A 144,179-nucleotide genomic window follows, 5' to 3' on the forward strand; every position below is an offset into this window, starting at 1 on the left:
TCCTGACCATAAGAAAAAAATCTCAAAAATTTTAAAAAGAACCAATTCATATACATTATACTCTCTGGCTACAATAGAATTGAATTAGAATCAACAATAGAAAGAACTCAAAAAAATCCGTAAGTATTTGAAAACTAAAACACTTTAAATTACTTATGAGTCAAAGAAGAAGTCAAGAAGAAAATCAGGAAGTGTTTGGAACTGAATGAAACTGAAATCGCATTTCAAAACATGTGGGATGTGGCTGAAGCAGTGCTATCGGGGAAACGTACAGTACTAAACGCCTACCTTAGGAAAAGGGAGAGGTCCCAAATTAATGACCTTAAGTTACACCTGAAGAAACTAGTGAAATCAGAGTAAATGAAACCCAAAGTAAACAGAAGAAGACAGTAAACAATCAAGATCAGAGGGGAAATCAATTAAATAAAAACAATAGAGAAAAATCAGTGAAACCAAGATCTGGTTCCTTGAGTGAACCAGTAAGATTGATAAACCTCCAGCTACACTGATCAGGAAATGAGATAGAAAACACAAATTATCAATAGCAGGAATGGGAGAGGTGACATCACTATAGATTCTACAAAATAAATGGATTAACAGGGCAATAGTATGAACAACTTTATGTCAGCATATGAAATGTACAAATTTCTTAAAAATATAGGCTACTAAAAGTTTGCTAGAGTACTACCAGTTCACAGCTATCCTTCCTTAGAGCACTGTTCTTGACAGATTGGGACCTGTCTACCTGTGGGCTTACCTGTCCTCCTAAGGTACAACCTGTCAGTAATAACTGCTACATGGGCTAAAAAATCAGCCCACCCAACCCCATACTTGCCTCAAGTTGGGACCAATTCTCAGTGCAATTCACACTCCAGAAGTCCTTGTGGGATCAGACTGAAGCTAGTTCCCAGCTTATATATCCTTAGTTTCATCCTGGTTTAGTTTTCTTCCACTTCCTTCTCCTGAAAGTATATCTTCAATAAATCACTTGCCCAAGGACCTGTCTTCTTGGGTTCTGCTTATTGGCAACTTGACCTAAGACAGGGCACAAAAGGGAGGCTGGAAGGGACTGGCTCCTTTACCGGGCCTTTCCTCTGTATCACCCAGCCATGACCCCTTACCTCATGTTATACATTAACTTGTATCCCCCCAAAAGATGTGAAAGTTCTAACCCCCCACATCTGAGAGTATGACTAGCTCAGAGGAAAGGGTGCTCCTGGCCCAGGGTGAGTTTGCTAAGAATCCACTGAAACCCAAGGACAAGGGTTAAGGGGTTTTATTTCTCACAGTTTGCTCGGGTTCCCCAGCCAGCTCTGCACCATCATCTGTCCCTTCCAGCCGTCGCCCAAGCGTTCTGCTCCCCCTGCCTGCCCCTTCGGACAGGAACCCCATGGGCAGGTGCTTGGGGACTGGCAAGTTTTTTATAATACAAATATTTCCTCCATTTTAAGGTACCAGAAACAGAGGGAAGGAGAGAATGGCCATTTTCTCTCCACCCCTTGCCTGGGAAGGACTGGGGGCTGTGCTGTGGTAAACATCCACTGGTATATAAGCAGACTAAGGCCAGGTGGGAAATTCTGGAAATTCTGGGTGAAAACTTCCATTCACCCCACAAATAAGGTTTTGGAAGATAGTCAAGTTAAGATGAGGTATATTTTAATCCAATATGACTGATGTTCTTATAAAAAGGAGCAATATGGACACAGAGACAGACATGTACAGGGAGAAGGCCAACTATAAACCAAGGAAAGGAACCCCTGAGGCAAGCAGAGCCAGGACAGAGGCCCAGAACAGGATTTCCCCCACAGCCCAGGAGGGAACCAGCCCTGCTGATTCTTTGATTTCCGACTTGTAGCCCGTAGAACTGTGAGAGAATGCATTTCCATTTCCATTGTTTAAAGCCCCCTAGTTTGTGATCCTTTGTTAGGGAAGCCTAAGAAACAACTACAACCTGTCAGTGGCAAGTGGTTACAGGCTTGTTTTCTTCTAGCATTCCCCAGATCAAGTGCATTTCACCGTCTGGGGGGGGGGCGGTGTCCACACCAGCAGGGCAGCTGCCTTGAGTCCACAGTTCCAGGCACTTAACCAGATTCTGGGCTGTTAACCCGAATTCTCCCCTTGCTTCTCAATCCCTAGAGACGAGCACTGCCCTCTGCAGTTACTGTTGGCAGTTTACTTCAGTGTTCCTTGTTTGTTCTTCCAGTTTTCCAACACCATTTAACGAATTCCTTATATTTAATTCACTCTGTGGAAGAGAAAATAACTAGGGCAGTTTCCTTATTTCTGATGAGACCCCTAAATGATAACCCTTTCATTCAGAGTAAAAGCCAAAGTCTGAAGCGTAGTTTACAAAATCCTCTGCAGTCTGGGCCCCTGGCTACTGCTCTGCCTGCACTTCTTGTCATTTACTGTCACCCACTCTGCTCCAGCCACACTGGTCTCTTTGCTAATCCTTAAAAATACCAAGCATGCTTGCTTCATGGCCTTTGACTTGCTGTTCCCTATGCTTGCAGACATCTACATGCATGTGGCTCACTGCCTCAAGTCTACCGAAACATCTATGCCCTAGTCTCTGCCCATACCTCATGAGAACCCTCGCCTAAGTTATTTCTCTCAACCCCTGCACTCTTTCATGATTCCTTTTTTCTGAAGTATGCATCATCTCACACTCTATATCTTTTTGTTATCCATCTTTCCCAGTAGAACAGAAGCTCTATGAGGAAAGCTTTGTTCATTGCTGTGTCCTCAGCACCCAGCAGGTGCCCACAATTAAAAGAAAGACTGAATAACTATATAAAAATCCCTACCAGAGTGAAGGGGGGAGCCTAGTAAACATAATATCCTTCATGTAATTGTAGATTAATGATACCAAAAAAAAAAATCCCTACCAGAGGTACTACCATGGTATCAGTGTGCTTGAATTATAACCAATCTTTAATTTTTAAAAATATGTATTTATTCTTTGGCTTTGTTTGGCTGTCCTCACTCCATAGAACCACACTTTAGAGCAATGTCCCCTGAAATTCTTTAAGGATAATGCACTCTAGGTTGTGCATTTCCTTCTGTTCACTAATTCAAGTTTTTTTATAATGCAAATACTTCCTCCATTTTACACCTTTAAAAAGTGTAAGTCAAACAAGATTGTCCAGTCAGCAACATTTATTACAAGCTTGGTCTCTGTGTGATGAGACTGACCTAGATTCTAGAAGGAAATTTAATTCCTGCCCTCATGGAGCTTACAAACTCATGCAGATTCAACTCCCACGTATGAATGAATATCAATTATCAACAATGCACAAATGAAAACCAAGAAAATATAATACAGAATTACTGCTTAAATGAGATGCAGTGGCTGAAGGGCCACTCAAACTAGATATATTCTTAGAAGTTGAGGGAAAAGCTAGGATTTAAAGAGACAATGATCAGTGAGGATCAGGTCCTTGTGGGAGGAAATGACAAATCCATGAATATACAGTAATGTCATTAGTTATCTACAGTCTATAAACTATAGTATGATTTGGCCTGCAAACTGTCCTTTTTTAGGTATCTACTTAATTCTGTGCTTTCCTGTAAATTCTTCATTTTCTTTTCTGAATTCAAATGCTTGTATACTTTAAATAGGGTGGAGTCACTTCATAAACTCCTTCCAACTCATCCTCAGGTCTCAACTGAAATGCTACTTTCACAGACAGGCTTTTCCCAGTCACAATCCGAAATAAATTTTTTTTTCTTCTTTTTCTCCCTTGTGGCATTTCTTTCATAGCCCTTATGACAATTTAAAATCATAAGTTTATTTGTGACTTTATCATTTGTCTTAATTATAAACTACCTAGAGGCACGGTATTTGTATTATTTTTCATTACGGTATACATACTGCCTTGCTCAATGTCTGGCACAACATATATTTATTGAAGTGGAATGAATAGCACATATTTCTGAGAAGGTCAGAAATCCATACATAAAACTGATTCTAATACCCAATAGTTTATTTTAAACATTTACTAAATTTAAGTTTGCTGATTTCTGATGCATAGAAAAGTATATCCACATAACTATATACACATGCATATATAAATACATACATACATAACTCATACCCATTGTAATATTTTGAGCTTTATCCCTTAAATGAGTTTCAATTTGAGGCAAATATTTCATCCTTTACAATACACGTAATAAACCAAGTAAGGAATATAATCCTGGATAGGACTTATCCTGGGAGTAGGACGGTCAGAGCTTCCCCAAGCCCACACAGGGTGCTTTGGTGCAAATTAGGAAAAGGAGCCACATCGCCTGGGTAGACCCAGCCATGCACCAATCAACTCTGCTTGGCGAGTTGAAATCCTGGGCAGGATTTCAGCTCCCATTTGCTGCCTTGGCCAGGTGCCCTTGTAAGGGCAGGACCTGCACGTAGGTGGCAATCCTGGAGGGGGTTGGTCAGTGGTGGTGCAAGCAGAACATGATCTGGCCACCCTCATACAGCTCCCTTCCTTTGTCAAAAAAGCTTTCTCAAAAAGTTTATCTGGATGAGTTTGGTTGGGTAGGGATCTTTTCTTCTTACCACTTCTGATGATTTAGCTGAAGAAAGAAATCTCCCTGGTGGAAGAAGGCTACTTTTCATGTTCAAGTGTACAGATGGCTGTCTAGCCTCCAAGTGGGCTTTCAAGGTTTAATTTTAGGAAATAACTCAATGCTAATTCTTCATTCTTAAAAAAGTATGCTATCAATCTGGCTGTACGTGAGCTTTGCAATTTTTCCCTGCAAAACAAACAAAAACAAACAAACAGAAATGATTAGAAGTTAATTCACTTGTATAATACTGTTCAGTGACTATTTGGAAATTATACCAATAGCACTGAGAATAAATTCTGCAATCTTACCAGTGACCTGGTTTATTGACTGTCATGACTAACAACAGATGGGATCCTCTGTATCAGGAAAGAACAAGTTTGTCTCATTTCTGTAATGTTTTAACAACTCTGTATCTTGAGACTTAGGGTCATAAGTTATAACAGCTGCAAAATTTTTTTTAAACCAAAATTAATTTACCTTTAAATGTTCTTAGTCTTGAAATACAAACCGTAAGGAAGGCCTATTCCAAAACTACTAAGATTAATTTATCACTTGGAGTGGGAGCTCAAACCACTGAAATATAATCTTAAAAGGATTTTTATTTTGGAAAAAGAACATAAAACTGGTATATGAGAATAAAGCCCTGGATAATGGAAAGCAAACCTAGATTGGGTCCATGGGTCATAGTTTTTAAACTACCTAATTAGATGAGATTGTGCAAGTGATTTAATCTTCATGGGATTCATCTCCCGATCTGCTTATTAAAGGAGAGTTTAAAGTCTTAAAGTCCTTATAACTCTATGATTTATTTTATATTAAAAGTCCACAGCAGGAAGAATGTCAGATTAGGCAGTCTCTGGGATCAAAAGTAGCATTTGCAATCACTTGTATACAGAAGTCTTGTGCATACAACAGCCCCAGAGAAATGTTAAGTATGGTATCAGGGCCCTACACTGAGGTCAGCACTGGACCAAATATCCCAGCAGATTCTTTTCCGTTATTCTAATTGATCACCAAGTTTGAGAAAACCCTAGCTCCACTAGTAAACCCAGGCCCAATAAGTGAGAGGCAGAAGTCTTATTTCGCCACTGCAACCACTTTAACAGTAATTAGTTCAATCAGCTGTCCATCTCCAGGATCACCAGCTTTCACGTTAGCTTGGTGACATCCATGTCTGAGAAGTGAAGCAAAACCAAATACGGCAAATATTCCTCCATTGCCAAAACGGGAAAACTGCCTTATCTCTTCCAAAATCCATCTGCCAGAAAACAGCTGCCCTGTTAAATGTTCAAGTGGGCAGAAAACACATTTTGTGTGTAACCTCGTAGAGGTTCAACCTCACGCCAACTTGCGGGGATCCCGTATAAGTCACCACTCCTGACAACGTGCGGATTTTCTTAGAAACACCTTCTTTTGCAGACTTTGTCTAGCTGGGGGAAAGGTTTATGTATTTAGGTACACTGGATACGCGGGACCACCCGCTTCTGGACGCTCGCAAACTTACTAACTCTTCTTCCAGAACTAACGCCTCTGTATTTACACCCCCGGGGGAAATCTCCCCAGGACTTTTTTTTTTTTTTCAATGAACGCTGAGTCTGCGGCCAGCTTCTGTCCCCTACCTGGGGCGGCGGAACCTGCGTTCCGGCGTTCCGGGGGAGGCGCCAGCGCACAGGTGGGGCCCTGGAAGGGGGCGTCCGGGGCCAGCCCGCCCGGACGGGGCCAGGCCCTCCGGGAGGCCGGCTGCGCCCGATACCCCACGGCGCAAGCACACGCGCTGGTGCCGCCCCAGGAGCCAAGGCTGGTACCTCTTCTGCAAGCAGTCCTCAATCCGGCGCAACCTACTCAGCGGCTCGTAGCAGCTGGACTGTGCCCAGCCTCCACAGGAGACCCGAGTTAGAGACCTTTGCCGACTCGAGCTTCACACTGAAAATCCCCGGGGAACAGGGGGAGTCCGTGCGGGCCGGGAGAGGGGAAGGAACCGAGAAGCTACCTCCCGACAACTCCAGCCCACTCGGCTCATCCTTCCCCCGGGGAAGGGGCGGGCCGGGGCGGGGAGGCCTGGAAGGGCTCCTCCCTTCTCACCTCCCGCGGCCCACTTACTCACGTTCGGAGCCTTATCTCTGCTACCTGGAGCCCGGGTAGTGCGGAGGGGCTGCAGGGAGGAGAAAGGAGCCGGTGGGGAAACTCCGGGCTGCCACCCGGCCCCGGCCAGCCGGCCGGAGGACCCAGGACCCCGACGCCCCCGCCCCGGCGCCTTGGCGAGGCGGGCGCGCTGGGTCCCGTGCTCTCCGGGGTGCTCCGAGGGCTCCGCCGGCCCCCCCCCGCTCCGACCGCCACCGCGGCCCGCGGCCCCTCCCCGCCGCTGCCCCGGGGCCACCGGGGCCGCGGCCGCGCTCGCGTGGGGCCGCCCCCTCCCCTCCCCCAGCCCGGGCGGGGGCGCGCCAGGAGCGGTGACGTCAAGAGGCGCGCGGTGGCAGCACCTCCCCGCGCGCTAGTTAAAAAGAAGAAGAAAAGAGGGAGCGAAACATGAGAGGCTGTGTGAGAAGCTGCAGCCGCCGGCAGAGGAGACCTCAGCATCATCCGGAGCCCAGCGCCGGCCCTGCCTCCGCTCGCCCCGCAGCCGCCGCCGCCGGTTCGGTTCCTGCTACTGTCTCACCTAAACAACTCCCGTTACACGGACAAGTGAACCTCTGTGACCGCCTTCCCCTCCTCTTCTTCCTCCTTCTCTTCCAGCTGCCTCTCCTCCCACTTCCCAGCGGCAGCAGAAAGCCCCTAACCCAACTGACACTGGCACAACTGCAAACGGTGTCATCTGCACAACTTTATCTCGCTCCTTGGCCTCCCCTAAGTCACTGGACCCACCGCCTCGTCTTTTATTTTTTGCAAAGTTGCAACGCTGTACATATTTTCGGCCCCGCCACCTCTCTCTGCCTCTCGAGTGTCCTGCCGCCCCGCAGCCGCTTCCTGGAGCTGCGCCCTAGTGCCCCTGCTGGGCGGCGGTGTTTCCCCCCCATCCTCCCGCGCGGAGCCCCTGGCGCTCCGGGCAGACGATGCTGAAGATGCTCTCCTTTAAGCTGCTGCTGCTGGCCGTGGCTCTGGGCTTCTTTGAAGGAGATGCTAAGTTTGGAGAAAGGAGCGAAGGGAGCGGAGCGAGGAGGAGAAGGTGCCTGAATGGGAACCCCCCGAAGCGCCTGAAAAGGAGAGATAGGCGCATGATGTCTCAGCTGGAGCTGCTGAGTGGGGGAGAGATACTGTGCGCTGGCTTCTACCCTCGGCTGTCCTGCTGCCTGCGGAGTGACAGCCCGGGACTGGGGCGCCTGGATAACAAGGTAAGCACGCACCCACCCCACAAGATGCGGGATTGGTGTACTGGCTGGGTGAGGGTCCCCTTGGCTCCGGCGATGCTGGTGGCTTTAAGAGGAGCGAACCTTGTTTGGACAGTTCTTTTTGATAACTTGGCTGAAGTGGTAGCGTGATTCCGTTGTGTGTTGCTCTGGGGTGCGCGGATAGCTCTCCCGCCCCCAAGAGTCCGCGGTCAGGATGCTGTGCAAAACTGTCTCAGCAAAGAGAAGTTCCTATCGCACCCACATTCAGAGTTGGGTATATAGTATGAAAGAATAGCAATTAACAGTGTGTTTTGGATCGAATCGGGCTTTGGCTGCAGTGAAACTGTAAATTAAGGTGGCTGTGGTTTCCGGTTTATTTTTCTAGGGTAAAAAGATTTGTGCAGTTTTCTGCACGTGCTCGGTTAGGGAGCGGTTTGAATCGTAAAGGATGTTGAAGCATGGTTGGTTTGTGATCCCCAGCCCCGTCAGAGGGGGTTGTCTTGCATTACAGAAGATAAACAGCAAAAAGGAACTTGTGGTACTTAAGAACCCGAAAAACTGGCAAAGATCTTGTTGGGGCGTATTTGTCACATAAACCTGAGACGATTCTCCGAGTAACATTGTGAATTCAGATTTTCGATGGTAATTGTACAGGAAGATCTTCTCTAGACACTTGTTTCAAGAGTAATGGCATTTACACTATCCTTGTGTTTGTAAGTTTAAACACATATGAAATAATGTTGGTCCAGTGTAAACGCATGTTTGGTATTATTGAGTTCGCAACATCTTCCTTGGCATGGGGTGCGGTAATGCGTGTAATCTGTACTGGGAGGAGAGGCTGGGGGAGAGCGTCATTAACAATCACTGCACGTGAAATAAACAATCAGGTGTCTTTGCGCCCCCTCCCTTTCTCCATTTTAGGTTTAATTAAGAATTCCTCTGTTACAACACTGCAGTTGTCAAGGTCTGAGAGAGTCTTGGAAAACTTGTGCTTCAGTCTTACTGGCCCAGGCATTAAAAAAAAAAAAAAAACCCAGGCTGAATCTAATTTTTATGCTCAGTTCACGGTAGATTTCACTCTATTCTCATGTAAACAGCTCCTACGAATCAACATATGTGTCTGGGTGGTATCTCTCACTTTGTTTTGTAACAAAAAGCCATATTGCATCATTTAATTTGCTCAAGTCATGCAAATAGGAAAAAATCAATAGGACAAAAAGGGGTCGACTTATCCTCCTCCCCACTAAACTGCTGCCCACACACAGAGTCCTGTTGCTTATGGCAAAAGAATAACAACAACACCATTGTGTTTGTTAGTTGGTTCACTAATGGGTGAAACTAGAGAACATCATTCTCTTTCAGTCCCCAGCTCTGTCCAAATGTTCATGCCTTTTGAGGGAGCATTTGTCCAACTCCCTGTATTCCCAGATGAGAGAACTGTCTTGCTGCAGGTTTTCAGCAGCAACTCTCTCTTTATTCTTACCATATGCAGCAGTAGTCTGAGATTCAGGGAACAGATATTCCAATATTTTTATTCAAAACAATGTCATTAAGCTTCTGTGTTGTAATTGAATTAAATTACAAAATAGCTACCTTCACATCATCTGCAGGGTCTTGCCAGGATCCCAGAAGAACCAGGAAATTCAGGGAAAGGTCTAGAAATATTTGCCATTAAGTCTCCCCATGTGCAATGTACACTGTAAGTGTACCGATGCTCTGCAGACCCCTCCAATACGGAACTCTTCCAGGAGCATGAGGAATGAAAACTTTGTTCCTAACTAAATAGAGTGGGGAGCTGGGAGGTGGGAGGAGGCGGGGCTGAGGGGAGTTACAACCCTTAAGAGAATTTATATAAAAAATTTTTTTAAAGAAATCATTCTTTAGGAAGCAATCTGCCACGTTAGCTATCCACATTCCTTTCCGTTTTATATGCTTTCAATCTCCAACAAACCCCTACTCGTTTAGAAAATGTGTCTGAATTAAATTTGGTACACTAGTCATTGCTGGTTCCATTACAAGTGTTTTATAAACCAACAATACTCAAACTGTTCAAAACAGAGATTTGATATCTTGACCTATGTTAGTTCTCAAGTTTTAATAGTTTCTGAAACATGTTGTTTTATAATAAACTTCAGTGTTTCCCATTTTTCCCCTAAGCCTTCCTGGCTTATAATGTATGTTAGGGTCTTATTTCATAATGTGTGTACAGGAGAGATGATGGCTATTTGAAAGGGCCCTTTTTTGTTTATTAAAAAAAAAAAACTCCCCCAATAAAGATTTCTGTATCTTTTCAAGAAACTACAGGAGTAATTCTTCCTACAGGAAGAAACTTCATAGATAAATAGATAGTAGCAAACTAATTAAGAATATTGAGCAGGCTCTGCTGTGCAATTAAATCTGGTTTCTGGAACAACACATTTTCTTTAATGTAATAAACTGGAATTGAGTTCAGTCCTTTTAACATGGCCATTATGCTTTTATATTTTAATTTTTTCATATGTTTTAATATCTTTGTGTATTGTAATGAGTTGGTTAACTACCCTTGAAAATAAGTACTGCCAAAATTTAGGAAGTGATACTGTCTTAGGCAATATTTTTGCAGGTCCTAAATACAACATGCTAAAAGGATCTAATTCCCATTAGCCAAATTGAATCTGCAACCAACTGAAATACCCCCATTTCTAAAACTTAACTTGTAGCCACAGAGGCATAGAAGTTCCCTCTACCTTGGGTGGTTTCACAGCCAAAGCTGTCAAGGAATAGGTGAAAAGTAATTGTTTTCAAGTGTGCCCTTTTACAATCATTTGTTTGCTCTGGCCCTTTCAGGGACAAAGGCTATTGTTGAACACATCCAACTAAACAAATAACTCATCCTGGGGTCCCTTTAACAGCTGCCTTAGTACAATGATCTATTTACATATTAGCCTAAAATTGAAACTGAACTCTTTAATGACATAATCCAGCACTATAGTCCAGAGACGCATGTGTTCTACCCAACAGCTGAACAACCTTGTAGGCATATGATTTTTAGAAATAACTTTTTGTATACCAAGTGATCTTAAGGCGACATCTTAATATACTGTCATGTATTTTCTCCTTTTGTCCATTCATCAAACCCATGTGGGTACCTTTTTATCCTCTTTGTTTAGTTGATAAATAAAGAGACATACAGAAGGTCTCTGTCACACATTTTACTGTTTGTTGATAAGCTATAGTATAGGCCACACTTCACTGTGTATTCCATTATTTATCTTACCTTTCTTCTATAGATTTTACTTTCATGTGGCTAAAGATTAAAGGATGACTTGCCAGATGTTATAAATTATCAGCAACAGCCACAATCATTACTAGGCATGCAGTAATAATGTTTCGAAGTTTTACATGATTTCCAAAGTATATTTAGTTTAAACCACTATAATTTGATGGTTGCATATATGGCTTTTAAAAATCAAAACAGGAAATTAGCTTAAATTTCTTCTTAAGATTGATGACATTGTCAGACATAAAGTTAAGGATCTGTATAGACACAGGAACACAGGCAAAAAAGAAAAAAACAGTACCATACACACCCCGGTACTCATCTGTCTAAAATAGTGCTACAGCTTGGGCTGAGTCAGTTTAATTGACTTCAGTAAGACTATTGGTTCATTGAAACCAAAGCCAGAATGATGGCTCTATCTATCTTCAAATAGGTATTTACACTGCAGACCTCACACAGAGCAAAATGTTACCATCCTGCTGGGCCGGAACAGCATGAAACTTTACAAAAAATAACATTATACTTGATTTCAGATAATTTATTGAATCCTAGTTCTGAGACTTTTGATGAGAGACCTTGTGGCCAGGACACATTCCAAAAATTGTCAAAGACAAAATTCTTTAGGCACTAAAATCAAGCTCTTACTGAATAGCAGCTGGAAGAGTATATGGGGATCATTTTGTTTCAGCTGTAAAAAATGGAAGCATGAATACTCTCCATAAAACCAAAGGTAATTACATTCCAGTTTTTCAGCCAGCAAAAGAGGTGGCTTCAGTGTCCTGCAGTTGTTTTGTTCTTAGAGGACTGCCATATGATAAACAAACAGAACAGAGTTGAACAGCATTAATATTGAACTGGTGAGGTCTGCCAGAGTATGGACAATAAAAGACATTTAAAACATTCTTGGAATGCAAATTCTAAGTGTCTGGTGTATGTTTCCTTTTAGAAAACTTTAACCGTTTATGCAATTGTCATTTAAATAAATGGATGAAAATCAAAATGTAAATACAATTATAATCTATTTAATTATAACTTTTCTGAATATTGTAGATGGTTACAACATATTGTTTATATATTAAAAGAAATTTTTTCCCCAGACTAGGGTAACTTCTATTGGACTCTTAATTACTGCATGCTATAATTGCATGCTAAAAAAGCATGGTTGTATTCAATGATTTTTTTTTAGTTGCTTTGCTCTGTCAGATCCAAATTTTGTGATCACTTAGAATATTTTTTCCTAAAAAACAGAAGCCATATGATTTACTCAAATTAGAACCTCAATCAGTGAATGAAATATTTGCTTTCAACAGTGATGCAGAGTTTTAAATGTTAATTTCAGTTCATAGTTCCAAAGAAATATTTAAGTACAATTTAGTTATATAAACTGGGAAAAGGTATAAAATTAAATCCCATTAGGGTGTTTTTAAATAAGAAAAATTAATGCTTCATTTAGAAGCACTTTTCATGTCTCAAATATTGCTGGTATATTTATTAGAGAAGATCCTGAAGTCAGTTTTTTAAAGTTAATGCAAGACCCCAACACCTGTTTTATCCACAAATTATTAACCTCAGTAAATTAATTACTCCCAAATTGGTCTTACTGAAATAAAAGACATAATACTGTAAAAATAAAGATAAAAGTATTTCTTTTTTTCATTATAACTCTTCTAAATACTGTACAAACACACTTCTATTAAACTCTTGTGTTTCTTCATGCAGATATCACACCTGAGGAGCTAGCTAAAAAGTTTTTCCTGGTTAAGATATAATGAATCATAAAAATTGGTCTTAAACGTGTTTTATTCAGACATTATTTTTATAGAACATGCAAGGGGGATATTTCCCCCACTTTAGGAAAATTTCCCTATGCAATCTGTAGATTGAAACTAGAAAAATGTAACTCACGTATCGTCTCTGAGAGTGTCATTTTGGAAATTTAATAGTTAATAGATTTTTACGTGAGACACAATTAAGCCATATCTTTAAAAGTTCTGCTTTACATACTGTTGGATAAAGGTTTTTGGAGTTTTAAAGTTCAATATCAGTATACACTTTGATGCAGAGTAAAATCAGAAAGGGTTAAAGGGTCTAAATATAATTGTCATTTGATTTCTTACACCTGAAAGACTTAAACAGACTGATATGCAAGAGTAAGAAGCATTTCTGTGCATCACTACCATTTGCTGTCTCATTCTAACCCAAGAGACTGTACTTGTATCCTTATAAAGACATTCTATAGTGTGACATGGTGATGTTTATCAGACAACTGTGCTGGCTAGGTTATACATTTCTACTTATGTGATTACAAAAAACATAACTAGACCTTACTTCACATGACTAAAAAGAAGTTTGTTTCTGATTTATGGCTTTCAGATATTTTTGGTTACCAACAACACAGAATGTGGGAAGTTACTGGAGGAAATCAAATGTGCACTTTGCTCTCCACATTCTCAGAGCCTGTTCCACTCACCTGAGAGAGAAGCCTTGGAAAGAGACCTAGTATTTCCTCTGCTCTGCAAGGACTATTGCAAAGAATTCTTTTATACTTGCCGAGGCCATATTCCAGGTAAAAAAATGGGTAATCTGAATAAATTATTACAGAACATCCTTACAAGATAGCTGTTCTGAAACGCTTGCTTACAGAGTGTAAAATTTATCTCACCTTTGAAACTACCTATTTTTACCTTATAATTAACGTTTTCAAATGTGTCAGTCTACAAGCAGTACATTGGTTGTGTTGAAATGTTTTCCATGTCTTGTTAAACCAAAAATACAGTTGGTAATTTTTACACAAGTTGGAATCTCAGTACAAATTCCTTGTTCGTGTCTTCTTTACCCATCAGCATCGATATCATATCAGCTTCCTCTTCAACACGGCTGATACAGAAGTGCAGATTGTCCACTTTTTCAGGTGTTTCCTTAAATAAAGAATGATTAGAAAGCAAAAAAGTAGTCTGCAAAGCACTTTTACGTATGATTAAATTGCTTCTCAAAAATCCTGTGAGGTAGGTAGGAAAAGTGGAGTCATTTCTATTTGACACATGAAGATAACCGAGCCTCAGGAGAAGTTAAATGCCTTAACCAAGGTTGTACAGTGGGAAAATGATAGAATACAGAGTTCTCATGCTGACAGTGTCTTAAATATACCTGCTCACTATTATATTTTGAACCCTAACAAGCATATAGATTCTTGGGTATTGATTAATTTTACTATCAAAAGTTCATAAGCTTTGTTTGCTGATTTAGTTGGAAGAATCAACAGAGGTGGAAAAGAATTTAAGGAGACAGATTCTGTTTAGCTAGGCAAAGTCACACACGAACAAATTTATGGAAGCTAACAGTTCATTAAACTAAATGGCATTGAAGGAAAAGACAAGCTTTAGGAACTATAAGATGCACTTGGACAATTTTTTTACTGCTCTGCCCATCTTCCTGTTTTCTTGTGACCCAGAAAAGTGTAGATTTTTGTATTTTTGATAGAGCTCTCTTAATAACCTAAGAAAACATTTTGACTAGGGTTGCTTCCTTCTTTTGGTGTACCATAACATCTGTCTAAACCCACTCAGTGTGAAAACATTATTATTGTCTTTCTAAACTACAGCCATGTTTCTAAGGCTTTTCTTAAACCAACTGTTTTATCCTCTTTATCACATTCCCCCAAGCAAAGCAAAATAGGTCACTGTTGCATAGATGGCCTGTGGAGAAGTGATAACTGATTAGGTACCATAAAGGTTTGCGCCAACATCAAATCTTAAAGGTTTGCCTTTATCACTGTGAGTTGAAATTATGTGGATGCTTAGCATTTTCGCTGCCTTTATCTGTTTGGGATCAGTACAACTGTGCTGGCTGCAGGAACTCATCTGTGGGGGTCTTCATATATCTGAAATTATTTTAGCCTCCAAACCAAACAACAAAAAGCGATATCCAGTGAGAGAGAGAGCACAGCAAACAGCTCAGGAGCCAGAACTGCAAGCACCTCGCTCCCCAAATCAACATATGTGGTGACGAATGACAAATTTATTTTTCTACAAAGTTTGTATATATGTAAAACTGCTGAAGTGCATCAAGATGTCAAGTGCTTTTGGTGGCCACCCAGGCTGCCTTGAAAGATAACCAGATGAAAGCTCCACTCCAGTGGTGGACAGAGCAGCAAGGGTGCTTTCCAGAACAGCCTACAGGCTGCAGCAGCAAGCAGAGGCGGCTTCCTCTGCATCCATCAAATGCTAAGAATTGTTCTAAATACTTGTTCCCAAAGTGAGTTGTAGTCACACACTCTTTGTGTTACTTATGTTAATTAATTCATTAGCCAAACTGATCCTTGGCAGGTAGGTGATCATTCCCTTAAAGTATGATGAATAATATGGTAATCCTCTCCTTAGCTCTTGTCCCCCCTGCACAGAAGGCTCTTTAGAATTCTCGAACATTCATTTTCCAGAAATTGCTCTCAAAGCAAATTTGTAATATTTTTACCTTCTTAAGTCCATTGAATGACTGGACTTTACTCTGAAGTTCAAAATTGTGAAAAACAGCCACTTGCGATTCTCTTTTATAAGAAACTGGTCAATATGTTTTGACTATCATTAATATCATCACATTTCTGCAGATCAAAAACTTCAAAAGGAAGATACCCTAAGGGGTGTATTTTGCTAAAAGAAGGCAAATGCTGAAAAGGGTTGAGAGAGAAAAAATAATTCCAGGGACAGCTTCTATTTTCTCCCACTGCCCAGTATATAAAGAAATAAATATATAAATGATCTATCCTTTTTCTTCACTTTCATGGCTTTAAGAAAGTGCCAGGCACTTCGGAGAACATGGATACCTGAAGGAATATGGATAGCTACTTTCTAGGAACTTTAATTCAGAAATATTCATGGTTTGCTTATTTTCCCCAAAATGAGAGAAGAAGTTAGAAATCAACAGAGTGAGGATACAGTAATGTTTTATTAATCGCAATATTCTCCAGTTGTGAATTTACTTTGGGAGGTAAATTCTTAAAACTTCTAAAAAATACCACAGTTACATTTAAAAGACACAGGAGCCCCTTGTTCAACACTATAGGACTTTTTTTCTGCCTGCATTATGATGGACAGAGTACATAACTTTGCTCTTCGATAAACGATGGCATAATATATTCTGGGGGAAGCAGATGAAGGGACCTCTATTGGCCTCCCTTCTTCCTTTATACTAGTTATCGTAATGATTTTTATCACGCCAGGCCTTCATCTCCTCAGCTGTAAGTTATTTACTGTGAAATGCCTGCTGTACAATTAGTTCAATTGGCTTAATCCTAATGAGGCCAAGGTCAAGGGTTTGATTCCACTGAGTTCCTCTAGTCCAGAGCCACTCCTGACCCCAGTCAGATATCTTACGCATGTGTCTCCTAGTTCCCAGGAGATCAAACCAGAGGAAATGGATGGATATGTCAATATCCACTACCTCTCTGGAAAATTCTCTCAAGGGCAGGCCTTACTGACACTGGGTTTTTCATTTATTCCCTTAGCATGAAGAACAGCATATATAATAAGGAAAGATGACTTTTCTCTAGCACACACCCTGAGAGAGAAACTAAAGCTTAGAATACTCCACAGAGCATATTTATTTACATCGGTATTTTATAGGGTGCTTGGTGGTATAGTAGGACTGGATTCATCATGATCCAGAGAGTAGTTATAGAAAAGGTATTCGATAAGTTGTCAGGAATTTAAAACAATACAGCTGCTGAAATAATCAGCATATTTCCATCATCAGTAGGCTTGATCATACTATGAAGATACATGGTGTGCCGAACACCCTCCTTCAGTAAAATGCTCTTCAGTGTATTCTTCCAAACAGAAGGGTAAAGTTTACCATTTGGTAAATTTCTTTTTCCCTCGCAATAAATGTTAGCCCAGGGTCTTGAAACCAGATCCCTTTTAGTTCTTCACAGCAAAATATATCTTATTCATCACTGTCCACAGAATCAGATCATTTAAGATACAGTATTAATAAAATTAGTAGATGTTCCAATTCAAATATCATAATTATAAGGAAAATGCCCATATTTTATGTAAAAGACTTTTGAGTTGGCTTCCTCTTTCACCTTAACAGTTTGTCTAGCTTCTGTAAAAAACTAGTAGTAATTCTTGGTTAGTTTGTTTTTGTTTGTTTGCTTATTTTTTTAATTTGCTAAAAGAACATAGTACCTCGGGGGCCACAGAATTTATAAATCTTCACTTATTAATCTTCAGATGTTCCATTTGAAAATAATTTCTCATTTCCTCATGTTTGTCTCCAAATAATAATTCCTTATAAAATGGAATCAGCCACCACCAGCACTGTTCATTAATTTCCCCTTATAATGATTTTGGCTTGCAGACTGCAATGCTGAAATACAGGTAGACATTTTAAGAAACGAACTTGAAATTTCTTCTCAGTTACACTTTGAAATTTTTTTCTGACTCCCACAGGGAAACATCACATTAAAACAAAATTTCTCACTTACATATTCAGCTAACAATATTTCTATAGTATGATAGTATTCCTGCATGCATAATATTGGCATAGAAATCTTGCTGTCTGATGGAGAATATAGGTATATATATATATATATGTATATATACACACACACACCAAAAAAGTAGACCAAAACTGCAAAAAGTTTGATTTAGCAATCTAATTTTCCTTCCTTCTTTTTACCTCAAACAGACTTGTTTAACATTATGCCAGTAAAGAATGGAAGAGAAAAGTTATCTCTTCGAAACAGTGAATTGCTGAAGATGAGAAAATGCTGCTGCAGCCTTCATTCCTCTCCCCAATTTCTAATCCCTGAATTTTTTCAGAGAAAGATAACCTCCTCCCAGGGCCTTGCCCCTCCCAGGGAACAGCCTTCCCAGCTGCCATGCCTCCTCCGTCTGCCCGCCACCCACACACTCACTCCCAAGAACATCTGCTCCTCCTTGCCTGGTTCCCAGAGATGTTTCCCTATCACCTACTCAGATAGTGGCCTTGAAGAGGCTGTCTCAGAAATTTAGGGGTGATAACATTTCACCCAAAAGTGAGGTCAAGATGTATATCAAGTTTTAACCGCTTGGAACCCTCAGATTCTAAGATAGTTTTAGGTTTGAAGGGACCTTGGTCAAGCTCACAGAAAATACACTTTTAGTCTTCCATGTTCCATTGATAAGTCTCACTTGGTTGTCCCCAGATTCTTGTTGCTAGAAATCCTTGCAAACCTGGATCCATTATACAACTTCCAAACTTCAACTAAGTTACTGGATGCCTTTATCACAAAGCTGATAGGGGTATAGTAATCTAATTTGTTACGTAAAAATCCAAAAGGTAAGCATACGTAAAGGTATGAGACCAGAAGCAGGAATTGGGGACATCAATAGGTCAACTTTAGTAGCAATATCATATTTTGAGAGTAGAAATCATCAGCAGCATATGGAAGTAAATCTTAACATGCCTACCCCATCCCTACACATTTGAAAATGGAGGCTCTGATATTAGCATCAATTCATTGCTTGATGATTGCAGTGAGTCAGGCATGTATAATAGCTTATAATGAATGACCTTGTGATAGTCCTTAGATTTATTATTTAATCATATGTGAGTAACGATACAGTAAGAATTGTAAAATGACCAAAACTGGCACTGATGGCCTATCTCTTTCTTGATTCTAATTTGTTCTAATTAGGGAGTCATTTAGTGCTATAGGTGAGCAGATAAATTCACAAGAGCAACATATGATAACTGGGGAAGCCTGCCAACAGTCAATGCACTTACGAGTTAATGCTGGGTTTGTTTTTCATGTCTTGTAAGGGCCTTTTAAAAGAGCCAACACAGTATTATTTCACATCACTGCAAATTTTTTATTTTGGTTTAAAAAATCAAAAAATTCCAATCAAAAAATTATTTTATTTCCTTTTATTATCTTCCTAGAATGTTCATCTAAGAATCCTTTTCTTCTATTTTTATCTTTCCAATAGGGTGCTTTTAGTATGACACTAAATATTTCTAATGAGTTTTTTTACATTTCTTTAAAGGTTTCCTTCAAACTACTGCTGATGAGTTTTGCTTTTACTATGCAAGAAAAGATGATGGATTGTGCTTCCCAGATTTTCCAAGAAAACAAATCAGAGGACCAGCATCTAACTACTTGGACCAGATGGAAGAATATGACAAAGTGGAAGAGATCAGCAGGTTCATAAAGATAAATGTTCTTTAATTTAAAAAAACCACAAAAAACAACTGACAGATTTTATGATTTTGGTAGTAAATCAACTGTCTATGCTTATATCCAGTAGCCATATCCTCCAGATACTTTTTTTTTTTTCTCTTTTGGGTAGTTTGCTTCTCCAAAATTATACAAGCCTAAATACTTCAGCACAAGTATTATTAGCAAATCAGAGTTTTATAAATAGATCTTAGAACTTTTCTCAGTACCTTTCTGTAAGGCTTCATTATTATGAGGCAGGCTAATTCTAATTATAGTCACTGAAAGATGAGATCGTGAGCTTATGAAATTTTTAAATACATAAAAGTTTGGTTCTGATTCTCTTTCACTTCCTGATAGAAGGCTGTTTTGTTTTTGTTTTTTTCCTTTGAAAAAATTTAAATGAATCACTTTAAGGAAATCATACTGTGACCTTTGAGTTAGCAGCACTACATGCTTCTAAAAACCATTGATTCCTAGAGGGAATATATTTTGAAGAGGATGCTAAGTGCACCCCTTACCTCCTTCTTCTCAAGAAATGCTTACCGATTCTCTTTAATTTGTTTAGAAAGCACAAGCACAACTGCCTCTGTATTCAGGAAGTTGTGAGTGGTCTGCGCCGGCCTGTTGCCGCCCTGCATAGTGGGGATGGCTCGCACCGTCTCTTCATTCTGGAAAAAGAAGGTTACGTGAAGATATTTACCCCTGAAGGAGAAATTTTCAAGGAGCCTTATTTGGACATTCACAAACTTGTTCAGAGTGGAATAAAGGTTGGCTTTTTAAATTTTATTTATCTTTGCTCTGGCTATGTTAATTTTATTTTGGTATTATCATCCTTACTGAAGGTTATCTCTTTGTAATAAAAAAAAAGGAATATTTAAGGAGACAACATAAGGGAACAATAATTATGGCAACTGAATTGGGATGATGACATTCAATTTTTAATGTTATTTGGTAACTATTAAGCAATGCAATCAAATTAGTATCTTGACGTGCTTTCCCTATGTAATTTACACATTTAAATTCTGGGTTTTATAAAGTATTTGTTTGAGTACTGTTTAACAGGCATAATACTTAGAATTGTATATCAGCATTTGGTGGTAGAAACAAAGAGGTCTTTTGGTTACTTTGGCATTTGCAAATCATTATTTTACTGCATCTGTTTTTGAGTCTATCATAAAAAATGCTACTTATACTATACCTTCCTTGTTGAATGTTTTTACAGGTAAGTCAAATATTTTAATATATAATTAGCCATCTTTATATCATATAAGCACATGTTGCCTTCTTTCCCACTTCTCCAGTTTGAATTCTCATGTTAAATAATCTAGTAGATTCGTAAATAAAATCATTGTCAAGTTTGTTTTACAAGAGCATAACACAGTACATTATTGGCAGTACTAAACTCTAAGGCAAACTATGGCAATTTAAAATTAAGACACATTTAATAGCACGTGACAAATTTAGGATGAAACAAAGCAATAGCATGATTTGGAAAGAACTGGTTATTGTTATCATTTCTTACTTGGAAAAAAGTTAACGGAGGATTTATACTCCTCGACTCACATAGGAATAAATTCCTCCTTCGTTTGTTGAGCTCTACTCAAAGGTAAGAACATAAAAACCAGTAGAATTAAGTTGGAGAAAATACAGATGTATTCCTGATACTGGTTCAATATCTACCATATAAAATAATTAGAATGATTGAATTAGAATACAGATGATGCCATATTATTAGGACCACCCATCCACCAGGTCATGTTTTGACAGTGTCACCAAGGAATACTGCATAAGAAGTACCTTCTAGTACTTACGGTCCTTTAAGGAAAGGGACTTTGGCACTAGGGCACAGATCATTTGAAAAATTAGTTTATCTCAGTAGTTTCACCTTTCTCCCAATAAAGGTTTCATTAGAATTTACAGCAAATAATCAAAAGTCTCTTAAAATGAAGCATTAGGGTTTTGCACATGAGTTCAATGAATACGTTCTAAACTGCGTTCTGGTAAGTCACTGCCAGTGGTACCTAACAAAAGAGCAAAGAATTAAGATAAAGCAACAAGTGCACTCCTCACTAGCAGTGTATTTTTCTTTCTGTGAAAGTTAAACATGCTCTCTAAAAAAGAAAAAAATTCAAGAAGGTATTTTTAAAAATCTTAACCTATAATCCCATCCATTAAAGGATCTGACTATCAACATTTGATGCATTATCTTCCAGTTTTAATATTAAAATTAAATGAATTTTTCCTCACTACAAAGGTAATACAGGTCCATATCAATAAATGTGTAAACACCCAAGAACATGTCTTCTAGCAGCATTTTTCCTAAGCAGCTTTAAAATATAATTGAACTCAAACCATATATACATCTTTTTAGCCTTCTTTTTTACCTAACAACATGTCATGATTATGTTACCAGATTTGGAAACTTATCAAAAACTTAGTTTTTAATCTCTTTTTCATTTCCTTAGATGAGACATTTAGGATCACTCCAGTATTTTCTTTTTATCGCTGTAAATAATGTTATCATTCTTGCATGTATTATTTTACCTGATAATGAATGATTTTCTTAATATTCATTCATAGAAAGAGCATTACTGATTTGAAGGGCATATACCGTGAAACACATTGCCAGTTTGCTTAACAATATATTTTCAAGTATTTGAAAGAATAATAAAATAGTTTTCAAGTACCGTTTGAGTAAAAACATTGGTATTCAAAAGATATGTATGACAAAATGTAGGTGTAAGAAATGGGCTCAATTTTGTTATAGGAAGTGAAAACCTGAAGATCTTGTTCCTACTTCAATTTAACTGCCTAAAGAATAACTGCCTTTTAATTGGGTTCCCTTCAGAGTTCCTCAGTTTCAATTTATGGCCATTCTCTGGGATACTAAGTGAAAGTTAAACTTCTCTGACTTTGAGACATTTCATCGTGCAACAAAATTGTATGAGCCAGTTAGGACAGTGCCACGGTTCTGCAGTATGTATGTTCTGCAGGCCTCTAGGAATTCTGCGAAGCCCCAGTGGGCCTCCTTTCCTAGGCAAGTTCCAGGGTTACTGGAGATTAAAGCTCAAGATCCATTATTCTCCATTCGTAGAATATGTAATATAACATTTTAAACTGCAGTATTTTACTTCCTTTCATACTTGGCATTAGTGATGCCAGTAAGACAGGAATCTATCGCATGGATATTTGAATGTATACTGTAGTGTAAGTAATAAGACTACATTCTTATCATCTCAAGTAGGTGACGCTACAACTGGTCTTTATCTTAGTCTCCGTGGAACTCCCATCACAAGCCATGGATTGGAAGTGTTAGAAGAGGCTACTGTGGGTAAGATGGGGCAGATGCCAACACATTCATGAGCTGGTCATACCATTGATTTTTGTGGTATGGCCCTCAGAGCCTTCTGAAGTAAAAACATCTTCACAGCTATTACACAGGCATTTTTTTCAGGCTTCTTGATGTATGAATAGTTAGTGTGTTCATGGCAATATTCTGTGTTTGTCAACAATCATTTTGTGTAAATAGTGCAAGCAGAAATTTTCATAAATTATTAGGTGGATCACTTCCTTATTCTTTCTGTTTTAAAATTCTATAAGAGGGCACAAAGCTGTTTTAACTAACCAAAGTATTGACTGCAATACTCATTTCACAAAATAATGTAAACTCAGCTAAACCCAACTTTTATCATTTGAAATGAAAACAGGACAAGCCACAGTGGAGATCCCCCCCATGATATTCATTGAGGACCAGTTTGAGTTTATTAAATCAGACATAAAGAGGAATTCCTGATTATAATGGTTTATTATAAGAGATTATGAGCAGGCTAGTGCTTGCTATTAGAGAACCTAGAATTCCTTTTCTGCTGACCATCAAGTAAGAATTAACAGTGATTTCTGGCACACGGTAAAGGACTGACCTTCTTCTGGCAAGAAGCTGGACTCGGTTGATCTCCTTGAGCCTCCACCTGCCCTGATTCTTAGAGCTACTTCAGAGAAGCACCACAAACAAAGGCAGTCATTCACACAACCTGGACAACTCTTCTCTTAATGGGTCCTGGGTGAAGTTAAAAATATGATGTCTTGTTCTTAAACACCCGAAGTGTGCTTGCTATATCATGGGAGATTTCACTACCCCGTGAATATAATCTTCCACATTTCACCAAGCAAAAGTTATATATAGAAATGCAAAGCATGGGCTAAAGAACTGACCTTTTTTGCTATAGGAAATAAATTGAGGAGTTGAACTAATGGAATAAATTCTATGCCATATGAATTTAAACTCCCGTTTCATTTGGGAAGAGATGATTCCATGCACAACAGCTCAAATCCTAGAAGACTGGGCTTTGTGGAATTGCCAAGTAAAGAGTGCATCAGAAATATGTTTTAAAAATACGTAGTGATTTGATAGTTTTGTTTATAGTGCTCTATATAAGCTAACCACTAATACTGACACTGTGAAGAATGGCCCAAGCATCCACCTGGTGAGGAAACTTAAAAATCTTTATTTTGTGTATGTCTGAATTCTGAGTCAGAAATCCTGGCAAGTACTAGAACCAGCTTCATCTGTCTGAAGTCGTTGGAAATGTAGAACAGTGGTTCTCAAGAATGGCTGCACAGTGTAATTGCCTAATGAGCTTCCAAAAATTCCACTACCCAAACTGAATCACACTATCTGGGGTTGGGACCCAGGCATTGGTGTTTTTAAAGCATTCCCAGGTGATTTCAGTGCATAGCCAATTTGAGAACTATTGATCTAGATTGAGCCAAACCCCTGGGTCAGTGACACACTGACTGAGGGACATTTTCCCTGCCCTGTCTATGCCCAAGTCCTATTACTGAAGTGACTGCTGGGAGCCAATGGTTGTATACTATTTGCCCTCCACCTTTTGTTATTTGCTTAGCCTGCACATATTACTTGTGTACTTTTAGCGAGATGAGTTAACTCTGGCAGCATATGAGATTTTTGTTGGACAATTCTGAAAAATTGTACTTAAAGCTCTCAACAGTGAATTCTAATTGGGCAATTGCTTTATTCCTGTTTTTGTTCCTTTTGGGAACCTGGTATTCAGCTTGTTGGCAAAACCATTATTGTTCCTGTTCCTAAAATATGTAGTTTGCTATTAAATCTGTAAATCCTTGTAAAAATGACCAGGACACCAGAGGTTACTCTAGTGTAATTTTACTAAACTTCCCCTGACTACCAAGGAATTGGAAGTCAGCCTTTGCTTTGCATGTGTGCAGCAGTAAGGACAAGCCTGCACCTGTCACCTACAGGGTGGCCCCTTGAGGACACCAGCAGGCAGCGTTCTCTGCCACTCAGTTCTCATGAGCAACCGGAGGACGGAGAGGCTCACGCCCCTGCAGCCCTTTCGGCTCGCAGTGTTTAGCAGACAAAGCTGACAGACTGTCTATCACGGGAACAAGTGTGACTGGACTCCTGTCCCTCTCTATCTACTTGGATCCTCATTTCAAAAGATGCTTTTCGCAGCAGTCCTTTTACTAGGGGAGGACAGGACGTATGGCTGAAAGCTGCTGATTGTCCGGGTGACTGAGCCCATTGAGGGGAGGCTCTTGAGAGACAGTGGCCCGGGTGCCCGGGAGCCACAGGAGCATGTGGAGCAGGACACGGTGTGCCGGGCCAGGCCCTGATGGGGCAGCCTCTGATTTCACATGCTTGTAAATCACACGCATAATACAAGCATCGAACGTTTAGTGAAATTCAAGCTCTCAACAACCCTTTGGGGCTGCTCTCCTACTTTTCTGAAGAGACCTAACCTTTCACATTTCCCTCTATTCTTTAACTTGAAATCTTATGGCAGCCCATGAGATGTTAGTGTATTTTCACTCAAATGAAATGAGACAGAGCAGATGTGAAAAGCAAGTTACTTATAAAAAGTAGTATTGGAAATGGAGCATACACTCATATATGGCAATGATTATTATCAAATGCTTTCTCAGGAAAATTGTTAGAAATTTGCTTTTAAGTATCCTTTACATTGGGAGAAAGCATGTGTTCAGTCGAAAGAAAGCAGCAAAATATATTTGGTAAATATTATGATAGAAGAATCTCCATTCTAGAATGTTTTTGTATACATGACACTTCAAAAGTTTTTGACCAAATTACTGCATTAAAAGTTATTAAACTTCATCTGAAAGATAATTTCCAAGAGCAGTGGAAATAACCATTAGATAAGTTCATTTAAAAAGTGGTAGAAAATTAATTGAATAGTCTTCCTTCAAATAAAAACTTTTAAATGCCTTCTTTTTTATGGTTTAAAATTATGGGTCCAAACCATTAAGTTAAAATGTAAACAAAATGTAGACCTGCAAATAAAATTTTGAACTGCAGTTTTTTTTTATATCAAGGCAGTAATGATATGGTATTAAATCCAACTATCTTCTTTTTATTAAGAGTTGCTGACACTACATCAAAATGCCCTGTACTCTGAAAATGTTGTTTTTAATTTTTAAATAAATTTAATCTCATTTAAATTCTACTATCAATGTCCACAGAGAAACTATTGTATGTAAAACATGATCTCAGCGATGTGAAATAATCTCAGTGTAATTTTCTGTTTGGTTAAATTAGTATTCATTTCAGGCGCTCTTATTTCTTTATTTTGGCATTTACAATTCTAATGATAACACATTTTAATAAATATAAATGTGCATGTAAGTGGTATATGCCAGTAAAAACCAGTTTAATCTATAAATTATTTTTCATCATACATTATGTTTTTTACTGAAGGAGAAACTCAAGTGGCATACGTAATGTCCCTCTAGTTGAGTAGAAAGACCTGCCTTCTACATTTTAGGTCCCATTAGTCACAGCTGAGGTGAGGAAAGTTTTTACATTAATGTCTTTACATTTATCTAAGACTTGAAGGGCAGAGGAAATAGGGTCTATAAATCTCTGAGGTTCTGTGGTAATCATTTAAAACAAGTGAAGGACCAAGAAATCTGGACCTTAGGGAAGGTCTCTGCTACCTTTAAAAAGCATTTGTCTGTATGTGGTGGCCTCACTATAACTGGAAAGAGAAAAAGCAAGAACTATTGATAATTCAATTGTCATAGCTTTCCAATGGCTACGTTATCTAATGAAAAGAAAATAGCAGGCATACAAAACCATCTCTAAATGATAGGTGGTAGCACAGCACTCTTTTTTAGAGAAATTCAGTAGCTTTTCTTTCCCAATATTAGTCTTAGTCTTCAGGCAAGCCATGTTGTCAGCAAAGATACTTGGTCTTCCTTCTTATGTTATAACCACTTCTTTCTTCTGTCATAACTACCACTTTTTAACCACTACATGGCAATAATCCTCTTAATCCTTACAGGAACCCTTTGATGTAGGTATTATTATCCCATTTCACAGATGGGGAGACTTAGGCCTGGAAGTTAAGTAAACTGCTCAAAATAACACAGCTGAAACGTATCAGGGCCAATTTCCAAACGGTTGTCTAACTCCATGTTCTCAGCCACAGTGCTCTCCTGCTCTGTGCCTTTGCTCAGCCTACTTACTGCATGAGAAGGAAGACTGAGGAGCATGTTCAAGAAACAGAGAGTGGTGAGAGCTGGGGTCAGGACCCTCAGTGCAGCCAGCAGGTCTTGGCTGGCAGGACAGCGAGGCAGCTGTCCCATTCCCTGCATCCATACCTTGAGCTGGATGCTCGGCCCTGGGAAAGTTATTTAACCTCTCTAGGCTCTTTCTTCATCTAAAGGATAGAGATAGTAAGGTTGCAGCTAACACTATGTGCATGACCTCATATGAATCTAACATACTTTGTAAGCATTTGCTGTTATCATCAGCTGTCATAATAACATGCAAAGGCGGGGAGGGAAAGAAAAGCCTGCTCAGCCCCCAGAATGACTCGCAGACCCCAGGGGCCACTGTTAACTATACTCCCTGGTATTTAACAGCCTCCTTAATATGGGATCAAATGCTAACTTACAGGAATTCTGTGATAGTGTTAGCATTTGCACCAAAATTATATGGCAGTCCCGTATATAAACAAGTTATATTTATGTATGTGGTTTTTTTTATTTTAATTCAAAAAGATAAGCCTAGAACATATTTATATTTAAATGTATAACTAGAGAAAGACATCTTCATTTTTACAGCATCACTTCTGACATGAGGTGTGTGGCACGACTACCCACCTCATTATGCAGAAGTCCCCAGCTCTGGAGTTTCTCAGAGCACATGCCTAACGATGATTAAGCACAAAGCAGCTGACCCACGAGCACGGCGGCAACCTTTCATCCAGATTTCCTTGCTTTCATAGTAGTTTTTCTCAACCTGGATATTATAGTAATGTAGGTCTTTTTGTGTGTTTATTTTGGAACATGGTTTGTGTCAATCTGCCATAGAGTTAATAAATTGTGGGATTTGCAAGGGAAATATACTGGGACTGAAAACTGAGAAGGCACATATTTTTGCCCACCAGCAGCTATTGCTCAGAGCACAGACTGAGAATCTCAGGACTGGGGAGGGGAGCAACTAAGTGAAGTTGCTGTAACATTAACCTGTACTGCCCAGATACAGAAAGTGTATTACTCAACACATTTTCTTTCTTTTTTTTTGTGATGCAGATCAGTGAAATGTACCATGAAGTCAGGGAAGAGAGAGCTTTAAAGTTAGATTTCAGAGTTAACCATAGGAAACAGCAATTAATTTAATGACCTCAGCTATCTCCCTGTAGACCCCTGGCTGTAATAGTCACTTTTCCTATCACTTTGCTCAGTATTTTACAAAAAGTTTCCTAAATCTGTAAGCATATTTGCTCTTTGGTTTGTGTCTACCTTTCTATGACCAATTTTGGGAGTTTGTTCATGTAGCATTTTGCTTTAATTTTCTTTAATCTTTACATTTATATAATAAATATCTAGAGAGATTCATCTATACAATAAATAATATTTATATACAATTAATATGCACAATAAATATTGTTATAAATTACTACATTTTAATGTGTTTGTTGGTAGTATTCATCAGTGGATATTTAGTTATTTTAAAATCTGAAAAGTCTGTGTTTACACTGAATTATCAATGATAGCACAATGGCCAGAACTGAGGAGGTATCCAAATTATCTTTAAAAACTGGATCACTACCTAGAAATTAAAATCATGTCCAGATGTTCCATCAAAATATGCTTTGAAAACTAAGGTGCTAGTTATCAAGACCATTCTGTGATGCATTACAATAGGAAAGTTTGAGAAAATATTTCTCTAAATCATCTAATTTTCTTTCCCAGCATGCCTTTGTGATACCAGGTAACAATACACAGTAGCTTTTAGGAATTACCAAAACAGAGGTTAAAATTTGAATCCTTTAGCCAGTGAATTTCCATTTTACTGTCTGGGCATGCCATATGCAATTTAATGTTAAGTTCATCCTTTCACTCATTTTAAAATATTGTGTAATTCCACAGACCTAAATTTCAACTCACAGAAAATCTGTACAAAATAATTGTTTAAGATAAAATATGTGCTAATACTCTATCGTACATATATGTAGTAGGATAAGAACAAAAAAGAGAACATCAGTTGATTTAATCGAAATTAATTGCATCATCGCTAACCATTGAAATTATTTGATCTAATCATAGAACACAAACTAATAAACTGAAGCTCATATAAATATAAAACATTATGACAATTATGACAAAGGATTTAAAAATTTTATATATTGCCACAGAATTCTCGAGAAAAGAACATTCCTTTCAAATATCCTAATATCAAATATTGTGGCTTTCTCTTTAAGAGTAGCTAAATTCTTTACCTTTTTTTTTTAAATTCTAATAAGCTGTTTCTAAACCAGCCTCTTATCCTAAAGCACCTTTGATCCAAATGGATCACAACTTAAATAAAATGACATCTGTCCTTAGGCTATTTCTAGATAGGGAAAACATCTGTTCTAAGAACCCTTCACCAACAGTTTGAGGCTGTTCAGAAGAATTCCTTAAAAAAAAGAAAAAACTGTACACAGTGTGAATGGAAGCTGCTTGAAGTTAGAAAAAAATTAGGAAAACACCACTCTTAAGAGGATAAAAAGATAAACCGAGTTTAATTCCCACTAAATTCTTAGCCTTTCTAGGAAAGATTCAGTAATGAGGCTCCCACAGTGCAAACATCTTTGTGGATGGATGTAAGCACACCTGTTCAGGAAAAATGAAACAAAACTTGAATTGACTCCCCTCCATACACAGGTCACCAAACATCTGTCATAAGTTATCAATTACTAGCCTAGACTGGACTCAAGCATGTGACCTGTTGTTGAAAAAGCCACGTAGCTCCTTCTGTCTCTTACCCAGTCTGTGGTTTTTCCCTGTGCCACATTAAAGCTTCTGTTTAAATCTCCAGGGGCTGGAAGATCAGATTGACCCCATGACATTAATAATGTATTTACACCCGGGGTTTCTATGCACATCACCCTGGGGCTGATCTCAGTTAGGATTTTGTGACCTGCAGTAATGTGGCTAGCTCCAAAAAGGTTTACCCAATAGTTGGCATAGTTCCTTAATTGCATAAGTTCCTTAATTACAACCTAAAGACAATGTCTCCTTGTCCAAGGAAGTGTGTTTGTGTGTGTGTGTGTGTGTGTGTATGTGTGTGTATTTTAAGATTTTGGCTTTGATTAAATGTCAATACATATAAATACAATCTCAATACATATAAAACTTCTGCACCAAAACAACAAAAAACTATTTTGGGCATGACTGATTAAGTGAGCCTTTTCTCTTATAAATAATTATTAAAGGTACTACTAGGTATAATTTTTATGATGGCATCAATTGTCAACACGTTTGATTCCTAATGTGTCACATTTCTAAAAACCCCGCCTCCACTGGGCATGTGTGGGAGCTAAGGGCTGCGCGGCCACAGCAGGCAGCCGTCCTCCACGGCCACGACAAGGGTGCCCGTTGACCAGCTGTGTGACCTGAAGCGATCTGCTTACCCTTCTGGGATCTCTGCCTCCTCATCTTTGAAGTCGAACAACTAGGCTAAGTGATACCTTAGGTCCTTTCTAGCGCTAAACTTCTGTGAAATAGAAAGCAGTGCCAGGGTCCAGCCATTCCCAGGAGAGTTATAATAAAGACAAACAGCCAGTGTGAGTCAAACCCTGGGAGCTCCATGCTGTCCAGGCTCACAGAGTATGGGCTGGCTTTGCTTTATTCTTGGTACTTGGTATTTTTTTCCCTTGGTACTGATACAGAAACCCAGTCAGTGCATCCCAATTCAGAACCGACTGGGCACCCTATCCCTTTTGTATATGGTGGCCATTGCCTCAGTCACACTTTTAGAAGCTGTATAACTCAGCGTGAAGGGAGACTTGAGATTTCAGTTAATGGCAGGGTAATGTCTTTAGTGGGTAGGGACAACAGAGTGCTAAGTTTGCAGACCTGGATTGGATGGTGAAGGCGTACCATCACCTCGAGGTGGGCAGTGGTTGGTGTGCTGGGAAGGAGTCCAGTGGGGAGCCGAGGGGAGGAAGAGAACAGTCCTAGGAGAGGAGACGGTGGAGTGGAGCACTGGCGTGCCCGTGGGGTCGGGGAGTGTGCGTCCTGTGCCGTAGGGTCTTACATGTCCTACGGAGTCTTAGGCTTTCGCTCTAAGGGAAATGGGGAATCATTAGATGATTTTGAACAGAAGAGAGACATGATCTGACTTAAACTGTTTAAACAAGATCAGTAACAGCCGTGCTGAGAGCAGACCAGGAGGGGCAAGAGTGGAAGCAGGGGCACAGGACGGCACGCTGGCATCTAGCCCCAGCTCTGGCAGAGCTTTGTGCCCAGGGGCCAGTCACTGAACTCTCAAGCTTCAATTTTTCATTGTAAAATGAGAAACTCAATAATAGCTGAAATTCCTTTCAGTTCCAACTTTAAGTGGCTCAGTATTTGGAAGAATATTTAGAAATTTACTCTGTTAAATGTAAGCATTTTTACACATCATGTTTAAAGATTTATTCCCTTTTTCCCAGTTTTAAAATGCAGATTTTGAAACTCAGTACATTAGCAACATAGGACATTTAATGGGTTCTGGTAAAAGGTTGTAAATTGCTGGAAAATATCAATCATGATAATATAAAGAAGAGGGCTCACACCATGCCAGTTGTAAATGATTATTCGTAAAAATGGTAACCACAAATAAGGACTATTTGTACACACACATGTAACTCTTTAGAGAAAGGGGTCAGACTGTTTTCAGAAAGGATAATTGTACTTGGATTTAGCATGTGAGAGGCCAAAATCCAGGTATCTTGAAGTCAGAGGGGATTAAAATGATGAAATAGGAAACCGTAGAGCTCTAATAAGGAGAATTTGCAAGTGTTGTTGCAGGGAATTCCTAACTGTTTAAATTATAAAATGACAACCTTATAAAGGACACACAACTCAATCTCAAAAGAAGAATGTTCCCAGATAAACTTGGGGAGTTTCTTCTTTGTTGTTGGCAAATGAACCCCATTTCACTCATCAGTCCTTTGGGCTGCAGATGAAGCCGGCAAAAGAAACGGTCTTCTTTTCTACCTGCCTGTGAATCTGCACAAGTTACATTTTGCTGTGGAGTTATGGGAAAACTAATAGAGGTGAAAAATGGGAAAGGGAAGGAGGGTAATGCTCGATCGTTCTGCTTGCACACGTAAGGATTTGAGTGCTCTGCGTTTCTTTGAGAGAAATCCCATGGTGCCAATTAACCTCACTTATTCCAAAACAATTCTGTTTGGAAAGAATAATTTTCCTTGTGGGTGTTCCTTGAAATTGTATGCCTCATCCTCTGTTATTACTGAGAAGCGTGCTATGTGATTCAAAGTACCAGCTTCGCATCCCTGCCCTGCATAGCTGAGCGTGGTTTCCCCCACACAGTGTCAGATAATGTTTTAATTTTTTATCCAACGCACACATAATTTAACCTTTAGTGACTTTTCTAAATGTAGAAAAGCCATCTCTACCTAATATTAAACCAAATATTTCATATCGAAATTATCAAAAACACTAAAAGCAGATTTGTTTTAGACAGGAAATAGCTTCCCTTGAAAAAAAAATTTTCAAATAAGTTAACCTTCTTGGCTTGGTTTAAATGGCATCTTCCTTTTTCTTAAAAATATTGTGAATGTGTTTTTCCTGCAGTGTGAGACAGAATGGGACTAGGAAAGACTGAAAAGGATTTAACTAACTTGGTAAATGCATAATCTGGTTTATCAGGCTGTGTCGTCTCTTTGGATTTCTGGAGTATTTTTTTTTTAAACCTAACAAATCAATTAACCAATATTAATTCTAAGATTTAATTTGGTGACTAGAATATATGTGCTTTTCATCAGGGCACACATCTATTTTAAGTCTGAAATCACCACACACAGAGAATTTAATTCTGACAGACATTTGTTCTCAGCATAAATACTTTAGGGCCATTAGTTGTCCCCACTTAATCATGCTTCTTAAAAGTGAATTCCAGAAAACTTGAGGCCCCAAATGACCCTTGGTAAGGTGAGTTGTCAGTAAATTACTTTTATGATGTGCCCTAGGGAAGCAGGTCTGCTAGAAACTTGATAGAGAGCTGGCTGCCTCTTGCCTGTAGGGGAATGACCTTTAGCTTTATCTTACCTTTTTGCATTTCTAATTCTAAATTTCTGAGAGGCATTTAGTCACATTGTTGGAAATCATATTAAAAGTGAGACCTCTCCTAAGCCCATAAAATAGTGTTAACCACACATTTGTTGTTAAAATTCCAGATGAAGAATGCCAAAAAGCTCTGCATTTCTACAGTTTAATTTAAATACCAAATATTTAATCAGTTGAAATATAAATAAGTCCAAAACAGATTCATAGTTAAGTTACAACTGCTTTAGGTGACAGATGGAAAACTCTAGAAAATTAATCCCTGTAATTTTGCTAATTTGAATTTATTGTGGCACTTGGAAATTTATAAGAGCCATTAAAGATGAATGAAGATATTGCCTCAGAATACACTTATTTTTTTTCACAAAATATTTAGATATTGAAAACAAGTCGTGTCAGCCTTTTTTTTGTTTTTTCCATTATAAGAAAGCACTTATTGGGCTTTTGGGGGATCAGGTACATTGAAATGATCAACAGAGGAATTTAGATTAAGTTTAGATTTAAAAAAATGTACATTTATGTGGCTATAGTAGATTGAAAACATTGAGAAATAATGCTTTTTTGTAGGATTTAAAATACCTGCTCAGGGCATAACTTAGGTAGACCCAGAAATCTGTTTCAGTTCCACGAATATCTAATTCTTCTTTTCCCATTAGTTTTGGATGACATTTAAGGGGCAGTATTTTTAATTCTTCCCTGAAGAAAAGTGTTTCATTGTTCAGTTTTATTATCTATAAGTGTATTATATGACTTTAAAAAATATATATGTTTATATACATATTTATACACATTTATAGGTATACACATACATAATGGAACACTGTATGTTTAGTAAAGATAAGCTTTTCAAAAAAATTACACACCTAATTTTTAATGAGACAGTGTTTCAGGTATATAAGTGTGTGGACTAAATGTAGAATAGTTTAATAATTTTTCTGACTTATATTTCAGATTCTAGCATAAGCAGAGCCAAACAGTCTAAGCTATGCATTCGGTATCAACCCTTTGAGAAGAGCAACAATAAGCAGCCATAGAAGCGATCAGTGTGACTTTAGTAATTTTTTAGTGGGGAAGGAAAGAGATCAGCAAATTATTTCCTGTAAATGAAAGGTTCTGGCTCAAGAAGATATATATAAACAAGATGTAAGTTTTAAATATAGCTTAATTGCCACCCAGGAGAGAAACAATGGTAAGAGTTGTCAACAGACAGAGAGAAATCTTTAAATGATGGGGGGAGTTATTAAATTGGTGACACATTAGGAATACTCAGGCGTGTGCTTCCAAAAAATCTAGGACACACTGTCCTGTTCCCCCATCCCACTCCCAATTTTCTTCATCTTTGGATTCTGGAGATGTAATAATATTAAAGCAGAATTTAGGTGTAACTCATTGATAACCCTAAGAAGATTTTACTTGAGAAAATAGCAATCAAAGCCACACTTTGAAACAAACTGGGAAGCAATAGTTAGAATAAGATAGATGACACATTAAGACACTAATATTCATACTGTCTTAGGCTGTTTGCATATTTTAATCCTACCAAAAGCATTTGTTTATCACCATATCCACACCTGCTGAGATATGGCTAGGTGTCTGGAGACTTGATATTCAGTTACCACTAAACGTGGACCAGGACACCTCATAGTATGTGTCTCTGGAGCCATCTCTGGAACCCAGTCCAAAATATAGGACCTGGTGTGTGGAACGTAGCTCCCCACCGAAAGTCAGAGTGCTTGAACCAGAGGGAATGGATGGTGGGCAGGAAAAGCAACAGGATATGAGAAATTCAAGTCTAATGAGGGAGAGGAAATAAAATAAATGGCTCAGCACATGCTACAATCGAAGTATAAGCAAAGTCTGGGAGGTCCCAGGGGACAGAATAAGTAACCCAGCCATCCAAAGATGGTCTCTCACACAGGGAATGACTCTTAAAAGGTATTGGTAGAAAAGAAGGAAGAGACCTTCCTCTTTATTACCCCCCAAATCTCAATCATAATAAAAGTTGGTTGTGGGGATGGAAGTGCAGCATGGAGAACATAGTCAGTGGTTCTGTAACATCTTACTATGTTGACAGATACTAACTGCCCTAGTTGGGGTGAGGATTTAATAATGTGGGTAACTGTTGAACCACTGTGCTGCATACTTGAAACCAATATGGTATTGTGTATCAACTATACTTCAATAAAAAAAAAAAAAAGGGGCCTTTCATGCAGGAAACATTATGAGGGGATTGAGATAAGGCTAGTCAGGGAAACTGAAGCAAGTTATTATACCCATAACGGGTCTTACATGTTCAGTTTAGGGATTCTGAGTTTGTTTCTGGGGTAGATAGGAAGGGCAGCTTGGCAGCCCCAGGGATGTGGCAGGCTTCTGTGTAACCAGTTAGCTTCTTCCGGCTGCTGGGAGTGTGCCCTCCTTTCCCTTCTAGGTTATTTGGGAGCTCCTCCCTGTCTGGAGGGCCAGGCAGCTTAAGAACTGAATCTAGAAAGAATTGAAAAATGAATGCAAGAGGGGAAGATCCTAGAAAAACAGAAACTCAATTCAAATGGGCTTAATCAGAAACCAAAACAAAACAAGTCCCAGCTTTGCTGTCCTCTGTGTTGGCTTCATTTCCCCCCGTGGTCACCTCATTCTTGGGCACGCTGTTGCCCCGTGGCACAGACTGAAGCAGCTCCAGGCTTCATCTTGCCCATTCAGCAAATCCAGAAGAGCAAGAGCTGCTTTTCCCTGAGAGTTCCAACACAAGTCTCATAACGAATGCCACTCATGGGTGCCAGAAAGTGTGCTACCAGCACTGGACAGGCCTGGGTCATGTGCCCATCTCTGGAGCCAAGGGCAGAAATCAGCATAGTCCAAAACACTGCAGCCCAATTGTGGAAGGGGTAACGCCCCAGAGGAAAATCAGAGGGTTGTTACTAGAGGAAGAGGGTGTGGAAGCTGGGCAATCTAAACAACATCCACTACTCATCAAGCAGATAAGACCACTTCATACTAAGTGCCCAGGATCTTACTATTCAATCCCACTTTCCTTCCTCCCCATGCTTCTTGCTACTGGGTATTCATTCATCTGTTACATATTTTAGGGACATTAAAGGGTTGTAAACCAACCCAACTAAGGCTTTCTGTTGGTCCAATATACCTAATTAGGTGTTGTTTTTCTTAATGTTCACATAATACTAATTTCTTGTTTATGTCTACTTATGTCTACTTTTCATTTTTAAGACATGTAGATCAAGACAGCTAGATATGGTGGGCCAATACAATACGCATCAGGGAGCATTGCTGAGTCACCAGAAACAGTGGAATCAAAAAGGCTGACTTAGTAACTTCTAAGTTGCAGAAAATGATCCTGCTCCAAAAAAAAGAGCAGATGAGGCCCTGTAAGAGACACCCCTACACAACACACAGTCCTCTCCCTATTTTGAAAGCTCTTGTAAAATTGCTGTTTCAATGCCATCAACTAATCATGTTTATTAGTGAATCATTATAGAGTTTACATTCAAACTTGCAAGAATACCAGGAGTATGTAGGGAACTGCCTCTAAAATGCTTAAATAGAGAATGTGAAACATTTAATGATATGGTTTTCTATTTCTGTAACGTAAAATTATGGATTATTTTGTTCCCTCTGGCTCTAAAATTCACGTTTTCTTTCCAATAATGTTAAATTCCATTATGTACAATTTAATTAACTTTGGTAAATGAGTATGACATGTTTTAATTTGTCTCTAGTCATGATAGTGTGATTGATGTACTGTAGACTAAAGAGTAATATTGTCATTTTTTTTATACTTTGAATATTTGCATGAGTCTGTTAGTATGCCTGTGCTAGGTACTTAATATGTATATTAAAATCTGTTCTTGTTTATTCACTTAAGTGAAAGCAAGACAAAGTTGTAAAGTACAAATCCTGACTTTACCCAAGAATGTGTATACTTTTATTTCTAGCAATTGGGAAAATCTTTAAATTAATCATTTGTTTTCTCATTGAAAGCCTTTGTCACATTTAAACATGCTCTTTGAATTAACGCTAACTACATGCAATAAGCATTCAAAAATAAAAAGTAAATTTATTTTTAATGAAAAAATTAGTTTATATCTTATATGTCTGAGTTTTAAATAAGAACAGTATTATATAAGTATATGGCAGACTTTTCCTTTAGGTCTCTCTGCCTAAAAACATACCTGTGTACTCTCTCTCACTAAAAAAGAGTCCTTTTCTTTAGCATATGTTACACCATTGTCTGTCATCCCCGTTCCTTCTAAAAGACCTATTTAATTTGCTCATGTAGAAAGTGGAAATGACTTGACCCTTCTGCTTTATTTCACTACCTGGACCCCTTGTCACACTGTTCATTCTGCCACTTAATTATATCAAATGATGGAAAGGCATTTTTCTTTGAAACTGGCTTTTCCACTGTTGGAAGGTCCAGGTGGAATCCAGCCACGTGACTGTTAACCAGAAGATGGTAATCATGCTACTTTGGGTTCTGTCAAAAAGCTGACAGAGCTGTGGGATTCAGCTCAGAGGAATAATCTGTTTTCTCAAGGTCTCTGTGAAGGGACTTACTGCATGTCTTCCCTATGCTTGTAGATCTGCAAAAATAATACGACTTAGCCCCACATGGGGGAAGTGGCTACAGGTGTGTCATTCATTGATGGACTCATTTGAGCTAGTGTGTATTGGACTTCCTCTAGCTGAGCTGGAGGAACTGGGAAAAGTCCAGAAACTCTGCCTTTTTATGTTGGTGGATTATGACAAATTAATTTTAAACATTCAGATGGAGATTTATAGCATTACAAAGAGAAAAAGACAGAAGAAATGAGAGCTTTTGGACTTGTGTCCCAGGGTTACTTTCTAAGCAGGTTCAAATATCTCCCTATTTATTTGTTCACTTATTTAGTATGAGGTTGTCTCACTGTTCCTAAATATTGACTTACAAATTACTAAAACACATAAAATTTCCATTTATCTATAACAGGGAATGGGGACTTCTTTATTAACTATTTTTACAAATAATTTGAAAGATACATGGTAAAAATTATCAGTTTTCAAATGTACAGGGAAGTATCATGAAAAACATGAAAATACCAAATGTCATTTATTCTTATGTGCAAAATTTGAAATACTGTAGTATTCAGGTCATCATTAGAAATATATCAGGTTTGCCATCCCTCACCACCCTTTACATGAAACCCTTGAGACTAGGTAAGTAACAGAATTCAGGGATTTTCAGGGATTTTCTTTTATATTAAGTCCATATGGTTCACATATAACCTATTAGCGACAGCCCTGGTGGGGTCTGGGATAGCATCTCCTAATAAATGTATTAATAAATATGTATTGGACTTCTAGGTGAGCTAGAGGAACTTGGAAAAGTCCAGAAATTCTGCCTTTTTATGTTGGTGGATTATGATGAATTAATTATAAACATTCAGATAGAGATTTATAGTATTACAAAGAGAGAAAGATAGAAGAAATGAGAGTTTTTGGACTGTGTCCCAGGGTTACTTTCTAAACAGGTTCAAATATCTTTAGAAAAACAACTGAATATTTAAACTGAGTAGAATAAATTCACTATAAACTGCTTCACAACAGTTCAGGTGTAGTGTTGCTGGCAAATAAATTTGCACTAAACTTATAAAACAAAGCTTCTGCTTTTCAAAACTTTTTGGATTTCAAAATTGTCTAGAAGAGACTGGGGCCCTCTTAGATCACAGCACTGTGCTTTGACATCTTTTGTCTGACAGTCCGTCCGTTCAACATCAACTTTTAGGGACAGAGCTGGGAAAGTAGAAGCAAAAATGGCTTCTGAGCTTCAAAGAGATTTGCTGTCATTCAGTGCCATGTGCTTTAGTCATAAAATCATAAAGCTTCTGGAAGTCAAAGGGACCTTTGGAATCATTTAATAACATAGCTCTTTCATTCTAGAGGAAACCAGAGCCTGGAGAAATGAAATAATTTGTCTGAGGTTAGTTAGCCACAAAGAGCCATACTGACACTGAATTATATGTAAAATTAATCTTCATTATTTAACAAGTCTGATGTGCATTTTCCCAGAATGTTCATGTTTCTGAGTGACTGTGAAGAATGGATTAGAAATATGAAAGACAGAGAAGGAACCCTAGGGGTTGATGTGCATTGCTGGGTAGAAAGCAGCAGATTTATATGGGGCAGAAGAACCTGGGGCTGAAGGCTGGAAAGCATGACTAATAGACTCATGTCAGGGTGGCAATACCTGGTGGTTGTTCAGGGCTTTTAGTCAGAGGAAATAGGTATTTTTCTAGGAACACAAAGTAGAGGTCTAGGTGGCACTACTTGCCAGCCTACTGACCCTCAGATTTCTTTCTTTCAAACATCCCCAAATACCACAGTAAAAAAAGAGAATCGCTTTCACTTCTCAATGATATTTCAGTTCAACGGAATTTCTCAAGGAAAGAGAGACATGATACAGCAGCCTTAGTGTTGTGAGAGATCAGAGTTATTTTCAGGAAAACTATCTTCAGGTAAAAATACAAAATGCAGATGAGATCTCTTTTTAAGAGGACACTAAGACAGAAAAAGTTAAGGTTGCATTTACAAAAGTAAGGTGTATTACATACTTTAAAGATCAACAGTCAAACTTTTATTAGTCTGATCTCTGTTAAAAAGCAAATGTCCCTGAGAAAGGGGACTCTCATCCTTACCAGTTTTCTTAGTTTAGTGAGAACACATTTCAGCTCTAAGCAGCAAGGAAAGCAGAAGCTGAGAGAGTCTGGATGCTGAAAAAAAATCTCTGCTGTTGTAATCTGGCCCACATTAAAGTAGTAACTTCTAGAATAGAGTCCATTGCCAGATCGTAGGATTTTATGTTCTTGTTCAGGAATTTTGAAACCTTATTCATTTGCTTAGATTATTGATATGCAATCTGATGTTCCTCACTTTCTTTTTAAAATAAAGAACCTTAGAGCAGGTTGAATACAGATAAAATGTTTTCTCAAGCTGGATCCTCACTTAGGATAAATGACCAGAGTAAATGCTGTTTACTTTATTTTTCATTTTTATAGAAGAAATAAAGAACAAGTATGAGATATTTACAAGGAGTTTTCTGATATAAAAGTTGACCCTTGGTTAAAAACTGGAGCTAGTTGCATCATTTTCTTTTTGTTTTAGTACTGGTAAAAGAATAAACAAAAGATCACTGTGGTTAAATGGTTGGTTTTTAGAAATTAAATTTAAGATTATAGTTAAATAACTATTTCAAATGCAATAAATTATACAAATGACTTCTCCATATGTAGATATTATATAGTTTATGGGCCGGAGTAAAGTATACTTAAGACATACTATGTAGTAATAACTTAGATTAGGGGTTGGCAAACTACAGACCAAATATGGCCCACAGCCTGTTTTTGTAAATAAAGTTTTATTGGAACACAGCCATGCCATTTGCTTACATAATATCTATGGCTACTTTTGTGCTGTAACAGTGGAGTTGAGTAGTTGCAACAGAGAGACTATAGGGCCCATGACACCTTAAACATTTACTTAATCTATCCCATTAAGAAAAAGCTGGCTGACCCCAGATTTAGATCATCAGTTAGTTATTCTTAATACATTTCTTTCTGATGTTATGTTGTTGCTTTAAATCTCTGAAGACCCTAGACTATCGTTTACACAATGCTATTTTAACAAAATTAGTGATATCTTGAAAAGTTCGCATATTTCTCTAAATGTGTGTTTTAGTTTTATCTAAAAGAATCTGATGTTTTTATGATTTTATTCATTGGGGCTTTGAACTTTTTTAGAACAGTATTACAAAGAACTATTTTTGAGGGTTCCATATACGGGACTAGTGAAAAGAAAATAGTACAGGTGCTTCTGATTGCATTCTGCAACTTTCTGCTCTAAATGACTTACATAGGATTTCCATCAGTCATTAGCACACCTGGGACTTAGATACATATCTCACAACCCTATTGTCTTGTCCCCTGGATATACTGCTGCTCTGTACCATTAACGATGTAACATTGTCTATACACAACTGCCTCCTTCTTCACTATACAAAAGAGCCCATGAAGGCTTTATGAGTTACGTCCTTTACTGTGGCACTAACCGCCTTACACTGCCTCCTTCTCTCCTTGGGGCCACAAGCTCCTGAAGGACAGGAACTGTACTGACGTCATCTTCCCATGTGCCATCCTTTGGCACCATTCACAATACAAAACTGATATTTTCATCAAAAAGTGTACTTCCGGAGTTTTCCTCCTCTGCCCGTGCTCCATAGCTGAAATCTGTAATGGTGATCATGTAATCTATCATCCAAACCGGGATACTTTCGAGAACAAAAGGAGAGTCTCGCAATAATTTTACTATGACTAGACCAGAACTGTGACCAGGTTAACAAGACAAACAGTAACCCTAAATTTTCTAAATTTTAAAATTACAAAATGTTCTTAACTATATACCATGTCTGATCAGTAACTAACTCTTTATCATCAAATAAACATAAAAATGGCCTTGATGATGGCAACAAAATAACTAAAAAAAAAAAAAAAGTGTTTCAAATATTGAGGGAATGCCAGTTAACTTGAACTGAGTATTTTATGCCTGAGTCAGGCACCTCGATGACCAAGCCTCCTTCTGCAGCTCTCCCCCTTCCATGGTACCCTCTCCTCTTTTCAATCAAGAAAAGCAGGTGGCTGTCAGTACAGATAATTGCCAATAAAAGAAGAAGAAAAAAAAAACAGGAGTAAGAAGAGGGGTGATCTAGGGTTGGTCAGGATTAGGAAGCAATCTTATTTTGCACCAGCCCACTTGTTTCACTTTTCTTCCTTTTTAATCACTGCCTTTTTAAAGAAAAAGCATAATCAAGCATGCATCGATCTTGCAATAGCTCCACTTGTACAGTAAAACTCGAGCACATGTTAAATTATGCAGGACTATATTAAGCTAGGACTTTCCAGTCCACCCAGAGTTACCAGTAAAGTTCTGTTTGACCTTTGTATAAAAGACCACCTTTACTAGGTGACTTATTTTTGCTGTCCTCGTGGGTGGTCGAATAAGGCAGATTTCCCTGTTGAACAGCATACAACCTTCTTTTTGCCAACTGAACATTACACTGGGATGTGGCTTGGAGGAACAGTTTCTCAATACTATAAACAACGGCTTTCTTGGAACAGCTTGTTGCTGAAGCATAAAGAGAGGTTACTCTTGGTTTAGCCTCAAGTCGCATATGCATTGGTTAAGGAAGTAAGTGTGGCTGACCCACCAAATCACAGTGGCCAGAATATAATTAAGTTCAGTATCCTCCCTGGAGGCTCAAAGAAGTACTATTATGACACCAAGCTTAAAGAAAAGGAATTTTTTAAGAGCCAGGAAATTAGTGAGAAGCAGTCTTTGGGGAAATGTTGCAAAAAAAAAAATCAGTGGAAACAGCATAAAAATTGTTCAAGGGAAAGGCTGGGTAAACTATAATATTTTATCTGTGATCTTGAGTACATTATATCTATCTTTCAAAAGAGTGGGGTGTCTTGAGATTAAAGATACTCTTGGAGTTAAGATGGGGAGGAAGTGAGGGGTTAAAAAATGTGTTTGAAATATTGAACACAGAGGGAAAATAAGAAAGATTCCTAAAAGAAATTATTGGGAAGACATTTGCTCTCTGCATATCCGAATTAAATTGTCCTTACAAATAAAATTTCTAATAATAACTTAGACTATTAAGTTATAGACTTTATATAGACTGTTGAAATGTTATTGAACATGTAAAGGACTCTGAGTGGAAAGAAAGGAACAGAGTAATAAATAAGCTGTTGGCAAAGCAGCCTGAGTGGCTCTCAGAGCTTCTCAATAGAACGTTAGTCTGGTCCCAACAGTCACAGGGACCAAAGGGTTCTCAGAATACATATGAACGCGTAAACATGAAGTCACTGCTCAATTGCTTTCCATATCATTGCTGTTCAAGGCATTGCTTTTTTATCTCCTAGGCTTCATGAAAGAATGGCTTAAAATAAATAATCAGGTCTTCAGCCCAAGAGTGATTTTTTTCTCAGGTCATATACTATAGCTTTGTCACTCTATATAATTGCTATATTCAGCTAGTGTTCTTGTTCACTGGTCACAGGTGGATAAAATTGTAGGTTAATATTCCTACTTACGTCTGTCGGTATCCTAATAATATTCTCTTCATGTGTCCTGTGCAGGAAAGCTGCATTGCAATAAACACTGCTTATATGAATAAGTACAGTGCTTTGGGTAGAAGGTAGGGACTGCCTGCCATTCCCTGTAAAGTGTGACCCCATGGATGGTGATGGGCAAAGGGGCTGAATGTAGTACAGATTTCAAACACAATTTTTAACACCTGCCCCCTACCCATTTCCTCCCCATCCTAACTCCAATAGCATCTTTAATCTCAAGACATCCTCCTCTTTTGAAAGATAGATTTAATGTGCTGGCAAATCCATTTCTATACAACTGGACTTTTATTTACCTTTGGTTCAGAGTAGACATTAATGTATTAGCTGTAAATTAGTATAAAATTTAGTGCTATTTCTACTAATCTCATAGAGGATATTTTAGTCTCCTGCAAGTAGGAACCAGGAATGTTTAATATGCTCAAGGTCAGCGACCCTTACCTGGGAAAGGGGAGCCAGCACCTTTTAATTATTTGGCTCTGTGTAGAATTGTACTAGATTAAACTGGTGCTTCGATGTCTTCCTTCCTCACACAGTTAATCGCATCTTCCCCCCACCACAAAAACCATGAAAGCTATTTAATCTAGTGAGTGCTTTAGGGGTTCCAGGTGCCTAATAACTTTTTGGAATCCTTTTGCTATTGGCTTATATGCCATTTCAGCATCATCAAAACTAAATTTGATACCTTACACTCCATTTACATACATAAACTTTTAACCTGACAGCAACTTTACAAGGCAAAACCTGTTTAATCTTTGCAATAATCCTATAATCTGGACAGTGTTATTCCTATTCTATAGATAACTAAATTGTGTTCAGAAAAGTTAAGTAGTCTCCCCAGTATTATATGTCTAGTAACTGGTGGAAGTAGGATTCAAATTCATATCTACCAGACTCTAGGAATCATGCAAAGCCCATCCAATAACCGTCCAAAACCCAACCTATGAACATTTGAAGAAATTTTGCTCCAGAATCAACACTGATTTCCAACTCTGCTTTTTCCTGTGAGCAGTACATAATAAAGTAATACAAAGCTAGGCTCAGACTATGTTTCTGGTCCAGTCAGCCTGTGTTCCCAAGTATGAGTCAAACTTAGAACAACTTATTGAGGCAGAAAAAGGAGCTATGCTTGATTTGGCCTTGAGGCATGTGAATTGTAAAGGAAGTTAAGTGTGGGTTGCTAGAGGAGCCCCAGGTTGATGCTAGTTGACAGAATGGCCTTCTGTAGAATTAATTGGAGATTCTTTTTTTGAACTTTCAAGCAGCCAACGGGGGAAAATGCATTATTCATGCAAGTCTTGGGGGAAAAGGCTCACCTGTGGTTGAGATAAGACTTTCCCTATCCTGGATGATTGGGAAATTAAATTTTTCTGCCAAGATAAATTAGAAGTCTAAATATTAGAACTTATGGAGAAGGATTATGGCCTTCTAATGTATTTTAAAAAACCTGAGGCTCTTTTGTTCTTCTGTTTTCCAAAAGACACGTGTCACGGGCAGTATGTTAAATGTCAAAGAAACTATGTAAACCGGTAGGCAATTAACTCTGCCAGATGAAACAGTTGCAGAAATGGGATGAATGAGGAAACTCATCATCTAAGAAGTTCTATGTAAGAACGGGAGGGTTAAGAATTCATATTCATGCACACGAACCTTCTCAATTCTCCTGTGTCTCCTATTGTAAATTGTAATTACTTGTAAATTGAATGTGGATAAAGGCTATGGATGTATTATGGGTTTAAAGTGCTTCTCAATAGAACGTTAGTCTGGTCCCAACAGTCACAGGGACCAAACGGTTCTCAGAATACATATGAAAGTGTAAACACGAAGTCATTGCTCAATTGCTTTCCAAATCATCGCTATTCAAGGCATTGCTCTTTTATCTCTTAGGCTTCATGACAGAATGGCTTAAAATAAACAATCAAGTCTTCAGCCCAAGAGTGATTTTTTTCTCAGGTCATATACTATAGCTTTGTCACTCTATATAATTGTTATATTCAGCCAGTCTTCCTGTTCACTGGTCACAGGTGGATAAAGTGGTAGGTTAATATTCCTATAACTATAAATATCATTGGAGCACTCCTTTCTCCAACCAGTTTGGTGTGTCAAAAATGTCATCTAAGGCCCATGCCATACCAGTAGGCAGATATCACTTGGGAGCTGGTTTTAGATACTGAATCCATTTCAGTGACAGATAAATACCTTCCAAAGAATTCGGGAAGCAAAAATGAAAAAAATATTTTCACAAATTACCTGATTAGGTCATAACAATTGTTTTAGTCCACAGTGTTTAAGCTACACCTGCACACATGTAATTTATAAAGATAGTTCAACTTTGGAGGGCTTTTAATAATACATTTTATTTCACCCAGAAGGTGTTCTTTATAACAAACAGGAAACCTCACTAAAAATCACCCACAGTTTAAGCAATGGAAAGGCACATAGATGATGTCGTACATTATAAATATTTTTTGTACTTGCTAGTTTATTTCTAAGGAAATTATGAGAATGACATCATAATGATGCCTGACTTTTATTAGTGCTTTTGCTCTGAAGCTCTAGACAAGTAGTTATGAGGAAAAACAAATTGTCTAGTGTTTTCTCTTAGTACTTTATTGATGTTTTCTAGTGACATTAATCCTAGGAAGTAATTCTAGGACTTGCATGTTTTCATTAGTTCTCTTTTACATATTTACCATAAAAAAACAACATGGCAATAGAGCACAAAATTTCTTCAAACTTATCATAGGAAATAATTACCTTTTATTTTTGTGTGAACTATTGCTTGGATTAGTCTACAACTCAAAAAACAAGTTTAAACGAATATTTTATAGCCCATTATTTGTTGCTATCAGAGATAGGCTTTTCATAACTGTGTTTTGTATATTTTGGCAATGAGTTCCTTTGTCCTACTAAAGCAAGTGGAAGTTGTTAACATTTTATTTTTACTGAAGCACTACTCCAGTACCTTCTAGATAAATCCTTTTAAATGTTTGAAAAAAGTAAGTCTTAGAAGAGTGTACTGTAAAGATATACATAATACATGAGATGGAGCTATAGGTCTTACAGTTTTTTATTCATTCACTCAATAAATATTTAGCTGCCTATTAGGTATCAGCCTCTGGGCTCAATGCTGGGATATAGTCAGAGTATAATTAGACTTGATTTCCATTCAAGACGTCCTCTGTATAGGGTATGGAGACCAGTAGGTACAATTAACACAAAATAATGTGATAGTGGTGGTGTGTCCTAGCAATACATAGAAAGTACTAGGAAGGAAAGGAGAGAGGCATGCTGCTCTGGAGACAGAGGAGACTTTGTGGAAGAGCTGGAACTGAGGCTTAAAAGATCAGTAAGTCCTTCCAGAACAACTAAATGGGGATGGCCTTACAAGCAGAGGGAATCACCCAACGCAAACGCCTTAGGATGTGAGAGCTTCAGGAGCTTCCAAGTCGACTGGTTGAAACAAATGAACATGAGATAAAATGGCGGAAGCTGAGGCTGGAGAAAGAGATTAGGGCTTGTGTTCTTTGTCAAATCCTTTGGACTTAATATTTTAGGTACTGAGAGTCACAAAGTTTTTGTTTTGTTAAGTGTTGCAAAGTAAAATGATCAGACTCGATTTTACAAACCTATGGGAGGAAAGTGGGGTGTTTTCTTATCACCTGAGACAGGCAATAGAAAGAAAAAACTCTCATAGCCACAGAAGAAAAATGAGCTGTCCTTTGTTTTTCTTACCTCCATTTAGATTTATATCTGGAAATTACTTGATTCAAAGAAAACTTAGCTTTATCTGTGTTTTAACCAGCTCAACAGCAATGGATGGATGCCAAAGTCACTCCAGCATTGATGAGGGCAGTTCTGTCTCAGGCCTTTCCTGCTTCTAGACTGTTCTGGAATGATGTGTGGTTGAAAATAGAAAATAATATGCATTCTATATTTGAGAGTTCTCTAGACAGTCTCACATGTATCTGTTTATTACAGTATGAAAAGATGGCCTATTTCCAAAAAAGGAAAGAACTTCCTTTATCATTTTTACAATGATAAAATGTGGGTTTTCATGTGCCAGGATTTCTGTGACTCACATCAACTTTGTCTGTACATGTTGCTTATAAGTGTAAGGAAATAATCCTTTAAAGTTTAATATCATGCATATTAATTTTGATAGGTAATTTCACATTTCCTGATTCCCTTATTCCCACTATCCAGGCTTATAGGTGTAACATGAAAAGCTATATATTTTGTGTCTGGAAGTATTTAAGAAAGGGCAGAACAAAGCAGTTTGCTGATATTGCTGATATTTATGTCTAAGTCAGATGACATACTGCTGCTTCTGGAATTTTACTTTTTAAATCATATGATGATTCTTGAAATATCTATGTAGCTTTTGCTAATGTGTTTGTATTTATATTTCATTTTTATATTCACACATTATGTATAAATACAAACCTAAGTATATCATTTAACAAACTATAATTAGGTTATGTAAATTCAGATTTCATGTATAAGAAGTCTGTTTTTCTTACCTCCATTTAGATTTATATCTGGAAATTACTTGATTCAAAAAAAATTGAAGATTTATATCTGGAAATTACTTGATTTATATAATTAGTCTATGTAAATTCAGATTTCATATATTTGATCTATTCCTTTGATTTCAAATAATTACAAATATACAGTGAAACAAGCAGCTTTATTGTAAATGCACGAGAAAAACAAGTGCCATCAGCAGTGCCGCTTCCAAGGCCCTTGCTCCCAAAGACCCCTTGTCACATATGCCATCAAATGAAGAAAAAAATCTAACATTTTATCCATCTATTGTTTTCTACTTGAAACCATCAAGATGGAAAAATAATTTTCCCTATCAAAATGAAAAAAATTATAAGTGCTTAGGAAGAATAAATGAATTATCATTACTGTTAGAGCTGAGCTACCTCTCAAGAGGGGCGTCTTGGTTTGCGGTTATAGCTCCGACAGAATAATAGGTGAATGAATGGCTGTTGATTACTCATCCCCAATGTGATCGTAAACTCTCGATCCTTCCAGACCTCTAAGGATAGCACTCCTGTTGCCCACAGTCATCTACCTGAACTACAAGCCCATACCCCGCCCCCCACCGTGAGGAAGAAAAGAGCTGATTAGTGAGCAGCTTATCTGTGCCAGCTGAGAGCTAGTGACTTTAAAATTTTACTTTGTGTGTTTTTCAGTAAAAAAGAAACCTTATGAAGTAGACACGATAATTCATTTACAATAGAAAAAAACTGAAGCTCATGGGTGTTACTTTCCCCAACTCCTACAGCCTGTAAGTAGAAAAGCAGGGATTCAAACCCAGCTCTCATATTAAAGAGCCCGCAGATGTTCCACTCTATTAGCACGCGCCCTCAGATACCTAAATCTCTCCACAATCAGAGCAAGAGTGGCAGTATGCAAACTCTTGTTCTCTTTCCTTACATTTCTCTTTTCCCAAAGAATCATACTTAATATTAAAAAAAGCATCTCTTTGGGAGATGTTATTTTTTCATCCCTTGGAACTTTCTTCCTTCTCATTCTCTGGCCCCCTGAAGTCCCAAAGAGAATGTACATCTTCAGAGAGGCCTTCCCTGACCCGCTAGCCCCTGATATGCCTTCCTATAATTCCCTATTTTTTTCTTTTATAGTCTTCTCCAAAATTTAATTATGTATTTATTGTAGGCTTACTTATTTAAAGTATGTTTTTCCCAGTGAGAACATAATAGCTTCTGGCATCTCATATATTACTAATGGCTAATTTTTGAGCACCAAGGTCCATTCTGCACTCTTGGTATTTACTGTCTCCCGACAACCTCTGGAATAGGAAATGTCCCTATATTAAGGTGATTAGACTGAGACACAGAGAGGTGAAGTAACTTTTCTATGTCAAAAGCTAACACGTGGAGGACCGAACTGCAAACTTCGGCAGACTTAACCCTGAGCCCGTACTCTTAAACATGAATGAATAGGAATTTGATTCACAATGACACAGAAGCAACTGGCTTACCATATTTGCCCCCGATGACCGAATGGTGTGCTAGAATCAAATAGGGAGAGCTGGGAAGTGAGTGAGAATAAGTGGTAATGATATTATAGGTGTTGGAGGAAGTGGGTGCTGGCAGCCAGGAAAGTGGAACCTTAAAAACACTCCAGTTGACCTATGATTTAGGACCAGAAACGTGTCTCTGCATGGTGATTCTGTGAATTAAAATGGAAAGCAGTAGTGTGCCATCAGTTTTGTCCAAATTGCTACGTATGTCGAATTATAAATATAGCAGAAAACTCTGGTCTGTCTTTCACTGTTTGGCTCTTCCCTCGGTTAACTGAGAACACAATCTCATGCAAATTTGAGTATCACGTGTTTCCCCCAATCCCACCTTTTTGGTTCAAAATTATGCTATCCCTATATATTTAAAGTACATTTTCTATGATATTAAGAACTACAGGGAACAGAGCTTCCTTTGCATTGAAAACCGCCCTACTGGTGAAACGTCTGTGAAAAGGTGAGCAGGAGACACTGTCATCCTTAAAATAAATCCTCATGTATTTGAGACGTTATGCGTACTCAGATGTTATTCTTTTTCAAGCTTAAGAAATCCAATTCCTCCCTTTAGTCTTTCTTCATGAATCCTTTTCTAATTTTAGAACTAGTTTCCTTTGCAGATAGCAATAATATACAGTTCCCATACTTATTCCACCTTAATGGAATAGAATCATACTTTCCTGATCCTTCCCATGAAAACTCAGAACTATAAAAATCTATATTTTAAATTGTTACATAATTTAATATTAAAGATGCATTTTCTCCAAAATATACATTAATTGTTTTTAGTTGGAATTAGTATAAATGTGCAATATATCAAGTATCAAAAAGAGTTGTGTAATTTAGATATCTAAGGCATAGAAAACGTCTGTTTTCTAAATGTGGATTTGTAACTAATGATATTTTGGAATAAGAATGATCTTTAATGTAAAAATGAGTGTTTTACATTATTTTTTAGTAAGTTAGTGTTGCTCTGCTAGAATTCTGCATTTGATCATATTGTAAAATAGTGATTAATGAAAATAACAAAGATTCAAAGAATTTGATTTTGCTATTTTGGTAAATTGCAAGTTTACTTGACATATAAATCATGTAAATACAAACCCTACTCAGAAAATAATTTTAAAAGTACCATAATTTTTAATGTGACCTTGAAGTTGCAGCCATCTATTACATAACTTTTCAAGAAAAGTCACATAGAGGAAACCTCATATTTTCTTAAATTTATTAGTGTTCCTTGGTGGTCTAAACTGTTGGGTTTTTTTTTTTTCAGGGTTTCTTTGCAAAACAATAATCTTACTTAATTGTTTAATGTTGTCCTCATATAAGTCAATTTGAGTTCTTATTTAGAGTAGCAATAGGAAATACATAATGGCAAAGGGCAGTGAAACATGGCTAAGAAACTCCAGAATCCTAGTGTTATATTTCTGTATAATGATGTGAAGATAATGCTTTTAGCTGCATGACCACCATATTAGCCACACATGATAAAAAACAAACTTTAAAGAAAGCAAGAGGTCAAGTTCATTAAAAACAATTTTGTACTCTTTGCTATAGTTAAGCATTTATCTTTAATTTTGTGATTCTTCTTTTATTGAAAGGACCCTGAATCTTCCGTTTTCTGACAGGAGAAAAAAGATTTTTCAGACTACAAAAGTATAAATCAGATGAAACTATCAAGGAAATATGCTTTATATTCCTGGATTTAATGTTTAAAGCAAAACAGTCAGACTTTATGCCTCCAAGATTTTAGCTTTAAATATGGTAAATGAAATCATATGAGTCCATTTTATTTCATTAGTTTTCAATATAAAAAAGTAATATTCCTAATAATTCCATTAAAAATTTCATTTGCTTATAAAAGTTCATAGTCCTTATGTTTATAAGACCTATTTAAATAACTATAAAAATTGTTTTTCTTTATCATAGACCAAGTTATTCTAAGGCAGATCTTTCCAATCTGCAAGATAATAGAAAGACACCTTCTTCTTACTCATTAAGTAAAATAAATTTGGGTCGTTTGAAGAAGTTAATGTATATTCTAAATTATCTCCCTTGTTCCAAAGGAATTATTTGCTTTTCTGATAAGATCTGCCCAATATTTGTCAATTTAATAATTTTTTAAAATAATACACTTTAAGAATGATCCTAAGAAGGAAATCCCTGAGTGAGAGAAAGAAAAATTAATACTCCCCGAACATAAACAAGTATTTCCTTTATTCTATAGCATCATCTAATCTTTGGAGGTGTGTATATTTTTTAATGTATGTACACACTCTCACATACTCCTTGAATAATATATTCCTTAGTTTATATTATAATTAGATATCCAAATTTGAAGCTAAATTCAGTGTCTTTTAAAAATTTATATAAATATGTGTAATATTAGTCAATATTGCTCTGAAGTAATTTTCACAGCTCTTTGCCAATATCAAGAATGTCTATTTTTCTATGATAAATCTTGTAAGTGCATTTTTACATATAGTTTGTTTTCAGCGGGAAGGAAATAACATTGTGACTTGCCATCAGTTTCACTAGAGAACCCACAGGTTGGGATTGATTTGTTCCTCCTACCCCTTTTGTTTACTAAAGAAACTGCTTTATGTTTAACTTTAGAGTATGCAAACACTACCTATATTTTTTAACTGTAAAAAAAAGGTAATGTTCCTTCAGTGGCCAAGTCTGTATGCTTCGACTCTAGAATAAAAATTCAGATTACCTCTTGTAAATCATTCATTAATCAATCACTGGTAACACATACTGTCTAAATCTTCAGAAGAGATACAGACAGATCTTTATCAGAACTATGTGGGGAGCCTGGTGCTAAATATAAGTATAAATGTGCTTTTCCATGCCTGCAATTTTTTGAAGTCCAAAAGTTCTTTGGATGGTCGGCAGCAAGATTATATTTCCTCTACATAACTTAAATGTGTTTCTTATCTGGTTGAAATGTATGGCTGCACATTCTATACTTCAAAATCACATTCCCTTCCAAAATCGTATAATTTTATGGATTGACTGAATGGCAGGATGGATCTTACCTCACTGTCCATTGTACTAGCTCTATCTTCTCTTCAAATAGCACACTGGAATATACAAAGTGATTTTACATTCACTGTCATCTTTGATACCCTGAGCGGCCTTATGAAAGTGAGGACAGATACTTACCTAGAAGGTTTCATTTGCTTCTCTCCCCCACTAAATAGCCAAGTAAACACCTTGAAAGGATTGTTGAGGGTTCTCTGTTTTTTTTGGTGGTCTACTAGTTATGCATATTTCATTTAAAAAATCTAGTAAGAAATACTTCCTCCCTCATGTGTAATTAATGATTTATTTAATTATTTAAAACCCCTGTTTAATTTACAAAAAGATTTGGGTGCTTCACATTAAAAGGAACAGGTATGATAAAATTTTAAAGCGGGGGGGAAAAAGAAAAGAGCACAGTAGGAACAGAGGGAAAGAATAAAAGAGGTTTGAAGGAAAACTGTTTTGATTGGTGGTCATGGGCTTGCAAGAGCTAACTGTGCACAGCTCTTCACACACCACAGTCAGGGACACGAAGTTGCCAGTCTGATATTGGCCATGGTGAGAGTATTTGCTTTATGGAAACATATGCAAATCAGGAATTTTTTTTCTGGTTAGTCAGTATATCAGCACATTGCCCAAAAACCTAAATTAACTTTTGTGCTAAAATAACTGAGATATAAGTTTCATCAAATCTTATGTAAGTTAAAACAGCTGAGTCATATGTTAAAATAAGATACGGAAGTTAAAATAACTGAGATATAAGCTTCATTTTATTTCCCTCTAGAGCTTTATAAACAAGACTGTTTTAGTAATTCCTAAGTCAATGAATAGTGGGTGCTGATGAGGGAATACAATTTACTCTTTGTTCATTTCCTCATTTAGGAAAGATTTGCTGGGGTGGCAGAACATAGTATTTTACATTATTTGTCCTCCAATCACAAACAATCTGCTTTACCATTTCTGGTTGTGCCTTTTGAGCAAGTTATTCAAATCCTCTACCACTCTTATCCGGGAAATAAAGATAAAAAAAAAATTAAACTCTAGAGTTGTTATAAAATTTAAACAAAACAATGCTTGCAAATTGCATAATGTGGTCTTTGGCACATTATAAGAACTCAGTGCATGTTTCCGTTTGTGAGGAGGCTTTCACTGTAGATGAGATCCTTTGTAAGACCAGAAATACCAAAGTGAGGTCCCTGCCTTCAAGAAGGTTACAGTCTAGTAGAGAATTGGTCTAATTCCTAGTTTACGTACCTGAAAGTTTGCTGTGTCGAACAATGTAGCTGTCTAATATTTTATCCATTTACAATTCAGCATAGAAATGTATACTTTTTAAAACCTAAAGTCCAACAAGTATTAAACCTGTAGGTTGTAATAGCAGAATTTAGCATCGTTCCAAAGCTTTTTAAAATTGTCATTTTATTTTTAATTCCCACGAGTATTGTTGTAGTTTTGTTAAACTTCTGTTAATTTACTTTCATGTATCCTAAACACACAGCATGAGAGTTTGCTTTCTCTAAGTGTTGGCAACACCTATTAATGTTCCTTCTTCAAGAAAGTGTTTAGTGCTAGGATTTTGTTTTTGAGAAGGGTTTATATATTTTCTGTACTTTCATTATTTTGTTATCATTTCAAGTAGATGTTTCACACAGTTTAATCTGACTAAAGTATATTTTTCTTTTAGAGAAGTTTGTTTTAGAGAACTGAATTTTGGAATACCACAGATACTAACATTTGACACATATTGGGCCAAATAGCCCCTAATGTTCAAACCATTCCCTGATGTCATATTGGATTCCTTGGGCGTATATTGAAGGTTCTTCAACAGCTAACCACTGCCTGGATGAGGTAAAAGGTACAAGTCAATCCATGGTCTAATATGCCATAATGTATCTAATATCACAGTTCAAATAGGTAAAAAGCCTAGGGAAAAAAATATAAATAAGAAATTTAATTCCATTTGACAAATTCAATGGTTGTATAAAATAAATCATATACATCTATACATAAAATATTGTAACCATAATAGTTTTAAAGTATATAGCTATGCATATATATTTTTTCCCATAGGTATGAGATTTCAAAAGAACATTATTAGTGTATGGAAATGAAGCAACTGGGAAGCTGAATTTCTAAAAAATAACTGCTTCTAGTGTCTTTCTTCTGTTGTAAATCATAACTTAAGCCAGCATGACTGATTTATTTTGTATATGTTTGAAAAGAGTAGAGAAGAAAATTGTCAAAGAAGCTAATGTGACTTTCAGGTAGCTGGTCTCCACCTAGAATAGCTCCCATTTGTATCTCTCTAGTCTGTCTTTGTATTTGCTTCAGAAGATAAGATGTACAATATGAAACACAGATTTGACACAGACCAATTGCTATGTATCAGAAGTTACATACTTCACAAGACATGCTAACAACTCTGAATTGCTAGGTATCTTCTATCAGCTCTCCAACTTCATTGAAACAGGACAGATTTCTTTGTCAGGGGCGTATGGTGGAGGTGAGCTTGGGTCCTGCCAGCATTTGAAAACTGTGTATACAGTTGACCCTTGAATGATGTGAGCATCAGAGGCACCAAATATAATTATTTGAACATAATTTTGGGTTCCCCCAAAACTTAATTACTAAGAGCCTATTGTAGACTGGAAGCCTTACTGATAAACGTAGAATAGCACATATGTTGTATGTTACATGTACTCTATCTTGTATTCTTACAATAAAGCTAGAGAAAAGAAAATGCTATTCAAAGCCACAGATGTCTGAAAAATTTTCCAAAATATTTATTGGAAAAAATCCATGTATAAGCAGACCCATGTATAAGTGGTCCCATGCAGTTCAAACTCATGTTGTTTAAGAGTCAACTTTACTTTCTTAGAGAACTGGAACAGTGGGTAAATCTGATAAAGCAGAAATGTGACCTTGAAAAGATAAGACAAGGTCTTCAAAGCATTCAGTCAGTTATCAGGAAACCAAGAGAATAATTGGAGTAAGTTAAGGATTTATCTAAAAGAAAAGCCCAATCTTGAAAATGAAAAGCGGAGAATTAGTACTATAAGTGATAGGTCTTCTATATGTCATATTGATTTCCTACTCAGAGACCAGTGAAGGGAAGAAAAGCTGAATGAGTGAATAATGAAACACATAAGATATTTATTAAAAGGCAGCATGTCACCTTCCTCACACCTCAATGTGTTGAAGCAACCCAGAGGTTTTCCAAACCCCATTGTTTAGGGTTTTCATGGAGGCTTCATTATGTACCAAATTATTCCAACTGTTCTTTAATAGACTTGATTATGATCAACTTCTTCATTAGAGTTAAACATGATCTCCTTCTCCCTAGAAAGAAGAACGGGCTAAGGAACCTCTTGGATTTTTTTTCTGGGATGTTTCCTGACACCAAATGAGAAGTTTTATTTTTCTCACACCAACCAATTTTCTAAAACCAACTCAGTGTCCAATAACTCAATTCAATTCTGACGCAATCAGGAGTCAGCCCAGACCCCACAGATTAAGGGCTCAGTATCACAAAACTACCTACACTTCAGGCACCTGTTGCAAATAGGGTGCCCAGGCTACCCACATTTCTGCCCAACTGAACCACAAGTTCAGGGTTCCCACAAGCCTCCCCTCAGGCTCAATAACTGACCAGAACAACTACAGAACTTAGGAAATTGTTTTACTTACGATTACTGGTTTATTATAAAGGCTACAACTCAGGAACACCCAGGTGGAAAGGATGTACAGGACAAGAGATGCATGGGGTATGGTGGGGAGTGGCACAGAGCTTGCATGCCCTCTCCAGCATGCCACCTCATTCACACCTCAATGTGTTGAGGCAACCCAGAGGTTTTCCAAACCCCATTGTTTAGGGTTTTTATGGAGGCTTCATTGCTTAGGTATGATTGATCATATCATAGTCACTGGTGATTGAACTAAGGCTCCAGTCCCTCTCCCCTCCTTGGAGGTTGGGGGTTAGGCTAAACATCCACTCCTATTCCAATCCTACAATCACATTTTTGGGTTCCTCTGGCTATAAGCCCTCATCCGGAAGCTATCTAAGCGCTCACCAAGAGTCAGTAGCATAAACTTCATTATCATTAACTCAGGGTTGACTGGGTCTCATTATGAATAACAAAAGACACCGCTATCACTTAGGAAATTCCAATGGTTATAGGAGCTTTGTGCCAGGACCCCAGAACAAAGACCGAATATGTTTCCTTAAGCCACAGAACTGAACCAAGCAAGCCTCTCCCATAAGCTAACTCAGGGTCCTTAGGGAACTGACTCCTCTTGGGAGACCAAATTAGACTTTTGGAACTATTGAAAAGCAATGCTTCTCATTTTTCCAGGAGCTGTGAATAATAATACTCTACAGTGTGTTCCAAAACTTATGAACAAAGCAGAATATAGTTTTAGTGAGCTTAAAATCCTTGGGTTAGTAGAAATGGTTTGCCTACATTTACAAATCTTCATGATATCCTGGGAGTAACACAGGAGTATTGCCGTTGACTGAGTTCACATTTGCCCCCGTGCTATCAGATGGTCTGCTCGCACTCCTCAATGCTAAAGGTGCTCTCACTTCATTCTAAAAGGTGTTGGTTGTTCTATCAACAGTGGCAGCTAAGAGAAAGGGCTTACAGTGACAGATCTTTGCTTAGGTATCTCCCTGTTAATACGTGAACAACTTCACTAGTTTCCTCTTTCAGGACACCCACAGCAGGGCATGGCCAATGTGGGTCAAGTCATAAGTGCTTTGGGTCCTTTTTTAAAAAAAGTGGATTAAAATATCCTGTGGTAAGAAGAATAGCCCCCCTCCCAAAAGACGTCCTCCTCATCCTAATGTCCCAAACCTGGGAATATGTTTTTTTACCTAACAAAGGGGAATTAAGGTTACAGTGCAATTAAGATTGTGAAAAGGTGACTAGGGAGATTATCCTGGATTATCTGGGTGGGCTCAATATCATCACAAATCCTTAAAAGGGACAGAGGGAGCAGAGGAGGTCAGAGCGATGCACTGTGAGAAGCAGCCAAGCCCCTGTTAGTGGCCTTGAAGTCAGAGGAAGGAAGACGCAGCCCAGGAACGCCAGAGAGCTTCTAGAAGCTGGAAAGTGGAGGGAACGATTATCTCCCAGAGGCTCCAGAAAGGAACACAGCCCCATCGACACACTGATTTTAGCTCGGTGAGACCGTGTTGGGTTATAACCTACAGATTTTAAAATAATAGATTTGTACTGTTTCAAACCACTAAATTGGTAGTAATTTTTTACAGCAGCAATAGAAAATGAATACACCTGGTATTGTATTTGAACAGTTCTCAAAGAAACTTATTTCTCATTTCTGACAGCAAGAGTTTCTAGTCTAAGAGAAGCAAAGGTTTGTTCAAATAGGGGCCCATGTTGGTCCCCAAGTCCTCTACTCCTTTCCTGGATAGGTGCCAGCAAAATGTAGGCTGAAGAATGACAAGTAATAAAGGAAATGTGATGAGCTGCCTCAGAATAAAAGTACATATTTTATAAAGAATTAAAAATACCACCACTCTGGTCTTATGTTAATTCTTAGAAACTATCTAATTTTTTGAGTGAAAAACCATTCAACTAGGGGTCTTCATTCAAAACTGTATGCTTTTGTTATATAGAGAGAATAAACTAAAAGATAGTCTTTTTTCAGAAACTCTACCTAATTCTTCATGTAATTTAGCTTTTTTCTTTTAGCCTTTTTTTCTTTTCCTTATCAAATTTTAGAGTGGAAAAACGTCAGGTGCTAGTATACTAATTAGCCTTTGTGTCAACAGTTACCCAGAATATGTCTTTACTCTCCTTCACACTTGTGTTTCAGGCCATGCACCACCAACCTCAACAAAAAAAATATCAGCATGGTAAGGAAATACAGTGGGAATGAAACAACTAAACATTTTCGTTATTTGCTTCCATGTTTCAACTCCTGGAGGGTAGGGACTGGTTGTTATCCACTGTCTTATCCCTGTGCCATGGGCAATGCCTAACACATAGTAGGTATTCAATAAATATGTGTGAATGAATGTTCAATATGAACTTTTTTGACAAGGTGGTAACAAGGAATATCTTGAATTTAGCACTGTGTTCATTTGTTTTACATTTCCATTGCTCTGTGAATATCTCAGAGCCTTTTTATAGATTACTGAACTGAAGCTAGTCACTTGCCAAAGGGTCACTAAGAGAACTATACCACAGTGAGAAATGGTGCTTCCGGTTCAGTGATACCCAGTTCTGTTCCCTAAAATACACAAATTGGCATTTCTTGAGACTGACCATTTAAAGAAGAAGAAGAAAAAAATTAACAGTAGCCACATTGTCCTCAGATGCTCACTAGAAACAGTTCAATAATTTGACATATTCTGAGAGGCATGCATGTATCTATATATAAAATTCCATAAAGCTGCACATAATGGGGGAAAGGATGGGAAGGAATTAGAAGAGAGCATGACATTGGCTTGAGGCTTTCTGCTGAGCCTGGGAGAGATTTTGCTGGCCAGTCCTGCCTCTGGGCACCCACGCTCATGCTCTGAGACTGAGGCAATGCCCTGGGGAAGACTATGTTGGAGCAGTCACGGAGGGCCCAGGGGCCTCTGGCATTGGGGCTCTAACTGATCCTGGTCCAAATGTAAACCTTCGAAGTCCAATAACGTACTTCTCCATGTGGATCTTGAAAAAGGACCCTGACTTCAAAGATAGGTCTGCATTTGAGAGGTAAATCATGATTTGTCAGTAATATGCTTTAAATAAACAAAAAAATAACTCTGAGGAGTAATTTCAGCTAAATGTATGCCCAATATTTTAATCTACTGGTAGAAGGATTATATTCCTCCTTACCAATCTGAACATTTAAGAGTCAAGTTATACTATATGACTTAAAGAGCTCATTCTGAGACACACTTTAGGATATATATATATATCTTCATTAAAGAAATATATATATATATTACATCAAATTTTTTCATCAATTTAGTTATGAAAGTATTTCTATGAAATGACAAGAGCAATTAGCCATGTTTCCAGAACAACCAGAACATTACTTTGCACTTGGAAGTTGACTTAAAAATATGAAATCATATGTAATGATTAAACAAATGAAAATCTATTAACCTGAAAAATACAGTTACTGGCATGTTTTAAATTGCTCTTTTATTTTCTTATCATTCAGTGTCTTATTCTGTTTCCGTATTTGGCACTTTAATAAATGTCAGTGGTGTTCCCACATTGATTGATTGGATAGGTGAATCTCTGAAGTGAGTGATGGCCTTATGTCACTTGTGGATTTGTTTAAATCCCTTTTCCCATCTTTCTGCAGTGCATGGATTACACATTCCTAATTCCTGTTGCCCTCCAACTCAAATTGTATTTCAGATGATTTGATTAAAAATACAAAAAAACTGCTTTCAACAAAAGCTTCTTATAGTGGAACACAAACATTCGTGAAGTGGGCATGCAGGACTTACTGTGCACTCACAGCTTTAGAGGGAAATATATTCAGAAGAGGAATTAATCACAAGTTAAATCCCACCCCTAGTCCTCCTTATATACCCATCAAGGAGGTTTAAATGTGCAGTGATTTTTCTATAATCGATCCTAGTTAGACACCCCATCTTTCAATGTCTTATAAGAAAGGAAAGAGATATTTCTTTAATGAAGATATAAGAAGAAAAACAGCAACATCAGGTCAGTATGAACATCATCATCACAAGGTCATCTGAACAACAGAGGCTTATTCATAAATCATAGTCTGAGAGCCTTACCCTTCAGTGAGATTGTTCTTCTGATTGAAATTAATATGAAGCATTCATGATATACAAATGAAGAGGTTGACTCTCTTGACAGTTGAATAATGATTTGGCAGTTCTGGGATATTTGCATCCACTTTTATTCTGTACACACTGTTAAAGTCTAAACGTTTCCACTTTGGATGGCATATGTCTGAAAGCAGTTTTTCTCTAATTCAGGAAAAAAATTAAACAGTGTTTATTTAAAGTGAATTTTCATGCCTAAAACTTTAAATTCCAAAATCCATGTAGAATGTAAGCTGCAAACAGCCTGATGCTTTGAAAGTAACACATGCCAGTCTGGGGGACAAAAGCACGTGCATGCTTCCATCCTCGAGCCTGTGTGAACCCTGTGAAGAAGCTGCAGGATTAGATATCTTTTTCCCTCCAACCCTTCTAAGGAGTAACTTGCAGCATTTTGCGGAAGGTGATGTGATGTTTAATGAAATAGCACGTGTAAGGGATGCATGCCTTAGCAGCAGCTGCGGCATTCAGTTCCTATGTCACATTTTTCACCATTTTGGACGACGCATCAGAAGACAGAGAAAGTGCTCACTGCTTACTAGAATATGAACTTCAAGCCTCTGATCTAGATAGTTTTAAGTGTTTTAATTTCATTATAGAAATTCCTAGACCTCTGTGGGATAAAACAAATACTAGGACCATATTGAGTTCCATCAAACTGAATTAGCAGAAAATAAAGATAAAATGCCTTTCTACTTAAAAACATGATGGTGTTTTAATTGTTACAGCATTTGGCATGCCTAATGTATACAATCCTTGACATTCACATAATAACAAAAGCAAGTTGTTTCAGATTTTTCTTTTATTTCCTAGTGTCCCTTTTCCTCTGCAGTATTTTCTCCCACCCCCATCCTGCCCTGGCTTTTAGCTCCCCTCCCAGTTCTCCATCCTTCTGTTAAGAAAATCTCTGACACAGTGAAAGGATGCATGTGAAAATACCTCATTTCTGTGTAGATAGGCCAAGGCTGCTGATTACCTAGCTGTGATGAACAGACCACCATCGTTGTGACAACTGATGTAGATGCCTTGAGGGTAAAACAAAGGTTTACATATTACATAAGCAATTTAACTGTTTTCTAAACATATTGCCAAGACAGTGGGAGTTGGCAGCCCACACTGTGTTTTAGGTTTTGGAGACTTGGATTAGAAGTGACTGCTGAATATGAACCTTTTTATTTGTCTTCTGTGAACTATAAGCAACCTAGTAACCCAGCAAAAAATTCTTCATAGCACTTCAACTTGCCTTCCTAGCTTCCCAAGATTACATACACAAATCACTTGACAAAAGTACCATAAGGGTCTTATGCGTAGATAACCACACAAGACAATTGTCTTGTTCTAGCCCTTAAAGAGTCCTGCAAAGTGAAATGTTTTATAATCCTTTTTTGTGCAGGAGGCAACGAAGAAAAGAAAAGAGTTTGGGCAAAGATTATCCAGAAGAAAGAAAGAGACTCTTTTGGGGTTCCAGTTGAAACACAATAGAGAACATAATTAACTTCACAATTCTTTGTGTTTTTCATTTGACTGCAGGGGGGAGATGAAAGAGGACTGCTAAGCCTTGCATTCCATCCCAATTACAAGAAAAATGGAAAGCTGTATGTGTCTTATACCACCAACCAAGAACGGTGGGCTATCGGGCCTCATGACCACATTCTCAGAGTGGTGGAATACACAGTATCCAGGTATCACTATATGCACTGAGGCACAAGCACTTTTCAATCTTACTTTCTCTTTATCTCTTAAAACGTTCTTGTTCAGAAGTTACAAATAAATATTCCTAAGGTGGCAGTAATTAAACTGTAATCTCCATTTTGCTTAAAACCCCTTATGTGTCTTTAAGGAGAATTGAGAAAAACGATAACTTTGGCACTTTTCCTTATCTTTAAACTTAAAAGCTACTTACTTCCAAAATGTGGAAAATAAAGTCATTTTTCAGTGATTTAAAATTTTGCACTCCAAGTATACGTTTCCATATTTACTTCCCTGTTTGTGCACTACTTACTTTCTAGTGGATTCACCTTGCATTTTTAACAATCGTGGTATTGTTTCCTCTGCACAATGTAGAAAAAATCCGCACCAAGTCGATCTGAGAACAGCCAGAGTATTCCTTGAAGTTGCAGAACTCCACAGAAAGCATCTGGGCGGACAACTGCTCTTTGGAGCTGACGGCTTTTTGTACATCATTCTCGGTGATGGGATGATCACACTGGATGATATGGAAGAAATGGATGGATTAAGGTAAAACAAACAAACAACAGCAGCAAAGAAAAAGGTTCCTCTTGATGTTAACATGTTTCAAGTGCCAGGAAAAAGGGCCAGAGCCAGTGAATTAAGAAATGTCTTCTGAGTTGTACCACCCTGGTTAAATATCTAACCTTTGTTAGCAGTGTCTGCAATTATAGAATGAAGAGGAATTCAATAATATGCTGATGTGATATTTTTAAAAGTCCCTAAAACAAGTTCCTGCTGTGTAGAGCATGGTATACACGTCCTGAGAGACCCTGCGCATCCACGCTGCCTTCAGCACTGGCGTAACAGACTAACACTGCCCAGGGGAACTTCTTGGGGGTCATAAAATACCTGGATTGTGGATTGGCAAAAAAATAAAGAGGCTGGAGGCAAAAAGTAGCACAGTGCTGACGCTGTAGTCTTTGGCCCCCGTGGTTTCACCTCCCACAACGTGGAATTTGCAACTTTAATAATTTTGTCTCAAATGGGGGATGATTCCCTTATCGGCAGAGCAACTTCCCTACATTTAGTTTAGGTGAAATACACAACAGGAACAAAACACTTACATCATCCTGCAATTTCTCAGTGATTTCACAGGTTCGGTGCTCCGGCTGGACGTGGATACGGATATGTGCAACGTGCCTTACTCCATACCAAGGAGCAACCCGCACTTCAACAGCACCAATCAGCCCCCGGAAGTGTTCGCCCACGGCCTCCACGATCCAGGCAGGTAAGAACACAAGCCTGTACTCTTCTCTGCTCCCAAGCCAGGCGGGGATTCAGGAACTGGGCTAACAGAGAGGGGTCCAGGCACAGAGCTGCCAAGAGTGGTGTCCAGGTTGTGCCTCTAAAATCACACCAGCTCATTTTCCAAGCACTCTTCCTTCTGTTAATGTGTGAAGCAGATTGAGAAGGCAGATTAGAAATAGAAAAAGACAAATTCATGGAGAAAAGTTCCCTTAAAGTTTTGGAGGGCTATTATTAGATAAACACTCTTCACTAGTGTAATGATTAAGTCTTTAATTGTTCAAATTCAGAGAGATAAGAAACCTTTTATCTCCTTAAACCCCTCTAAATGATCATTTCCTTACATATTAAATGGCGGTTGTAATAGTTACCTTGCAGGGATGCTGTAATGATTAAATACAAATCTATAGGTAAAGCACAAAATGGAGTGTCTGAACCACCTGGTAGGTTTTCCGTAAGTTACGTTTTTTAACTTCACTTAACATGATGATGCAGTATCAATTTGTAAGAAGCTAAACTACATGTTAACACTTTTTCACTTGAAAAATATTACAAATACTAAAGGAATTTGTGTTGACTGTTCACTATAATGAGCTGTACAGAAAGGAGCACTAAGAAATATGTAGTGAGAAATTTGGGGTACACCTAAATATGCTATGAAGTGTAATATAGCAATTCTCTGATGAAAGCTTTATCTAACTTGTGGTCTGTTATTCATACTAAGGGATATTTGGCCACATTCATTCATTTACTAGCTAAGTTATTATTGCAATTTAATGCTTATTGAGTGTTCACTATGTGCAAGGTGAATATTTCTCAGACTTTTTATTTTTATAATCCCTCATGCCCTTCATCTCCCCTCCATCTAAGTCCAAGACTACAGCTCATTTCCTTTTTGGCATCTCAGCAGATCTTAAAATCTGTGCGACAGGGAATACTTAAGGTGGGCTCAGGATGTGGACGAAACTGTCACATTCCATTCCTATAGCCCAGAACTCACAGATACTGCCACAAAATAGCACTTTGAAGTTGAGCAGCTTGAGTCACCGCAATCCCACTGGAGCTTTCGCGCGACCTCTCCCGGGGTCCTGGACCCGAAGTGCAGAAACGCAGGGTGAGGCGCTTCACAGACCTTACACAGGGCAGGATGCCTGCGCACTGTGGAGTCTTACCTCCTCCTGCGGTGGAGGGCTGAAGCAAACCCCCGCCTCCCTCCGTGAGTATTTCAGGCAGAGGAAGATGTAATAAAGCAGAAAGGAAACTAAAATAATTACTGGCTAAAAGTAAAACTGATTTTTATTAAGTCCCTTGGTGCAACGTGCTGCACTGTGTATCTTGTGCACATTATCTCATTTATGCCTCTCACCATGCTCTGTGACAGCTGCCATCAGCCATCTCCCCGCCTAATTTTTTAAGACTTTTAAAGCACTTTTAAGTTCACAGGAAAACTGAGCAGAAGTACAGAGATTTCCCATATATTTCCAGCCCCCACACATGCACAGCCTTCTTATCAACACCCCCCACCAGAGTGGTACGTTGTTACAACTGGTGAACCTACATGGGCACGCCATGACCACCCAAACTCCGTAATTTACATTAGGGTTCATTTAGTATTGTACATTCTGTGGGTGGGACACATGTATCCACCATACAGTTTCACCCAGAGAAGTTGTACTTTTTTATATATAAAAACTAAAAGTTAGAAGGGTCAAGTGGTTCTCAGTGGACCTAGTGTTCAGCCAGAACGAGACTTGGTGGTCCCCAGCACCCCCACCTTCGGGAAACCTGGCCTTTCCTTCCAGACTTGCTATTTCTTCTTAGACAAAGGTCCAACCTTTTTTTTGTCATAGTTGCTCCGTCTTCAAAAGAAAGGCTATACAGGAAAACTTTCTCACTTGGTATGAATTTAGTGCCATACAGAGTGAGAACTGGAGTCCTAGCACGTCTGTGCCATGATCCCTGCCAGGCATTGTATTCTGTGACTCACTGAATGAAAGAGGACAATAAAGGGACTGTTGCCACAGAACGGCTAACCCATTCCTGGTAGGTCAGGCTTATAGTTTTCCTCATATGAATGGGATCATTGGGAAGCAACGGGTTTTGTTTCATTTTTGTTGTTGTTTAAATAATCGCTACATATGACTCTTATGTCTCTTCAGCCCCAGAACCTATTCTCAGATTGTGCAATTTTTTAATGTGTTTAACACCCTAATGGCTTTAAGTTACTAATGTATTTTGTTGGTCTGAAACAGTGATTCCAGCGTGATGATTTTGTCTTCAGAACATTGGACGATGTCTAGAAGCCTTTTTGGTTTTCACAGCTTGATAGAGGCATTCATGCTACTGGCATCTAGTGCATGGAGGCCAGATGGTGCTCAGTATCCTACGGTACTCGGGACAGCGCCTCCACACACACACACACGCCACCCCCCCCACCCCCCCACCCCCCCCCCCAAAGAATTATCTGGCCCAACTGTCAATAAGGCCAAGGCTGAGAAACCTAAAAACAATGCAACACTGTTTTCCACATCTGTGAGAACTTCAGAAATTGCATTGTTCCACTTCGTTCCTTCCCAACCCAAAGTTCCTCACGCCCAGTCCTCACTGACTTAAACAATTCAACAAATATAGAGCCCTGTGTATATTCCTGGCTGGCTTTGAACTAGGTTAACAGAAATACAGTGATAATGAAGCTGGAAGTGGTACCTCTCCTCCTGGGGTTCATGGCAGTGGCTTAACTCACAGAAATATTTTGGCCCCAGATTAGGGGTACCATGAAGACCGTGCCAATGTAAAAGACCACATTGGTTGTGGGGACCAGCTTCATTTTATTCCCTAAACTGGAGTGCACACTTTCCTCTGTTAGAGCAGTCTGAGCTTTAGGATATAGCAATTCCATGTAAGAAACACAAAAAACTAATACTATAGCCAATTCTATATTGTGTGTTGCAGATGTGAGCTGATAATGGCACTGACTCTTACACATTGCCAGTGTATTACATGTGATATTCCTTAACAGCAGACTAACAGAGGGTTTAAGGCAGTGTGCACATTCACACTGGCAGGAGATACCAAGAGAAATTATGAAATATTCTCCAGAGATCATTTAGCTTCAGCAGAGTAAACAGACACATCAAGATGTTTCTTTCAGAGGTTTCTAGAGGATCCTTGCCAGCCCACAAGGGATTCCTATGTCAGGAATATGCAGTCTGAGTTTGGAAGATCCCTGGGAGGAATTCATGGGTGTCCCCTTCTTTTGTTGTACAGATGTGCTGTGGACCGACATCCCACTGATATAAATGTCAATTTAACAATACTTTGCTCAGACTCCAATGGAAAGAACAGATCATCAGCCAGAATCCTACAGATTATAAAGGGGAAAGATTATGGTAAGTAGAGCGTAATTTGTTGATTAGGTTTAGTTTGGGCTTTGTTTTATTTTAGTACATTAATGAAGAAAAGGATTTCTGCAAAATGAGCATTTGAGAAAGCATAAAAACACTGTCCTAACAGTGGTGAAGCAGTAAATTGCTCACTTTTTAAAGGTCCAGTGACTCTTACAAGCCCTAGGGGTTCCATTTGGGTAATTACCTTTCCCACGGCTTGAATGGTGCTCTGTGGGTCCAAAAATTTTAATGGACCTTCAGAAATTAGCAGTTTATATTTTGCTCATCTGAGAAGCAAAATGAATAACTTCTATTTATTTAATATATAAGAGAGAGCTTGTGTTAGCATCTAGATACAGAGGAAAAAATGTGTCAAAGGTAAGAAATTTCTCAGTGACGAACATACTAGCCTCAGCAATGAGGAAAATTAGCAGGGTTTTAAGAAAGAATGTGATTTTTTTAAAGTGTATTTTAGAGAAAACAAAATAATAGACTTGTAAAAACACTTATTTACCTAAGTCTTAGAAATGGGATGTTAAGGCATTATTTTTAATAACATGATTACTAGAGTATTTTGAAAAATGCATATACAAAAATAAAGTTGGATGATAATGAAGTCCAAAAAGTTGGATAATAATGAAGTCCAAAAAACTTAATGTTTTTCTATGTTTTAGTATTTACTTCTTTTGGAGGAAGCAATATATCAAATCGTATTATGTCAGGGAACATGGTAGATTAAGATTATTAAATTGATTGCTTCTCCTATTTACTCATTCAATACAGATATTTATTTAGCACCAGGAATAAAGCAGCTGTGTTAGTTCATGTGGTATTCAGTTATTTTACTTCATTTTTTTCCCCCAGGTATTCATGTATGTGTGTGTACATCTTATAAAAGCCAAACCAAAATATAATGTGGTTTGAAAAAAAAAAATCTAATGAGTCACTAGCTAGATGGAATTTTGGCTAAATTTGTAGATTAAACTGAATTTATAATCACATTAATTGGGGTTTGGCTGAAACTGGCTGTTATAGTGGCAGCCCTACATTTATGTATTAAAACACATCCACAGAATCCTCTCATAAGTATACATATAGCAAATCACCATGATGTAAACTTTAAATATCTTACAATTTTGTGTCAGTTATACCTCAAAAAAGCTGGGGGGAAAAAACCCAACACATCCACAGTGCTTCCTACATGCCGGCCCCTGTAATCAGCACTTCAGAAACTGTACTCACTTCATTGCCAGAACCTTATGGGATAGGCACTATTATCGGCCACATTGTACAGATAAGGAAACTGAGACAGAGAGAGGTTAACAACAACATGGCAGGGTCTGGATTTGGACCCAGGCAGTCTAACTCCAGAGTTCATAACCTTAATCAGTCAATTATGCTACCTCTCTGTGTACCGGTCATTTAAAACTTACCTTTTCTACTTTTTGGAATATCATATTCACCATCAACACCTGGGGAGGGGGAGGGCTTTAAAATTTCTATCTTTCCACAAAAGCTTTTACCTAAAATACTGCCCTTTAACAGCTTCCTATTTGACATTAAGTATGTCATAAGTAATTTTCATATTAATTTGCAGCTGGCATTTGATATTTTCCATTGCAGTTAGCATCCATGTATTCAAGTGTATAGTGACATGCATGGAAAGATTGAGATACATGACTATACATATGTAATCCAAAAGGAATGACCGCAGTAGACTTTGTTAACCACACAACTTCAGAAACAAAAGTATTAAAATATTTAAAATGAAAATATTACTTGACTAAGTGACAATGTTTTTAAATGCATGACAGATATGGTTTTAAAGACCTTTTATGTACTATAATTTTATTTTCATTAATGTATGTACTTTAAAACATTTTATATGACTTGGCAGAGATCTGGCTCAACTTACTAAATATATGCAGAAGCATTTCTACGAAGAATTCAATATGGAAAAAATTAACTATTATTTTTTGAAGTACTTTGGTTCCACATAAATAACTATGATATCCAAAATATCCAGATTCTAATTTCATTGAAAATTTGGTATGTCTTAGCAATTATAATAAAAGTAAGCATTTGCAGAGCATTCCCATTTCAGTAAGCTGTACATGAAAGCCCTTTAAATGTTATACTATTTCAGCAAAGGGAGTAATTATTTTCACTAAATATCTATAGCAAGGATTCATCTTGTGCATCGTGGAACACGTTTCAGACTTAAAGTAAATTACTGTAATAACTGTTGCTTGGCTTACATTACTTTTACTTTATGAAAATATGTTTCATTTGATCTAATGCTATGTTTCTTTCCAGAAAGTGAGCCATCACTTTTAGAATTCAAGCCATTCAGTAATGGTCCTTTAGTTGGTGGATTTGTTTATCGAGGCTGCCAGTCTGAAAGACTGTACGGAAGCTACGTATTTGGAGACCGTAATGGGTAGGTTTCCTGATACCACAATTTGATATATCAAATAACATATCCATTAATTAGTGGGCAACATGCCATAAAATATCCCATTGATTTTCTTCCTTTGGGGGTCAGGTCTGGGACACACATAAATATTATTTCCTTTTAGTTCCACTACATGTGGTGGTTTCATTAAAAAAAAAAACTTCCCAAGAAGGCTTTTTAGACAAACTCGATCAAGTTCATAAAATAGCTTTTAAGGGCAGAGAAGTCTTCAGATGGACTTTTCATTTTATGTAAGCACTTCCCTTCATCCTTAACATAAATTTATCATGATAATGAGTAATTTGAAAACGATTGTTCTACATGAGTTGTATAGTTTTAAAATTATCTTGGAAGGCTAAGAAATTTTGTTTTAGCCAGACTCAGGACTTTTGGCAACAGAATTTGTCTCTATTGGTAGGAGTACTACAAAATTAAAATTTCACCTAAGTTTTAGAGGTCATATTGCGGATAAATGCAAGAAACTCTAATGAAACCCAAATTAAGAATCTTGTTTCCCTAAGTCGCTGGCATTCAGGCGTATCGCAGAGCTGAGCTGCTTGATCACGAAAAGGAGCAAGAAAAGCGCACTGATCCCATGATCTTCCCCCTGCCCGTCTCTCTGATTACTAGCACATCATGGAGTCTAGTCCTGGAGAGGAACTATCATTCTCTGGATGAAGGGGAGGGCTTTTCTCATTCGCAGGTACTTTTAGTGCCCCCCTCCAAACACAGTATTATCTTTCAGTACGTTCTCTCCACATGGGCATCTCACAGTATTCACATGTCTTATGGACTTATTTTCTCCCTAAGAAGCCAGGTCTGTGGCACAACAATGATTCATTGTGAATTTTATTCTATTCTGCTTTAAGCCAAAGCAAGTTTTCACTGAAAGTTTATGGTGTGTTTTGGTTGTAGGAATTTCTTGACTCTCCAGCAAAGTCCTGTGAGCAAGCAATGGCAAGAAAAACCGCTCTGTCTTGGGAACAGTGGGTCCTGCAGAGGTTACTTTTCAGGTCACGTTTTGGGATTTGGAGAAGATGAGTTAGGTATGGTATGAGCTATTTCTGTTAAGTTCTGCTCTCACTTCCTTGCTCAAGAGTCTTTGCTCTGCCTGAAGAATAAGGATAACAGGCTCATCCTCCATGTGTAACCTTACAGCAAAGATGACCTGCTGTAGAGTTTCGCAGTGGTCCAGTTATATATTCCCTTCCAGGAACCTTTCTCTGGGAGTCTTTAAGTCTTATTTCTGCTCCAGAATATAAAAGTAACAAAAGCAGGAAAGTAGGAACAGGAACAAAAGAAATTTTTGAGTCCTGAGGAGAGAAAATTTTAAATGTCTTCTGATATTTTTAATGTATTTGCATCATTTGTTGATACTCAGCATCTGAAAACCTTTCCACTTATTCATGTCTCTTGGAATAATTAAAAAATATGTTGCCATCTGGAGTTCACTAAATCCTCTATTTCCTAATTTTTTATTTTTTGCCCATCAGGGCATGAAATTGGTGTGAGATTATTTGAGTTTGTAGATCTGCTTTCCTACAGAATAGGAATGGTTTTTTTCATTGATGATCTAAAGGATACCATATATTTGCTGGTATGTTATCAAAATATATGCAACTTAACAAGCAAGAAGATGTTGAAATTGGAATGTGATCAACTGAAGACGAAAAATGCTAAAAAACAATATCCTAACATAAACCATGGCTTCTTGCTCCTTTTGCCTCAGAAATGAATTACTAGATTATTAAGAAAGAAGAGTTGTATTTCCCATCCAATCAGAATGTTGTCTCTCAAAGTCCAGATTTGGTTTCCCTACATCAAATAGAGAACTCCCAGAAATAGTTCATGGCATTCACCTAAGGTTAACAAAGGACTTAGATAAGATTCCTGAAACACGTAACACACAATGCAGAACCACAGGGATATAATGATTCAAAGAAGCCCAGCTTGTCCTCTTCTTATTCCAGTATTGAAAGCATTTTACAATTAATTTTCCCTTGATGGTCTCCTGCCCCACTCAAAGGAACCAGAAGGATGCTCTTTGCCACTTAAATCCTCTGTAATGTAAATTTCATTGGCAAACGGATTCTAGAATATACTTTAGGATTGAAGTATTTGGAGCAGATTTAGAGGTGACTGTTCAGATGCTGGGAGTACAGCATGTTGATTTCCCCAGACCTTACTACAAATGACTTACCATCATGCACCCTATTAGCATCATCAACATTTGGTTAACATACCCAAACATATATCTACGTTTAATACCATGCTGGGAGCTGAACCAGCCAATGAAGCACACACGATGCTTACTGACCGAAAGCTACAGCATCGGGTGTACTTTATAATTAAAAATAAATAGGCTGTCACTAAATTACACTTTAATGTGAGACTCTTTGGCTTTATTTAAGAACCATATAAGAAAATGAATAGGTTTTTGCATGTTTTTGAAACAATAAGTGTTGAGAGCTGTTTTTACTATGTTCTTTTTATAAAATCAGGAGGACTCGTTGTAAGGATTAAATGGGGTAAACTATGTAAAGTACTTGACGAAATAAGTATTTGCTTTTTCACTTACATTCCTTTGCTTTCTAACTTCATTTCTATTTTTTCTGTTGTGTCTGTGTTTTTAGTATAAACCCTTTAATATACTCTTCAGAAGTAAGAAAGTAGTAGGGTATGTTTAATACACAATAATACAGTGGGATAGAAAAGTATTGACTAAATCAAAGACTATTGCATGAGTGAGAATCATATATCTTACAGCCTTATAAGTATATAATCATAAATACAGCTTATAATTCCCTATTTATGGGATTCATTCTATGCAATGAATCATATGGAAATAGTGGTAATAAACAAGAGTGGTTTTCTCCTAACAGAGTTTTTTAAACATTGTATTTCATCATCAGTAACACAGCCTCACACCAAGAATTAGAAAGGTAGATTGGGACTGAGCATCAGGGTTTCTCTCTTCCCAAATATTTACTTTAATACATTTTATTTTAAAACTAAAAAATTAAAAAGAATTCCATCTGGCCTAAAATTATCAAATAACAGTAACAACTTTGTAACCAAATCTTTCAATCTTGGGCAGAATAAATCAAGATAAAACATACCATCAATACTCATTCTACAAATATTTATTAAGTACCTATTCTGTGCAAAGCTCTAAGTGTTGGGCATATGGTAGCAAATAAAGAATCATGAAATTTATATTCTAAAGGAGATAGATAGACATAAAGTATATAAATAAAAATAAATATCGCTGTTTTAAATATACTGTATGCCAATTGGTAATAAGTGCTTTGGAGAAAAATCTAGTTGTAGAGAGAGAGAAAGATTGCTAGGGTAGGGGAAAGTACGGTTTTAAATACAGTTTTAAAGTACAGTCAGGAAAGATGATATTTAAGCACAGACTTGAAAGAGGGGAAAAGGTCAATCTAATGGAGATCCACTGAAAGGCAGGAGCCTGTGACAGGAGCTGGGACAGATGGTGAGACAAGGGGAGCCCTAGCCAGTGGGGACCCGTGACAGCAGCCTGGGCCCAGAGCACACCAAGAGGCTAGTGAGGCTAAAGAGGAGTGAAAAAGAGGGCAAAACATTGCACATGAGGCTAGAGCGATAAGAAGGGACATTGTAGGCTACGCTCAGGACTCACTTTTGCTCTGAAAGAGATTAGAAGCCCTTGGAAGGTGTGTGACCCAGTTTGCATGATCTAACCTACTTTAAAGGAACTGTGTGGCTGATACGTTGAAATTAAATGTAGAAGAAGAAGGACAGGAGAACGGAGACCAGTTAGGAGACTCTTGCCATAATCCGGGGGAGAGATTAATACCTGCTTGCCCTGGAATAGTAGTGGGATGTGGAGAGAGTGATCGGAATACGGATGCCCTGTGAAGGTAGATTTCTGAAACTCCTTTGCAATATAAATATAAAATATCTATTTATATAAAATATCTGCTTAGGCAATAGGAAGTAAGGTCTTATAATACTGTGAATTAACTTCCTGTGTTTCTCTTTTCACAGGTGAAGTTTACATTCTGTCAAGTAGTAAAAGTATGACCCAGACTCACAATGGAAAACTCTATAAAATTATAGATCCTAAAAGGTGAGATCTTTTTATATTCTTTTAATTCAAGTAATATTCTTCTCCAAAGTGTTTTAGTGCATTCCAGTTAGGGACGGATGAACTGCAGTTAGCAGTTGACAGAGGTGAACATTTCTGCCCTGTCTGTATGCTAAGCGCTGTCCTGAGAGGACCCTCAGCTCCAGTCTATGAAGGCAAGATCTGCCTCCACTGAACTTTAACAGCTTTACTGCCACCACACATTCATGTCGTTCTTGCAGCTCTCAGAGAGCAGCGCCGTATTTGTGGAATCAGTGTCCCCAGCTAAATGCTGCAGGAGGAACCTGGTGTATGAGGTGGTTGCTTCAGCTCTCATGTTGGAGGCAATAAACCCTCTTTTTCTTTCCGGAAAACTAGAAGCATGCTGGCAGACATCACAGCTGCTTGGTATGATTTTTTGTTAGGTAATCAAGAAAAGTTATTTCGGCAGTTCAACATCTGAGTCTCATTTCAAAACTCCCTGGAAGCTCATAGGTCTCATGCAGGCTTCTGTGACTATACAAGTGAAACTGAAGAAGTATTTTGTTATTTACCTCAGCAAGAGGAAGATTTGAATGTTTTAATCCTTTAAAGAATATATTAATCCTTGCTTCTCTCCACCCACCCAACTTCAACATACACGACTTTCAGATTATCTTGAATCATACAAAATTAGTTGTTCATTTCATGGATAAAACAGGAACTTTCAGAAGCGGCTAAAATGATATACTGTCAAACATGTATTAGTCATAAGTGTAGAAACAACTATTATAGAATCTAAGTATCCTCACAGATAACAACTACTGTTGAACACCAGTAGTTGAGAGTCCCTAGCTATACGTGCTGTGAATTTCATATTCTTCTGTACCAACATCTCTTCAAGAGCCCCTGTGCACATTTAAATTCCTGAGTTTCAAATCTCCTTCAGAAGACTAAATTTTAATAACCTGAAAAGTTTACTAAAAGCATTAATTTAGTTCCATTTAAAAAGTGTACATGTTAGTTCTAAATTCTGTATGTTTTTCTGAAACAAGTTGCCAAGGAACAAAATGGAGATTCTTACCCCTTTTCCATACCACAACACACCATCACCCCTGAGAAAAACAGAGGTTGACACTGGTGCTGCAGTACAAAAAGAGGAATAAGCAATTCTGAATGGCCTCTCCACAGTATCGCATATATTCATCCATCATCCAGCGATAGCGTTCCTTCCCTGTTTGACAGCACACATTTTCTTTCACTTCAGGGAAGCACCCACCTGTACACGGTAGGGGTTCCTTTCCTCCTTAAGGGTAAATCTAATGTCCTCTGGGAGAAGCAACGAATGAAAAAAAAATACCAGACACTTTGATGATGGTTGCAGCTGGCAATATAAAGAACAAAAATCAAGTTAATGTTAATTCATAAAATACCAGCATCCTAATGATTCATAAAGGAGATCTGGAGATTTCACTCAGATCCAATGCCATTAGTTTCAAAACAGTTATTGTTATTCCATTAAGTTTGTCAAAATTAATATGCTTTTACAACCTTCCTGGTAGTATTATAATTAATTCTCCCTCCTCGAAAAATCTCTCACTCTTCATCTGGATTGTTTAGTCTGTTGGGTGCATGGAGGTGAATTTTACACCTTCAGTCCATTATTAGTATCTAATTACCAGGGTTGCCGTAAGGGGCCTTGGCTTTGTGATCTTAGGACCTCCTCTAGTAGGGTGGTCTCACAGTGACATACCTGAAAGGCCTGACTGCTCATTATGGTGCCTGTTTCTGGCGAGTTGTGTCATGTGTGAGGCCAGGGTTAAGATGTGTGTTTGGTTTTCAGAAGGTGGGGGGAGGAGCAGCGGCCCAAAGACACTGTCCTTGTGCACAGGCCTGGGCATAAATTCCAAAATTAAACTGACTATAGGAAAACAAATGTTTTCATAAACGCTTGTTGGGAGCCTCATGCTGTTTCGATTTGGGTGCCAACGTTTGTTATTACAGCATTTCTCCCTAGATGAGTTGACGTGCTGTAGAAGCAGACACTTCAGTGTATGAGAACGGGGTTATTTTGGAAACACGAGCTAATTACTGGCCTGGCAGAGTTCAGGGCGTTTGCTTCAGAGCAAAACTGCTTTTCTAAAACTTTTGAGGGAGGATTTAAAGAAAGAGTTTCATCAACTGAAAAACTGATACATAGACATGTCTTGTATCAAAATCTAACTCACATTAAAATCTCAGGTTAATTGTGTTCTTGCAGAGGGGTCCCCAGACTTGTTAGAGTAATATTTTTCAGAATAACTTTCAAACATCAATTTCTTCAAGGCCCTGGAAGAGAATGACAATAAATTCTAAAATTTTTATATCTTATATTACATATCATACAAGTTACATTCTCACCCACGATAGTGTTTATGTTTTTTCTGTTTTTCCCTACACACACATATAAGAAAGATGAGGGAATTTATAAACTGTATTCAATATTCTTAAGTCATTTTGGCAAAAGTAGATGTGATTCCAGAATTACTACCTCAGTCTGTAAGGACAATTTGGTCTGAAGATACATGTTACATAATCATTTACATGTTTAAACCATTTACAGTAGGCATCTTTCTCAGAAAAGGATGGCAAGATAACAATCATAATGCCATTATGTGTTATAAAAATCAAATGCCATTATTTATAATTAAAAAAAGATAATAAGAGGACAATCAGAATTCCAATAAGGCTTACCTAGAACCCAGGAGTTATTTAAAGAGAAAGCAGAAAAGGGATGAATTTTGCCTCCAGGTTGGAACATCGAACACAGTTCAGGAATCCTTTCAGAGGGAGAAGGGTCACCTCTCATGGCAGAGGAGAGTTAGGATCGAATCAGAATCAATCACCCAACTGGATGGACCAACTTACTGGGTCCCAGAAAGTCTCTAATACCTGGGACTTAGCTCCAATACTCAAACTAGGGCTTCTGCATGCGCTAGTTTGGGGCGCTCCTTTGGCCAGCAGTTCCAGAAAACAGATCTCAATACATTGCACCTCGGAATTGGGCAATGATTAAGGCTCACTTAGTAATACCATCTGAAACAAACTACCAGTTGGACTAGAAGTGCGTCTATCCTAGTAGGACAGGGAATCAATTGGTCTTGTTTCTGAATCTTGCCCATCAGTAAAGTATAGATGATCATTCTGCCCCTGCCTCTGTCTGTAGAACACTATGAAGATAATTAAATAATACATTTTAAACATATTAAATGTTTTAGTATTGTTGCGGTTCATTCCATGCATTGAAGAATTATTTTCAGGTGATCTCTCAACCTTTAAGGTTGTCTTAGCTCCAAAAATAGGGTAGAGGTGCTCTTAATACCTAGTCTTCAGATGTCTAAGTCATGGCTTGGATACTGGCTCTTCATTAAATCTCTTCAGAGTCAAGCTAATGTTTTTGGGGGATAGAAATTACGGAATTCTAACAGTTATATATCCTCCAAGCTTTTATTTTTATAGAACACAAATTTTTCCCACACTGTGGATGAAGATTCTTTCATTTTTATTTCAGATGAACTTAAACCAAATGACCTTTTTATTATTATTATTATTACTTTAAAACATTTCGAGGTTATTTCTCTGGGAATTTGTAAATCAAGCTCGTTCTTAATCACTTAATTACTATGCACCCAGTCTTAGTATAGTTTTAACGTATTGCTTATCTGTTCCTCCACCAAGCCACACAGACCATTCCCTTAATATCTTTTAAATTAACCATGCAAATTCCAGGCTTGGGGGTCATTGCACAGAACTGTTGTAGCCCCAGACTCCTGAGTGACCAATATCAAAAACTGCTCCTCATGCCTCCTCCTCTCTCTGCCCCGCCATGGCCCTCCTTACTGCCCTTTGTTTATTTTTTTCTTAATATATTCATTCAACTTCTTATTGTACTGGATGCTGAAGACTGCTGTTTTCAAAAAAATCACTTCATAAGAGGAAATCAGTTCTGTTTATCCTTTGCATACATCTCAGGGAGCTGGCAGGCAGCTCTGCCACCCTAAATAAAGTCATGCATAATAGAGAGGCTTTAGCCCAATAAGCCAGTCTACTCCCAATTCATCAGTCAGAGTTTTATGCAGGTGGCCCCCCTAGGTTGATAAATCCCCACAGTGCCTGTTGACCCAGCTGCCAAGTCCTCTTGCTGCAGGCGGTGTTTTCATGGCCACCCTGACAGTAATACAAACTGTTTAGCAGCTCCATTGACCTTTCAGCTATTAACAGGGACACGGGTTCCACTAGGGACTAGTTTTCAAACATGACAGAATTTCTTAACAGTAGAGGTCATGAACAAGTATACGCCCTATAAAATCCATTCAGCATAGTGGGTTTGAAGCCTAAAAGACAAGGAAGCATGTTCCACATTTTTGCTATTTCTACATATCCAATAACTGAAAGTAGATAGATAGTTATCTGCCGGTTTATATTTTATTCTTAATATACTATATTTTATGTTGTGGTGCACAATACGTTTTTAACAAATGCTTTCCAAACTGCCATGTAGCATCTGAAATTTTAAAAATATATTACAAAAGAATGAGATAAGATCAAATTAAAAACTTCTAATGAATGGGTGAGCATGCGTATATAATATTTGGTAATGGCCTAAGTATAAATGGAATTTTATTCTTACTTTACCAAGATTCACATAGGTGTATATATTACAAACACACACTTAAACACACTCAGGCAATCTATATAATGTTATGGCAAGCCATCACCTATTTTTAAATAATAGAAAATATTACATAATTTTTGGAAAAAACATGTATCTAAATGATCATGTTTTTAAATGCTTATCTAAGATCTCTGATATGTATATCTTACTTCCTGGAGATGTGACATATGACCACAGCATTCAAAAAAAATTCTGCTTTATGTTAATTATAATCTCTCTTAAACTATGCATTTTGAATGTTGGAATATCAATTCCTGGAGTAATTATACAGATTGCTAGAAAACTTGATTGAATTGTCACTTACAAATGGCAAATCTGTTAAAAAGATACAAAATGAAAAATATGAATAATGAAGGATACATTCTTCAAAATGAGACTCATTTGTAAAAATCAAAACCTCTTAAAAGCATTTCTTTTTAATTCCCATGCTTCTCCCTGGCCTGGAACAATGGTGGAAGTCTGATATTATTAGACTTTCTGAATATTTTATACTCTTATTGTAAGGCCATGTATCATGAGATAGTTCAGTACTTGAGAGAAAGGAAGATTTAATCTTGCATAAGACACAAAAATTTGTGAAAATATGTTTTTCTAGAAGACATATTTTTTATAGAAAAAACCCACATCTTAGCATCTTATCCTTTATTAACTTATTTTAGTTGAGTTTAAAGATCTGTTGTTGCTTAAATAACTTGTTTCTGTCAACACAGACTAATGAATCAAAAAGTGTAACATCAAAATTTAGGAATTTGTCACCTTAAGAATCTTCACAGAGAATTTAAACTGACACTTTTGTGCTCTTTTAAGGACAGAAACTTGTTTCAAATTTTTACTTCTTGTTTAAAGCATTTAGTGATATTTAAAATTTCTGCCTTCATATGATAGAAAGTTAAAACATTGGTAGTTGTACAGTTTTATGAGTGAGAAAGAGTTTTATTTTAGGTGATTTCTTAAAGAGAAATACTGCAGGCTTTAAGTGTTTTGACTTACCTTGTAATTAAAGTGTTACTTAAAATGCCTGTTTTTCCAATTACAGACCTTAATGTCTAATATTGTTTATCAGTTATGGTTTATGAACTAAGTTTTTAGATTAAAAATTTGATTTGGACATAAAATTCTGAACAATATATTTCCTTATATTAGGAGGCAGTGGTATTGGCTTTTTTTTGTACCCTAATTTTTCAGGTTTTTTTTTTTTCATATCAAATGCCATTAGTTTCAAAATAGTCATTGTTAAGTCAAGGTTAAGTCAAGAGATGTAATCAGTCTACAGTATCTTTTTCATGTCTCCTGTTCAAGATATTATATTATGGAGGGAAAATGTGAATGAGAACTTAGCCCCATCTTCTAGGAAGTTTATTTTTACTTAAAATGGGGAGACTACACACATTACCAAAAAAGTAAATAGTGTTATTTGAGATAAATAATACTTTGTGACCAAAAATATTATGCCAGAACATTGCATGCAGAAAATTGCTGATTTCTTGGCCCAGGGGCTATGGGCACTGTGTTGGGTAAAACTCACCACGATTGGACTTCTGGTCCAGCCTGTATTACTACAGTCTGATTTTCTTTAACGCTAGTTAGCTCGCATGCAAAAGAGAATGATGACTGCGTAACAGAGAGAGCATGTAGCTTTTCAAGCAGGTTTAACCTGAATTAAAGGAAAAGGAACAAGCCGTCAGCCTGGCAGAAGCAGAAGGAGCCTTCTCCGCTGAGTGTCAGTGAAAAGTCAGCGCCTGCAGTGGGCTTTCCTGCCCCAAGAGGCACTGCTGCAGCCCTGCACGTCTCTCTGCAGGTTGCCCTTCCTCCGAGTTCAAAGCCCCCCTCCCATGCCAGTCTGTTTTGTGTGTTTCTGATCTCCACTGAGGCAGCCTCCAGTAACTGGGGAGCAGCTCACTGGGGTGCCCACATGCTCTCCAGGGTACCAGGGGTTTTTTTTGTTGTGCTTTAGTCAGTGCAGAGATCTTGAGGGCTCTGCCCCAACCCAATTTTTTCCCAGAAACCCTATTATTTTTAGTATGCATTTTTGTAGAATACAGATTTTTCAATAACATGTATATTGACTTAAAGTGAAAATGCCTGTTTTTCTCTATGTACCACCAATAACTAGCATAGACCAGTTTCTGAATTCAGGATATTAAAAAAACATAGTATAACAAGCACCTACGGCAATTTAATAAAATCATGAACTTTGTCTTTTTTTCTTTTCCTAAAAGCAGATGACATTATCATTTAGTTCCATGAATAATTTCTTGTAGGTTTTCTCTTTAAGGAAATACATAACTTTTCATTTCCTGACTTTCCCACAGAATTATATACACTGAAGAATCCCAGTAAAGATAAATGAAGTTGATGCACACACCCTTTCAGATACTTGGGTATGGTTGTGGTGGTGTTTGGCTAGTCAAATTAATAGGGCCTGAAATATCAGTGCCTTGCCCTTTTTTCTAAAATAAGAGGACCAGCTGAGTGGAAAGGTTGCCAGGTTAGGAGAAAGTGCCACACTCCCTGTAACCAGCTGTGTGAAAGCCATCGAATCTCTGCATATATGTTCTGGCCTTCACTTTTGGAAAAAAACAAGACGAGCCCTGTCTCATGAGGATAAAGTTAAATATAAAATAACTGGAAAGTGTCAATGGCTTCATTATTTGCTTTTGCTATGGTTTCATCTTTAACGACAGAACAAAATTTAGCAGATCATCTATGAAAGTTCTGATCACCTTATGAGCAGTAGGCAGGTACACCCTGTGGCTCACTTCACCAAATCATCACCTCCTCTGCCCCTTTGGGTTCAGCACCCACTCAGTCCCAAACCGCCCGGGGCCTTAAAGCCAATAAACATGATTTCTGAGTGAGCCTAGGCTCAGCTTTCAGATCGCCTCCAAGTGAAGACAATGTCAGTCACACGGAAAACAGCTGAGGTCCAGCCCGATTTTTTCAGCACATTTCAGAAAAGAGAAACGTAGTTTAAGACAATGTCTGAAAATAAGAATTCTAGAGACATACACTACAAATTCAAAAATTTTAATGTGACACATAATGTACATAGGTTCAGTTATCCTTGAATTTAAGATATCTTTTCTTTTACTCCAAAATCAGGGTTACTCACAACATATATAAAAAGATATTTCTGTAGCCTCCATATGATATAATGTCAAGGAAGGCATTCCCTAAGAATTGAATGAAAGAAGAGGCTCTTAGAACATTCAGTTTCTTGGTACACCTCAAACAGTATTTGAAAAATACTGTTAGGAAATGTGTATTGCTCTCTACACTGCCACGAAGTCCCAGTGAGACCAATATTGCGTGGTTACGCAGAAATGGATTTCATTTCCTCTGTTCTCCTACCTGGAATGTGATTGTAGTATGAATGGATAAGATTCCTTACAGCTGAATTGGATTTGTATAATGTATGATTTTTTTAAAAGCTGCTACAAAATGCCTATGTGTAGTCACAAAACATACGGGAAATCCTTAGGAATCCAAAATTCTATTCCTCATGGTAAACTGATGCTAAATGGAGAAATGTCAATGTGTGCAAAAAGAATTTTGTGAACCTTTAGACTAAAGAAACTATCCAGACTACAAACAAACCAAGTAACAACAAATAAAAATAAATTTGTGTATTGAGCTTGCAGAAAGACACTGAAATGTGTATTTAAAAGATGATGAAGCACTATTTCCCTGCTGCCTATTATGCTTCAAGCTATACACATGGGAAACAACAAAATCTGTCCCATCGTCAGAAATCTTCCACTTCTTTACCCATTTTAATAGATTAAAGTGCTGAGTATTGGTCTTAGGAACAATGAGTGCTTATTGATTATCGTTGAATAGCAGAATGCTTACAGAGTGAGGAAATCCACTAAATCGCAGAAACTGTCGTGGCATACAATGGCTGCCTCATTGTGCAGAGGCAAGAGTCGATCCAGTTGTAAGATTTCAGAACACTCTGTACTTGGAAGCTCCAGACCACACTACTTTCATGGCCACATTAATTGCCACTGGCTGAGAAATGGTCCTAATTTAGAACAGTGCCTCTCAAACTCAAATATGCATTACCTGACAAACTGGCAGATTCTGATTCAGTAAGTCTGGGGAGAGGCCTGAGTTTCTGCATTTCTAACAAACTCCCAGGTGATGCTATTGCCTCTGGTCTGGGACAGTCTGAGGAATGGGGATTTAGACTTGCCAGTTTTTCCTGTCTCATGAGAATGGGAAAAAACATGGAATAAAAATAGTTTTACAAAGGTTACAGTTGCAAAGGACCACTTTTCCATGTGTCCCAATGTGAATATGGGTAAAGGTATAAGGTAGTTCTTACCTCACCTTCCCCCGTTTAAGCAGATTGTTGTCTAAGTAAAGCTATAGAATTACTATCTTCTGAAACCTCCAATGGGTCAGGACTTTATAAATGACTATTATTCATGATTTATGTACCTTGTTTAACAATAGCATGAATGTAAAATCTGGAACCCTAACCAAAATTGCAGAATGAGCCCCTTTACTTTTTGTAAAAACACGATGGGCAGATTTCTGCAATGCTCAGTGTAAAGAGTAGACTTGCTCAGACAGGATTTATCCTGCTTCCATAAGTGTGCACAGAAGATTTCTCATTTATTGATTTATTTATTCATTTATTAAGTTAATTATTATAAAATTAAAACCATCCCTAATACACTACTCACAGAGATTCACTACTGGCCTTAGCTATTCACAGAAAGTCGTTGTGTAGATACACGTTATAAATTACTTTTGCTTCTCAACGTCTTTCTTTATATCAAGAAAATATTAAACCTTTATGCTGCTACACAAAACCAGCCAAAGTAGGTTTGGAAGAAAATGTCTTAAATTTCCAAAAACAGTGCTTTACTGATTGCAGAATGTTAGGCAATTTTCTGCACTAGCCCTTTAACGTTGCATTCTTTGCTGTGTATGATGGGATAGAATCTTATTAGTCGCATCCTCATCCCTCCTCCCAGTGCACATGAAACAGTGCCCCAACACTGTGCCTCAAATGGGCAACATCTTCTGTTTTTTGTTGTTTAGTAGAAGCCACCTATATTCTTGATCTAAATGGTGTCTCTTTCAATTCATCTGCTCAGGAATACACCATATTGTCGAGTGGTATATGAGCTACATACCTGCATATTTTGCATCATATATAACGTCATATTTTTTATACATTCTACTTCTGGGTCTCTTTTCTTGAATGAGTCAGAAAGAGGGTGAATGAGTAACAAATAAAAATTGGATAAATGCAATTTCAATTACCCATAAAATTTGAACAATACCTGTTCACCGAATGCTACTTAGTAAATGACCGTGGCCTGTGGCTCAGCAAAACTTTATGGCTACTGAAAAACAGCTCCTCTAGTGATCAAAAATGCCACCATTTCAAACAAAACAAGAATTTCATATGAGGAAGAAATAGAATAGACTCGGGTTGTTCAACAACATGGAGGAGGCAAAGATGATGTTCTCCCTTTCCTTGGCATAACCATTTAACTTTTTCTCCACCTTATCCCACTCTGCCCTTATTCTTGAAAGACTGCCTTGGGGAACACTTGGAAAATATTCATTAATATTTTCTGAGTGAAAGTATGCTCAGCACATGGAATGCCTTAAGGACCTTTCACATCCACTGAGCATTTCTATTTAAATAAGAAGTTGAATAGATTTGAGGGAGCTTTCTGAATCGTCATGTTAAGTTGCAGAACAGTACTTTAAACGTAGACTGGGGCTTTTATTGGAAAGAGGAGCTAAAGAAGACACTATGACATTTTAAATATGGTTTGAGTCATTATAGAAACAGCCTGAGGTCAGGCCCCAAAGTATCATCACTGTCCATATTGCCACGGGGCACAACAAGATAACCTGTCTCAAGAAAAACTGAGTCTACAAGGCCTAATTATTTGCTTCTCTCAGAAAGCTGTCATTTACCTCTTGCGGCCGTTTTGACCCATAATTATCACTCTCTTTGTTATGGTACTTAAGGAGTCCAACCGCGCTGGCCATCCTAACAGTGGCGATTTGACTGGTGAAGGAGCACTTGCTTACGTCCCTCAGCTGAGAGGCGCCTTCTCACTGCCCCGGGCACAGGCCACCACTACCAAGAGAAGTCCCGCCGCACATTCGCTCTCACACGTTAGGCAGTTGTGACTGTGATTCCAGCCTGACCCATCTTGAATGACAGCCTCTTATTTCAAAAACAGTAAGAACCATAAAAACTTCTTCTGAAGGCATCTCTGTGCCTTAATAAAGGATAGCAGTTGGAGAGCAATTAGAACAAAGCCTGTGACTTTTTACTTAGAAGATAAGATGTTTCAGTTTGCTACTTAATAGCATTTTTTTCTTCATAGTAGGATAAAATTTAAAATATTAAATGTATAGAGACACATATATCCATATATATTGATCATTCTTTGTATAAGTGCTGAAATTTGAGTCAACAGTATACACACACACACACACACACACACACACACACACACATGTATTATGATATCCTTTCAAGGAAAATCAGTCTAAAGAATCCCAAAAGAAATGTAAAATGAAACAGAAATTGACTCCCAAGCTTTTTAGGCAACAAGTGCTCATTTTGATGAATGCAAAATATGCCAATAACAAGTGAAACCTATCTTACTACTCCTAAAAATGTTTGTAGATCTGGGAAGTAATGGTTAAAAATATCTATACATCTTTATTTTAAAAGTTGCAATTGATAGAAATTCTTAGCTACCAAATGAAAAATATCAATATAGCAATTACATTTTAGTCAATGAATTTTGATCATGATGAAGTTTCTTACAGTATTTAATATGTTCTCTTTGGTTCAGACTGGTTAGTTTGCTTCCTCACTGGTGAGTATTTTCTATTAGAAAGTTGCCAAACTTTCTGAGTCACTTTAAAAAAAGTCTCCTTAGAAAGCAAGAGGCATGCTTTGTAGGCTGCAGAATCACTAAATTGCATTCCAATACTGCTTTTCAACCCAAAATGCTTTCCACTGTTGTCTCTTGATGCAGACCTCTAATGCCCGAGGAATGCAGAGCCATGGTGCAGCCTGCGCAGACACTGACTTCGGAGTGCTCCCGGCTCTGCCGGAACGGCTACTGTACCCCCACGGGGAAATGCTGCTGCAGCCCAGGATGGGAAGGGGACTTCTGCAGAACTGGTCAGTATTTCTGTGGTCCCAGGAAAGCCTGGGCATAAAACACTCCTTAGGAATGCAAGAGCTTAACATCAGTTGTTTCTTCCAGAATTATCTAGTGTTCAAAATTTAGCCATTTACAATAATATTAATGCTCAGTCTGTCTCTGAACATGTAAGTGAAAACTCCCATTTTTTTAATGTAAACAATTCACTCATGTAAGTTAATCACAAGCATAAGACTTTGAAATAACTGAGTCCATTCAGAAAGGAAAAAATGAAAACAGCACAATAAATCATCTCTTTAGGCTCTTAGTCCCAGTTTTGAGATGTCACACAAGCCAGTGACTTAGTGTTTGCCCCTCTCTGAGGGCTGGCATCTTCCAGACGCCCAGTAAATGCCCTCCCTAACTTTACTGCTTGCTTCCTTGCTATAGCACACTAAAAACAGGGTTTTTCAGTGGGTATTACTAAATAAAAGGGGGAAACGCAATTATCTAGAGGCATATTATGAGATTTTAAAATTCTTTTTGCCAGTCCCTTGTGAACTATCAACTAAGTGTGCAGCTGCTCAGAGAGAGCAAAGGAGATTTATTCCAGGGATACTCTATCCTTACACACACACATACTCGATTACATGCAGTGATGTTTAAATTCTATGTGATCTCAAGTAAGAAAATTAGATTAATTTAGATACCCAGAGTTGAAGATGTGTATGTTGAAAATTCATGAAAACATTTTCCTTTTCTTTTTATTCTGTCTATATGATATGATGGATGCTAACTAAATCTATTGTGAGAACCATTTCACAATAAATATAAATCAAATCATCATGCTGTACACCTTAAATTTATTCAGTGACGTAGGTCAATTATTGCATAATAAAACTGGAAAAAAGAGATTGCCATAAGGATAAAAAAATGTATTTTTAACATACACATATACATAGTCCTTACAACAGATTTTGATCTTTGTTATTTCAAATATTTAAGTATCTCTTGCCAAGAAGAATTAAAGTCCCAAACTAATATTTAATATTATTCTGAATTCATAAATACTATCTCCTTTATTTATTCTAAAAATGCACTTGTTTCAAAAGGATTATAACCATAATTAGTCTACTTTTATACTGTCTACCAAAAAGCAGCCAACATTTAAAGTCACATTGACAGTAGACAGTTGGAGCTTAAATTGCTTCAGCACTAGTAACATTACATGGTTGATTAATACTTTGGTTACATATCCAGGAAAAAGCGATCATAATGGAAACTAAACAGAAATTAAGTAATTACATTATTTAAAACAAATGCTTATATTTCATTGACCCATCCTGTCTCCCTTTTTCTTAGTTGACCAAAATATGAGAAACAATGCACTAATAATTCTTGATAATACACCTAACTTCTGCTTCCTTTGATGTCTGACAGTATCTATTCTCTGTGCTTCGTTTATATAGTTTCCATTCTGTTTGATTTGTACTTTGCATTTTGCCTAACTGCTTAAGCCTAATTTCAAGTTATCATATAATAAATATTTATTTGAATACCTTCTAGTAGCAGTATGTTTAAACTGGGGGTAGACAAATTATTTTGAATGTAGATGGCATTAAATATATACCATAATAGAGATTAATAATAATATGTGATATAAATGAAAATAGACTATCTTTGAGTTAATCTGAAGTTTTATTTCAAAAAGTACCTTGATCTTTCCACTAAATCAATGAAAATAGTTTGAATATATAAAATAAACCAGAACCATTTTATAAAAGCAATTTATTAATGGTATTTTTGACCCAAACAAGAACTTTATTTATATATGCACAGTTTACTTATCTCTTACAAATTTACGAGAAAATTTTTAGTCTAATGATTTTCTTCTGTCCTTTCTTTTCTATGTGTCAGTCCAGACCCCTGGATTTTGATTAATGCATTTAAAAGGGTTAAAATGACCCAATCCCCTGAAAGTATAAGGAAATGTATTCAAGGAATTTTATTCCATCTACAGTGCCTGCACACTGCATATCTATCCTATCAGTAAAAGACAGTAATGGATATATATCCAACTTTATCTCTCCATCTCATTTTAGTAGTAAATCTTTACACTTCCCACCGATATTGTAGTGGTAAAAATCCTTTTATGAAGAGATTCTGTGCTGTAGAGTAACCTTGCAAGGATTGCTTAAGAACATCCTTGGCTGGCTGAATGCACTGCCCCCAGGAAGGGGCTTCAGAGAGGAATCAGAGATGAGGCATATGCCGCAGACCTGCTGGGAGCACGGAGGAGGAGGAGTCCAAGGCCGTCCGCATGGTAGATGCTGCATCTGGCCAAAATCCGAAACTGACCGTTCCTTTACGTTGCACTGGCGATGCTCAACCCTGGCCCTTCCTCTCAAGCCAGGCCCTTCCCACATTACGTTAGGTCCTACCCTGGAGGGATGGGAACAGAGTTTCTTGGAAGGCCCTCTGTCGGAAATGCCCCAAAGAACTGAAATTCTCATTTTACATAAAGTCGGTTCTACAAGGAATTACAATTGTTTCTCATGATCTCTGCTTCTCTGGAAATGTCCCCCATTCTCTGCTGCATTCTCATGCCCAAATAATGGTGGATCTAGAAGCCTTTCCTTCTTGTATTTATTATCCTTTGGGTCCTTCTGTGACTGGCTTCTGCCTTCTTCTCCTGCCTTCCCTTGCTCATCAGATATTTGTTGGCTTCATACTCGGGGCTGTGTCTGACATACAGGATGAGAGTGTGATTTTACTGCTCTTTTTTTCTCCCAGCAAAATGTGAGCCAGCGTGTCGTCATGGAGGTGTCTGTGTCAGACCTAACAAGTGCCTCTGTAAAAAAGGATATCTTGGTCCTCAATGTGAACAAGTGGACAGAAACATCCGCAGAGTGACCAGGGCAGGTATTCTTGATCAGATCATTGACATGACATCTTATTTGCTGGATCTAACAAGTTACATTGTATAGCTTCTGGGACTGTTTGAACATTCCTTTCCAATGGGCATTTATTTTTTATCTTGTCATTAAAAAGAAAGACTGTTATCCTGCTACACACTCCTGTGATTTCATTTTCTTTTATTAATTTAAAAATAATTTCCAGAAATGTGCAGATCCTGTGTGTGTATGTTGGCACGTTTGTTCACATATGCACATACACACACATATTCACAATCCCTATACATGTGGTTGCAGAACAGATGAGTTTTTTAAATACAGTTTTCTTGTGCAGAGTAATTTACACAGAAATTCCATTGTAAATTGATAACAGAATTTTTATGTCACCAGAAGAGATTATTTGACTTCCCAGGAATTTTCTGTCTGTAATAACGAAAGTCAACTTAATGGAGTTTTGAAACATTACTGTGCAATCTGATGGAGCTAATAAAAAAAGGCAATATTTTTATATTAAAGGACTATAATATGAGAGAATGTTTTAGAACTCCCTGATGAATTTCTAAATGGGCAACTTGATGTAAAATTATAATCTTCATTTTTACCAATGTATCCAATTACAGAAAGTTATGCACTTAACTTTTTATTGGCAAAGAAATCTGGTTACTCTGGCTTAATCTCAAGATTGTTTTCAAGTATTTTATAATTAAATCATAGCAGCATATTCTAAAACCAATCTTCCTAAAAGGTCTGCTTTTATTATATAGTGTATTTAACAATAGGCACTGGGTTTGTGTTACATATTTATATTTTTTATTTTATTTTTATAATATAGACATCACCTAGATGAAACACCTTTACCCTGTCCTGTAAAATACTAAAGTTACATTTTTCACCAACTTAATTGGAAAGAAGGGGAGTGAGAAAGCAAACAATCTTTAATGTGCTGTGGATCTAATCTAGCAATGTATCCTTGTGCCAACATGTAATCATTTAACGACGGATGAAAAAGCAAGAAAACAGCCAATCTTTATAAAATTTCAGCATTTAAACATTTGTAAAGTGCTTTTCACCATAGCAAAACTGGCAGAGTATATGTGATTAGAATGTTGCAGATGTCACACTGAATCCAACCTCCCTGGAGAAGAGCTCACTGGTGTTTAACAAACCTTGGCAATGTAAGCTGTCACTTGTACAAACTTTTAATATAATAATTCTTACCAAATATGACTTTTAATGTATATGTTCCTTCAAAACTCAGTGAAAAATCCTCACTGGTTAATGTATGAATAAATTTCTGTAAATGTCCTGTTCAGGTTTTTAAGGAAATGCCACCTTCTAACTTAAAACTGCAAAAAAGTCTGATAGACATTTTTTTTTATGGTTTTCAAGGCCAGCTCTCCACATTTGGATTATAACAAAATGACAAGGCCTCTTTGCACTATTGAAAAAAACCTCTACTCATGACACGTGCACACCCACTATAGGTTGTCCTGTAAACATCTGTTCCTCCGGAATCTAAATTGTAGAGTAGTATAGATTAGGCAGCGCAGGCTAACTTTCCAAACATGCTCCTTACCTTTGGGACTGTGAACCTCAATTAAAAAGAATAAAATCTTGTAACTAGCATTTCTCTATTGTTTAAAAGTGAGAGATTTGCAATTAAAACACAGTAAGCATTTATACAGAAACCGCAATGGAGAAAGGTTGGTTAAGTACACTGCTCTTGTCTTCCATATATGATTACTTAGGTTTCAAGTGACCTCATGCCAAATGGAAATGGGTTGAGAAATCTTGGTTCAGTGCTTAGTGAACAATAGCCTGCGTTAAAAAGCGCATGCATAATTTTGCACAATTTAGATTCAATTGACAGTCTATTCAAAGAAGTCTCAGGATTAAATGAGCATGGAGACCAAATTGCCCTCTTACCCCAGAAAAGGGGTGGTCCCTTCTAGTCACACTAACACTTCATTGGCCCAACAGTGTGACAAATCTTGCAATGAACCCCGCGGTAGCCTGCGTCTGTAGGTTAATAGCAGTCTTTTGTCTCCGTTGCTTTCTCTTCAGAGCCCTTTTACTGAATTCCATCACGGAAAGTTTTACAATTAAAAAAAAAAAATGTCTTGACAACCATTTTTGTAAATGGACCTTACCATCTAATCGTCCCTTATTCAACGTGGGTGACATTAGCAAAATGTGAACTTCTTGTGAGGGAGCCAGCTGTCTAAATCTGTCAAATTGTGCAGTTTTATTACACATTCTCCTGTTCATAGTTTCACTGAAAACAATAAGGATACTGCTATACATTCAGCAAAATCTGAAAAAGCTAGCGTTTCTTCTTACATCCTTAATCTTTTCATCGCTTCCAAAAGAATCTTTCCATAAGAAAAGGTGTTATATTGCCGTAGTTCTCGAATTTAAAAATATTTATGTTAAATTGAACAGATCTAGATTTTTTATGTAGTGCTTTCCCAAGTGGAAGCATTTCAAATGACTTAGAAAAACATATGTACCCCAGGTGTCATTGCTTCTTCCATCGTGAGTCATTAGAACAAAAGATCAAAATTTTCTAAAAGGAAGATAGCAAGATCCGTGGATATTAAACCCAAGCAAAGAAAGTCAGGTTATTGGAGTCATTTCTTTCTGTTCTTAGAAGAGAAGTAAATAACAATGGCTAGTTGATGGCTACATATTTTAAACTCCGTGGTCATTTGAAAAAAATATTTTGCCCTTTTCTTTCAAATAGAGTGTTTACATATGTGATGATAGAATTATCTTTAAAAAAGTCATGAGGAAAAGCAGGTAGGAATTGTTTGAAAAATATGAGCTAGGGAAACGTTATTGTTTCATCACACAAATGGCAACATCTTGGTTTATAAGAAACACAATCAAAATGGAAGAAAAATGTCCTTGGTATGAATGTAGATGTGTAAGATAAAGATAAAATAAAAAAATAGAAAAATGTATATTATTATTATTCCTTTGTCCATTCTAGAGCTTAAGCTTTGGGTGTCAATTTAATGTAAAATGCTATTATTGTAGGTAGTTATCAAGAATTGGGGGAAAAAAAACTTTCTACTGCTGCTTCTGCCAAACTCTTAACTCTTATTCTGGTTAGTAGAACCTTGTTATTTTTTGCCAGTTATTTCAGGTACTGAGAAGAAAACTGAATTGGCACATCATTAAAATGAAAAGAAGGGAAGATTTACGAAACTTGACTGATGACAAAAAGTGTTTCCATCCATACCTTTCCTTCTTGGAATTTTGTTTTCCTGTGCTATTGTAAAATGTATTTTTAATTTTATCACAAAGAGTACTCAGAAATTTTCTCAGATTAATGGACTGTCTCCTAAAGAAAGAGCAAAGAAACCTCCCCATACGGCCTAAACACACAACCTGAAGAGAAAACCATTCTCTTTCTCATTTACACACTTTAGAGAAGGCACTTCTCTATGTATTTCTTTGAAAATAATTGCATAATAATATACTAACAATTTTTAATGTATTTCTTTTTTATTCTGTTTATAGCTCTAAATCATAAATTATACCTAAGACATGAGGTTAGATACTACATCTAGGGTTTTTCAAAGTATACATTAATTGAAACTTTTATTAGTCTAGCATTCTTAGCTTTGAAACCAAGCCCAAATTTTTAAGAGGAAAAAATAAGGTATGCCATAGGCAGTTGTAGTTAACTGATCAATAAATTATAGTTTTTGAGCATCTCTTTAGAATGTTACCTACAATGTCTATTTCTCTTTCTCTCTTTATCTATCTCTATATCTATCACTCTTCTCTCACCTGCCCACCCACACCAATATATCCATTGTCCTTTTAACCTCTCCCTCCTGCCCTATTTCTATTGGTTTTTGATTACACAGACTTGTCCTCAGTACACCAATAATGAAGATGCCTTGGGGCAGATTGCTACTAAGTTTGCTGGTTACTATCTTTTCTTTATTTTCCTGAAGAATGCCTTCCTCTGGTGTCACATTTGCTCATACTCTTCTGTCATGAAGAACAGTAGACAAATATAAACATACTAAGCTAATCTATTAGTCATCGAAGAAATAACCAATAGCAGAAATGACACCCAGCCCAGATGTTCCAGTTCAGCCGATGTTCCATCATAGATTCAGTGAAGACATATCCCCAGTCAACAGCTTGAGCTAAAAGGGGGAAAAGTTAGGAACTATTTCCTATTTAAGCAACAACCGTCTCTATGGAGTCTGTTTTAAAGAAGATTATTCCAAATATATCAGAAAAAAAAAAGAAATAGTTCCTCAATGGAGACTTTAGAGTCTTATTTCTCCTCCCCTGAGATAAGATGAACTTGGAGAGAACTCAGACCAAAATTCCATGCACAGAAAATGTATATATTTCTAAGTTACTCCCCACCCCCAGAAGTTAGTGGGCCCATTATTGTGAACGCTAACAATACTTTCAGAAAGTTCCTTTTTAGAATATCCTAAAGAAACACGTTTGCTATTATACCTTCGTCATCATACTAGTCAGGCATACCTCTAATTATTAATATGATAGCAAAGAAGGTGGGAAAGCTAAGAATAGAGGCATTTCAATATTAAAAATAGTAAGAACATGACCATAGACCCACCCACACACCAATGCTAGCCAACTTCAACATTTTTTCTCTTAAATTTCTCCTCAATTTTGGAAATTGGCTCAAAGTAATTGTATCAGAGAGTAAGGTGAATTCACAAGAGCATGAAGGAATACTCTAGTGCCCCTTGCTTCTCAAGAACAGTGGTAGTTTCCCTAGCTGCTGTGAAGAGACTGATTCATTTATCAGATCAACACTTCTCTTAAATTATTTACTCAAATATGAACCCAAGATACACCCATCATGTAAATTGCTTTCTTTTATATGGGTCATATATAAATTGGTTGAAAAAAATGCAAGAATAAATAATGGATCCCTTGTATCAATATAAAGTCTTAGGTCTAAACACTATTATTGCTCTTTTAGTCGGACTTCACAGTGATTTATGAAAAGAAAAGTATTGACTCAACATGAATCCTAAATTTACATCTCATGTATATCACAAAATCAGATACCATGTTTCAGTCAGGATAGTTTTGCTTATACAGATATTACTTAAAATCAAAATATGTTTGTGTATACATATATACACACATACATATATACAAGCAAATTAACATAAGTGGTGAGTTATCTCAATTGACTATAATCTTCTATATTAAAAATAACTTTGCACATAGGATAGAAAGAACAGAACATTAACTGTGGTGTGGAATCCATATGGCTAACTATAAAATATACTTTGTCTTCGCAGTTAGAAACTAATTTTTGTGCATTTCCTTTTCACTGGAAAATAACTAGTCAGTAGTTCCCATGCACATGAGCAATGTGTGATCAGGCTTGGTATGGTCTATGCCCAAAACATATGTTGACTATTTCCTTACCTCATATTCTTAAAATCTGAGACACGACTTCCTTGAATAAATTAGATTTCATGTATAGTAAAGCCTAATACTATTAATACTACTAATATATTAATAGTCTATTCACAATACTATTATTGAGAAGTTGAAATGACATTATGAATTACCAGATATTTCTTATATCTCATTATATCCATAGAACATTTTTGGACATGCATTTCACCAATAACCATATAGTAACAAGATACATGACACTGAGGTACTATGGAATTTTTGGATCTTGATTCCCTATGACATGCTAAAGGAGACTATTTATTTAAAATAAACCCTTCTAATTAAAATAAAAAATGATCAAATCATTATAATTAATAAACATAAAAGAAATCTAAAAAGAAACCCGTGTATCTTTCCTGGCTTTAGCTGTGATTAATTTTGTCCAGTTTTGAAGAATGGTTAACTTTATCATTCTTCTAACACATTTTGGGTTTCCTTGTTGTTCATTTTCCTTTAGGTTATGCACAATTAGAGCAATTTGTCCATAACCTTACAGAAAATACCTGATCCAGTCCTTGCTTGTATTTCTGTTAAGAATGCAGAATGTTGTGGCAATAAGTAGTAAAAGCAGGTACATGTATGAGGGAGCAGAGTCAATATATGAACCAGTTGGGATTTCTATAAATGTTCTGAAAAATAACATGCAAAGTCATTGGCTCTGATAATCCCTCTAAATTTTAATTAATCTGACTTATTTAACCAGGCTATTATAACATGCAATGCTCTTTGATAGATCTTCTGTTACTCAGCCATCCATCTATTAATTAATTCAACAAATATTTATTGAAATGCCCCGCATGATTATGTGCTGTAGAAAAGACAAGGGTGTTTATAATGAGGGATTGTGAGCCCAGTGGGTATGATGAGCAGGTTTGAAGACAATATTCACACCCAACCAGCTCCAATTAGCTCAACACAAGAATACAGCAAGAATAGTACAGATGGCCTAAAGTACATCTGTGTGCATCTGTACATGTGCACACACCCATGTATATATATTTATCTATCTGTACAAACACTACATATGTATACACACTATCTATGTAATATATAATATATGTATAATGCATATAAATTCTAACAAGTGTATTGTGTTATCTTTAAAATAGAACAATTGTATCTTGAAGTGGTAAATGCAGAGAAATTGGTTTTTATTGTTGATCTGTGGATTTAATGATTTTTTAGGTGAAGAGGATGTTTAAGTGTACAATTTGTTTTCTTAATTTAATATATTTATGTAAATGCATGCCTGAAATTTGGTTAGATTGGCTGTGTTTTGTGTCCTTTAACATGATCAAATGTATTAAACTTTATCTTATGACCTAATGTAAATGTGCTATTTTAAAATTCTTTTAGTATTTTAAAAAGTCTTTCCTAAATATTCATAGATTATGTAAACACTAATTTTTAAATATTCTATACCCACATGACTTTTTCAAAATATTCTTGTCCTTTGTCAGCTTTCATGTTCTAATTTTAAAATTTTACTCCCCAAAATATATGCCAATGTTAAGGATCGATTTCATTGACAGTTATATTAGGCAGCCATAAAGTATTTTATTGATTTAAATCTATTTTAAGTTGTAAATGACTTAAATCTGATCCTATCAAGTAAGTAAGAATTAGTAAGTGAGTAATGTAAAAGTTGTGAGCCCTGAGGGCCCAAATTGAAGATGTCGGGTGCCCTGTGCCAGGGGGTGTCTCACCTTATGCACTGGGGCAAGGCCACTCACTACCCGGAGGTAGCCACAGTCAGGTTCTTGACTCTGATTGAGAAAGAACTCAGGAGCAGGTCAAGCAGGTGCAAGCAAAGGGTAGTTTATGAAAGTGAAAGTACACACTCGGGAGGGAGTGCGGGCATGCTCAGGAGGTAAGCAGCATGGTGAGGTTCAGATTGGATAGTCTTACAGATGGAGTGTAAGCAGAGACTGGCATATTCATAATCTGAGAGTTGGGATTTTCTCCGAATAGGGAGGGTTAGGGGCAACACCGTCTTTTTGCCCTGATATGGTCAGACTTAGAACTCTCATGGTGTCAAGGTGTGTGGGTTTTAAACTTGTTAATGAGCACATAATGAACTTTGGGGGTAACTATAGGTTACCTATTTTCCCATCTAGAATCAAGCTGGTTTGTTTTTGCTTAACCCATTTTAGTAGCTGGCTACCCAAACTGTCCTCAAGTTTATCTGTGGTTTCTTGACTTGCCTAGGGCCTGTCTCTTTTCCAAACTACACTGCCTATGTCAAAGGGAAGAAACATGTAGAAAGGGCAGGACATGGAAGAGGTGATTGCAGAGACCCCAAAAGTTCACTGACCTTGCCATTTTGCTTCCATTTAACTCTATCAAGGGTATTTGTACAAGGTCAGATATGCTATTTTGAATGTGAATTTTGAATCTGCCAACATTCTTTAGAAGAGCAACATGCTTTCATCTAGGTTTCCTTTCTTCCTGAATACATATACCTCTGAATCATTGAGAAGACAAGCTGTTTCTCTATAAAAGACAGTTATGTCTAAAAGAATAAACTGTTACAAGGTGCTTATTCACAGAGTCCCTGAGGTCAGAATTCTTTCTAGAAATTTTAAGTTAGGCAAACTGACCCCATGAAAAGTGTCCTTTAGCTCATTCACAGTAGCCCAGAAAGCACCAGAGTTCTCTCTCCCTTATGCACTGCCTTCCAGTTCTTAGAATCTGCCCCATAGCCTAGCCCTTAATCACTGTTTCCTGTACATGTTTGGTCTCTCCAACCAGATTATAAATCTCCTGAGGGCATATCTTCTACTTTTTGAATCCTTGATGGTCCTAGAGCAGCTCATGCACACTTGCCATAAGTATGTTATATATACATATGTAATATGTATATAACAGCCTAGAGATGGAAGTAGTTTCTTGCTGTTGCTGATTTCTCTCAATTCCTTCCCTATCCCTTGATTGGCTTCTCAGCTCCACCATCACCACTGTAATCAATTCCCTGCAGGAAGTTCCTTTTGTTGTAAACACTTGGAAGTGGTTTTTGTTTTCCTTCTTTAGATCCCAATTGATACATATATTAATAAGAATGATTTAGGCACAGATGAGGAGAGAGATAACCTGGTGGAATAACAGGGACATTTAGAACACATTAATGAAGAAACTATAGCCTTGAATCCCAACGTGATAAAATGTAGTCAGGGATCCTACCTCCAAACCTGATACATAACTCTTACATTATTTAGGCAGCTACCAGTAGAAAGGCTATTATTCCCACAGTTGTCATTAAGAATTTTCATAGCACACATCTATAATAGTAAAACTCTCAGCTTTTACTATTTGGAGAACTGTGAGAGACCGTTCTCCAAACATGCTTCTTTACACTCACTTTTTGTAAAAGAACCTTTTAGACTGGTAGACTATTTCCAAAGGAAGTACAACTTAAAATAGCTTAGTATCTCATTAGAAAAAAAATACAGTTTTTTCTATTTGGAAGGTCTCTATGGAGATTAAATCCTACCATCATTCAAATAAATGAAAGGATAAAGGGAAGAAAAACAACTTGGATAAAATATTTCTTCTGCATTTTCGTAATTTGACTTATGTTTGATTTCTATACAATATTTTCAATGATTAAAACAAACAAATTTTAAAAGGGGAAGGAGGAAGCAGGGAGATAGAGGGAGCAGCCTGGGTAGTTCCTAACTATAAAATCTTCTTGGTAATATGCCCACATCAGAAACTATTTGCGCTCACTCTTGTGATTTAATAAGATATCATCAGATCCCTTTGACACATTTATAGCCTTGTAATTAAAACTACTTGATGTAAAATCCGTGTGCTTCCTGTAAAGCAACTTAGATTATCATAAGCACTCTGTTCTATGATCTACAGCTACCAAAGGCCATGCACACCAGTTACACTGGCAGGAGCCCTGGGCTAGGGCTGTAAGATGTCAATCTTGGGTTTGTGTCTTCAACTAATTAGCTGAGTGCTATTGGGTAAGTGCCTCCCTACACTAGGACTCAGTTTTCTTATGTACAAAATGAGAGACTTAGGTTCCTTCAAACTTTAACAGGTATTGTTATTCAATATTACTAATCCCAGGATCCATGTGGACTGCAGATTTGAAATTGCAAATCTTAGGAGTCCATTATGCCATTTAATTAATTTGTGGTAGTTAAATAATTAGAAAAGACACTCCTACTTATTTTTCTCTTGTCTCCCAGCCTCTTCTCCTACTCTGTGGTTCTTTGTTGCTTGCTCTGATGTATTCTCTGAATCTCCTGTTTCTGCTCCTCCCATCCCAGTATGGTTCATTCTTGAATCCTGTCATGTCTCCAACAGCCTTCACTCTAAATCACTAAAACCCATCTGACTGATGGCTAACATTTTCTTTGTGCTGAACAAGTGTGCTGTTACAGGGAGACTGCCACACCCCTCCAGGGTCCTTAATGCCTAGTTTTGCAACTGTCAGAAAAATTATTGTCTCTTCCATGAACTGTGTTTCCATGAAGACTGCTGTAGGCACCATACTGGACAGATAGGTATATTCAGGGCAGATACAAATGCACAGATGCCTGGTAGAGCATCTAAAAGGTGGGCAATTCATAATACAGAAGTGTCAACCTTAAAAATAAAATTCCCAGTTGTTTAGCCAGCAAAAGTGGGTTTCTTTGGGAATAGCAGAGGAATTGCAATTCCAGACGTGCAAATTCTAGCCAACCATAGGCGAGTCCAGAGAACAAAGGGAAAGGGGCTATCTCTACAGAGGAAAGGAGGGAGTTGGGAGAAGTTGTTTTGAACATACGTTCACTGGAGGAGAGCAAGAATTTTGGGTTGTGGCAGCTTCTCATTGCTGAGTTACAGTGGCTTTTCATTAGCTGGGTTGTAGCTAAGCAAGGAGAACATCTTCCTCCTTCCTGCTAGGATATGTAAAGAAAGCGGGGATGAATGGTGCAAGAGTAAGAACCTTCCTTTCATTGCCTAACTCCATTTCGAATTAGGTTTATTTTATTCATTTTCACAGAAGAAAATGTAACCATGTGCCTGCTAAGACTGCCCTAACAAAGTACCACAGACTGGGTGGCTTAAAAAACAGAAATTTATTGCCTTACAATTCTGGAGATTAGAAGTCCAAAATCAAGGTGTTGGCAGGGGTGGCTCCTTCTGAGGTTTGAGCAGGACGGATCTTTCCCAGGCTTCCCTCCTTGACTTGATGATGGCCATCTTCTTCCTGTGTCTTCACAGAGTCTTCCTTCCATATATGTCTGCATCCAAATATCCCCTTTTCATAGATGCCAGTCATATTAGTCTTGGGCTCACCTTAATGACCTCATTTCAACTTGATTGCCTCTATAAAAGCCTTATCTCCAAATGAGGACACATCTGAGGTCCCGAGGTTTAGGATTCCAAGATATTAATTTGTGGGGGGAGAAATAATTTAATCCATAACACCCTGCTTCAGAAATGGCATCAGAGTTAGGTCTTATTTCATTAGGTAAAGCAGCTTTTCTCAAATGTCAGAATGTTTCCAGCCCCCTGGGAACTGTGCACAAGAGTAAATACCTGTGCTTGTCAGTCACCCTCATGACTCCAGGGCTGCTTCTATGCAGCTGCTGTTTCCACGTTCAGCAACAGCAGCAGCATCACACAAACAAGGACAATATTTTCATGTACACTGGAACTCATCTCTCCATCCAAAATAAACTGAATTGCTAGAGCAATATGTACCATAAATAAAATACATGTTTAATGTTGTGTGTAAACTGTACCAATAATAGGCAATAATAACAGAAAACTGTGAAAGACTCCTATCAGAGGAAAAATATAAAAAGGAAAATATCACTGAATAAATATATTTAAATGAAGATATACCTTGAAAACATAGAAAATGAACCCCTGTGTTGTACTGAATTTTCAGAAACATTTGATACCTTTGTCTTAACACCAAGATAGAATTGTTACTTAGAGTTGTAAACCTATCTAGAATTATATCAGAGTGCCTTAGAAGCAACTCTTAGTTCTGTTCACTAAAGATACTTACTATCTGATTTAAGCATGTCTGTACTTTTTAGAGCAGGGCTGCCTAATAGAACTTTCTGTGATGGTGGAAATGTACTATATCCCTACTGTCCATTATGGTAGCCACTAACCACAAATGGCTGTCGAGTGCTTGAAATGTGACTGGTGCGGTAGAGGAATGGCATATTTAATTTTATTTAATTTTAATTAAATTTAAATTTAAGTTGCCAGTATAAAAATAGAGTGTCTATTTACATTGGCTATTTCAAAAACCAGAGCTAAAGGCAATTCAGATAGTTCAGTTAAAATGTTTTGGTGATGTGTGTTTGACAATCCCTTATATATAATTCACACTGAAATGTTTCACATTTCCTTTAACTTTGCTCTGTTTTGATCCATAGTTTATTTCAAATAGTATATTGTACATATTCCTTGCTCTTAAGTTTTTTACATTGGCCTTTGACCAAAACCAATGAAATTTGTAACTGCAGGTATAGTTTATAGTACAATTAAAATCTATTATGCATGTATGGAAACTATGCACTGTGATAATGTGTACATACAACTCTTGAGTATAAACAAATGAAAAAGTAACACTATACACATAGAATTGTTGGTGGATAGAAGTGATGGTGGCTGACACTTGTCATGTGCCAAATTTTCCACCAGAAAAAGTACAGACAGAGGAATCATGGGCATGAAAATGCCACTGCATGCCTTTATATTTAGTTTTATAAAATTCTCCTGGAAGAGAAGAACTTTGGAGTAATAACACTATTTAAAGAGAGAAAAGCAAACCCATTAGGCTGTCTGTAAGTTTTGGCTCTAACAATTTCACCAAATGCAACATGAAGTGACCATGAGACAGCAGCAATAGATGCAACCAAGGGATTGTCAGAGGTCCAAAGAAAGAGTGAAGAAAAATATTCCCCTAAATGGAGTGGACACAAAAGGCATATGATAGTAGTGATTCAGCTAAAGCAAGTGGAAATCAAGTAGAAGTAATAATAGCTAACACTTATATGGTGCTGTGTGCCAAGTACCTGTCCAAAGTACCATCAAGAACTGTAAAGGGTCTGAGATTTCACTCTACTTAGAAGCGAACAAGTTAGACTGCCACAATTTCATGGATGCTGGCAGAAAACAGGAAACTCCTGGGTCAGAGACAAAGGACAGTTTATTACTCACAGTCATAACCATGGCCAATAACCATATTTCTGGAACCCAGTCCCCACAGGGTAACAGAGAAAGAGCCAGGTGATACTTGTACATGAAGTGGGTTGAGTTATAGAAGAGGAACTTCGAGCTTAGGGACACCAAATCTTTTATAAGGGACAGTAGGCAAACCTACCTGATCTTTGCACTAGAGGGAGAAGCTACTCTGCCTCCCAAGGCTAGACAAGCAAACCTGAAAAGATAGCTCTGAGCAAAGGCATTCAGGATTCCTGCTTACACATGTAGAACACAAAAGACACACAGAATTATCACCCAATGAGCATTTTATAAATATTAACTCATCTAATTTTCTCAACAACCATCTAAAGTAACTATTCCTACACCATTTTATAGATGTGGAAATGGAGGGACACAGGGTTCCTATAGCTATTTAACTAGTGAAGTGAGGTTTTGAGCTCAACAATCTGGCTCTGGGGCAGCACTGCCCAACAGAAATATTTTGTGAGCCACATGTATCATTTTAAATTTTCCAGTAGCCACACTAAAAAGGTAAAAAGAAACAGGTAAAACTAATTGTGTGTGTGTGTATGTGCCTAACTATAAAATATAATTCCATGTGCCCAGAATATGATCATTTCAAAATGTGATGAATATATAAATTATTGATGAAATATTTTACACTTTTAATACTCTTTGAAAACCAATGTATATCTACACTTATAACACATCTTAATTCAGACATGAAGTTTTTATCAAAAATACTTGACAAAAAAAGATAGAGTCACATAGCCAAGTTGCTCCAAACATATTTAAAAGCTTTCCAATAACTGAATCAAGTTTCAGGTTTTAAAGGCAAACTAATTCAAATTAAGCAAATTCAACATTCATTTCTCCAGTCACAGTTGCCACATGTCAAGTGCTCAGTAGCAATACCTGGCTAACGGCTCCTGTATTGGACAGCATAACTTTACACCTGTGCCCACAACCTGTATGTTCTCTTGGTCCACAAAGAAAGTGCACTAAAAATGTATAGAATTTTACCTTAAATCTTTGTTCTTCTAGTTTAATGGTTGAACAAAGTCACAGTTGTTTATTATGCCTTCCCTGGAGGGCTGTTGAAAAAATTAAAGAGAAGGCAATGCGGTGTGGAGGACCAGAGTCAAACAGACCTGCTCTGATCTGCCCTCCATCCCTCTTGTCACCAGTCAGCTGTGTAGCCATAAACACATTCCTGAAGCCTCCATTTCTTCATCTTTAAAGTAGGGCAATAATAGCACCTCTATTACTAGTTAGAATTTAATGACACCGTTCATGTAAAGAGCCTGGCACAGTGCTTGGCACATAGTTCATGCGAAATAAATGTCAGTAGTTACTTGGTAACTAGAGTATTTTAATATGATATTTTTTAAAGTTTAATAGTACATTATTTTACAATGGCCATTAGGTTCCCGGAGAGGCCTTGCTCACTTAGCTGTGCAGCCCAATGTTACCCTCTAGTGCCAAAAACCTTGAATGGCAGGCTTCACCACCCAAACCTTCAGAACACCACACCTCTCTGAAAGGATGTATTCATTTCTTCAACCTCAGGTGCTGTGTCTGACCCAGACCCTTCCAATCCCGGCCCGGTTAATTATTACTCTGTCTTATAGGCCAGTGTTTCTCAAACTTTAATGTCCTTAACAGTTATTTGGGATATTGTGAAAAGCTGCTTAAGAATCACTAAATATGAAATGGAGCCTGAGAGTCTGTATTTTTAATTAGCTCCCAGGTAATTCCAATATTGCTGGCCCCACAGAACCCTCTTTGAATAGCAAAATTTTAGAAAATTCTATTTATAACCCCAACTCTTTCAAAAGTAGCCTCCAATATGTCAAAATAAGGAATTACAAGATTAAGCTGAATGCTGTCTTTCTCCTGTGGACATGTGCAAGAGAAAAAAGCCCTAAGTGGATACTGAAACACACCTGAATCTTCAGGATGACTTCAAAGAGAACAGTGTTCTTCCAAGGACAGTGCCTTGGCCAGAGAACATGGGGGTAGATGGGCCAATGTGACAATCCTTACTTTCCTTTAACCTCAAAATGTAATTCAAGATTATGTTCTATTCTAACTAGATATCTATGGGTTAAGATGACTATACAGATTAATTTGTGTTCATAGGTCAAGGCCCAAGTTAATCTGGACTAGATAATGGCATGGTCGTGGGACTGCTAGACCAGCGGTGGAAACCAAGTCAGAATCTCAGCAGTCACTGGTCAGTGATTTTTCCAATGTCATATTCAGGAGGCATCAGAAGGTTAACATTTGGAAGAAACCGTCACCTACACTTACTTAATATTTGGTAAAGTGGATATAAGTATAACTGCTATGTTTGGCAAACACCAAATGAGATAACAGGAAAGTACTTTGAAATAGTGTTGCATGGATACAAATATGATTTCTTAGATGTCTGACAGACCAGACTAGCCCAGTATCTCTCTGGCATAGTAGACAATATTGATTGTTACTGGTTAAGGAGAAAAGGGGAATGGAACTTGGAATTTACTTAAATTTCTATAGCCATTTGTTAAAAAACTCATTAAGATTACAATGACTGAATTGCTCCAAATTTCTAGGTATTTGTGTGGCCTCCCACAATGTGACTACAAGTGAATGATAATATTTATTCTCATCTTGTTTTCAAACATTTATTTCTGATGATGAGTGTAATATACTACAGTGCAGTCATGCTTCATTGGTAAGTCTGCTCATTATCTAGCTGGACTTACCATGTTACCAACTTTGGTAAAAACAAAACCCACAGACATGCTGAATATAAAACAGAGCAGTGATGTGGGGGCGTCTACTGCATTGATCCCATAAAGCATTGCTATGTCATTCTGGACATGAAATCACATTTTTTACCTATTTTCAACCCCTCTCCCAACAGGGATATACATGAAGACTGGCCTCTATACTTCCTTGTTTCAGTTTAACAAATGATTGTTTCTGTTGGCTTCTCAGAAGCTTGTTTTAAAGTGTTTTACTTCCACTTGTGTTGGTTTAGGATCTCATATTGATGTCCTTCTCCTAACTGATCCCGTCTATATTCAATTTCAAAAAAACAAAACAAAACATTCATATCATACTTACTTCAAATGTAAAGGGAGAGAGTTTGGTTCCTAGAGTTTAAGAAAAAAATAAAAACAAAATAAACTCAGCCCTGCATTTCTACAGTGAGAGAAAAATCAAAGAAGCAGGGGAGGAGGGAGAGGGGAGGGAGAAAAAGGAAGGGAGGGGAGAGAGAAAGAGAGAGAAGAGAGAAGGAAAGGAGGGAGGGAGAGAGAAAGAAATTTAGAGGATTCCTTCCTATATACTTTGCTCTCTTTTCATTTACACAATAAAACCTGACAGTAAGGCCAGGAAACACTGATTTCATCACAGAATAATGTTGAGAACACTTACAACAGTGCACCAATCAACTGATAAATAATTACTGAAGACGAATCCAGGCCCTGTTGGGAAGACAAGGGTGTGTGAGGCAGGTTCTTCATTCTCAAAATGCTGAGACTGTGGGAAAAGAGACAATATCCAGACATAAAGGATAACACTGTTTGTGTCTAAAAGTACTTGCCCAACAAAGCAAAATTTTTGGCTTAAATCCAACTCACTTTGGTTATTGACCTAAGGCCTGTGTTTGGGGCCTGGGTCAAGAGAGAATGGTAAGCTCTTGTGTCACAATTAAGATTCCTGGTGAGATTTTTTTCACTTAGTCCGTTAAATGGACCCATCATCATTAGTCACCCTGGACATTGTTAAGATTCCCTGCTATTCCCATGTCGTATCCAGGGCTACTGGACTCCTGGGCCAGCCAAACATCATCGCACCGTCACCATTAGTGTCACAAGCTCTTGCTTTCACCTCTTTGGTTGGCCTGTCTGTTCAGCTCCAGGTCAAGATTGCTGCTCTTCTGTATGTTACTGTGTTTATGAGTTATTTCACTAGAGGTAGAAGGAGCTACAACAAAATATATACCCAGATTCAGAAAAGTGTATTTGCAGGCAGGTAGGCTGGGCCAAAAACAATATGGTATTGTCACACCGCCCCAACCACAATGTAGTCAATTAAGGCTCCATAAAGGGCAATTCCGTAATGAAAAGATACAACCTGAATATTGCCACAGAAACAAAACAGGAATATGGAGACTCTCAAGATTAGAACTTCATACGGTCAGTCATATTTCACTATCCAATTTGCCTCTATCCTTGTGATGGAAGAGAAACAGCAATGCAATTGTTTGTAAGGAATACTCATCTAGAAACCAACATGTGAAGACACATCATTACTCTTTCTTTGGGAGACAAACTGTGCTTCGTGTGCAGCTTCCCTAAAAAGGCAGCTCATGAGATTTCCCCCAAAAAGTCCACTTGGAAAACTGACTGTACCTATTCAACTTCAGTTCCACTTGTTCCCAAGTGCCTTTCCAAGCAATTTAACAAAACATGTGAGGCGTATGTAGTAGAGTTAAGCTAATGAAGGGCAAAAACTCACAGGAAGCCAAAAAGTGCTCAACAAACAGTTCCTTACCCAGACATGGAAAGTTGCATGGAAGCTCCTCAGTATCTAAGTGTGTCACTATCTAGGTGGGTAAAATGTGATCCAGTAATAATTAAATTACGCATCTGTAACAAAGAATTCCCTGGACACAACTGCTGCTTTACACTGGGGGACTTGGAGTGCTGCTGGGAAAACTAGATAGGGAAGAAGAAGACTAGAAGAAAGGAAGGTGCAGAGGTTGCATCTCTAAGAAATGGATCTGGGTCATGCACTTCAGTGGCAAGAGGTCCAAGGAACATGGGAAGAGCCACAGAATGTGCCTTTCAAATGAGAACTAAACACCACTGGAGAAACATCAACTTAAAAGGAGGAAGGGCTAGAGGAGATTCTTACTGCTGCTCTGTAGTTATTGCTACACCTTTTCGAAAGGGGGAAAGACAATTTCACAAATGAGGTGTTTTAGTTTCATGAAAGAATTGAACTGAAACTTCACTTTATCCTGACATTGGGCATTCATTCAACATTCAGCTAAACAATGATTACACACCTACTTCGGGCTAGTGGCACAGGAATAACCAAGACAGACAAGGCTCCAGCCCTCAGAGAACATATATTCTAATGAACGAGACATAAGAGAAATTAACAACAAACTATGTAATTATATATTGTAATAAGTGGTATTTCAGCAGATTGTATTTTCCAAGGTTGCATGCAACAAGATCTCCCATCCTACATGCTTTCCTAGAGTCATCCCACATCAAGATATGGAATCTTATTCCCCCACCTTTGAATTTGAGCCAGTAAAAAATAGAAATATTGCTGAATGACTTTCATTGTCACTATGTCATAAAAGATTACACAACTTCCTCTTTGCTTACAGGAACATTTGGCTTTTGAAGTCTTTAGCAACCACAGATGTAGTTGGACTATCCAGAGGCCGCCATGCTGTGAGGAAGCTAAAACTAGCCTGGAAATACTGTAAGACTACGTGAAAGAGAGTGATGTGCAGGCAGGCCAGCTGCTCTAGCCTTCTGCTGTTCCAGCTCCAGTCACCTCCTGATGGCTATTGCATGAGAATATCAGCAGGAACCAGAGCTATCCAGCCAAGCCTTTCCTCAATTTCTGTACCAAAGAAACTTAGAGATATAAAAAGTGGCTGCTTTTGCTTTAAGCCCCTACGTTTTGGAGTGATTTGTTGCATCGTAATAGGCAAATAGAAGTTAAGAAGGAAATGAACGGAGTGATGGCACAGAGAGTTGCTGAAGGCGAGAGTAACCTTACACTGGGAGGCCACAGAAATACTGTCTCAGGAGGAGAATGTGAAGAGTTTGGAAAAGGGCATCCCAGACAGAGGCAGAGCCCAGGATCTAAAGGGAGTGGAGAACTAGTCATGGTCACAGAGGCCAGATGGGTTGAAGTAATGGAAGCAAAGGGAAGCATGAGGCTGGACATGTAGTCTGGAGACATTGTGCAAGGTCTTGTGGTGCAATACAGAGTTTGGGTTTTATTTTAAGTGCATTGGATATCCTTTGGGTGATTTAAAACCACTAACACCAGTCCACACCCACTACTCCAGTGCCTTGGTGTCAAGGCTCGCCTTCCAGGTCACAACTCCCTTCATATATGATCATTAATCAGAATAATGGGCTTGTGTCTATTGGAAACTGAAATTTAGTGATGCCCAGAGAAAGTACATCCACAACCCAAATCACCACTTTCTGCTCCTACTGCCGAGGCCCACGTCTCCTTCATCTCAGAGGTTAGTTCCCTATTCTCTACAGAGGTTCCTGGTGACCCAGAAGTCTAGTCCTGAACTCTCTCAACCTTGCACTCTTGTTTTTTATCTTCACACACTTATTTACCATACAAGGGATTCACTTTTTTATTTTGCCACAGACCCTACCACTGAGTATATACTTATTGAATGAATGACTTCTTAGAACAATGCAAGACCATGAAAGATGTGCCAAATGTTTGGCTTCAGAGCCAAATCTGCACATTGAGTAAACTGTGATCTGCAAACCCTGTCCATAACTGTTTATCCTGATGGGTTCTCCTGGGTGAAGTCCTCTGTGCCCAGGCCTTTTCTGCCCTGATTTCTGAGGTTTGTGGAATTTGCTTTTTTTTGAACAGCATTTAAAATTCTAAAGACATTCCCAGGCATTTCAGCTCTGTGAGCAAAGGAAGGAGGTGGAGGGGGCGGGATGAGTTGGAGCAGGGTGGACCGGGTGGTCGACTGGTTCTTATCATAACTGTTTAGTTTCATTTACATTTTTCTCTGGGTTGCTCAGGTCCAGGGCAGTGTTATTTGATGTTGAACACCTGCCTTCACACAGGCAGAGCGGCAGCTAACCCTGCCAAGGGCAGCATTGACATTTCTGCTCCATAGAATTGTACAATGGGGCTAAAAGGCGGATGCCCATGAGCTCGCATCTGGTTTATGGGATCCTGGTTCAAAAGGAGTCATCCCATTCACAATTACAGAAGTACTGGAGTCTCTCCTTGTGCTTGGTAAGAGCAGGCTTGTCAATGTACTTAAGCCATTTGATTTTATTCATTAGCCATTTTTAAAGCTCTCAATTCACTCTTTGATGAGACATGAATGAGAGGTGAATAAAACCCTAGACTATCTTGTGCTAAGCAGATTCTCGGGGAGTCCTTAGTCATATTCAATGAGAGCTGTATTCAAAATAAAAGTTGTGTGACTCAGAGAGTTTTCCATCTTGAGAATCCAGAATAATTCACAGGTTACTGGCTAATAACAAATACACAGGAGCCTTGAGACTGGCACTTCTCAAATTTTCACGTCCATACTAATTGCCCGGGCATCTCATAAATTACATATTCAGATACCAATAGTTCTGGAGTGGGGCCTGAAATTCCACATTTCTAACAAGCTTCTATGTGTTGTCAGTGCCTGGCTCCAGGACCATACTTAATGTGTTAAGGGTCTAGCTTAGACTCCAGATTCTACAGCCCATGCACAGCACAGCTCTAGCATACTGGTTTCCAAAGCATGGTTCCTAGACCAGCAGCATCTACACCACTTGGGAACTTGTTAGAAATGCAAATTCTCAGGTCCCACCCTAGACCTTCTGGATCAAAATTTCAGTGGTGAGGCTCAGCACTCATTGTTTTTTAATGGGCCGTGCAGGGGATTTTGATGCACCCTAAAGTTTGAGAACCAAGGTACTAAAAGTTTCACTCACTTTGGTGAACTAAAGAATTTTAACCAATGCCTCCAAACTTTTTTCTAACAGCCCTAGAATCACGAAGCTTTGATGTACTTAACACAAATACAGAGTTTAGAGTTTAAATCCATTGCAAATGTTTCACCTTCATCAGCAAGATGCAACCTCCATATAAAAACTATCAGCATTTTTTCACTCTTTGAAAGATTAATCCCTTAAACCCTTGTTTAAAAATCTTCTGGTTCAATAATATGATCTTTGGAAAAGTCCAATATCCTGAAAGTCAGGCTCTTAATGCTTGAGTGTAGACACCAAGGCAAGGGGTGCTGGAGTTTTTGGAGTCTAGACACATCTTTGTGGTTATCCCTGAAGGTAGGCAGATAGACAACTCAGTGATATGTCAGACTGAAAAAATGGTGGACTCTAGAGTCATTTCTTCTACTCAAGTGGAGTAAGCCAAATGGATGGCCTCCTAAAGTGATTGGCAGGATCAATAGGCTATAAGAATTAGACTACCTTTCCAGCGTAGGCTGGAAAAGTATCTCTGACCTCAGACCTTGAGGCAAAATTTCCAGGGCTGCAGGAATTCTGTTAACTGTCTATCACCTCTGAAAGTGCAAAAGGGCAGGTTACCCCTCAGGTCACCAGAGAAGGTAGAACCTGGAGCCCGTCCAGGCCATATAACACTGCGTGGGATGCCTGTGAGTCAGGCCTAGCACCGTCATGCCTACTCTGGTTTCAACTTTCACAACTGGGACCACTTTGCAATTTCAGTTTTAAGAGTAATCTTGGGGAGAAATACATAAACCCGACTAATACCTTCCCGACCATAACTATGGTAGTACAAGGCTGCGGCAATTAAATAACACTGACTAATAATACGTTAGACTCCCATAGCCCCTTTCATCTGAAGACCTCAAAGCACTCTAACCATATGACCTTGCTAATCCTTGAAACAACTTCTGTGAAATATATGGGAAACATTATTATCTCCATTTCTCAGGCAGAAAAAAAGAGAGTGCCTATGAATTGCCCAGGTCTCACTCTGAGCTCTTAACTAGGCCCAAGGCTAAGAGCAGGAAGGGAGATCTGGGGCATGGAAGGGGCCCAGGGTGATGGGGGATAGAAGAATGGCAATCCAGAGAGGAAACAACTTTGGTTATAACATAAGTAACATTACCCATGGAACCAATAGAATTACTAAGAAACAAAGAAAGGGCTGGCTTTTGGAATTCTGTTTTGTTTTGTTTCAGAATACATATTTTTATATCTCCATTCAGGTCTTTATTCAGGTCAATGTAGGTTTGGGGGTTGAAGGGTTGAAGGAAGGTAATAGCTTTCTCTCTGCACATTTGCTCAAGTTCATCTTGTGAAGTTCTGCCCAAAGGTCAGGGGCTAAGCTTACGCTTAAGATTCTGATCCTTAGTTTCCTGACTGTTCACTTGACTCCAGCTTCTTTTCCCCAATACTGCTTTTATAATCCACATTTTATTTGCGCAACAATTGCAAAAATTTCCCTAAAGAGTCATGGAGGATATTATCAAAAGTACCTCAGATTTCCTGAAACGATAAGTTAATATTTAAAACTTTTTAGAATGGTGCAATTGCCTTTATTTCTTTTTTCTTTCCTATTTTAAAATGTCAAAGACTTCCTGACATGCTTTGGCCATGGAAATGGAACATATTTTCTCATTAGGTTAATTAATGGCTCTGCTTGGGTGGCATAATTTGGTGTAAGTTTCCTTTTAGAATTCTGTCATAACTAAAAAGAATCTTATTTTTGTTATGTTTTGTGGTGTCTTTAAATTTTTATGACTTCTACTTTGTTTAGTCTGTGTGTAATCCTTCTTTTGAAACCTAATGTCCTAGAAAATTTACAGTTTTCTCTCAAAATTGGCACTTTTTACATTTTACAGTGATTCCTATTTCTTCGGTTCTCACTAGAATTTCATTTAAGTCCTTACGGTGTAATTCGCAGCCCAGGGAATTTATGATTACATCGTCAAAGTAAACGCCCCAAGTGCAATATATTAAACCTGACAGGACGCTGTTCATTAACCTTTGAAATATAGCCAGGTGTGATGTAGTGAAGTGAGCCCTCCAACTAAGATACAGCTGAAGGCCTCTGACATGCCCCCCATTGAGGAGGATTCCTTCCTCTCCACTGCCAAGGCCGCCTTGGTAGGGACCGAGAGGGCCAAATGCCCTTCCTTTGCCAAGTATGGTGTTCCCTGCCTCTGCTGGTGTCCCTACAGTTCTGCAGCTTCTCACCTTTTCATGCATTCATTCATTCAACAAATATTTATTAAAAGCCTACTTTGGCTCAGGCACCAGGTGGACCTGGAAAGACAATAGTGGCCAAAACAGAAACAGTCCCTTGCTTCATGGAGCTTATAGGTTTAGGATCTAGCTATAAACAAAGACCTCAAGATTCCTTTATACAATACCACCACACTACACTGCCGGAAAGCGCAGCATTTCTTCTCTGCCCTGGTAGGGCTGATGGTAAATGATTCCCGTTATCTACTAGCGAGGACTCAGGACAGCTTGACAAGTGCCCTGACAGAGATTTGCAAACGGCTCTATCAAGGAGGGCAGCCAAAGCCATCTGGGGGCAAAGTGCTTGATCAAAACATAAAAGCAGAATCTAACTGATCATCACTTTGCAACACTACCTCTAGACGTGGAAGGAAATCCGAACAGAAGGCAGTTCCTCTTAAAGGCATTTGCGGGTCTTTCCCCACACCCTTCTGTCGGCCTGTATGAAACAGCGGACAAAATGCAGTGTGGTATTCTGGATCTGATTCTGAAGCAGAAAAAGGACAGGAGTGGAAACACAGGCGAAATCTGTACATTGTCTGGAGTTCAGTTAACAGGAATATGCCAATATTGATTTCTTAGTTTTGTCTAAAGTGCCGGGACAGTGTAGACATCACCACTGGGGAAAGAGAGTGAGAGAGATTGAGGAGCTCTCTATCCTATCTTGGCAGCTTGCCTGTAATTCTAAAATACTCCAAAATAAGAAGTCTGTTTTTAAGATGTTTGCTTATGAAACAGAATCCTTAAAATGAATAATAAAAAGCTACTAAAAAAAAGCACATAGCAGGCAAGAGAGAAAGATATTCTTAATGACAACCTACAGATTTTTCTTGAAACTAAGAAAAAAATATATATAGAAACCCAAAACCCAGAAACAGATATTCTGCTAAAAACAATTCTTCTCACTGGATTTTTTCCCTCTTTCTTTCATGCTCCTTTAAGTTTCTCTCATTGGTTTTAAGATTTCCTTTTAAGGTGTGTGTAAAAGGAACATCAAATGTCTCGAAGCAAGATACCTGTCATTTTATTATTTTCATGCTCTGAATTTTTAACACTTGGTCTGTCAATCATTGCCCCCCTTCCCTAATTTGCACACATACACACACACACACACACACACACACACACACACACACACACACACGTACACTCACACCCCAGATCACTGCTGAAACACAGCTAGCTTGTCCCTTCCTGTCTGCACACACACTCTTCATTTTCCTGTGTTTGCCTAGCCAGGTTGAAATTGCCTTCTAAGTAGCATAACAAGTATTTATGTGTGCCCACTGAAGATATTCTTGGCTTCAAATTACATTCAAGAGGACTTGGCTTGTGGCATCCAATAAGCGATTCTCATTTTTGTTAGACTTGTTACACCATGGGGCACTGCACAGTATGTGCCGTGCACACTTCTGTTTAAATCTTTTCAGGAAGAATTTTCCATTTCAAAACAGAAATGGTGGTGATGAAAGCAATATTTTTTTCGGCTAGCTGCATGCTTGAAAAGATAATGATTTTGTAAACCAAGTGTAAGCCTCTGAACAAACTGGCAGCTGCGATAAGGGACTTCCTCACAAAGGACAGCTAGCCTTGCAACTGGGGCCTTGTCCAAGATGAACATTTCTCCCCATCAAGGGAAATAGACTATAGAGTTAGAATATTACAGCTAGGAGGATTCTAAGAGAACATGTAATAATTTTACCTTATTAAAGATGAAACAGACCTGGGGGCCTGTGCCTTAATCGAGGCCTTAATGACTGAGCTGAGCCAAAACCAGATCCCTAGATGCCATGCCCACCATCCCGAGGCCCAAGCTCTGGGGGATTTTAATAAGAATACTCAAAAAGTTTGCTTCGTGTTCCATGCCCTCTGCATTTAGGTGCAATTGCATGTGTAAACAAGTCATTTATAAACTGGGATATACCACACACATGTCATTTGTAATTGATGTTGTTGTTATTATTGTATGGCGCTTATTATCTACATGGGGCTATGAGAGAGGCATGCAAATTCTACAAGTTCTATCCTGGAAAGAAAGGCAATTTTTCCGTGCCGACCATCGTCCTCTGCCCTGTCCCTTCCGACTCCACTGCTTGCCCATGAGGTCCCCTGTTCTCTTCAAGAATTTGCTTTTAAAATTCCTCTCCTTCTTTTGGACTTTCTTTCTCTCCTTTTAAATGTATATAAGCACACCAGGAGGACTCATGGGAGAACAGAGCCCAGGTTTCTAGAAAGGCTCTGCAAATAGGAAGTAAAACCACATCACACCACCCATCTGCCAAAAGTAATAAACCCAGCCCGCCTCAGCGCCCTCTTGACTTCGTCAGCAACTAACGCTCCTCATTTCTCCCTTTCCTTGCAAAGGAAGGGGAAAAACTGCCAGGCAAAGAATGCCAGGCAAATCAAACCATGGGAAAAATAACACGTTCAGACCCAGGGCCACATTCTCCTTTCCAGGCCTCGGTGCCGACGTCCCATCCGGTATGCTTGGCAGGGTGTGCTGTGCTTGGAACAAGGTGCGGAACACAGGTTGGAGAGAAGATCCGGGCCTAAGACTGGTGGTTAATTTTTAATTCACAGTTGTAAAGCCTGAGAAATCTTACTATGATTTAGTTTCATACAATAATTGAAATCAATCCCTATGAGATAGTTCCTTATATAGCTTTAGAGAATATACCTTCTGACTTCTCACAAATTATATTAATTGATTGCTCCTCAAATCAGTGAGTCTGTGCTTATCATTAATTGGTAGAATAAGGGACAAACTCAAGATTCGATACGCCCATATTTGCTTCAAATAGAAACTGCCGTGGGCATTCCAGTCTGGAAAGACCATTCTTGATTCTTTCTTTTTCTCCAAGTGGACTCCATCTGCCTCCTCTCTTTCAAATCAGTAGAGGATCATGTGAAAACAGGTAAAATAAATAAATAAAAACACCTTCTTAAGGCTGTTATTCCCCTTGCCAGTCAATGGAGAGTAACAACTAAGAGAAAAAACAAACACTTAGGCTGAAACACCTTTCTAAAATTAGGCTTTGGGGTAAAAATCAAATCATTGAGATTTTAATCTCTGCCTGCAAACTCACTGTGTGCTGTCTGTAGGTTCTCAGACTCCTTCTGGGCCCTCCAACAATCTGTTTTAACAATAAGGATAGTTTCTGCTGGCTCTAATACTCTTGTTTTACTAGCCTTGAAATTCAATTTCTATTGAACAGGCAGGAGTATAGTAGTATCTTTGAAAATGGCTATCACATGGGTGGAGAAAGGCCCATATTTATATCCCTGGAGATGGGTTATTAATGGGGGAAATCAAAAGTCCTATGACCAGACCAAAAAATAAAATCTTCCTGATGAGGATACTACTTATGTTTCTATGTATTTCCCATCACCAAACATTGTTTTTAACTGCTGCTTTCTCTGCCCAGGTTTTCCTCCAGGAGAGACTAAAAACAGCAGGAAACTGAAATGTACCCAGGTAAATTTTTTCTACAGTGATTAAAAATCAAACAAGAAGATAACATTTTGGAAGCATTGTTTCATGGTTAATTCTTGTTTTAAAACAGGCTCCTCTATTCCTCCCTGCCTGCTGGAAGATCCACCGCCATCATGAATGACACAGCAACGATCCATCCAGACCGGGAAGCTCACGACCAACCGACTACTTCAGCAGAAACAAATGGTCATGGACGTCCTTCACCTTGGGAAGGCAATGGTACCTAAGACAGAAATTCAGGAAAAACTAGCAAAAATGTAGAAGACCACACCAGATGTCATCTTGGTATTTGGGTTTAGGACCCATTTTGGTGGTTGCAAGATGACTGGCTTTGGCATGATTTATGATTCTTTGGACTATGCAAAGAAAAATGAACCCAAACATAGACTTGCAAGACATGGGCTGTCTGAGAAGAAGATCTCAGGAATGCAGCAAAAGGAACGTAAGAACAGAACAAAGAAAGTCAGGGGACCCTCCTACACTGCTGGTGGGAATGTAAACTTGTTCAGCCATTGTGGAAAGCAGTATGGAGGTACATCAAAATGCTCAAAACAGACATACCATTTGACCCAGGAATTGCACTCCTAGGAATTTACCCTAAGAATGCAGCAATCAAGTATGAGAAAGACCAATGTACCCCTATGTTTATCGCAGCACTATTTACAATAGCCAAGAATTGGAAGCAACCTAAATGTCCATCGATAGATGAATGGATAAGGAAGATGTGGTACATATACACAATGGAATACTACTCAGCCATAAGAAAAGGGCAAATCCAATCATTTGCAGCAACATGGATGGAGCTGGAGGGTATTATGCTCAGTGAAACAAGCCAAGCGGAGAAAGAGAAATACCAAATGATTTCACTTATCTGTGGAATATAAGAACAAAGGAAAAACTGAAGGAACAAAACAGCAACAGAATCACAGAACTCAAGAATGGACTAACAGGTACCAAAGGGAAAGGGACTGGGGAGGATGGGTGGGTAGGGAGGGATAAGGGGGGGGCAGAAAAAGAGGGGTATTAAGATTAGAATCCATAGCGGGGTGGGAGAAAGGGGAGGGCTGTACAACACAGAGAAGACAAGTAGTGATTCTACAACAGGTTGCTGCGCTGATGGACAGTGACTGTAAAGGAGTATATAGGGGGGACCTGGTATAGGGGAGAGCCTAGTAAACAAAGTATTCATCATGTAAGTGTAGATTAATGATTAAAAAAAAAAAATGCAGTTCCTATGTGGTGACCTCTAATGAGTTCTACACAATGATATAAAGGACATATAAAATGTAGGCAAAGGGTCTATTTGTGTTTATACAGAGGATCAAAGCCTAATTTGGCTACCCAGAAAATGAACTAAGATACGATATGAAAAAGAACTTCCAACATCAGCACTCTCGGGAAGACTCATGACAGAAGATGATCAGAAAAAAAAAAAAAAAAAAAAAAACTCCAACAAAGATCCACGCACTGCCACAGGTGTAGATGCACTCATCCCACCAGTTCCTGGACCTGCCATGGGAAAGATGAAGGAGATATCTAAGCTGGCCTGTGTATACAGTAAAACAAAAATTGGACTGGATCTATACTGTTGGAACTCAACCAAGAATTAGGAGAAGTGCAAATTGTAGCACTCCAAAATCTTACAACCACAGACTATTTATCGTTAAAAGAACATATGGGATATGAACAGTCCCCAGGAATGGGGTGTTCTAGTTTATCTGAATTCTCTCAGACTGTTTAAGTTCAGTCGGACAATATCCACCATATCATAGATAAGTTTTCACAAATGCCTAAGGTGCCTAACTGGTTTTCTTGGTTTCACTGGAGATGGCTGGTAATTACAGGTATGCTTTGGTTAGGTAACTATATTCCTATTATGTTAATGTGTGTGCACAATTTAATTAGTCGTTTAAAACCTATCCATGCTGAAGTTACTCTACAAGAAGATATGTCAAAGAAATAATCAATCTTCCCAGGTTTTCTTCTGCCTGCTACTTCTATAGCTTTTCTTCTTCCTACCTAATCACAACCTTTAAATAGAACTCGTGCCACAGGTCGAATTTACCGAGTATCATAATTCTTCCAAGTGGTAAAGACACCTCAAGACAAATGCTGGGCATAGAAGACACAGGGCATAAATATGCAAAGAAGTAAAAAGCTAACCTTTTCAAACAATAAGGCTTCTCTCTCACTTACCAACTTCACATTTCCCTGTATGGCCCCGGAAGATGACTGGTTAGCCAGAGACGGGTAAGATTCCTCAAGGGAGGAACAACCTAAGAAAGGCACAGTCGCAGGGGGGTCATCAGGTGAGAAAATGGGGAGCAGCAGAGGTGAGGCTTAGAACCTCCCCCCTCATGTTCTGAGAGAAATCTTCTGCATACATGGATGTTTATTGCCCTCATCTAGCTCGGATTAACATAGTCTACAGGCACACACCTGATCATCTACATTTGCTCTCTTACAACACTAAACTCTGTTTTCTACCTTTATCTTGTATCTACCTACCACTTCAGCATTTTATTAAAAATAATAATAATAAAGAGAGAAATGTGGTATCCACATATAAGTCAAGTTTAAAAATCAAATGAATATTCATATTTGAACTGACTGTGTATAGTTCATAATGCATGAACAAAACCGAAAGTTTCTGTGATGACTGCCCTTGTACTGTTCACCATGTAACTTATTCACCATGTAAGAATTTGTACTCCATGTAAGAATTTGTTCGTTATGCATCAGAAGATTGGAGACTGACGAAAATTAGGCTTGGGGTAGATTAATGATTGTGCATTGAGTATTGACCCCCCTATACAGAAATTTATTGTGGTTAACAACTATTTGATCAATAAATATGAGAGATGCCCTCACAAAATATATATATATATATATATATATATATATATATATATATATAAACACACTTCCAATTGTAAAATAAATAAGTAACCGGGATGTAATGTATAGCATAAGGAATATAGTCAAAATATTGTAACAACTTGGTATGGTGATACCTGGTACCTAGAATTATCATGTATATAAATGTTGAATCACTGTGTTGTACACCTGAAACTAATGTAATGCAATGCTGTTGTCAACTACCCTTCAATAAAAAAAAATAAAAATAAAAAATAAATAATAATAATAATAATAATAATAATAATAATAATAAAGAGAGAAATGTGGTATCCACATATAAATCAAGTGTAAAAAAAAATAAATAAATAAAGTCAGGGGGACTGCAAAGGCCAACGTTGGGGCTGGCAAAAAGTGAGCTGGAGACTGGACAACAGAAGGAGTGAAGATTCTGCAGTGATTTTATCTGTGGCGACTGTGCAGGTTTTTCATGAGGGGATTAATAAACTAAGAACTTGAAAAAAAACCAACAGGCTCTCCCCTGAATTACTGAAGGAAGGCACCAGCGGGCGCGAAGCCCACACTCTGCATCAGAATGAATGCTCCACACTTGACGCCCCCTGACTCTTCTGCTCACAGCACCTACAGAGAGAATGATATCCCCAGCTCACAGAGGTACAAAACTGAGGCACAAAATAATATGAGGTCATTTATATGTAATAAAGGCTGGAACAGAAATTTAAACCGAAAGTGACTAATTAAAAGCCTTTCCTCAACAACACGAGTTTATTTACACTGTGCTTTGCCTATTAGAAAAATAATAGCTTATTAATACTACCTAAATTAAGTTTCCCTTCTCAAGACAAACTGCCTACAGAGTTATGTAATTATAACATTCTATTTAAACTGTCAGGCACAGACTACTAGATTTGATGAAAACTAATAAATTCAGAATAAAGGAAAAAAGAGTATTCTTACTCTCGATGTGCAAAAACCAATGTTCGATCACCATCGTGAAAGACCCAACCAGTGTTTCAAAAGTTGCCAAAGGGATTGCACCGCAGACTGAGAATACTTCACACTGGTCGTTCTTTTCAGAAATTTCCCCACCTCACCCTGGCCTCAACCCAGGGAGTCCCAAGGGGGAAAGAAGCAAAAAGGAGGGGCAGGCTGTCAGGGCAGTGGGTCAAAGGCACACATCGCAGAGGCTAATGGCCACCAAGGTGAAAATCAAAGAACCATCCCTGAGAGCTTTGTTTTCAGTCATGAGAGGCTTTTTGAAGTTCCCTGGCTGGGATTAAACTCCCCAGCTCTCTCTTCGTCCCGTCCCCCCTTCACACACACACACACACACACACACACACACACACACACACACACACACACACACGCCATTTATTTACTTCTTTCGGTGCACCCTCCCAGATCTAACAAAGCCAGGGGCTGTGAGGGGGAAGTGGCAAGGGGAGCTTCCAGGTGTCCTGCTCAAGGGATTAGAAGAGCTCAGGTTTCAACTCACCGCCCGGCCACCATTCAGTCCCTACTGCACCCATCACTCACCCTGACAGGCACACCTTACACCTTTGGCTGTCTTCATGGGAGGTGTTTATAAATAAGGGCACCTGCCTGTGAGAGCCAGACATTCACAGGAGCGGCCAAGAAGACAATAGATTACATGTTTGGGGAGTTTCCGGGCCTAACTTTCCCAACAGCTGTATCTGCACTCTACAGGCTCTTGTGAGGTTTTGTGTTGCAGAAAAGAGAGAGACTGGTTCCTTGTCTTTGTACTGGAAACACATCTGCAAACCTATCACATTCTGCAGCAAGTGAACCAAAGGTAAACATTTAATAGTTCTTGGAACTCTACCCCTTCTCTGTTAAGAAAGGTTAAAACATGTTGGTTAAATGAAAGTTTGGCTGAAACTAGATTCTTCTCCAAACACAAAAGGAGGTTGCAATTTCAAGCATTTTCCTTCTTGGATTCAATCATGAATATTAAGTATTGGTACCCAAGTGCCAGAGTAACAAAACGAAAGACCACCCATCAACTTAATTCCAAAGGCTTATTTCATGTAACTCAAGCTCCAGTTATCTGAGAGTGAGTGGTGGTGATATTCACAACTGCCCGTAACAAAAGTCAGAGGTTTTATGGCAATTTGACCTTTTCATTTTTCACCAGTTTATTTTCAGATAGCTGGGAAAATATTTTCCACTTATATTTGATGACATGATTTCTAAAGCAACTTGACTAATTTCTCAATTAGCCATAATCACCCCAAATGCCACTTGCATTGAATCATGGTCCCAAAAAACCCATTGTTCAGTGACGAAATTTAAGTAAATCATAATTTGAACTCAATAATCCATAAATTCGTAGAAGCAACTGACTTTCCCTTACATTTGCAGAATTTGCCACCGCTTCGTATCATTTATTTTACTTCTTTTTAGGTATTTTCATTCTATTCAGACTTAAACACACCAGCCTTCTCCCACTCGCACCAACACTCCAACCTTTTCCTTGCCATTTTAGAAAGAGTCTATCCTTGGTCATTTCAAAGTCCAGGGTGCACTGTCCCCCTTTCCTCCTGAGAACAAGAAACCACAGAAGTTTCAGTCAAAGATCTGTGATTGAAATCATTTCTGCAATTGAGACATGATGCCAAAGGCAAAAACACATTCTTAATGCATTGTTTGCCTGGAAAAATAAACTACATTACAGGGAGGAATGTAGAACAAGGTAATCATAGAAACCCAGAGGCATTATCCAGTAAACTCCTTGACCTGCATCAAATGTTGACAATTCTAACTTCTCTGTTCTAAGAGAACTTTGTGATACACGTTGGTAAACATTGCTTAAAAGTCCTGCCACCTAGTGGAAGAAGTAAATAAACTAGGCCTCAGGTCACTGCTGGATGGAGAGATCTTGAGAAAAATACCTCCTCTATCAAGACTTCCCTTGAAAAATCATATGCAGTTAACTTTAGACCTGATTTTCATAAAGTGTCAAGAATCACTGAAATGAGTCATTTTACAATTCTCTGTTCAAATGCATTACGTTCAAGGGAAAAGACTTGAATTCAAACCCTCAAAACTATGGGGGGAATCTATAGTTTATGGTGATTGTTGCATTAATCTGCTTTGATTAACAGTTTTCAAAATGGATTCCACAAAGTTAAGAAACAAACTCAATTAGGCATTTAATCCTCCAGAAGTTCAACAGGAAGATTCTTTACAGAAGGGATTTCTTTAGTTGGCTAAGGGAAAATATCCTGCCTGAACAGGAAGGTAGATCATTAGTGGCCAGACCTCACAGATAGCCACTAGTTTCTGAGAAAACTTCCCACTGAGTCATGCTAAGGAATTCTCCAGAAAGACTTTTAGCAATGGGCTATTCTGGAGTAAGATCCACAATGCATGCTTGACCCCAATGACATCAACAGATGTGTTCTGACAGTAAGCAATTCCTCAGCGACTTGAAGGAGTAAACCTGCCTCCCTGCCTACCTGGCTGAGGAAATAGGAGAGTCTGTGATGGGCAAGATCAGAAATAGTATGAGATTACTGTTGACTGCAAACGGACATGTTTCTGAGATACCAGGCCACCGAATACACTTGTCCTGTGCCAAGGCCTATTTTAGATTCTCCTTTGTCTATGGTTAAATGCAAATGCTGTTAGGCAAGTGCCTACTAGTTCTTCCAAAATCCAGGGCTATTCAAATGCTCCAGAGGGAAACCTTTGCTTCTGGTAAGAAATTATGATTCCAGACTCCATTAGTTGTATCTTCAAATTCATCTCCTATCTCTAGGATACATGATCTACTGGCAAATACTTGTGGATAAATGATCTACCAGTGAACACTTGTGAGGTTTAAATTAATATGTATAAAATACTTTGAAGGAGTTATGAAAGACAATCCTACCACTCAATATTCAAGAATTTTGTTGTATGCCTTTATCCAAACTTTCCATTATTTGTTCAGTTTTTTTAAACAAACATCATTGTTTACAGACTCAGATTTGATTTCACAAAGAATTTGTTTCATAATTTAAGACAAGTGCTTTTCATAATTTAATTATTAGTATTGCTACATTCAGAAACAGTTTTTCCATCACTCTTACAGAAAATAACTTTTTTCAGTTTAAAAAAGAGAACATTTAAAACTGGTTCAAAATAAAAGAATTACAGTATTTCCAAAGAATATAAAATATTTTTTTGTAACAAGGAGTAATTATTGTTTTATCATTTTATGTCATTTCTAATGATTTTCATAGCCACTCATAAGATGCCATGGTCTTTTTTCTGAAAGAAATAAACAAGAAATCAATATGTGAACTTGGGACCTGCCCTAAAGAAATACTCAACAGAGTCTGTCAGGGTGAAATCATGAGACACTAAACAGTAACTCGCATCTACATGAAGAAAAATGAGCATCAGTAAAGGTAACTATATAACTGAAAACAAAAGAAAGAAGAAGTGAAACTTTATTTAGAATCCATTATGTTCTTCCTATCTGATTTAAAAGACAACTGCACCTAACAACAGAGCACCCCAATACATGCAGCAGCAACTTACAGGATTAAGGGAAAAATAGACAATTCAGCAATAATAGCTGGGAAATTCAATACTTCACTTTCAATAAAAGAACATCTAGACAAAAACCAACAATTAAGTGGAAGACTTGAATAGCATTATAAACCAACCACACCTAACACAGATCTAGGTAACACTCTACACAACAAAGGTAGATTGCACGTTCTTCTCAAGCACACATAAGTCTAGCTCATATGTTGTTTATTGATGTGTAAAACAAATATCAATAAATTTAAAAGGATTAAAATTACACAGCGTATGCTCTCTAACCACAATAGAATGATATTAGAAGTCAATAAAAAGGAATTCGAAAAATTCACAAACATGTGAAAATTAAACAATACATTCTTTAAAAAAGTTTCAAGAAGAAATTACAGGAAAATGAGAAAATGCTTTAAGATGAATGAACCTAAAACTCAGCATACCATAATATATGGGATACAGTTAAAGCAGTGCTTAGAGGGAAATTTATAGCTATAAATGTTTATGCTGAGAGAGATGAAAGATCTCCAATCAATAAGCTCTCCTTCCACCTTAAGAGGAACAAACCAAACCAATGCCTCTTGTTTCTGATATTATTCTTTCCTGATGAAACTAACAAGCTGATCCTAATATATATATGGAAATGCAAAGGACTCAGAATGGCCAAAATCTTGTAAAAGAACAATGTTGGAGAACTCACACTTCTAATTTCAAATTTACTATAAAGCTACAGTAGTCAAGACTGTGTGGTACAAGTAATAAGGATAAATATAGATCAGTGACATAGGATTGAGAGTCCAGAAATAAATTCACACACCTATTATCAATTGATTTAGACAAGGGTGCCAAGACCATTCAATGGAGAAATAGTGTTTTCAACAAATGGTATCAAGAAAACTTAAAGAACTCTTACAATTAAACAATAAAAAGATAACCCTGTTATGAATTACAAAGTATTTGAATAAGAATTCCAGAGAAAATATATAAATGGCCAATAATCACATGAAAAGATTTCAACATCATTAATCATTAGAGAATGCTAATAAAACCACAATAATATACCCTCAGATATAAACCACGTTATATCTGAGGGTGACTATTTTAAAGAATGACAGATAATAACAAGTGTTGATAAGGATGTGGAGCATTAAAACCCTCATACATTGTTGATAGGTGTGTAAATGATGCAGCCTCTGTGAAAAACAGTTTGCTCATTCCTCATAAAGTTAAGTATCGAGTTAACATATGACTCAGCAATTCTACTGTAGATATATGTACCCAAGAGATTTGAAATTTGTTCACACAAAAACATTTACACAAAGTTTCACAGTATCACTATTCATAATAGACAGAAAAAAATGGAAACAACCCAAAATGTCCCTTGACTAGTGACAGGAGAAACAAAATGTGATACAGCCATTCAATGGAATATTATTCATCCAGAAAGACATATGAGGTCTCAGGTTTGCACTGACTAGATGAACCTTGAAACCGTTATGTTAAATTGAAATAGCCAGATATAAAAGGTGACATACTATATTATTTCATTTATATGAAATGCCCAGAACATGCAGTTCCATGGAGACAGCATGGTTCATGGATGCCAGCTGCTGAGGAAAGAGAGAAATGATGAATGACTACTAATGGATATGGGGATTCTTTCCAGGATGATGGAAATGTCCTGAAATTAGATGGTTGTAATGTTTACCCAACCTTGTGAATGTACTACAAGCCACTGAACTGTACATTTTGAACAGGTGAGTCTTGTAGTATGTGAATTATATCTCAATAAAAGGAAGTTTAAAATTTAAATTACCTTTAAATTAAAATACAAAAAGATGATTGTTAACATCAAACCATCACATACACACACAATTTTCTAGTGCCTTGTTTCCATAACGTTCACAGGTTACCAAAAAATGTATCACCTGGGAGTTTGTCTGGTTGGGGTGACAAAAATTCTGGAGATGGATAGTGGTGATGGTTGCACAGCAATGTGAATGTACTTACTGACACTGAACTGTACACTTCAAAATGGATAAAATGGTGCTATGGACTGAATGTTTTATCCTCCCAAAATTTGTGTGCTGAAGCCCTAATCCCCAGTGTGATGGTATTTAAAGGTGGGACATTTGGGAATTAATTAGATCATGAAAGTAGAGCCTTCATGAATGGGATTAGTGTCCTGTGAGAACAGGCACAGAGAGGTTTCATTCTCTCTTGACCATGTAAGGAGACAGCAAGAAGGCAGCCATCTAGAAATCAAGAAGGTCCTTACCAGAACCCAGCCATGATGGCAGCCTCATCTCAGGCTTCCTAATCTCCACAACTGTACGGATAGGTTTCTGTTGTTTAAGCCACCCAGTCTATGGTGTTCTGTTATAGCAGTCAGAGCTGAATAAGACAAAAGGTAACCTTTATGTTACAGATATTTTACCACAACTTAAAAAAAGAATTAGTATGTTAAAGTGTTAAAATCTGAGGGAGAGAAGTGAAGATAATATTTGATTTACAAATACTTTCATTCATAAATTGAGCCCCTTCCACTTAGAAGTAACACAAAAGTTAATCAAATAATTTCACCAAACATTTGCTAAATTGATGGAATCATGTAATCATGAAACCCAAGTTCAAGCCTTGAGCCTGGGCCTTATCCTGTGTGCCATCTCTTGCTGGGCTTTTCTGAGATTACTTCAGCCTCAGGCCGGCTCCCCTCCCCTGGGCCTGGAGATGGCTCCTGGCAGCTTCCTTCATGAGCTCTGCAGTTAGAAGCCCCACATAAACAGGGAGCCTCCTGACAGAGGTCCTGGAGGGAGCTCTAGCGGTCTGGCTTGCGACATGGGAACCAATTACTCTGGCTGTGGCGATGAAACCACCTCAGGAGGTCTAAGTCATGGGCCTACTCGTGGAGCTACAGGGCACATCTGTAGCACCTGAATCACATGGACTAAGGATGAGGAAAGGCTTCCTCCCAAGCTAGCACACAGAAAGCATATGTATAATGTCACTTCAGTGTCCTGCCCATACTCCTTTGAGCCTCTTGCTTGATGCATGTCTGAGTATTTACTGAAAGCCGTTGAGATTCTCTGTCTGTGGACTCTCTTTTGCCGCCAGAGCAGAATAGGTGGGGCTACCAGAGTGGCGGGGTCCACAGGTGCAGCTTTCAACCCATGACAAATGGATCTGGTGGGTACATACTCCACGACTCTGATGTATGTTCCATACCCTTTTCCAGAGCTCGCCAGTGGGACTGAATCCCAGTTGCCTACAATGGTAGCCTGCTTTTATTTTTTTTTTAATTTTTAATTTTGATATCATTAATGTACAATTACTTGAACATTATGGTTACTAAACTCCCCCCATTATCAAGTCCCCCCAACATACCCCATTACAGTCACTGTCCATCAGCATAGTAAGATGCTATAGAATCATTACTTGTCTTCTCTGTATATACTGCCTTTCCCATGTCCCTCCCCCGCTACATTATGTGTGTGGTAGCCTGCTTTTTAACACAAGTTTTCTATTTTAATTCTCTACTTCTTTACCATGATTTCCTGGAGTCACTTCTATAAAAATCTACTTCTTTTCCAATCCCTGTGTGTGTTTCTGATTCTAGGAGAACTCAAGTTAAGACAAGATGTATATCATGCTGGGTGAATTCGCAATATTATCTGTTCATTTTATGTAGAGAAAATCTGTAGGAGCTATTTGGTATTATCTCATCATTTTCTTTACAACACGCAGTATTTGTGTAATACTCCACTTAAACTTGGAGAAAATATTTATTTATACAGACAAATACATCAAGGTGTATGTGGTATATTAGTTTACTAGAGGTTCCATAGCAAAATATCACAAACTGGCATTTACCTCACAGTTCTAGAGCCTAGAAGTCCAAAAGCGAGGTGCCAGCATGGCCGGTCTCTTCCGAGGCCTCCCTTCCTAGCTCGTAGATGGCCGCCTTTTCCCTGTGTCTTCACATGGTCTTCATTCTGTGTGTATATAAGTCTTAATGACGTGTATGCCTTCTTACGAGGATATGAGTCATATTGTGTTAGGGCCTACCCTAAAGGCCTCATTTTAACAGTTGCTCCTTCAAAGGCCCTAATCTCCAAATACAATCACATTCTGAGGTACTGGGAGTTATGACTTTAACATGAAGTTTGGGGAGATTCAACCCATTACAGTAGGTTCTGTGTATTGCGTCATTTTTGTCTTTAGAGGCAAAATGCTTTATGAGTAGCTGATTTCCCTGTCATCCTTCTCTCCAAGATCAGTATAATATGTCCTACAAAACAATGTCCTTTATTTAAACTTCAAGGCTCAACATACAGAGTGGCCCAAGGTTCTTCTGCCCAAGTCCTCTAAAGGGAAGAGATACTGAAAACAAAGAACCAAAATACTGCAACAGAAAGAAATCTATGAGCTTCCTGAGTAACATGATCAGCTTCTTGACAAGCAGTCCTAGCACAGTCCCACCAATAAAAGACATTCTGTTCTGGTTTGGAGTCTTCCGTCTCGCCCAAAGGTTTCAGCTCTGGGCAAATTCACTCTGGATTCAGTAAGACCAAAAAATGACAATGGAACACTAGGGATAAAAGGGTTTATACCCAGCTTTCTTTTGGTGGTGGCAGGTCAAGTGCTAGAATCCCATCTACCTCCAGGCAAGTCTGCACACAGCAAATTGTCTCTGCCTCTGGGCCTCTCTGCCACCTCAGCCCCAGAGCATGAGGTGGAGCTCTTCATGTAGAGTCAATAATAGCCCATTTCCAACAAGTGTGTAAGCATGTGCCTGCATGCATTGTGTGTGCATGGTGGGCGAGTAAACCAGGGTCAGGTAAGAATCCTGGCCATGGAATTTCCATTTTCTCTACAAGTCTCCACAAGCAACACCAGCCAGAAGCCCTGGAGACTTGATATGACAGATTCATTTTGTATCTTAAGATAGCATTACACATCCATTTCTTTGTAACTTAAATGAGAACACTGAGGTCAGTGGATAATGCTAAGCTTTCTACATCTTGTAGATGGATAAAGAAAACTATGACAGGATCTGCATGATTAGACAGTGTGATGATAGCATGATTTATGACCAACAATGTTGACGTGGTTATTATTCAGTGTTAACTTATAAATACACTTATACCACATCACAAGCCAGTGTCATCTGAGCTGCTTGGTGATATTGTGACCCAAGACTCAAGAAAGTATTTCATTACAGAGATGGGTGGAATGTAAAGACACGAATGTGGTGATAAAAGAGACAATGAAATTTGCTTATTTCTGCCTATCAAATGCCCTTTCAGTTACAAACACCACCTCCACTTAACTCTGCACCTTTTTGCAGTACCAGCGTTCTTTTACATGGAAATTTCTGGCTTTTCTGGGCTTCCTTCCTGCACGTATTTCATGGCTCAGAAAGCAAGCTTATATACAGATAGAGATTTCTTGGCTGGGAAACCAACCCAAATTTGTTTGCTTCCTGGTGCATGTCACCAAGGCCACAAGGTCTTTTTTTTTTTTTTTTAATAGAACTTTCTCTAGGCTCCTGATCTTTCCAGATCTATGGAAATCTGGGTCCTGTTTTCTCCTTCCCAGATGCACTTTCAGTTTTGCCTTTTTCCAATCAGTTTCCAGATGTTGTTGCTTATTCATTTTATTTCTAGCACATTTTATCCTTTCCTGAACTTCTGCGTAAGTCTTTTCCATGCCACCTTCCTCTCCCTTCCTCCACCCCATTCAGATGGATTCCAGAAACCTGCTGCAATCACACCAAATTTAGTAGGCTCTTCCCTGCCCCAGCTGAGCATGCTCCAGCACTAAAGGCACAAGGGATGACTGGTCTGCCAAAGGAAGGAAGAGCCCCTTCTGAATGAAGTCCCAGCTGATAGCCAGATGCTGTTGAGGTCTGAGCTGACTATCGTGTAAAAATCTCTATAGAGAGGAGGAATGTTCACTGGGGCCCTGAGGTCCAAACCACAGTTTGTTTTAGAACTTAAAAAAAAAAAATCTCTTTGTGCAAATATCGAACCAATAAGCCAGAAATGTTTTTTAATTATTGTTGAACAATATAAAAATTGTAAAGAGGCCTTGCCTTTCTTTAATACTTCTTGCATTTGGCACTATTTGGAAGTAAGATCTTTCACATAAATTAATTTTTTAGACAACTGAAACATGTCTTGAAGTCCCAAATCACTGCAAATCTTAACTACTTTTACATAAATCTTTCTAGAGTGCATAACATTTGAGAGTGTGCTAATTATAAGCTAGTGTTTTCCTAACAAGCCAGGGTCAAAGTCATGAACATCAGCAGCCATGCCCTAAGATTTACAAGATGTTAGTCTGTTTTCCCTTACAGGAGTTCTCAACTCAGCACTGTCAGTATTTGGGGCTGGGTGATCCTGTATTGTGGGAGGATGGCCTGTGCATTTTTTTATTTTCAGGAGCATCCCTGCCCTCTACCCACTAAATACTAGTAGCACTACCTCCTTGATGCTGACAACAAATAATGTCTTAAGGACAACAGCATGTATCATCATCTCATATTCTCCACATTGTACGGGGGACCCCAGTCAGTACAATAGGAAAGAAAAAGAAAGAAAAGTTGTAAAAATTGGAAAAGAGGAAAACACACTTTATATGCAGAAGACATGTCTATATACATGGAAAATCCAAAATAATCTGCAAGCTATTAGAATTAATGAGTGTATTTATGTCACTAATAACAAAATCAATATATAAAAATTAATTGTATTTCTACAACCTAACAAAAAAAAAGCAACTGGGCAATGAAATTTTAAGAAGTACTACACAATTTTAAAAAAATAAGGTAAATCAAGTAACTAGAAATAAATCTAACAAACGATATATATGACCACTATGTTGAAAGCTACAAAGTATTAAAGAGAAGTTAAAGAACCTAAGTGAAATGAGAGACACAACATGTTAATGGATTGGAAGGACTCAAAATTACTGACTTCAATTCTCCTCAAATTTATGTAAAGACCCAATGAAATTCAAAACCAAATCCCACTGTAGATTTTTTTTTTTGGAAACTGACAAATGAATCTAAACTGTATATGGACATATAAAGGACTTAGAAAGACAATCTTGAAGTAAAACAAATTTGGAGGAATAATGCTACCAGATTACAAGACCTATTATAAAGCTATAGTAATTAAGTCAGTGTGACATGGGACCAATGGAATAGAAATAAAAATAATTATAAGCTAGTGTTTTCCTAACAAGCCAGGGTCAAAGTCATGAACATCAGCAGCCATGCCCTAAGATTTACAAGATGTTAGTCTGCTTTCCCTTACAGGATATATATGCTCACATATATGCTCAAATAATTTCCCACACATATATGCTTAAATAATTTCAAAAAAATGTCACTGAAATTCTGAAGTGAAAGGATAATACTTTTAATACATGATGCTGGAAAAAGTAGATATCTATATAGAAAAAAGTGACCCTTGATGTTCATTTCATACCACACACACAAAAAATTTGAGCTCATCATAAACATAAATATAAAAAGCAAAAGCATCAAAAAATGTATGAAAAACTATACAGCAATATCTTTATAACCTTCAGATAAGCAAGATGCAAAAAACATTAACAATAAAAGGAAAAAATTGTTAAATTGGATTTAATTAATCTTAAGAATTTATGTTCATCAAAGGACACTACTAAGAAAGTGAAGAGTCAGGTCACAAAGTGGAAAAAGGTATCTATGAAAGAAAAAAAATCCAATGAAGGACTTAGATACAGAATACATTTTATAAAAACAATTTAAAACTGGGCAAAAGAAATAACCAGTTGTGTTATAAAGAAGACACAGAAATGAAAATGGGCTTTATATTACTCACCAGGGAAAGCAAACTTAAACAATGAAGAGATACTATCACACATCCAGTGGAATAGCAAAAACTGAAAAGACTGACAATATCAAGGGTTAACAAGAATGTGGAGCAACTGGATTGCTAACAGAACAGTAAATTGGTACAACCTTTTAGAAGTGTGTTTGGCATTATCTCTTAAAGCTAAATATCTTCTTATCCTATTGCCCAGCATTTACAGTTCTAAGTATATACCCCAAATAAAGAATACCTATGACCAGCTGAAGGCATTAGCTATTCAATTTCCTTAATGGAGGACAAGGCTTTGACCAACTTTTCTTTACCTGTGTCAAACTTATAGGCACACATTTTCTATCCTCAACATAATTTCTATATCATAGAACTTAAGAACATTTGAGTCCTCAAAAAGAAAAACCCAACAGATTGCCAAGCAGGAGTGTTTTAAACCTATACTTTGAGTATTGATATGGAAATTCTAGAATATCAAGGATAAACAGAAAATCCTAAAAAGCTACCAGGAAAACAGATAATCTACAACAAAAGGAGATGCAGATTTATATCAGACATCTCAAAAGCAACATAGGTGGCTATTATTAAAATGAAATGATATCTTTAAAGATCTAAAGCAAAATAACTGACAATAAAATTAATACCCAGACAACTATCATTAGTGAGGAAAGAATGTTAAAATGACCAGATCTATAAAGATCCTAATATATACCAGCTGACATGTTGCACAATTCCAAGTTCATGTAAATGGTTTTCCCTGGAGTCACTTAGCACATTGCCTGTGCATTGTGTGCAGTAACCCTGATCCACAGATCTTTACTGAAAGAACTCTAAACTCAAGGGTAGCCACTAGAAGAATTGAACATTTTCTGAACCAATATAATAAAATTATGTAACAAAGAAAACATAACTGCTTCCAGAAAAGGGAAGAATAAAATAATTTTTAAATATGGTTAATAGGAAAAAAATATATCATTGAAGGGCTATGAGAATTATACACCCCTAAACATACACACAAACACATACTACAATAACTAGAAAATTGGAAAAAATATATGAGACTTATTTCAGATATTGAACAATAGGCAACATTGGCCTGTGATCCGTAAGAAAAGGGAAGTAAACAATATGAACCCCATGATTCTCAGCTTCTTCCAAGTGGCAATTTCTAAGCAGATCAAAGAGGGAATTATACATAGCCCGATATCCTCACTGAGAAAACAGGCTTAGATTTCAGGGAAGTCAAAGTTACTAGAATTTATGGGTCAGAGTGCCAGAGATGAGGAAGCTGTAAAGAGACAGCTCTAAAGATCTGCAAAGGTGTCCTCTGAAGTGTTTGGCAGAGTACGGATCACCACAGTCATAGAATAAAGCTTCTTGAGTGGGAATAAAGTACCGATCTCCACAGTCATGGAATAAAGCTCCCAGAAGTGGGAATGCAATAGGTTGAATCTTTCCCAGATGACGCTAGGAATAGTTCATCAGTCAGAGTGGAGAAACTTTATAATATGCAGAGCATTTGGCAGAGACTTCAGAAAGGTCAGACTCCATAGAGGGGCTAACCTAACCCAAGAGAAAAGATTTCTCTAAACTCACCCTAGCGAAGCTTAAAAGAATCAAAAGGCATAACTTAATTGCTTATGAGAAAAAAGGTAGAAAACTTTTTAAAGGAAAACAACAAAATCAGGAATGTGAAATCCAATAAGAAAATGATCAGGCATGTACAGAAGCATAAGAATGCATATAACCAGAAGAAAAATCCATGATAGAAAAAGAACAAGAAGAGATAAATATGATGACATTACCAGACAAGGACTTCAAAACAACAATTATTGTTACAAATATATTCAAAGATTTAAAGGAAAAAATGAACATAATAAGAATGAAAGATATTTTTTAATTACCCAAATAGAATTTTTAGAAATGAAAAAAATATGAAGGATAGAATTAAAAGAAGAAAATATTAGTGAACATAAAGATATAGCAAGAGAAACTAGGCAAAATAATGTACAAAGAGAAACAGGATTTTTTTTAAAAGTGAACAGAGCTTTGGTGACCTATAAGACCATCTGAAATAGGCTAACATATCAAAAAGTATAGTTATCAGTAAGAAGGAATATGAGGGTATGGAAAGGCAGAAAAAATATATGAAGAGCTATTAGATGAATATTTTCCAAATTTGATTAAAATTGTAAACACAAAAGCCGAGGAAGCTCAACAGATAGCAAGCAAAATAATGAAAACCACATCACAATAGTATTACTGAAATACAGTTACAGAAAGAAAATCTCAAGGCCAGAAAAAATGTTACATACAAAAGTACAAAGAAAAGAATTATAACAGAATTCTTGTCAGAAACTATACAAACTAGGAAACAGTGAAATGACATATTTAAAGCATTGGGAAAAAAATCAATCTACAATTCTACAGCCAGTGGAAATATATTTCAAAAATGAAGGCAAAATAAAGACTTTACAAACAAAACCTTAGCAAATACATCACCAGCACACTTGCACCAAAAGAAAAGATGTTCTTCAAAAATAAAGTGATACCTGATAGAAATTTGTAACTACACAAAGGAGTCATCAGCATCACAAAGTGGCAAATAAATAGGTAAACATGTAAGACATTTTATTTTGATTTTTCATTTCTTTCAAAGACCATTGAGTGCTCACAGCAAAAATACTAATGATGTAAGGACCATTATCTCTATTTTGTAGATGAGGAAACTGAAGCAGAGAGTGGTTAAGTAATTTGCCCAAGATGGTAAAGCTTGTATTTGAACCAGATAATTTCTACATATTTGGCCTCTAAATTACACAATAAATAAAACATTGAATATTCGTACAATGAAATATTATAGACTGAGCATGATCTTTATGTATTAATATGGATGGATGTCAATATCATCAGCTGGGTAAAATTAGTAAGCTACAGAAAGATATATACAGTATGATATTATTTATGATAAAAACAATGCAAACACAAAAAGAATATTGTGAATTTCACAATGGCATATACATTTATTAAAAAGTTAGAAAAATCTGAAAAGATCTATTTTATAAAATATATTAATATATGTAATTATATAATATATATTAAATATGAAGAGGAAAGGACCTGAGACTGAATGTGCTGATCAAAGGGGACCTTAATTTTATTTATAATGTCTTAATTTTTTAAAAGGAGAATGTATTCATGTAATACTTATGTAACTAAACATTTTTACTGTAAATAGAGCACATGAAAATAAGAAAAAGATTATATATCAATAGAAAAAAACAGAAGACAAAGGTTAGTATCCATAACAAATTCTTAGCTTTGATGACATCCCACAAAGTGGCTAATTTAAATTATTTTAAGTACACATAATCGTTTGCAAATAATGAAAATATTTTTGCATGTGTTCTTTAGGAGGAGCATTTTAGATGAGACCACTATTCTTACAAATAAACCAAAATCATAGAACAGGATGCATAGATGGACTTTTAGCACAAGATTGGCATGACTTTGTTTTTAATTATTAGATGTCTACAGAGTGGAGATTTGACTAGAGAGAAGGAAAACTGGGGGTAGGGAGATTGTTTTGAAGTTGTTGCAGGTGAGAGATAGCAGTTGGTTTCATTAGCCTGAATAGAAGGAACAGAAAGAAAGTATTGTAGAATGCACACTGATGATTGGATGTAGCATGTGAAGGAAAGGCACAAGTAAGAGAGAGGTTTCCCAGGGATCTTTTAAAACAATTGGGTAGATAATAATGCCAGTTATTGAGATAAGAAAACCCAGAGAATGTGGGTCAAGAAGATGTGTTCCCATTTGGATATGTTGAGCATGAAATCTCCACGGGACCAAGAGGAGATCTCAAGTAAGCATATGGATATATAGATCTGAACTTCAGGAGAGAGGCCTGACTTGGAGATACAGGTTATTAGCAATTCTACTTTTTATTGATAACAGAATGTGTGGCATGGTAATTGTGGATAAAATGAGAGTTCCTGTGGCCAGGATTCTCACCTGGCCCTGTTTGACTAGCCCACTGCACACCTGTGGGCAATACATGGCTGTTGACTCTATATAAAGAGCTCCTCCCAGTGCTCTGGGCACAATATGGTGGCAGGGCTGCAAGGCCGCAGGAAAGCAGAGCAAAGTCTGGAGTGGTGGCAGCACCAAGGACAGAGGCCCAGAGGACGGCTGTGCAGGACGACTGTGTGGGACGACTATGCAGAGGCCCAGAGGATGGCTGTGTGGGATGGCTGTGCAGACAGATGGGCCCAGAGGACAGTTGTGCAGACAGAGGGGGACAGAAACTGAGACGGGCTGGCTGCAAGCAGACTCGCTCTGAGTGAACGGGATTCTAGTGACTGACCTGCCACCTGGAAAGAAAGTTGGGTATAACCCTTTCACCCCAAGAACGTTTTGCTGTCAATTTCTTTGGTCACATTGAATCCATAGAGAACTTGCCCGGGGCTGAAACCCATTGGCAAGACAATAATATTGTGCTATATTAACATATGCTTTTTTCTCTCAGAATTCTCTTTCACCCCATTCAGATGACAAGACCTTACCATAAGACATTAATTAATTCAAGAAAACACGAGTCAGTTTCTATACTTCTAAGCCAAAGCTTTGAAAGAACCCAGGGTCCAAAATTAACAAAATAAACAATAGATTCAGAAGAATACATAATCAGTCAGAATTAGATTTTCTGCCCCAGGAAAGATAAGAGGCTTGAGGAATGGGATAGAAAAGAGCTGAGATGTGACTATAGACTTGGGTTGTTTCTCTGATAAGAAGCCCAATTCCTAAAGCTGCAGTTGGCTGAGTCTATTTATCCAGGGCTGTTTTGGGGGAGGAAAAGGAAACAACAGAAAGCCCAGACATGTTAGGGGGTTAAATATCAGAGGAAACCATGCCTCAGATCTCATGTGGAGCTTAGGGGCTTAAAATGTCTTTCAGAGTTGCCTCAACATAGCACAGTGTAATTATTCAGACCTGCCTCAGATAGCCTGAGATTCCCATGCCCCAGAAAGGCATAGAAAAATCACAGAAGTTGCTGCAAGAGAGGTGATATGGATTCTAGAGACTTTCTGGTCCATATGAGAAAATATGACAGTGAATTCAATGGACTGATGATCAAAGAGGAGACGGGAACAAGGATGTATCAAAGAAACTAAGATGCCACTCTCTTGACCCTAATTTATTTAATGTATTAGTTAGCTTTTGCTTAAAAAATGCTATATAACTAACTATCCCAAAACTCAGTAGTTTAAAACAATACTCAATTATTTAGCTTATGTGATTGTAATCAGGTGGGAGTTCACTGATCTAGGTATAGTGTGACTGGGAGTAAATACTGCAATACATGTCTCTCATCTGTAAGTAAGCTAGTTCAGGCTTCTTCTTGACAGTGAAGGGCTGAGAATGGAAAACTCCATTCTATATACAAGTTTCAAGCCATTGATCATATCATGTTTGCTAATATCCCACTGACTAAAGAATGTCCCAGAGTCAAGGACTGCAGATAACCTTGACCACAGTAGGAGGGCAATACAAAGTTATATGTCAAGGGAAAGGTGAAGAATTTGGGCCATTAATTCTGTCTCTGCCACATCCAAACTTAGATGAAACCTGGGGAAGAAAGGGAAGAAAAACAATGATTTGACTGCAGAAAGATAGAAATTGGTGGTAAAAAATAAAATCACTTTGCTTGCACATCTAGGATTTTGAATTGAGATTCATATCTCAATACAATATGGATATAAACAAAATGCAAAGGAAGTCCATCATCTCATTATGACATCAGAATAACGTCACAAATAAGGTGATATTTGACCTATGCTACAAAAGATGAGTAGAATTTCAAACAACTGAGGTCAAGTAAAATACAGAATTACAAAAATTAATTTTTGTAATGCAAAGATTCCTGTGCCTGTGGAGACCAGACACCTGGAAACAATGGAAATCCACAGCAGTTGCTATATTTCTATTTTTTCATTGCTCAGAAAGAAGGATGAGAGAAGCGTGGCTGTAGATAAAATGAAAGTTCCTGTGGCCAGGATTCTCACCTGGCCCTAGTTGGCTAGCTCACTCACATGTGTGGGCAACACATTGCTATTGACTCTATATAAAGAGCTCTGCCCAGTGCTCTGGGCAACACAGTGGCATGGCTGCAAGGCTGCAGGAGAGCAGAGCAGAGGCTGGAGTGGTGGCAGTGCCAAGGACAGAGGCCCAGAGGATAGCTGTGCAGGCCAAGAGGCCCAGAGGCAGAGACCGGCTTGCTGCGTGCAGACTCGCTCTGTATGGATGGAATTTTAGTAATTGACCTGCCACCATAGAAATGAAGTAGGGTATAACCCTTTCACCCCAGGAACGTTCTACTGTCATTTCTTTGGTCACACTGAATCCATGGTGAACTTACCTTGGGCTGAAACCCATTGGCAAGGCAATGGCCTATGCCAAGTACCATAGGTCAGGAACTTTCCAAGAGGGAGTATGTGTGTGTCGGGGTAGGAGTAGGTATGGGAGATCTGGAATGGATAATTCATTCCAAAGTAAAATGCAGACAGGGAAGACATGGGGGAAGCAGAGAAACCAGGAAAGCTTGATAAAATTTAGAGAAAAATCACAGGAGGACCAGTTTACCCTAATTTCAGTGGTTTTTCTGATGAAGGTGTGGTGTTAATGGTTTCAGAGTTAATCAGAGAGCCATGTGTCTTAAATCTCAGATATAAGCCAGATGAAAACAGACATCCCACTTAAGTGGTATTTTAGTGACACAAAGACTGAAAAGGGGGAAAAATATTTGCATAATAATGACTCTATCATGGCTTTAAAGCTGCACAGTATTTTCAGAGTCCCTAACAACCACCAAATCAGGAATTCAAACCACACCCTGGGAAGGCTGGGCTTCCTTTTGTTAGAAAGAAAAACTGAGGATCTCTGAGGTCAGTTACCCAGCAGTGAAAATCAAAAGTCATTACTCCCCTCTAACCACTGGAATATTTGCCGTGTGGACCAACACCCACCTAGGACATTGCCAAAACCCCAGGAAAGTACCATGACTAAGATCCATGTCTTTCTCTGGGTACTATTTCCACAGAAAGCTTCTTATGTCTCTTCCTTGACATTTCACAAAATAGAGAAGAAGTAGAGAAAAAATATGCCTGAGAAAAAAGCCAAGTGTGAAGAAGAATTTGATGTTGGTATCCCATTGAGTAGCTTCTATTTACTTCCTCAACATGTGTAAGGCTTATTGTTGAATCAACATGATAATGAGAATTCAGCTTCAGCTTCTGTAAAAGGCTACAACATAAGGAAAAGCTTTGATTAGATGGATAAATAGTAACAACAGCTAATAATTATTAAACCCCTACTATGTGCCAGGCATGGGACTAAGAATTTTACATGAAGAACTCACAAGATCCTGACAATGATTTTATGAAGTTGGTACTTTTATTATCCAAATGTTATAGATGAGAAAGCTGAGGCATAAAGAGGCTACTAACTTCCCCAAGGCCAACACACAAAGAAAATGGCAAAGCCAACATTCAGTTCCAACAGTCTGATTCCAAAGGCCCATAGGCTTAAGCACTATGACACTGATTCTTAGAGAAAATACTATAAATAACATCACTCTTACATTCAACTTTTCCAGAAAATAGAAAAAGAACATTTTCCAACTCATTTTATGAGACCAGAATAACCTTTACTCGAAACCTGACAAAGATATAACAGAAAAGGAAAATTAAAGCCAATCTGTCTTGGGAAGATAGAAGCAAAACATTGTATGCAAAATATTAGCAAGTTGATTTCAGAGATTTCTTGTAAACAAGTAAGAAAAAGTAATCTCATAGAAAAATTTAATTTCATAAAAGATACCCAAATGGCAAATACTAATATTTTAAAGTGTTCAAAATCAGGGAAAGGCAATTAAAACCATCACATGTCCAACAGAATTATTAAAGTTAAAAAGACTGATAATATCAGGAGGACGTAAAATAAGAGGAATTTTCTTACACCATTAGAGGAACATAAATTGGTACAAGCACTGTAGAGAAGAGTCTAGTAGTATCTGTCAAAAGTGAACATATATGTAGTCTGTGGCCCAGAAGTTCCTCTCACACTAAACAGAAATTAACATATGCACATGAAAAGACACAAGCAAAAATGTTCATCACACCTTTATTCATAAGAGTAAAAAACTGGAAACAACTTCACTATCCATTAAGAGTGGAATGGATAAATGAATTGTGTTATATTTATATGATGGAGTGCTATTCAGCTGTGAAAATGAACTATTGCTGTTCACATTAACTTGAATGAAGCTCACAAATTGTAATGTTGAGCAAAAGAAACCAGACACAAACTTGTAAGAATGTTATGATTCCATTTATTATTGTTTTAAAATAGACAAATCTAGGGTGAGAGAAGTCTGAAGTTCATCTTTGGGAAGAAGTGACTGGTAAGAGAAAAAGGAAGCTTTCAGGAATGCTTTATTTCTTGATCTGGTCTTTGATTACATGAAAGTGTTTACTTAATGTTTCAGGTATAGTTTGAAAAGTAGCATCTTGGTGAGAGAGCTGGGATAATCCAAATTCATGGTATACATTAAGTGAAAATGGTACAACCAGACTGTGGGGAAAATGGAAGTTACTATGGCCAGGATCCTCACCTGACCCTATTCTGATTGAAGATGCAATTGGCCTACTGCTAAGCTAATGCTTCCACACCCTAGGCAATGAGCTATTATTGACTAAATAATTATATAAAGAGCTCCACCCAGTACTCTGGGCAGAGGTAGAGATGCAGGTGGATTATGGACCTGCAGACTGGTGGATGCAGAAGTGATCCTAGTGTTCAACCTGCTGTCATGAGAATAAAGCTGCGTGTAAACCCTTTCACCCCAAGAAGTTCTGTTGTCATTTCTCAGTCTCACCAAATCCATAGTGAACCTGCATGGGGCAGAAACCCTCAGATGGGACACAGATGAGACATTAAGCAGATTCAACTTCAAAATCAACTGAACATTCATTGCTTCATATACTGAATATCTGAAAAATGCCTGGGGCAATGCTAAGTCCTGAGAGTAAAAAGATGGAAAGACAAACTATCTATCAGCAAATTGTTCACAATCTAGCTGAAAGAGAGGTATAAAAATAACCTATTTCAAAACAAAGTGTGTTATCATGGAATTGTGCAAATCGTTTTGAGAATTTAGGGAGGTCAAGGAAGAAATTTCAAAGGTGGCAACATTTAAATTATATCAGGGTTTTGCAGGTATGTAAGGGTTTTGGATTGAGGGGCAGCTGGTGAGGGTCAGGGAGAGATATTTGCTTCAGAATTGACAGTATTTGTAAAAGAACACAGAGTAACAGTACTTTAAATTATAGCAATATTGTGTAGTTAGGTATGGCTAGAGCTTAAAATGCAAGACAGAGAATAATGGAAAGTGAGGCTGGGCAGGAAGTCTTTTTATTCCATCTTGGATTTTTATCCTGTTAGACATGTGAGCTATTGAATTTTTCTTTAATCCAATGTGAAAGGATAGATGGGAGAAAGGTAAGACCAGAGACTGGAAGATTGGCAGGAAGCTTTTGCTGAAATTCAAATATGTGTGTTAGGTTTTATCACAGCAATAAACAATAAAATCTTAGTGGCTTACAATGACAAATATTCATTTCCTACAAAACCTTGGTGTCTTTTATCAACAAACATTTATTTTTTACTCATGGGTCTGTGGGTCAGCTGCAGGTTGGTTTTAACTTGGCTGGGCTGGCTTGACTCCAGACCAGAAGCAGATTTGTGTGTGCTCCGAGATGAAGGAGCAATAGCTTCTCTGGCCATGCTCTTCAATGGGTGGATGACGGGAGTACAGCAGAGATCAGCAGAAACATGCAATGTCTCCGGGAGCCTCTACTTCAGAGCTGTCTTTCTTCCCACATTACACTAGACAAAGTCACATGGCCAAGCTCAATGTCTATAGAACACAGTAGGATTCTCCACCCATAGGGTTTGAAAAAAGGAGACTCAATATTTGCTAAACATGTTAACTCAATCTACCACACCAGACAGAAGGTTATAAACACCTAAAGTAGGCAGAAAAGGAATGGACACAAGGAGATCAAGAAAGCCAAGACCATAGCCAGAATACGGTGGCCCAGCTATCTAGGCTGGGTGGAGATGGACTGCCAGGTGAGGACACTAAACTAAACAAGAAGCTTTAACGCAGGGAAGTGCCTGAAGAGAGCAGGGTAGTCGATCTAAATCAATTCGCTGACTTGAAAACATCATGCCAAGATGATAAATACAAGAATAGACCTCACAAAAGGAGCTAATGAAGGAGAAGAATTGAAATGAGTGGGAGGAAGGGGTGTGAGCTGATCTAAGTCCTGCGGCAATGAGCACCCTAGTAGCTCTCAAAGGGCAACCCAAAACAGAAATGATAGAATTGACGAAATGATAGAATTGACGGAGGAGGAAAGGGAGAGGGAAGAATTTAGAATGACACCCGGTTTTCCAGTCTAAGAAACTTAGGGGACACTGGTCTCATCTGTTGAATTCTGCAACACAGAAGGAAAGTTTCTGAAAGAAGATGGTAAATACAGTTTTGCTTATATTTTAGATTTGGGCTATGCAGGAGGACCATCAAGCTCCAGAGCTACTACCTTTTGTCTTTCATGTTGTTTTCACACCTGAAAACACCATTTCTCTCCTCTCCTACCCAGCTGAAGTCTTAAAATGTCATGATCATTTCCATTTCCACATTGTTTTTCTTTCAAGTTGCTTGCATTTAGAGTGAGCCTGCCTCATTTAACACTGATCATTTGTGTTACACTCACACACACACACACACACTGATCTTGAGCCCTGAACAAAACTACAAATTACATGAAGACAGGACTTTATGTGTTTTTAATATCTCCTATGGAACTTAGCATAACAATAGGCAAAAACCTAAATTAAAAACACTAAAACCTGAATTTTTTAAAATTTAAAATAAAAAAAATTTTTTTTAATGCATTGGATGATTAACCACCTCAGTGAGGAATAATAATCAATGGCTATTATCCAAAGTAATGCAGTGGTATCGCTTTAAAGATCACCTTTAAAGGCACTTCCATTTATTTGAAGAGTGCCTACAATGTCTGTATTCAACAAGTCAAGTTGTAGACAAAAGTCAATCTGGTTTAAAAATTAGGTCATAACAGTCAGAGTATCAAGAGTTCACAGTTTAGGTGGCCAATTATTTTTTTGTTGTTTTTCAAGAAGACACCAATCAAAAAAAAATAAATACATGTCACAAATGTAAAAACATCAAGAAATGCTAAGTATTTTCTAAACATGTGGTTATGGTTCTGTGCATCAAGTCACTGTCCATTTTATAAGAAGATGCAGTGTAGGTACAGTTTGATAAATTAACACCATATTTTTGTTTTGGAGGCAAAAACAGAAGACAGGTCTCTGACTTCTAGACCACAGCTCTAAGACCAACTAAGTATAAACATCTAACTAGTGGCTAATCCCTGTAGGGCAGGAATAAAAGATACAGTTGGGTGGCTAAAATTAAAGGGAATGTTTTAAAATCTTTTAGTCCCGTTTTTAAAGGTAGGCTCTGAAAAACTTCCTTTTGTGAAGTATTCAGTGGGGACCTGGAAAACTGCTGTTAGCATTTTAACATAAATTAAAAATCATTTAAGCAGACCTCTATTCAGCTCTTGCCAATGGCACATTAATTTTTCTGGCCAAGGAGGCTTTGCAACATGTTGCAAGTGAAGGGGAAATGAAGGCATTGGACCGTGGGCATATCAGTTGGAAAAAAAAAAGGGAATGTGGATATTGGATTAACTTCTCTCATAGTCGCAATTCCATTTATCTGGGCAAGGAATTTGTCCCCACACAAGGTACTCTTGGACACTTTCTGTGACACTTAGGTTGCTGTGTACAATCTGGAGATGCTACAAGTGTTTCTTAAAAGCTCATCCTCCAGAAAGCTATGAAAGTAAACTCTCACCTAGCGAGAGCTCAGTAACCAAAGTGTCAGTTGGAAGAGCTCAGATGGAAGGGAACTGCTTCCACGGCACCTGTATTGAGAAATGGGTGACCTGCAAGGAGCCCGGATGCTTAGCTCCATTTTTTGGATAAGCAACTTCAAGAGTGGGGGATGGGAAATGAGGGAGAAAACATTACTTGTTAATTCTAAACACATGTAGCTTGCAAACTGGTGAGTTGAAGTTGGCAAAGGGTAAAACAAAATCTCGTTGAACTGCTTTCCTCAGTGACAGCTATATTTGTTGATTTTTCCACTGGCACACAGCTTTTGGAGTCTCCATTTCCCTAATTTGGAAACAACAGAGGGCAGTCATTGCTCGTGTCTGAATACAACACTTGCCATGCATGTTTTCATATAGAGAAGATCATCTCCTGGAGGTCTGGGAAACATCAATCATATTAGAGTAGAGAAATTTATATACCCACAGTCCGGTGGATTCAAAGTCACCACAAACTATACCTCTCCCTTTCCTTCTTGGCTTCCTCCATTTCTCTAGTCACAAGCAGCAGCTGAATAGAACATGGCACAAGAGGATTCTTTTCCACCCATTTTTCCCTATGAATAGAAGAAGGCAGAAGAAAAACCTTGTGACTGTCAAGTAGCTAACTCAATTAAAGATGGCCCATCTGGGTCAAAATCGATCAGGAGTCTCTTCCATGAGAAGGAGAAAGGAAAGCTTGGAAGAGCTGCTGGGAAGATTTATGTCTCACCTGAGGGGGATCGCCCCCAGGCAAGTTCAATCTGAATTCAGTGAGACTGAATAACAACAGAATGTTAGGAATAAAAGGACTTATACCAAAGTTTATTTTCACAGTGGCAGGTCGAGTGCTGGAATCACATCTGCCTCTGGGGTGTTTGTAGTCCATCTCCATCTCTGCCTCCCAGGAGAGAACTGGACAGCGCTCTTTATATAGTAACACTGACAATAATGGCTCATTGCCAATGTGTCTGTAAGCATTTGCCTACTCAGTAAGCCAATTACATCATTAGTAGTTTAGGGTTAGGTGAGGATTCTGACCATAGGACTTTCCATTTTCCCTACACTCCACCCCTCCAGAATACTCCCCTCACAATCCACATGCCCTCAATCTTCCATGATGGTCCCTGTGCAAGAAAGCTGGAGCATTGTAACCAGATTCCACAACAGCAGCAGAGGAGAACAACAGCATATGGATAACAATGAAAATTATAATACAGATAAAGAGAAAAATTATAAAAATCCTCAAGCCTGAGAAGACTGATTGCCACCAAGTGGTCATTCTAGCTGTATTCAAACCAGTCCCAGGTCACAATTCGCACTTTCCATGGGAGGCCAGTAGTGATATTGATAGGGAGTTCAGTGCACACCCAGCAAGTAGCAGTTTTTGCTAGGATGTGTGCCCAATCCATGAGGACACTAGAGGAGATTAACCTTAAGGACAATAAGACACATATTTAAATGAGACCAACATAGATAAATCTTGTCCATCAGGTAGGATGCATGCAAGAGAATGGTCCTGTGAAAGGACTGTGGCAGGAAGGGGGTCCCACATGTGGGTCAAGTGTACCATTCCTTTACCTCTGTGGGGGTTACAGAGGGGTCTATGTATTGTGCTACTGGAGGTGCATACACTTGTCATAAAGATAAAGAAAACTCCTTGGTAAGATGCTCATACCTTCTGATCACTTAGAGTACACTACCATGATCTTTGGGGGCCACTCTGCCATTACTCTAGAAATACATAGGAGGCCAGTCCCCAGGCCTTGCCCCCAAGCTGCAAGGAGGGCCATCCTCACTGGTCCATGTGTCAAAATGTCCAAGGCCATGTGCACTAAACAGAGTCTCCAGGGTTTATTGCAGTCAGTACTGGTAGCAACATATTATTCTGGTGGCCAAACCCTGGCCTCAATGATTCCTCTTTGGTTTGCACTTGCAGTTGTATAGGGGAGGCAGCAATGTGTGTTAGCATGTCTATGGGGTTCAATGCCCCTTTCCGTGGCTTCTCATTCAAACACAGCCGCACTGTCCAGAAGCAGACTGACCATCTCCATAGACTACTGGTGTCTGACTTCACGCCAGATTTTAACAAACCATTGTACCTTTCTATCATGCCTTCCCCAGCAGGATTAGATGGCACATGAAACTTTCATTTTATCCCTACCTTTGGATTTGTTGCACCCATCCTTGTAGTGCATGGCCAGTAAAGGGGGTGCCTGATCACTCTCAACTGAATCAGCCATAAGCTAGGCCTCTTTTGGTCATTTGCTGGTCTGTGCAACATTCAAGAAAAGCAACCAGAAGTCTAATAGCTGTGTCCACACAAGTCATGACATATCAATATCCTCTGACATACGCAGAGGCCCAATATAGCCTATCTGTCACCTGATGAGGGGTTTTAACCGCTTAGTTACCATCCAAGGTTGCTGTGCAACTCTGTGTAAGTCCCTTTTAGAGCACACAATGCACTTCTGCTGGGCTCTGATGACTTATTCCAAGGTTAAAGGCAGGCCCTGATGATGGGCAACAGCCCACATTGTCTCCTGCCCCACATGCAACAAAACATTGATGTAAAAATTGGGCCACATCAGAAGCAGGCTTTTCTTCATACAAACACACCTGGACCAATTTAACTTCTTCATTTCCTGGGGATGCCAGTAGCAAATGGCCTGTCATATGATATACTGTATCAGTTTTAGTTTGACTAGAGGCCCTTAAGTCTTGGCACAACTCATGCCCCCAAAGTGGTCAGTGACCAACCAACCAGTTGGCATGGTACCATGTCAGTAGCCACAGAGTCAAGCCTTGATAGATGGCCCAGTTGCTCAGTGCAGATGATTAGTAGGGAGGGCTCCTAGGTGATTAGAAGCCACACTGCTTGCAACTCTGCCCATTGACTGTTCTTTCCCCACCAACCATCTTCCATCCACATTGTCAGTCTTAGAATGGAAAGC

At 38.0% G+C, this 144,179-nt stretch overlaps 1 protein-coding gene across 2 annotated transcripts; it reads left to right on the forward strand.

Moving 5' to 3' along the window:
- Positions 1-7,080: 7,080 nt before the first annotated feature.
- On the forward strand, positions 7,081-94,569 carry HHIP (hedgehog interacting protein). 2 transcript variants are annotated; one of them, XM_036889061.2, is made up of 14 exons: positions 7,081-7,901; positions 13,531-13,723; positions 19,182-19,338; positions 19,920-20,121; positions 61,575-61,726; positions 62,109-62,282; positions 62,860-63,003; positions 66,288-66,409; positions 68,723-68,846; positions 69,777-69,907; positions 72,891-72,972; positions 84,691-84,839; positions 87,595-87,723; positions 88,549-94,569. In XM_036889061.2, the coding sequence occupies exons 1-14, from the start codon at positions 7,623-7,625 to the stop codon at positions 88,557-88,559; spliced, it is 2,049 nt and encodes a 682-aa protein (XP_036744956.2). In that variant the 5' UTR covers positions 7,081-7,622; the 3' UTR covers positions 88,560-94,569. The 2 variants fall into 2 exon arrangements, with proteins under 2 accessions (XP_036744956.2, XP_036744955.2); XM_036889060.2 differs by lacking the exon at positions 88,549-94,569 and having other exon boundaries at positions 87,595-88,535.
- The last annotated feature ends 49,610 nt before the right edge of the window (positions 94,570-144,179 follow it).

The sequence above is a fragment of the Manis pentadactyla genome, chromosome 1 (assembly GCF_030020395.1).
Source record: "Manis pentadactyla isolate mManPen7 chromosome 1, mManPen7.hap1, whole genome shotgun sequence".
In the NCBI taxonomy this organism is placed as follows: Eukaryota; Metazoa; Chordata; class Mammalia; order Pholidota; family Manidae; genus Manis; species Manis pentadactyla.

What these genes read in the sequence shown, in the direction of transcription:
- HHIP (XM_036889060.2), top strand. Translation starts at nt 7,623, where the DNA reads ATGCTGAAGATGCTCTCCTTTAAGCTGCTGCTGCTGGCCGTGGCTCTG. An exon ending in GGCCTCCACGATCCAGGCAG is followed by an intron (nt 63,004 to 66,287) that starts GTAAGAACACAA and finishes TTTGTTGTACAG; the next exon opens with ATGTGCTGTGGACCGACATC. An exon ending in ATTTGGAGAAGATGAGTTAG is followed by an intron (nt 69,908 to 72,890) that starts GTATGGTATGAG and finishes CTCTTTTCACAG; the next exon opens with GTGAAGTTTACATTCTGTCA.